At 40.7% G+C, this 144,179-nt stretch overlaps 6 protein-coding genes and 1 pseudogene across 11 annotated transcripts; 4 read left to right on the forward strand and 3 right to left on the reverse strand.

Annotated features, from left to right (window-relative positions):
* Positions 1-15,482: 15,482 nt before the first annotated feature.
* On the forward strand, positions 15,483-56,809 carry LOC146515291 (A-type voltage-gated potassium channel KCND2-like). Of its 4 annotated transcripts, none has more exons than XR_014874971.1 (8): positions 15,483-16,055; positions 16,354-17,540; positions 41,695-41,857; positions 42,400-42,498; positions 43,597-43,695; positions 44,742-44,962; positions 45,807-54,635; positions 54,751-56,809. XR_014874971.1 is itself a non-coding variant. In XM_085165591.1 (7 exons), the coding sequence occupies exons 2-7, from the start codon at positions 16,429-16,431 to the stop codon at positions 45,979-45,981; spliced, it is 1,869 nt and encodes a 622-aa protein (XP_085021717.1). In that variant the 5' UTR covers positions 15,483-16,055; positions 16,354-16,428; the 3' UTR covers positions 45,982-56,809. The 4 variants fall into 4 exon arrangements, 2 of the variants coding, with proteins under 2 accessions (XP_085021717.1, XP_085021718.1); XR_014874972.1 differs by having other exon boundaries at positions 45,807-54,151; positions 54,228-56,809; XM_085165591.1 differs by having other exon boundaries at positions 45,807-56,809.
* On the reverse strand, positions 47,917-50,061 carry LOC146515292 (uncharacterized; annotated as a pseudogene).
* Positions 51,649-55,780, reverse strand: LOC146515293 (parapinopsin-like). The gene is made up of 4 exons (XM_085165599.1): positions 55,405-55,780; positions 53,299-53,627; positions 52,904-53,149; positions 51,649-52,766 (listed from the first exon to the last, which is right to left on the reverse strand). Exons 1-4 carry the CDS (start codon positions 55,754-55,756, stop codon positions 52,611-52,613), a joined length of 1,083 nt encoding a protein of 360 aa, XP_085021725.1. The 5' UTR covers positions 55,757-55,780; the 3' UTR covers positions 51,649-52,610.
* Positions 56,227-64,820, reverse strand: nt5dc3 (5'-nucleotidase domain containing 3). Its single transcript, XM_085165593.1, has 14 exons — positions 64,419-64,820; positions 63,682-63,866; positions 63,160-63,234; positions 63,010-63,065; positions 62,813-62,903; positions 62,594-62,731; positions 61,721-61,781; positions 61,457-61,559; positions 60,702-60,803; positions 60,477-60,558; positions 60,292-60,378; positions 57,771-57,911; positions 57,596-57,660; positions 56,227-57,492 (listed from the first exon to the last, which is right to left on the reverse strand). Exons 1-14 carry the CDS (start codon positions 64,708-64,710, stop codon positions 57,231-57,233), a joined length of 1,740 nt encoding a protein of 579 aa, XP_085021719.1. The 5' UTR covers positions 64,711-64,820; the 3' UTR covers positions 56,227-57,230.
* Positions 64,821-68,117: 3,297 nt separating this feature from the next.
* Positions 68,118-73,682, forward strand: hsp90b1 (heat shock protein 90, beta (grp94), member 1). Its single transcript, XM_085165590.1, has 18 exons — positions 68,118-68,289; positions 68,764-68,866; positions 69,181-69,322; positions 69,413-69,529; positions 69,614-69,945; positions 70,200-70,311; positions 70,410-70,535; positions 70,732-70,848; positions 70,941-71,078; positions 71,175-71,252; positions 71,357-71,422; positions 71,668-71,937; positions 72,034-72,279; positions 72,400-72,536; positions 72,627-72,705; positions 72,870-73,025; positions 73,217-73,312; positions 73,415-73,682. Exons 1-18 carry the CDS (start codon positions 68,241-68,243, stop codon positions 73,436-73,438), a joined length of 2,388 nt encoding a protein of 795 aa, XP_085021716.1. The 5' UTR covers positions 68,118-68,240; the 3' UTR covers positions 73,439-73,682.
* A 4,113-nt stretch (positions 73,683-77,795) lies between these two features.
* On the forward strand, positions 77,796-84,528 carry prkar2b (protein kinase, cAMP-dependent, regulatory, type II, beta). Its single transcript, XM_085165598.1, has 11 exons — positions 77,796-78,370; positions 79,415-79,450; positions 80,503-80,555; positions 80,646-80,729; positions 80,982-81,088; positions 81,232-81,385; positions 82,548-82,649; positions 82,739-82,813; positions 82,915-82,983; positions 83,072-83,207; positions 83,325-84,528. The coding sequence occupies exons 1-11, from the start codon at positions 78,106-78,108 to the stop codon at positions 83,456-83,458; spliced, it is 1,215 nt and encodes a 404-aa protein (XP_085021724.1). The 5' UTR covers positions 77,796-78,105; the 3' UTR covers positions 83,459-84,528.
* A 437-nt stretch (positions 84,529-84,965) lies between these two features.
* On the forward strand, positions 84,966-93,177 carry hbp1 (HMG-box transcription factor 1). 3 transcript variants are annotated; one of them, XM_085165594.1, is made up of 11 exons: positions 84,966-85,068; positions 86,710-86,873; positions 86,965-87,142; positions 87,479-87,599; positions 87,732-87,846; positions 88,250-88,368; positions 89,157-89,313; positions 89,460-89,604; positions 89,797-90,084; positions 92,022-92,163; positions 92,303-93,177. In XM_085165594.1, exons 2-11 carry the CDS (start codon positions 86,735-86,737, stop codon positions 92,318-92,320), a joined length of 1,422 nt encoding a protein of 473 aa, XP_085021720.1. In that variant the 5' UTR covers positions 84,966-85,068; positions 86,710-86,734; the 3' UTR covers positions 92,321-93,177. The 3 variants fall into 3 exon arrangements, with proteins under 3 accessions (XP_085021720.1, XP_085021722.1, XP_085021721.1); XM_085165596.1 differs by having other exon boundaries at positions 85,067-85,083; XM_085165595.1 differs by lacking the exon at positions 84,966-85,068 and adding an exon at positions 85,075-85,581.
* The last annotated feature ends 51,002 nt before the right edge of the window (positions 93,178-144,179 follow it).

The raw sequence follows: 144,179 nt of genomic DNA on the forward strand, positions 1-144,179 counted from the left end.
CTATTTTATTAATTCTCAACAAAATAATTTAACTTAATAAAACTTAACAGTGAACTCAAAATACTAACATCACTCATAACACACTAAAACCCTTAGTAACTCTCCAGGGTTACACCCTCCCCCACTGAAGGGTGGCACGTCCCCGTGCACCTTCTCTGCGGCTGTGTTGTTACTGGGTCGACAGGAGGGATGGTGGTTTGATCGTACCATAACGGGTCTGCAGCATCCATTGACCTTATTATGGCAGCACCCAGACCATGAAAAAGTGACTGAACCACCTCTATTAAAGGGTTTCCAAGTTCAGCATAATGGAGTCTCTTTGGTCGACTTCGCTGCCTGTTTGAACATCTGACGGCCTCATCTAACCCCTCTGATGGCTCTTTTATGTGGGTTAAATTAGCTATGTCATCAGTTTCAGGAACATCTTGTGTACCTTCAATGTCAAGCAGCTGAGATTCCCCAACAGGTGAAATGAGGGACACTGAAATCTCACTATCCTTCCCAGAAGATTCACTTTCATCACCTCCAGTTCTTCCTGGTTCTTCAAGGTCAAGAAAGTTGACCTGAGGTGAGCTTGTGGCTGGGTGCTCCTCCCCTGCTTCTATGGGAATTTCCACCTCAATTTCATCTGAAACTGCTCCGGGAACAACCGCTCTGCTAAGAGGGATCACACTGTCAGTAACGTGCTGCTCTGGTGGAATGTCGGATGACACGTGGTCAACCTTGGGCATTAGGGTGGAGGCAGCTGGATCCAAAAGTACAACCCTTGAAGGATACACTTCTTCATCGTCTGACATGACATCATCAAAGCATTCGTTTACATAACCTGGGTTTTGACGGGTTCTTGGCCTTCGCACTGTTGGCGGTACTGGGGTTTCAGGAGCACTTACGGGCAGAAACCCACAGGGCAACAGGAGGTCCCTGTGTAAAGTGCGCAAAGGACCATTTCCAGCCTCAGGACGCACTGTATACACGGGAAGGTCATTAGCATGTGACACAACTACATACACATCTGCCTCCCATTTGTCTGCTAGCTTGTGCTTTCCCCTCAGTCTCACATTTCGAACTAGCACTCGATCCCCTGGTTCAAGGCTAGACCCTGTAACTCTCTGGTCGAACCTAGTTTTGTTACGCTCTGCAGATTTCTTAGCATTTCTGCTCGAAAGCTCATAACTCTCTTTCAGGCGGTTCTTCAGGCCTTGCACATACTGTGAATGAGACAATGGCAGAGGATCAACAGGAAGCCCGAAAGCTAAGTCCACAGGGAGTCTTGGTTGTCTCCCGAACATAAGCTCATAAGGTGCAAACCCTGTGGCTTCATGCTTTGTGCAGTTGTATGCATGCACAAGAGGCTTAACATAGTCCCTCCAACGGGACTTGTCCTTATTATTTAGAGTGCCTAGCATCTGCAGCAGCGTTCTGTTAAAACGCTCAACAGGGTTACCCCTTGGATGGTACGGGGTTGTCCGTGTCTTCCGGATACCTGCCATTTCACACAGCTCCTTAATGGTACGGGACTCAAAATCGGGGCCCTGATCACTATGGAGTTTTTCAGGGAACCCATAATGTGATATAAAATGTTCCCACAGACACTTAGCCACGGTAGTCGCCTTTTGGTTTGGCGTTGGTATTGCGAGGGCATACTTAGTAAAATGATCCGTTATTACTAATATGTCCTTGGTATTGCTTTGATCTGGTTCCACACTCAGAAAGTCCATGCAGACTAATTCCAATGGTCTGGTTGTCGCTATTGAAACCATTGGGGCTGCTCTCTCTGGTGGAGTTTTTCTTTTCACGCAGTGATCACAAGTCTTAATCTTTTCTTCAACCACTGAGGACATTTTAGGCCAATAAAATCTAGCTCTCACTAGATCAAGGGTGCGTTCAACACCAAGATGGCCCATGTCGTCGTGAAGACTTTTAAGTACCATATCTCTCAGTTCTCTTGGTAAGACAAGTTGATGAGTCACTCCCATCACTCCCTGTCTCTTGCGAAACAAGACTCCATTTTTGAGTTCTAGCCGGTTCCATTCTCTCAACAAGAGTCCATACTCAGGGAGCTCTTTTCTCACCTGAGGTGGAGGTGTCTCACCACTTTCCAACTGAGTAATTATTTCTCTGATGCTTGCGTCAGCTTGCTGTTTCTCTGAGATTTCAGCAAATGAGAAAGAGGGGATAACTGGCAGCCCATGACTGTCATTCCCTTGGAAGCAAGGTGGCAGGGCTTCAGGACTGAGTGCTATGGACTCAACCAAAGCAACTGAGTGATCAGAGCACTCAGAACCTTCACCAGCAAAATAGATGTCATGCCGCTCACAGATAGCTTTGATCACCTCTGGCTGAATGACCTCTGAGGTTTCCGTTTCTGAGAGGTGGTTGGCAGTGAACTTACAGATCCTCTCCTTCTCCTTCACTGAGATATGATCATCTATGAGTCCCCCATGTGGCCTTCGTGATAATGCATCTGCGTCCACATTCTGTTTTCCAGCCCTATACTTTGGTGTTCCTCCACCTCCAAAGAAATGTCAGAAGAAGCGCGTATTCTCGGAAAAGTGGTTGCAGGAGGTGAGCTGGCTTCAAACAAATAATGAACACACAGAGATGTGGTGCAGAATGTGCCGTAAAAATCCCACTCTAGTGGACAAAAACAGTGCCTTTTATATGTACGCAAGCGCGTGTTACAACTTCTTATCTGGTGCACGTCTTTTATTTTGACAGCACGTGCGCACCTGCGGACCACTTATGTGCACCCCTGGTTATGAATGATCTTCTTATAGCTTTTGACAATGGACTCATCTCTGTCCTGTTAGACCTCAGTACAATGTTCAGTTAATCACAGAATTTTACTACAGAGTATATCTGACAGATTTTGACTTGTGCATATAAACCTAACATAATTTAAGCCTTTGTCGCCCAGAAAAATTATTCATGAAGTTCCACAGGGTTCTGTGTCGGGACCAATACTTTTCACATTATACATACACTGAAAAAAAGGGATTGGCCATCTCTTGGATTTATGAAAGTATCTTGCGTGTATTTAACACAATTGCCTCATGCATTAAAGTTAAGTGTAACTATATAGTGTAGAAACTACATGATATGCAGAGAGGGTATATTAAATTGTTCATATCATGTTCGAGTGAAGTAAATCAATAATGTAGCCATATTAAATCTTGCGATACTGCATGGGATTTCCGTCTCGCGCGCTTTGGATCGTGGTTTGAGGAAGGCATCCATCTCAGTCAAGTCGAGCAGCCGCCTCTACCTTTTTTGGTATACCGAAAAATATAAATTATGTAGTTGTTACATTAAAAAAGTCTACCTTGTAATTTGAACACAAAAATTTCATGTTTCTATCTTGAATGTAATTAAATCATGAAGGATCTGTATGAAATTCAACAACTTAATTTGTTCTTGTTGAGATGACATGATACAATCTAGTAAGAATGGTTAGTTGCTGGACTCATGAAATTCACAAGATCACATGAGATTTCAAACTGCAGGAAAATCACTGGGGTTATAACAGGCAGACGACTACACACACACACCACGTGTATGCTATTGCTATTTATTGTGGTTTAACCTGTCAAGGACAAAAACGTACAGAAAATTCTGCATCAAGCCTTGAAATCAACTTTTGTTAATCCTGGATCAGTGGCGTGGTGGTTAGTGCTGTTGCTTCACAACAATAAGGTCCTGGGTTCAAATCCACAATCTGGCTAGTGCTCTCTGGGTATTCTGGTTTCCTACCACAGTTAAAAGTTATGCAGTCATTGGAATTAGGTTAGGTTAATTGGTGATTCTAAATTACCTGTGAATGTGAGTGCAAATGGTTGTTTGTCTATATGTGACTGGTGAGCTGTCCGGGGTGTACTCTGCCTCTTACCCTATCACTTCAGGGTTATGCCCCTGCAACCCAGATAAAGATAGGAGGATGGCAGTTGTTGTAGATCCATTTAATTTTTATGTTAACCAGACTATATGAAGACAACATGTATTTAAGTGACCAAATAGTATTGCGGTAAAAGTTATTGAATAGTGTTGGAATAAAATGACAAAATTGTGAAGGATTAAAATATTCCAAGAGTTCAACTTACTTCATCTAAACATGTTTCAATCACATTTTATTAACACAAAATGAACAGGGTTATTGAATATGAATAAGTTGTGTTGATTTAACTAAGTTGTTTAAGTTTCTGCCAAAGCAAAACAGTGCAACCAATGTCCACTATTGAATTAAGTAAATCTAACATGGCCTTTTTTTCAGTGTACTCTCTTTAGATAATATTATTAAAAAACTCTGTATATATTGTCATTGCTTCATAGATGATAAGTATCCAAGAAGCCACATGATGCTAATTAATTAAACTACAGGCATAAGGTCTAGATCAGCGGTCCCCAACCTTTTTTGTGCCACGGACCAGTTTATATCCGACAATATTTTCACAGACCGGTCTTTAAGGTGTCGCGGATAAATACAACAAAATAAAACCAGTACCAGTACCAAAAAAAGGAAGATTTATTCATAACACACGGCAAAAGACCTAGGGAAACTGAGTTAACGAGAAAAGCGATTAAAAAAAATAATGATGAAAACCAATAAAAACCCTGAAAACCATAAATTTCACGCCCAAGCCTCAAGTACTGGTGCAGTACTGGGACTGCTGGTCTAGATCACCTCTAGTGTTCTACTTTTTAATTAAGGTAAAACTGGGGTAATATACCCTGCCTTAAAAATCTTAAAAGCGTGTTTTCTAAACAGATACTTTGGATGGCATTACCTTGGCCTCCAAAAACACCATGAGGAATGTGGGAGTCATTGTTGATCAGGATATGTCCTTCAACGTGCATGAGTAAATATGTAGGGCTGCTTTTTTCCATCTGTAAAATTAGAAGCGTCCTGTCTCAGAGTGATACTGAAAAACTAGTTCATGCATTTATTACTTCTAGGCTTAACTATTTTAATTCATTATTATCAGGCTACTCTAAAAGCTCCTTGAAAAGCCTCCACTTAATCCAAAACACTGGAGAGAGACTACTAACAAGGACAGACTATATTTTTTACTTTTCCCTGGAACACTCTCTCACAGTCTGTTTCTAAAACCTAAAAGAGAATTATGGATTTGATCAACTGGTCTCTGAACGCTATTGACACCCTTTTCTCAACGAGAAGTCTGGGCTGTGGACATTTATGTGGTTTTTTGTGCAGAGGAGGTTTTTTTGTTTCCTGTTCTCATGCTGTCCTCCCAGGAGCCCAGCATGAGTAGAGGTCTCTTTTTTTCCTCTTGTACTTTCCCATTGTAGTGTATATTTCAGTGTTTTTTCTGTAACGCTACCAATCGATACCTGTATCCCCATGTGATGTCTGTGTTGTGTGTGTAAGGTGGTGGTGGTGGGGGGGGGGGGGGGGTTGATTGATTGATTGATTGTAATTTTAGGCTTAAAATTTATAATTAGGGTTGGATCAGATGATCCTGAACCATCCCTTGAGTATGCTGCAGTAGACTGAGGCTGCTGTGGGGCTTCTGATGATGCACTGAGCGTTTCTTCACATCATATCTTTTCACTCCCTACAGGGATATACACCGCTATTGCATTAATCATTAGTAATTATTAAACTCTGGCTCTCCCTTCTGTAGTGGGACTTTTGTCCTGCCTCCCATTTCTCTCTTATCTTTCCCCTCACCCTCAACCAGTTGTGGGAGATGGCTGCCTCTGAGCCTGGTTCTGTGTCTTCCTGTTAAAAGGGATCATCTGATTGTTTTTTGTTTTTTGTTTTTTTTACACACACATATATATATATATATATATATATATATATATATATATTGTAGCGTCTTTATAATATCAAGTGTCAGTTGAAGTGACAGTTGCTGGGAATTGGTGCTATATAAATAAAGCAAATTTAATCATGTTGAATTGAAATCTGGCTGCAGATACCATTAGCCCCCTAAGTGATAGTAATGGTTGCATCCACAACCCCACATTTTAAATAATTTGGTGATATACATCCACTCTATACATAAATCAGACATACGGGCTTCTGGCTTGCAGTCTGGCTTTGTTGCAGTCGTCGGAGCCTCTGGTACACAATTTGTGTGTGATTTTTTTTTTAAATATGACAATGATACCAAACACACTGCCAATACAGAAAAAGCCCAGCTGGACAGAAAAACACAAAAATGGAAAGCTATTAGTCAGAGATTGGCCTCCCTGGAGCCCGAAGGTTAACTTTGCTGTGTCGTGGTGCTGCAAGGTGAGGTTTTGACACTAAGTTTAATTTCACTGATATTAGTCGTCCTTGGGTGGAGTTTCCAGTCCTTTCTGCACCTGCTCCAGATCAGCTCATCGTGTGGAGGTTATCTTGAAGCAGAAGGCTGCCTTGGTTCCTCACCACCGACTCTGATCCCGTAACAAGTACTTTTCAACAGCTAACTCTTAGCCTCTCTGTTCCTTTCAATTAATTGTCTTGTTCTCTTATTACTGAAAAAAGAGTAAGAAGAGTTATTATTTCATGTCACTGCACGCCTTCAAACATCAAACTGATTTGAGCCTAAACAGTAACACATGAAAGACAGTCCTGTTCATATATTATCAGTGGATGTTGCATAAAAACGGATGGAAGAGGCACCGTGTCCCATAGTCTGGGGTTAAAGTGGGACATATTTATTTATTTATTTATTTTGGCACAACACTGGAACGAGTCCAGGTGTCCATAAGTTGCTGAGGTACTTCAGCCTCTAGCTAGCCCTACAGAAGATGAGCACAAAGGGAGTAGCATTTTTAAAGTGGCAGCTAAATTCAAATGCAGCATTTCTATCATTTCTACCCATTTTCTAGTTTAAAGAAACATCAGCAGACACACAAAGTGTTTGTTTGCAGTTTGTGTTGCTAGCTAAAGGTCCAGCTGCTGTTTTTCACAGGGAGAAAAAAGAAAGATGCTTCACTCAGAGATGGAGAAAGATAAGAAAGACGTTAAAAGGACTCCTCAGTGGTATCTGATAAACTGAAAATTTAACTCTTACAAGTAACGCCTCATGTTTTTAAATCAGATATTGGGTCTGTACATGTGACATTATGCATGTGACAAAATACTCTGTAGTTTAATGCAGGATAAAAGGGTTCGTTTGTGTAAATCCACAAAGAGCAGTAAACCTCAGAGCAGCAGTAACCCAAATCAGCTAATCGCAGCCTGTACATTAAAAAAAAATTCACTAGAGCTCTCAATATAAATGATTTGTTGTTGTAATTCTTTTCCCCATGTTGAGCCACTACAACTGATTGTAGGGCTTCCCCATGTGCCTAACTTTAACCACTTTGACCCTGTTAATACTAATTTTCCTGTTTAGAGCAAAGCCCCCCGTCTACATTGTAGGTTACAGAATATTTTTTTTTTAAATTTCCTTCTTTTTTGCTGTTCATGCTCCTACTAACTGACTGAAGTTGAGTACATCTATTAAAATTTAGACTAAAACAAAGTTTGTATTCCCATCTACTAATATTATATTATTATTACATTACTATAGCACACGGTTCAGTGAGCTTTTCACAAAAACAGCAGGTATAAACCAAAGAGCTACTTTTTCTTTTTTACTTTTGCATACATTTAAGAGCCAGTACTTTTTTTAACACTAGTATCAGTACTTATACTTAAGTATAGAATATCTGTACTTTTTCCACTTCTGTTAGAGACCCACTGCTCAAGAGCTGCACCAGGGGCTCAAGCTCACCTCTCGTACAAGTAAGACAAAAAAGACACAAAAGAGACTCCATTTAAGCAACTTTGTGTCTTCTTTTCTGCAGAGCTCCTGTGTGTGCAACCATAATGCCAGTCCAATCCCATTACCCCCACCACTTTATCTGCGAATTATTACTTGACTGTAAATAAAGACTTTAAGCATGTTAATTCTCATCAGAGCCTGCTTCGTGCACCAATGCTAACCCCTAGTATGACATGCTGAAGCAGAGTGGGATCAGAACAGAAGGGCAGCCAAAGAAGAGCTTTGAAGCAATGGAGAAGGATTCCTGAAGACTACTTAAAGAAAGCATGCCTTAGAGTTCAGGCTATGTTAAATGATATAGGTGGTTATACAAATATTGACTTTCAAGACCATTAGAATCTGCCTTGCTGACTATTTCTCTGTAGGTTTAATAAATCACTCCACCTATTTCCCGTTGTCTTACAAAATATAAAGAATTGAGTGGCTCAGGACTTTAGATCAATGAACAATTGTTAGCACAGATGAAGAACATCCTTCACCTATTTATCAACTGATACATGTACTCACTGTATTCATCAAATTGCCTGGCATTCGAGAATATATATAATATGAGCGATCGTGGCTCAAGAGTTGGCAGTTCGTCTTGTAATTGGAAGGTTGCCGGTTCGAGCCCTGGCTCGGACAGTCTCGGTCGTTGTGTCCTTGGGCAAGACACTTCACCCGTTGCCTACTGGTGGTGGTCAGAGGGCCCGGTGGCGCCAATGTCCGGCAGCCTCGCCTCTGTCAGGGCGGCTGTGGCTACAATGTAGCTTGCCACCATCACCAGTGTGTGAATGGGTGGATGACTGAATGTAGTGTAAAGTGCTTTGGGGTCCATAGGGAGTAAGTAAAGCGCTATACCAATACAGGCCATTTACCAACATGAAATTTTAGTTCATTTGGAAGAAAGGTGCTCTCATTGTTGGAGTTTTCACCTTGTTGTTTGAAAATCATAGCCAGAACCTGTAATCTCTTGTTGCTAGGCATCATCACCATCATCCCTGAAAAAAAGGTGAGAATCTGAGAGGTTGAAGCTTAAAACGAATAACTAAATAAATACATAATTTTATGAAACAAAAGTGAGATGAGCTGATTCACAGCTGCCCACCCCCAACAAATTGCACCCAGGTCATCTACTGACATTACAGTTCAGCTCTTATAAAGACAGAGTGCTTCCTGCCACCAAACCACACCCACTGGAGTGTAAAACAGGCACCACTACAATATGCAACTGAGGTCTGAAACACCAACAAAAACCCTTTAACTGGCTAGAGGTAAAAAAAAAAAAAAAAATGTAGCTATGTGTTACAGGAAACTACTGTAGTTTTCTAGGGCACAAATTATGTTACTCATACCTTTCTAAATGATTTAAATTCCACTTTCATACAACTTGCATGATGCCAGGACATTTCACTGACAAATTGCTTGCAGCACACGTAGGCATACTGAGCGTTCAGATCCCACAGTTTTCCCATTTTTCCTGCTGATGCCTCACATCTCATTGCTGCTATCCACTATTGTCTCCTGAAACGCTCGGTTTTTCAGTTCACCTGCTTAGCTGGGGTTCTTTACACTGCTGCAAGTGCATCCCATCAGGCTGAGACTTTAAGGCCTTTTTTTTTTTTAGGTTTTCTTATGCATGCAGAAAGAATCGACAAGAAGGAACCTATATGCAATACAAAGTTAGTGGAAAGCAATGAATTGTTTTCCCCTCCAGTGTGCAGCTCCGTTCCTCTGCTTGATTTGTTACCTTACCAATACCCTCCTCTGTGACCTCATAATGATGCTACCAGTTCACACTGTGCTTTATAGGTTAAAAATAAACCTCCACAAATTGTGAACTCGGAATCAATTTCTCGCTGAAAAAGAATTGTTCATTTATAGCCTCGGAAGTTACACAACATGCGGCAGGAAGACAAATTAGAAATAATTAAAGAAGCTAAGAAAAGCAGCTCACAATTGGCTTTTCTTGAGGATTAATCACCATGCGCGCTCCTTGTCATCATCCCTCCATCCATATAATTTTCTGCGACTGTGGTTTGTGCGGTTTCTAGTAAGGCAGAAATCATTTTACAAAAGCGGCTCAAAGAAGCTTCAGATTAAAGTGCTGATGCTTATCGCAGTTTACTGATATGATGTACTTAGAGAAAGCCCTTCTTCATTCCGTCTTCCTCCGAGCCGCGATGCTTATGATTGATAAAACTTTCAGAGCTAGTAAATTGATTTGCCTCCTGTCTGCGGGTTAATAGGCCACGCTTATGTGCGCTCAACAACAACGCTCAAGTACAGCGTGCCTATCAACATTTGTCTCCCCGGACAAAATCACCAGATACCTGGTTCAATGACAAATCCTTGTTCGGTGGTTCCACTGTATCCTGTTCACAGATGACTGACCGTTTCTTCATGTGGGACAAAGGTACGGATAAAAGCAGAAAAAAGAGAAGGGGACATGAGACAGAGAGCGAACGAAGAACAAATTTTGCAGTGCACATAAAGGGGGAGGTGTAAGAGCTGTGAGCTGTGCCTTCATGATGATATTTCACCCTGAACAAACAAGCTGAGCCTCACAGAGAGAGGAAAGCATCGATCTACCCGGCTCCAATCATAATACATCCACTTTTCCCCAAGTTTACTTTCTGGCATTCTATCAGGACTTTATAAATTATTTTGGGTGACAAATCGATCTGTTGCTTTGCCTCCCCCCCCCCCCCCCCCCCCCCCCCCCCCCCCCCCCCCCCCCTCTGCTGAGAGAAGGGAAACTTGATTGTGAGCAGTCTATGTGCATGTGTGTGTGCTTGCTTATGTAAATGCATGTCTGTCTGTGCACACGTGTGTGTGCATGCGCATGTGCATGCATGTGTGCATGTGTGTGGATACACTCGCTTGGGTGTTTGTGTGTCGTCTGCTTCGGAGGCATCATCTGCCATCTGGCCTCAAAGTACAGGGGCCACATGGTGGGAAAGCAAATGTCACTGGTCAGGCCAACCAATGCCAAGTCCCGACAAATGACGTCAGGAGAAGCCCACACTGCCACTGCCCAAATAAACAACCCTTCCACAGAGTCTGATCCCCTCCTGACCCTTTGTCGCACTGTCGGTTGCTTGTAATGATGGCGATGGTAATCTAGGAATTAAAGCTTTTCCTAGCATGATACTCGAACTCGAGATTTGAGCTGAATCCTTAGAATCAAGGGAAAGAAATGCATCCTATGACTTAAAGGGAGGATGGTCAGCCGGATAATCTAAAAGAAAGACAGAAGAAAAGAAAGGAGAATAAAAAAAGAATACCTTTGTCTGAGGCAGAACTATTAAAGCCAGTGACATTTACGTATCAATCAAGTGAAATGGCAATGCAATCATGATCCAGAGAAATGGTACCTCACATCTGCCAAACAAATATGACTTCTATACTGAAGGAGAGTCGATCTTTTTTCCCCTTTTTTCCAACTGCTATCCCCTGTGCTCCAGTTCAAGCACACACGTGAGGAACAGTGGGCTGATGAATGCCTGATCTGATTCTAAGCTTCTTAATTCAAGTCCTTTCTTCACCATCACTTCATTGCAGAGAAGCAGCTGGAACATAAAGGTTTTAGCACTTGCCACATTTGAAAAGAGCTCTTTTTTGTTTGGAGGCTGCGTCTGCACACACAGACAGTGAGAACCTGTTAAAAGCCTTGTGTTTAGATCCACACAGAGCATCTGCTCAGCACCTCTGCAGTGGGGAACGCAATCAACAGATGAGGCGGGTAAACAACTCAATGCCCTTGCAAAGAATTACTGTTTCGACAAGGGTTTGCCAGTTGGGCACCATGCTGGCTTTGGTTTTTAATTACACACTGAGAGACATACACATAATGCATTCCTCTGTTCCGTTGCAAGGCCAAAAGAGATTCTAAAAAGGTTGAACAGACAAGCCAAGGTAAGGGAAAGTACGGTTCAGTTCAGTCTCACGGCCACGCTTTACATTTTCCAGCTGATGCGCCCTTGTGCATTAGTAGTTAAGGGACTCACACAGCTGATGGTGCAGTGATGTACTCCACTTCTCAGAGCCCCAGACATGCTGCAGCATATTGTTTTAGCTATAGGCACAAGCACTCACAGTGACAGACACCTCCGTTCCCCTTGCAATGCCTTCTACACCTCTTCACCAGATGACAAGAGCCACTTTCCCTGTAGACGCAGTGTGAAAGAGTTGGGTGAAAACAATTAAAAATGCGCCAGTGGGCGAAACGCTTGTCCCCTTCTCGTTGATTCCCAAGCAGAAAGTCCGGAATAGAAATGATAAATTGAATTAATGAGTAGATTTGTAAGCAGCAAATGTATGTTTTTCCCCAGTGCTGTTAGTTTCATTGTTTTAGTTATTTCAGCAGTGTCAAGTCAAGAAAAGAAATAAAATAAAAATAATGATATGCTTGTAATGACACAATACAGGTACTTTGAAGCGCACATACCCTGTATGTCCTATTTGCAGCTTCTTGACAACCAGCAGTTGTTAAATTACAGATTATCCCAACAATCCTGACAGGGATGAAACTAGTCATAAAGTCCTCAAGCATCAGCCTCGCACTCTGGGCAACTCCCTTCCTTGCAGTACATACTGGAGCACATGAACACGCATATAAATAGCTTCACACATGAATGTGCGCTTACACGCATGCGCGCACGCACGGATGCAGATACTAACACACCAGCTGGCATTTGCAATAAAAAGACAAAAAGACCTGTTCTATTTTACACATCCGCAGGGGGTCAATAACTCATTAGAGCCAAGGAAAAGGCAGAGGCAGCTGAGGGAGATGACGTGGTGGGAGATGGGCGGTGTGACTGTGGGCTGTTCACCTGAGGATATCAGCGTGTCATTGTGCTCAGAGGTCATGATGACAAATTATGACTTCATTTAGCAGCATTTCATAAAACGTGCCAGGGCATCGCCAAGCCCGAAATGGGGTACTACACGTGCAGTTTGCCTGTTTAATTCTCCTCTGACATTTTCTCTCTAACTGGGATTTTTTTTTTTTCGGCTCATCCTTTTGTTTTTTATTTATTACCTTTATACTGCTTTTCATGGACCCACATCTCATTGAAGAAGTCTATAAATGTAAAGTTTATTATCAGGTTAAACTAGCTCACTGTCCTTCCATCAAAGCCTTTGGAGAGTGCTCGCCTATGGGGTTCTCCTTAAAGGCGGTGTAGGCATTGCTGTGAGAGTATTTGTACTGCAGATGATTCATCGTGCTCACTAGTTATTTCTGGCCTAAACTTCTGAGACTGCCTCAATAGTTTCAAATATTTGGAGTTTCTCTATTGATGACCCGAATCAAATGGTGGCTGCCCTCTTGGCTTCTTCCTTAACAAGTCCTGGCGCATATCCAGTGAAGGGGACTCATCTGTTTAATCATCTCAATCACTGAGCTGGACCCAACTAAATATGGAATACAGAAAACAGGCTACAGTGTGGGCTGCATCGGTGTACTACAGCGGGCAGACTGCTACTGTCAATGGATCAAATCCAAAAAAATATAGCTGTGTATGTTTGTGCGTGTGTGTGTAAGCCCACATGAATGTCTAAGGGTTTATCAGACAGTGTGTGTTTGTTTTGGGTTCGTGCCTTTGGGTTACGACACTTAAGGAACCGTTTACAGAATTTATTCTGTTACACAACCTAATCCTTAAAGCCTCCGAGTCACTTCAGTAGTACAACATCAAAATGTCAGGAAGTACAATCTAGATAGTCAGAACAAGAGTGTAATTATGTGCATCACCATCATCATCATCATTATTATTACTATTATTATTAATACTACAGACTGTTGTAAAAATATACATGCATTCATTTCAAGTCCACATCAAAGATTTCCATTTATGACCTGACGTCCAAGCAAAATACCACAAAAACACCAGGATGATGTTTTCAACCTTGTTAAGGACAAATGCTAATTACATGATCCAAAGACTAAATCCATAAACACACAGACATTGTAATTAAATAATCTGCACAGCTCTGTGTCAACACCAGCCATCTGAAATGACCTTGGAGCTTCTTGAAAATTAGTGTGCTCATAAAGTGCTGCACGTTGGCATTTTGGATGATGTCGTTCCGACCCTCCTATCACGTCACAGACTGAAACTGTGCAAAATGACAGGTTCGTACTGTTCTTTCGAAAAGAACATATGGTTGAATGATGGATTCACTTGTTGGAATATCTTGGGATGACTGATTTTACAAACTGAATGCAAGCAGAAATATAAAGAACAAAAGGCAAAAAAAAGAAAAAGAAAACCCAAGCTGTTAATTTGCTTCATCGTGTATTCATTTCATAAAGCAACTATTAAATAGCAGAAATTCTGATAAATGCCGTGTGCAGTCGAAATTACACCATATGTAGATGCTAAACAACCACATTTACCTCCTTTTAAACTAAAACACTGATGCTATGTGTGATGTGACAAGCTTGCAGCTAGTCTGGCAACCACCTCAGCCTGTGTTTGGTGCCATTTGGCAACCGCTGGAATATTTAAATGCCCTGATGAATACATAGCCCCTGGGCCCGATGGCTCAAACTGAACACCGAGTGTGTTCTGACATGCTCAGCATACACTAATGGGACTTCTGACAGTCTTGTGCATTCATCCTACAAAAACCCGGCATGGTGCCAGAGGGAAACAGAGGCTGGGTGTGAATGTAGTGCACTGGCTGAAGATCTGGAAAGTAAGAGGCCACAGGTCAAACTGGTGCAACATCTAATGTGTCCATCAGGAGCCATTTATAGTGCCAAACTGTCCTTTGGCAAGAAAGGGAGCCCCTTCCTATTCATTTGCTACAAATTACAGTACTTTACATAAGAGCAACAGCTGCAGTAAATTTGCCAAAGTGAGTGAATCCACATATCTGCACTGACCGTCCATTTCCAAGGAGCTGCGTTTACTTAAGCATGACCGTTTGGCTGAAGCTGGAGAAGCTCTACAATTATGTGCCTGCAGGACAAAACACGCCTGTAATTTGTAACCTGCACGCAGGCATCTGCACGAGAAGCCGCCTTGAGCAGCAGAGCTGAAAGCCCGGTTGCTGTCCGCGGTGCTGAAAAACAAAACTGGCTAAAACGAGAGCTAAATCCTTACTGGGAACGTGTTCTTTATGTCCCAAATTGTTGTTTTCACAGCCAAACATGGCCTGAGTCTAAACACGTGCTACACAGTGGACACAGCTGTCTCGATTCCCCTGGAAAGCCAGTGTTGTTACGTTATAGAGCACGCGAGACATTTAATTGATTATGGTTATTTTGGAAAATGTCAGTAGAGCGGTGTAGCCCAATGATGTTGACCTTTTAAGCTGTGTAACTCTGTTCAACAGCATTACACAACAGTGCAAGTCCAGGAAACCGTATTGATCAGGATTTGTCGCAGATCTGAGATCGGATGTTTGTTTTTATGTAGAAAAAAATTAAACGCACTCAGGCTGAAGATTACAGTCAGAAAATTTCGAGTATGCGCGCACTCACGTGTTCCTTTAAGCTAGAGTGGTATCAGGTTTACTTTTTTTCCCTCTAAATTGTTTAAAAAAAAAAATTTAAAATACATGAGTACATTTAAAAAATGCGCCTGGAGGAACTATATGTGTGTTAATGCGTCGACATAGAGCCGATGTTCATTACGACCTCCATAGAAAACAAACCACTCTATCTAAGACATGTCATTATATTGGCGACATTAGACAATATGCATAATATTAGAGTGGAGTAATATACGGCTGGGAGTAAGTCCCTGGTGTGCAACGAGAGGAAAAACACACAAACAAAAGCGTTAACTTGAGGTTTTGGCGATGCCGCCTACTGAGACCACCATTACGCATTGATTAGTTCCCCCCACAGTGAAGCAGCAGAGGAATTTCTGGGTGCAGATATAGGACCACTCCTCTCTCTGCATACGATTTTCTCTCCTCTCTCCACAGTCGGGGCTTGTTGGTGAGGAAGGGGGAGGATGGTCTTGCAGTCGACGAGAGGAACAGGAGTTTATTGAGGAGTAGCTGCAACGGGAGGAAAAGCCTGTGCACATGAGCCTTGCGGATGTCAAGAAGAGAAAAAAAGAAAGGCTCGCGCCTGGACAGATGACCGCTCTGTTGAAACACTGGCGCTTGAATTGTTTAACTTGTTGATGCAACGTTTTTCTACTGTTTCCCCCCTTCTCGTCTGGGTGCAGTGACACATAGATGGGTGGCGGAATCGCAAGTATTCTCTTCCTATGAGAGGTATTTATTGAACTCGCCGTGGATGCAGTTTAAAGAGAAACCTTCTTTAAGGTGGGTGTTTTTCCCCTTTTCTCTTACTCTTTTTTTTTCTTTTTTTTGCTGAGACCAGGGGTAAAAGAAGAAGAAACGCCTGCTTTTATTGATGGATGATGATCGAAATCTAATTCATATTCTGCCGCAAAGTGGGCTTCCATAACTGAACAGTTACACTGTTGATAAGGCTGTGGAGAGTGATACTGCGCATAACACCATAGAGTATCAGTAAAAGTAAATGGGCTCATGCGTTTTCTTATCACATTCTGCTCCACAAGCCTATAACCGTCACTGTCCCTATCTGTTCTTCCTGCAGATGCAATTCATCTCCGAGCCGTAGCACTGTGATAACCGGAGCAGGGTCGTTTTAAAAAAGAAACTACAGGTCAGCATGGCAGCAGGTGTAGCGGCATGGCTTCCCTTCGCCCGAGCAGCGGCCATAGGATGGATGCCCGTGGCGAGCACCCCGATGCCCATGCCTCCTCAAGACAAGAGGAAAGCCCAGGACGGACTTATTATCCTCAACGTGAGTGGGACCAAGTTTCAAACGTGGCGAACCACTTTGGAGAGGTACCCGGACACTTTGCTGGGGAGCACGGAGAGAGACTTCTTTTTTCACGAGGAGACGAACGAATACTTTTTCGACCGCGACCCTGACATCTTCAGACACATCCTCAATTTCTACCGCACGGGGAAACTACACTATCCGCGCCAAGAATGCATATCCGCGTATGACGAGGAGCTCGCGTTCTTTGGTATTATTCCCGAGATCATCGGGGACTGCTGCTACGAGGAGTACAAAGACCGAAGGCGCGAAAACGCGGAGAGGCTTCAGGATGACGAGGAGATGGACATGAACAATGACGTCACGCCAGTCAACCTGACGTTCCGGGAGTACCTGTGGCGGGCTTTTGAAAACCCCCACACCAGCACCTTGGCTCTGGTCTTCTACTATGTCACGGGGTTCTTCATTGCCATATCGGTGATGGCCAACGTGGTGGAGACGGTTCCCTGTGGGTCTTTGCCCAACAGGTCAAAGGAGATTTCCTGTGGAGACCGTTACGCTCTAGCCTTCTTTTGTTTGGACACCGCGTGCGTCATGATCTTCACGGTCGAGTACCTCCTCCGATTAATCGCGGCGCCCAGCCGGTACAAGTTCATGAAAAGTGTGATGAGCGTCATCGACGTGGTCGCCATCATGCCTTACTACATCGGCCTGGTGATGACCGACAACGACCAGGTGAGCGGTGCTTTCGTCACCCTCAGAGTCTTCCGGGTTTTTCGGATTTTCAAGTTCTCCCGGCACTCCGCCGGGCTGCGCATCTTGGGCTACACCTTGAAGAGCTGCGCCTCCGAGCTGGGCTTCCTCCTCTTTTCGCTCACCATGGCCATCATTATCTTTGCCACGGTTATGTTTTATGCGGAGAAAGGCTCCACGGCCAGCAAGTTCACCAGTATCCCCGCAGCCTTTTGGTACACCATTGTCACCATGACAACACTGGGGTAGGTGGCTGCAAAAGTCCATTAAAAAACAAAAGAAACAAACAAACAAAAAAAACCTTCAAGCGCTCGAGACACACCACAACTCACCAGCTCGGCATTGTTACTGTGTCGATGAACACACATAACACACAACAATGAAAAAATTCAAAATTAATATTATTGCAATAATACCAACAATTAAACAATTATTATGTAGTAGTGTTCTCAATGAGCACTTACAATTAGCTAGTAGATCTTAATTTGCATAAAAAAATATTTTTGGAAAATTGTAGCTGGGCCACAGGTGTGGGTCATTGGACGTAGTAATGCTCAGCCAATCAGAGAGCAGGAGCAGTGTGCTTTATAGAAGCTTCCGTGGTCGATTCAATCGGCGAGCCTGCCCCTCACAAGCACCTCTTATCATTCTGAGGGTAAGCTACCGTCCCTGCCGGTTTCCAAGGGTCGTTACCAAATGCCTTTCCAAAGGTTACCGCAATGTCTTTAAAAAAGGCGCTTTTATTGTCGCGCTATAGGAGCAAACAAACTACAGCTCACTGACCAAGCTCCCACATACCGCATTAACAGGCCGAATTAAAGGCAAAGCAACGTATAGGGGACACACACACACATACACCTCTCCTCTCCCTGCACCGCCTCCTCTCCGCCTCTCATTCACCCTCTCTCAGCTCCCCTCTCTCCGTTTCAGCAAGGTGCAGTAAATATTTGAATGCCAATTTCATGCTCGCGAACACCGCCGGTCGCAACCACGTGCTGACGTAGCATATCAGCCCATGATTAAACTCGGGTTGGACGATTACATCAAATTAATTTGTATTGATGAGCGCGCTCAGCTGCACTGTGTGGCTTGCTGTTATTATTATTATTGTTGTTGTTATGAGCATTATTTCCAGTCTTCTTTGGCGATGCGCTTTCGCACCACCTCTGTGTGTTGCAAACTTTTGTCACCGTCGTTATGTTTGACCTGATGCCTGCTCGCATAACAAAACAAACAAAAAAAATCAACAAAAAAGGTAATGCGGAGTTTAAGCAACGGGGGAATCGCAATAACACTAAAGGAAAAACACAACAACGTATACCGGTTGCTTCTGCACTCGCTGCTGCTGCTCGTATGAGGTTGAGCACAGCCGCTCAGCCAGTGTTAGTCCTCCTCTTCGCTGATGACACAGAAATTAGGGCCCGGGTTTTAATTTCAAAGTCACAACATCGCAAAGCAAACACTGCAAAAACAAATTGCCTCTGGCAGTGTGTACTTGTGTGTGTGTGTCTGCAGCAGTGTATAAGCTGGAGCTATGTAAGGCACAGTCCTGAGAATATTACGTTCAAAATGTGTTCCTTCTTGTATTACTATCATTATTACTGTTGGTTTGAACTGACACAGGGATCTCTACATTGGGCACAACCTGATTTGGGGGGGGGGGGGGGGGGGGGGGTAAATAATCCCTCTTGTTTTTGTCTTCCTTCACATCTGCATTGATGCAGCCACTCAGCACCTGAGTACCCCTCAGCTCTGCAGGCAGCATATTTTGTTATTATTATCGTTATTGTAATTGTTATATAATTAAACGGTGACATTTCCTTCTATCTGCGCTCATGCTGCGGGTGACACTGAGTTAGTGGATTTTCTGTCTTCTTAATGGCATACAACTCTTCCCTCTGTGCTCACTCAATATCAGTCGAACTACCACTCACCCTCGAAATGACCAATGAGAGCATAATTAGTAATGGGCACGATCTGGTGATTGAAGCGGGCCACCTCGTACACAATGCTGCATCGGCCGTGCTTTCCATTTCGATTCAAAGCACGGGTGAAGGATGAGTTGTGTAAGACGGTTCATTATTTATCTTTGGGGAGAAACAAAGATATTGCTGCATTCAGCTCGGAGTCTTTGTGTTGCTCAAGATGGATTTGAAAAAGATGTTTTTTGCCGTGAGAGAACAAAACTGAAATGTCCTTGGTAATGGGGACATCTTTGTCACTCCATTGTGATCTGTGACAGCCCGGCTGACAGATTTGCAACCTGAACCGAAGCCTTACAGTGCTGCAGAATGCTGCAGAGTGGACCACTGCTGGAGAGGCTGAATACTCATCAGTGTAAGACAAAGTCAGCCCCTTCTCACGATCCATCCTTGTCTTTAAAGGCGTGCTTCTGAAAAAACACATCTCATACAAGCCTACAAACCAGAGTCATGTCTACTGATACAGCGATGTAAGAAAAGCATCTGCTATATTCTTCTCCAATCACCTTCAGATGCTTATCTGATCAGGGGAAATGAGGTATTCTGATGGTTTGTGTCAGAGCTCAGCATGGAGAAAAATTGATCCACGTCTGACAAATAAGTATTTAGACCCATGTGAATGGGGTTGTCTTTTCATTCGCTGGCAAATAAGCTATTTAGAGACTAGCGGGTGCACTACTGGCTGGAACCTCCATTTGAAGCCTTTGAAAGCATTTGATTTCATTCTGTTAGTCAATGATGCTTTATGCCTGCATGGTATCATGATGCCTTTCCACTACATATATTTTCAATTTCCCCTCACTTGCACCCTGTGGAAGTAAAGACTGTGGTGTGCGTTCTCTCCCCTGCTGATGGCCCATTGATTGTGCTTAAGCAGACGTGCAGACATTGGGAGAGCAGGGGCTCCTGTTCAGAGGCACTTGGCAGGCAGCCTGAATGAAAGGGAAGGGTGCCTGGAGACCAGCGGAGAATCAATAGCACTGTGCAGCTGCGTGTCATGCCTCTGTGTGTCTACTCCTCTGTGCCACCAAACACAGGACAAGACCCACTTATCCCTCCTTCTTTATTGAGCCTAATCTCTGTGGCTGCTTTCGGATATCCAACAAAGAGGAATCTGCTTCTGCCGTGAACTTCAAGAACTGGGTGTAAAATTTGAGATTTTTATCTGCAGCTTTGCGGTATCTTTGATAACGGCACGCGAGTCTGAGGGTATAATTTAGTGTCTTGATTTAATATTGTTCATTTAAGGTGGTATTGCACTTTATTAGGCTGGGAATCAGACATTGCAGTGTTTTCCTGCTCTTATTTTCTCTGGATGATCCACATGGTCAGGGTGAATTAGCTGCAGAGGGAGTTTTTGGTGCTTCAGATCTTTTAAGTGATTTAAGGTGTAATGGAGTGCACTGCTGAGAGCAGCTGTGAAAACGGTGGAAGCCAAGCGCAACCCACAGGGGAAGAGGAGTGGGGAGGACAGGGCTTACTCTGGCGTAGGCTAAACCTAGACACGTTCCTCTGGACACTGGCAAACATTACCTTTGATAGACACGATAGGCTCGAGCTTCTGACTCAAACACGCAAGCCCACACACAGTTTCCATATATTGAAATGTACTCTTTGCCCGCCAAGATGTCTAGGAGGAATGGTCATTATAATTACTGATTTGTTGTGACATTTACTATGTAAATTGTCCTGCGGTGTAACAAATACGCGTGTACGCCGTAGTCACTCAACAGATGCAGAATTTATCACCATGCCGTTTGTCTGTGCTGCAGCTCCACCCACCAAATACAACCGGAACGGCTTGACAAGTGAGCCCTATAAACCACTCAGGATAGGATTTATAAGACAGAGAAAGCAAGGTTAACAGACACGAGGGTCACTGTAGGGCCCATAAACCAGCAGAAGTATAACCATTATCATGCTTGCCAGTTCTGACACCTCAGCCCCCTGGCGATCGAAAACTACAACGCAAAGCATCATCTTCACGGTTTAGCGTGGTGCAGAGAGCGAAGCTTTTTGAAGTCGAAACCCTTCACCGCATGTCAAATGTAATTGAAACGTGCAGGAACAATCTGGAGGGCCTTTTACTGTATCTGTACCCAAGAGATAACAAACGCATTCTTGATGATATAGTCCTCATGCGGTTGGATAAGTTACCGTGCCCCTGGCAGCCAATGCAGAGAATTTTCACTCTTTTTTTTCTTCTTCTTCTTCTTTTTTTTCCCCCCTTCTGAGCTCGACAGTCAGCGAGAACATTTGGTGCGTTTGATTATGTAGCGCAATTGGTGTAATTTTTGTGTTCAGCAGAATAAATTACACCACTTGCCATTGTGTATGTTATGCACATTATGAAAATCAGCAATCCATTTTGAGCGACGTGATGTGGCGCCGCGTAAAACAGAAGGGGCTAATGTGAAATGTGTAGGCTGCCGTCAGCCTGTGGGCTCACGGCGGTCCTCCAGGTGCTTTATTGGGGAGGAGAGGTGACGCTAATACGAGGCTGGTATAATAGTCCTGAAGTGACAGGTGACTTAATGAGAGGAACCTGGCACTGAAATGTGTTCTGTGCGAGCTCCTTTCTGCCCATGCAAATGACTGTGAAATGTAGGAGTAGAAGCGAGGGGAGGGTACCAGGCAGCTTTCTTCAGAGGAGATTAAGATCATTGTGAAAGAAGGAATCCATAAAAAAAAAGTGCTAAATTGAAAACACGCAAGCCCCTGCATTTTCTTTCTCCTCTTTGTTTGCTCAACAGTTTCACTCTGGCAGTTGGAGATTTAAAAGGGTGCTTTGAAGGTTTGAAGTGGAATGATTGATTAAAATCTTAAGGCCATTCACATATTGCATATTTATTACATCATACTCCTGTGCTTTGAAAGGTAGATGTTTCTATTTGGTTATTTGGGTGTTAAATGAGTTTTCAATTATATATATTTCACTGAAAAAAAAAAATCCAGCATCAGAAAGAAAATGCATTTGCGGTCAGTCAACCCTGAACTGAAAAACAGATTATAGCCAGCTGGTAGGTTGATGTCAGGTTACTGTGTATGTGAACTGACTCTAAAAGCAGGCATGCGTCACTGCGGATGGTCAGATTGATAAATAATCTATATGGCAAGGACAAAATGGCTGTCCCCCCCATTTGATTCGATTTCTTTGACAGCAAATCTTCGAGGCAGCCCCAATAACACTCATTCCACGAGGGGGGATTTTCATTAATTCACTTTCAATGTGCTGCATTAAGCAGGGAAATCGACTAGCATGTTCTGCACTTGGGCCTCGGTAAGGCAGCGCGAGGATGTAAAATATGGCACCAGTGTCTTTTTTTTTTCTTTTCTTTTTGCCACTCCTCAGCATTTTTGTGTTCTTCTTTTGTATTGTGAGCAGCGTACGAGATTAATGGAATTTTTCAGAAGAAGATTAAAGTTGCACCGTATGAATGCGGCATCATTGCATTAGGAAATAAGGAGATGTGTGAGAAAAAAAACATCACCTAGATTCCATTGTTGCTAGAAAGCATTTGTTCTGCCTGGTTCCACTCCCACCCGATCTTAACAGCCAAGAAACCCCGATCCAGCCTGAGTGAATGAATGAAACGAGGAAATATCGCCTGTTATGTGATTGTGTATGATCTTGAAATTTGATACGTTGTAAAAAGACATCGGATGTGTATATGTGCCACAAGATCAGAGGATCAAACAGTTTGCAAATGATAAATCCAAGTCCAACAGCTATTCCCCTCTGTGGTGCTGCATGGCTTATTTACATACTCAGCATTTACATACAGATGAAAATGGCTTGTCTGCCATGCAGACGCACATAATGCCTCCTCATCACTTTGTTGAAATGTACAACGTACTCTAAATAGATTCTTAGGTTTAATCATATATTTTACAAAGAGCTTAGCATTAGATCAATTCAGTTATCATATCAAGATCAATAAAAATGTATTCAGCACAACACACAGAGGGTGTGCAATGCATTATTATTACGATAATCCCAGAATCACCCATATCAATTAGAGGCCTTTCATTATAAAGGTGGTAATATTCACGGAGGTAATATATGTAGCAGAGGACCACTTGTCATGATTTATGAGGCTAATATATTTTCTGAGGATATCTTCACCATCTCCGACGTTGCTCATTTATTTTTTTCAGTTCTTTATTAATAAAATAACTACACGTGCGCTAAAGTGCAAGACAATTTCAATGATAAACAGGAAAATAATATCGCGTGACTTTTATGAACCAGCGAAGCGACTGCCATGTGCAAGCGCAGCAATAAAGGAACAACCGGCCTGTGCGTTATTGATCCTGCTGATGATGATGTATTGATACACTAGACGAGGTAGTTTTACTTTTTGTGTGTGCGTTGTCATATTCTGTTGTGTTTCTTTGCAGCATCGTTTGCTTGTGTTGGAAGCAACATATAACCCATATATGTTCTTAATGAGCAACCTTGACAGGAGCTGGTTACAGCAAACAACTACTGAGTGGAAGCAGTTTTCTTATTTGACACTGTTCTCCGAATAACAGTGACAGCATCGATAATTTCAGCATGTAGCACTAAAAAAGTGAGAGAACGGGTTTTTTGTTTTTTTTTTACTGCAGTCATTTAGGTACCTTACCAAAATAGTTATTTTTACCTAAGCTGAGTGCTTATTTAACATAATCATGATTCAGAGCTAATCAAGGGATTCTTGCCAATCAACCAAACCATGCTTTAAGTGTAGCGTCGTTGCTTGCTACACCAAAACTGTTCACACATTGCACAGACCCCTTTTTATAGTTACAAGAACAGCAACTAAAAAGTTTCCCTGGAGAAAAACAGTGAGTACCACTTACTTGTTTAAAATTTCATGGTGTGGGTTTCACCATGAGGTCAACAAACTCATTATCAGCTCAATATGGTGTTGAAACAACAAAGGAATTAATTGGTATGAGCCACATGGTCACATTAACATTGCGGAGGGGGAAAAAAAAGTCACTGATAATAAACTGTTGAGTTTTACATATGCAAGCCAATGCCCTTGCACTTATTACCTTTGTGTAGCTCTCAAACTAATCAGCATACAAAGTACAAGCTGTGTTTGTTTTCATGGTGAGCTGCAACATTTTTAATGCCCACTGTTCCTATGTGAACACTGCACAGCGCCCATATTGGCTTGCAACATGGAGTAGTTTGAGGGAGAAAATGTCACCTTTTTTTATTTCTTAAATTTTTAGATGCCACCGTCACTACAATAAATGTGGAACTAGCAATCATCATATTGCTTTTTTAAGACCGAACCAGCCCTCGCACCCTTCTTGACCTCAAAATCTGACGTCGCAGCACGGGCGTGGGGCGGAAGAGTTTCGCAGACGATGGCAACGATAGGCTCGCCTGTCTCTGTGAGGAGCTTGGGAGAAATGTGTTGCTCTTTGCACCCACTATTTCTCTCGAGCGTTGGGGACAGCACAGCAAACATAATATCTTGAAATGGTGCCAGCTTTTGTAATACCAGAGTGCGAATCTTCCTCCCCCTGACATTTGTCTCTTTATCAGAAATAGCCCTCAGCTAACAAGCCTACATCTGTGATCAGCAGAGATTCGGAGATTATAGCTAACAGCAACAATCAGTCTGTTGCGTGAATGAAACAGAAACAAAAAAAGGATTCAAAGTCGCTCGTGCTTTTTCTGACACTTCATTTGAAGAGCGATAGGATTTCACTGTAGATAAGGTTTTAAAAAGAAAGCGGTGCTGGTTTTAAAGCCTCTCAGCAAAACATTAACTAGGCTGAAATGAGAGAAGCACATTACCTTGACACCTACCCCAGTTTTTAAAGTATCTACTTTTAAAAGCTACACGGCATACATTCATTTGGCTGTGGCAGACTTTCATTGTACAGCAGTATGTTATGTTAACGCCATTTAATGCCATGCATTTTGCAAAAAAGCTGAAATCAATATGGACTTTCATGTTCCCCAAACAAACGTAAGGCATGGGTTTTCATGAGTTTTTCGAGAAAACAATAAGACTTTAAGCACATTAATGGAAACTTTGTTTACAGCCATCCGTAATACCTGAACGCCTGCGGATTCGAGCGAAGTCGTGAATATTGATTCTGCCCGTTTGTCAGCCTGAACGTTTCTTTCAGCGCCTGTGAATCAACACATTATTTCATCAGAACTGAGGAATCTTGTGCCAGTTTACGCCGCCAAGATGCCACAATAAAAGCTCCTCGTGATCAATACTGATCCGGCTTGAATGAAATCCACAGTGTTCTCTGTAAGAAAAAAAGAAAAAAAAAGAAGAAAGAAAACAGAGCTGTGCAAAGCTCACGAGTCTGGCTTTGAATCGAGCTGCCCATGCTAGCCACTGTTAACCCAGTTTCATTGTTGAGTCTTTGCCACAGGCTCCATAGATTATTAGTTTCTGTATGCAGCATGAATGATAAGAGGCTATGTCCCATTTCAGTTTAGGTATAAAGAGCTTCCTCCTGTCTGCCTGGCAGGGAGGTCCTGCTGAGATGAGGGATGTCAGCCTGTCACCCTGACACATGGCAGCTGTTTCCTGCCTGCCCCAGCTACTATAAATAGCTAAATATATCACCTAATGTAGGCCATTTGGTCAAACAGAAACTAAACAGGGCATGAGCTCTGGGTCTATATGTTTCCCTTTCACCTCAAACGAATTTCTCATGCGCGGTGGTGTCACCAAATCGTCACTGTTTTATCCTTCTGTGACTATCTCCTTCCTGTCCAACGTGGATTGATGACATATTAGGTTGCGATTTTGCAGCGCCATCACTTCACGTCAGGTTCAGAGCTTCAGCTGAGCTAATGCACGCTCAAAAATCTTTAAAGAACAATTGTGTACAGGTTTCATTAGTATTCTTCTATAATTGTAACATTTTGATGAGATATTGTAGAGATAAAATCCTGACGCAGTAAATAAAGGCAGTCTGAAGGATCCCGGCACGATAGGCCTGCAATAAGGATCAGCTTGTGACTATTATAGTGTTTCATTGTGTGATTATTATTTTTTTAATGTCTCAGAAAGGTGTTGTTTTAGCTCATCAACATTTCAGTCACACACAACACTGCGACACAATTAAATTACCGCAAACTACGGTCTACAGAAAGAGTGTTAAATCAACTCTTTGCTGTCACATTCTCAAGAACCGAGCATTAAATCTCCACAGAGGGAACCGGCAATGCTGGTTCTATTGTGCCCACCCACTGTAAACTCAGGGCAGCTACACAACCGTCGGAAAGCAGCACATATCAGTGTCAGTCTCTTGTGTGTATTGAGTGTAATTTACTGTCCCACTGTGATAAAGGATAGTATTTTCCTTCCAGGTTTCTGTATAAACAGCTAGAAGCAGAAGTTGTTTAAGCCAATTTACTGGCATGGCTTCATGAATGGCAAAGCTGATCTGTAAGTCAGTGCGCCACTTTAGTCACATCTACAGTTGCGAGTAAAAGTTTGGGAATTGGCTTTAAAATTAATCTGCTTTTGCCGTGAATTCTGATAAAAAAAAAATTCACAACACAAAAAACACAGTCCAACTCAACTAATGACACACAAACTGGTTAATGAACACAATGAAGAATTGCAGTGAAAGGAAGTGCATCGTGGCCAAAAGCTTTGGCAGAGGCACCACTGCCACAATCGAAATCTTTCTTTTGTTTGCCACTAAAAGATTTTGTTGAAACTTATAAAAACTCTTATAATTGCTCCTCACTATATTGGAGAAATAACAAAAAAATATCAAACTTTAGTAGCAAAGTGCATGAAAAGCAACATTTGTACCACCCCAACAAAAATCAAACTCTCGTGCACCAGTGTATTTCTGCAAGAAATTACTTTTGAAAGGTGTTCCAAAAAAAAGGAAATGACATTGGAATTGTGTGTTGCAAGCTCATCCCTACATTTATTTTCTAGCACATGTATGGAGGGATTTGAAATCTAATACAGAAATCCATGAACTGTTTCAAAAATGGACTTTCCCATTACTTTACCAGGGGGAAGGATTAGAAAAGTGCAGGAGCACCTTGTGGACCTAATGGACCTTAAGGATGAGCGAGTGTATTTTTAATTAAGATATTCTTGACTTATTATTTGATTTATTCTCTTCTTTTTTATAGAGCAAACACTTTATTTTATTGTGTGTGTGAACCGCTGACCAACACTGATGCATTTCCTTCAGGATCAATAAAGTTTTATGATGAAACGAAAAGAAAAATAGCTGCAATGTCCAGATATGAGCGTCCTGACATGCTACTGTAAAACGGTGACATTACTTAACACCAGCATGTTGGTACTGCAGGTTTGAGCATGTAGGCAGTCTGTTCACAGCAACCATCTGTTTGACTACAGCCTCACAGTGCTTGTGTTGCTGTAGAAGTATTCCGATTTTTGTAATCCAATTACACCCTGTTACTTTGTTTTGTTAAAATATATAACTCTATAACTATTCAATACTAAGACCCCTTAATTTTCTCAAATATCACGCTGAAGGAGTTTCACGTCTGATTGCTTTGACATCAGTGTTACAGGATATCTTGTTAGAGAAATGTATTCAGCTGTATTTTCTCTGGCTATCTCCTTGATTAATTCACATTTTACTGAATCACTGTGCTGAGCATTACTTAAAGCACCCATGCGGGATGTCTGTGTTCCCCTGATAATGTGTCACCTGCTACAGCACAGAACAACTTGGGGCGAATTCATCGACTTCTGGAGAAAGAAATCGGAGGTGAAAGTGATCGGTGATCGTTGTCTGCCCAAAAAACTGATTATTGCCCAGTTAATATCAAGTCCACAGATGCATAACCATCTATCACTTGGATGTGTCTAATGAATGATTTTTGGGCAGTGATTCAGAGAAAACACTGTCGGTTAGAGGTGCGTGAGCACAGCGGCTTAGGCTGACACTTTTTGCTTAACTGGGTGCATTATGTTATCCATACAATAGATAGAATTATACAAATCTTTTGAAAAGGATGGCTTTGTGTTATCCTCTGAACATGTAGTTCAAACAAAGTATTTCTGTGTAGAAGAACAGAGAACTTCTTAATCATTGGGGGGAAAAAAAGCTTGATTCTTAGCCCACAGTTTAAGCCCCTATTTTAGTGATTACATGCATCACAGGGGACGCTAGGCAGAAAACTAATAAGGTCAAACAAGGCAGACATATTAAAGGTCCAAAAAGAGAGAGGGCGAGAAATTCCAATCCTATCTTGCCTATCAGTGCCTTCTGATGTTTTGCTGGTTGGATTTCTTGGATGTAAAAACAACAATACTCGAAACCGTTATTTGAAAAGGGATAGACGGTAGCTACTGTAGATTGTTCTGCTTGTCTGGGTGTTACTGCAGTGTGGGTCCAGCTCCCATCTAGAGGATTTCCTGCCTGTGAATCTTGTTGCAGGTGTCCTACACAGGAGTATCTCAGTTAAGGACTGCATTTCCATATGGGGGATTTTCATCTTTTTCATTTTTTTCAAAGGTATTAGTGGGAAATCGTAAACAGTTGATGATTATTTGTATTTTCCTCTTAGCCAATTGTCTGTAATCCCTACGAAGGAGCTTAAGAGTTAGATTTCTGGCATACACTCTCTTATCTTTACACAACCGACACAGACAAATGGGATGTATCTCATTTTGACTGAGGCCAAAAGGCAAAGTGAGTTGTGCAGTGGAAAAAAAAGCTGCCCGGATAGTTAACCTTAATAAAGGCAGACACTGCAGTCAATTTCAGAACCAGCTCAGCCTGATTTAATTGCACACATATGCGTCTTACAGTATTTTCACTGGCAATGAAATCTGTGGTACAGTTAGACTGTCCTCTGGAGGTCGCAGGACAATCATACCCGAGCTTTCACGTAGACTGATCCAGCATCAAAGTGTCAGATGTGACATTCAGTAACCTCCAAAGGAAACACGGTCTCATTTTGAATCCAAAAATTCCATTTTACGTGGATTTAACTGCAGTTTCTTTCCCCGGGATTTTTGCGCACGTATGTCAGAGACAGAAAACAAGCTGCGCTGCTGTTGTTTCAACTCCCATCGTCTTTTCTATGAAATGGCATCCATCAAAGTTAATGGGCTGTAATCATCACCACAAATACACTGTCACACGTTCCACTGCTCGCTCCTGAGTATTCAACTCCCAGTCAATGGGATGTAAAGAGTGACAAGCATGAGGAACACAATTTCCCATATCATTAACGGCCCCGAGTGAGAATTGGAAAAGAATCCACCCACCGCCCCCAAAAAAGTTTTGCCTATTCTTCAGATTTAGATTCTGTTTGCTCAACCTCTTCTGGGACTGCAGAGGAGAAACATTTATTAGATGCATATGTGACAAACAGTCAATACTACTGACGCTGTTTTTCAGGCACCCATCCACATTGTCATCTGGTGAAATAATTCTTATTAAAGTATGTCACTTGTTACTGACAGATCTGCTGCGTGCTAGATAGATTAATTTCCCAAGAAGCCAACTCTGCCAGCTTCCAATCAGAGTTCAGCGCATCCTGTAGATCTACTTATCTCCAGGCAGTATGCTGCTGGACTGATCATACATCATACAGGTTTACACACACACACACACACACACACACACACTACTCTTTCAGTGCCTGCTATGGCAGAGCTCCAAGAAGAGCGTCCCTCATGTATTTGCGTGTTTGATAGGATGGTTTAGCTAAAGCATCCCCAGAAGACAATTTGTAGACCTCAACAGATGGAGAAGTCCAATTAGAAAGTGGTAAAAATGAGAGATGAATGTCCCTGCTCTTTCTCTCCCGGGACAGACAGCTTTTCTTTCAGCACAGGTATTAAAACCAACACGTGTCGGAGGGAAAACATCACAAACAAAAAAAAAGAGAAATAAAGGATAACGAGGCTGGGATTTGATTTCTCAACTTGACACAGTCAAAAAAGAAGCCACCGAATATGATACAGTTTGCTTGCGCCACATCTACAATATGTATAAATGTCTCCTTATGTTGTCTGATTCTTCAAGGGCAAACATCCCACGTAGCAATTGCCTTGCCATTAGCCAAGACCAAAAAAAGGAGAAAGAATGAAAAAGTGCTTAAATATAGCAACCCCCCTGGGATAGTAGAAGGAAGGGCGTGCTGTGGTGTGATTAAAATGAATAACCTTCATTCAGTCACGTTTGTTAACGGTACATTTGAATGTGCTGTCTGTGGTGGGCGCCAAAGCTGTGCCTTTATCTGTCTTGTCCTCCAAGTTTGAACATCATTATTCACCAGGAAGCTCGTCGTCCTCGGCGCTGGCAAAGATGCCAAAGTTATAAATAATGGGAGTTGTGTCATCAAGCACGCATTGGGCCTAGGTCGGTTTAATTCAGACTTTTAGCCACCCCTGCTGTGAATGCAGACATCGCAATAAACCTGTTGATGACTGATAGATTGTGTGGATGCAAGACCAATTTTCGCTGGCAAAATGACCTTTTGCTTGTGTTGTTGTTGTCGCCACTGCCCCCGAGTTATTACTTTTCATGTCATTTTTTGATTTGACAGGAGAAGTCTCGAGGAGTGAAATGGAAAAAGTAATGATGTCCCCATGTGCGTGATGTAGCGTGGTGCAGGTGGGGCGATGGTAGATAGGGCTGCAGCTAGTAGCTCTGCTCTGCCCCAAGGGCCAGTCTGCAGCTGTTAGGAGAGCTGCAGCTCTTCCCAATTCTTCCCTGCAGGTTCTCGCTGCTTCCTTGGTACTCGCTGTTATCTGGGCTCGCTGCTGTCGCTGGTCTGGCTGCCGTCCACACTCTCTGGGAGAGAGCGCGCTCAGTACATTTTTACGCTTCGCCACTCTTTCCGTCTCATTCCAACCTCTGCTATTCCTCTCACTTTTACTGTGAGATTTTGAAGTGTCCCTTTGAACTGGTGACTGCTCCTATATTTATTTTTTTAATTTTTAACAGCTGTATTTTTCTACCTTGATATTTATTTCAAAGACAATGCTCCATTGGCACAGGCCATTTACGTGCTGAGTACTTTAACTACTTACAAAGCATCCTGAATGTACGTATAGTCTTGTGTATACAGGAAGTGAACCGATTTATGAGAGGCTGCAGCTGTTTGGTGCAAAAAGCTGATACAGACAATTTAAAGTTGCAGCTCAAACAGAATACAGAACTTTTTTTTAAAGCCTGAGGACAATTGATTCTCTTCCTCAACACGTATTATCCTGCAACTTTTTTCGTGTTATTTATTTATTTTGCCTACCTTCAGTCTTTTTCTTTTAACCATTTGTTATGACGTTAACATGCCCGCAGCTAAAGACCAAAATTAATTTTTCGACTTCATTCATGAGTAACCCTTAGAGCCAGTCCATTTGTTAGCTTATCTGGAGCTTTTAACGCCACAATTTTCATCATTTGTCATAACGATGAATCAATTGACGCGTCAGCTGACTACTTTGGATGTCAGCTTCTCAAATGGGCAGCTTTTATTTGTCTTGTGTAATTGGAAATCGAATAACCTTTGGGTTTGAAATGGTGGATCGCGACATCACCTTCAGCTCTGCTATATTGTGATGGGCATTTCCAATTTGTTTTTTTAATTCAATAGTTTAAACAGCTGCTGAATTAATGGCCTACTCATCTTTGTATTACATGTGCAGTTGTGAGGCATTTGACGGGCGACTGTTTCATTAAACCTTTCAAACCCCATTCTACTCCGGCTTTATCTTATAGTACAGATAACCCTGATGACACTGCTGTGACATAGTCAGGGGTTATATATACACCAGATAATCCTCCTTTGAGATCCACAGAGAAAATTAGACAGCTGTTTTTACAAGTAGCTCTCCTCATTATAAAACTGATCTTTATCTGGAAAATTGATGGAGTACCCTTATGTCATCTAAACCCCCCCCCCCCCCCCCCCCCCCCACACACACACACACACACTTTTTTAAGTGATGAATTGATACATAATGAAACTTGTAAATGCAGACCTAAAGGGGCAAATAGCCCAAAAAAGAGCTACACATCTTTACATCTGCCTGGTGACGCTGTACTCTCCTGTTAAATGAGCAGATTTCTTTAGATAACGTAGCTTGTGAATGCACACTCTGCAAAGTCAGGGCAAAAGGGGCCATTTGGTGGAGGAAGCTGATATCCAGCGGCTGCTCTGCGTGGAATCGCACATCAAAGTTAATCTCGCGCCGTCTGCTCTGGCGGCGCCGCGGAGCACTAATCTGCTGTCAGCGTGATGAGGCTCCTGGACCAGTTCCCCTTTCCAACACAGAGGCACTAATCCACAAGACCTTTCACGTTTTTTTCTCCGCTTCATCACCTGACCAGACAACAAAGGTCACAAGGTTCCCTTTGAAATCTCGTCTGGTCAATACTAGCTGAGCATCGCCGCTGGTTTTGGTGTTTCTTGTGTTTCAGTTTAAGAAAAGCTGGTTTTGGTGCATTTTGCCTTCAAGAGCCACATCTTACTTTGAAGTGTACTTTTTTTTTCTACTTTAGACTGGAAAAAACACAAGTATTAATGCGGCGAATGCCACGAACACAGCAACCGCTGTCATTACTGCTAGTTTTTCCTTAATTGATCATCTTAAGAAATTCAGTTTTCACCTTTAACCCTGCCTCCGGCATTTAGATTCCAGAGGTGAGGTAACTTGCTGCCAGTTCAATGAAAGCTTTCAGCGTTCAAGAAAATGCCACTGCTCTCTTGCCAGCATTCAGATTAACCTACGATGAATACAGAACGAGTTCATTAGCATAATCGCTTGAGTGTCTGATGATTTCATTTTTATTATCACGTTCCCTTATAATCCATAGCGCTGTCGCCCCTTCGTGCTTTCAGCCCAGTCTTTCATGTTCCTTTGCCCTCCCCATTCAGTCACGAAGGAGTGTAATTGCATTATCAAAGTATTATACCGACGTTGTGGAATATATTTTTAGCCCTTGGCTTTCTGGAATGATGTAAGGCGGATGGGCAGAAATATAAACATGCAATGACAAATTAAGATTCTGAGCAAAGTTTGAGTTGGCTTACCTTGGTTTCATCATGTCCAGACTGATTAAAGCATCTCTCAGGCCTCGCTTTAATAGCCACAAATCATAATTCTCATATTTACACGGTGGCATGCTATTTTTCTTGGTCCAGATCAACACTCAACCCTCTTAAAATTTTTAATAACACAAAACAGTCTTTCATTTAGTTATCGAAAGCAATTGGCACAAGGAAATGGTTGTAATTATGACCATAAGGAGCTCAAGTGGGCCTAGAGGTGACTCGGCATATACAGTAATGGGGGGGAAAAGGGTGCTTTTTTGCATAGTACGGCGCTTGTTTCTCAAGTGTCAGCAGGTGTAGACTGGAGACTGGAGAGGAGCAGAAGAAAAGAAAAATGTCAAGCAGGGCTGTGCTAGCACTGCATGATAATAGAAAAGGAGGAGAAAAAGAAAGTGAATGAAGCGTTTCATCTCCAACTCATAGTTAGAGGCAGGCAGGTCCAGGCAGAGGAAGGGTGAGTCAAAGTCAGGAGCGGAAGAGCGGTAAAGAGGAAAGCTTTTTATCATCCCTGACTCTTAAGAAGATCTCCCAAATGAGAGAGGGCGTGCATGCTAATGTCAAAGCCGCGGTGATAACTAGCCGCCTGGTTTTGCAGGGTGAGGGTTAAGCTGGGATTTGCAGGGCTGAGGGAATACATGGTTGATATGTGAGCGAGAGAGAGAGCTGAGGTGCCTTTGCCAGAGCCATACGTGAGGGATTATTTTATATGGTTTATCTGTGTCTTCGTGGCTCGAAGAGAGGAATTTTGCCGCTCTTTATTAGGTCTGTGTGGTTCCTGAGACTCTGAGGTGAACATTCAGCTGGAGGATCAAAGTTATATAGACACTGCAGCACCACAAAAGCTTTCATTTACTATGCGTTAACACTGACTGGCACGCAGCCACACATTCTTGCTCCCACAAACTTCACATCCCAACCTTTGGCTCCACTCGTCAGCTTTCACAAATCTGCAGAGACCGGATCTCAGCTGGGTTGTGAAATCATAAAAAATGATCTCGCGCATCTGCTCCACACTTCTTTTTTTTAAATTTGATTTTTTTTCCCCCTGCATTTCAGCAAACAGCCAGAACAATGCAGCCTTTGCATTACTGCCTGCAGAGACTGCGACAGGCACCTATCACAAAGTTATCCTTCCCTGTAGCTATTGTTTGCAGTTACTCCTACCTGAGCACCCTGTTTTTCCTACCGCATGCATAACACCAGGCAGTGCGGTCCTCTGGTCCTCCCCTATCTGTGCTTCCTCGTCTCCCCATTATGTTGTGTAGTTCTGCCAGCCTCTCCTTCTTTCCCTTATCACCTGCAGTGAAAATCTAGCGGGCTAATCCCAGTGCCTCTGGGATTCCCCTCTCTATAATGATGTATATCTGAGGGATAGCATCAGAGCAGAGTCCTATCAGCCCACACACTCTTAATCCCATCAGTCTTTGGTGTCCAAACCCAGGAGAGGCAGCATTTTGGATGTTGTGCTCCCGGCTTCTTGCCAGAGATGCGGTGCAGAACATCAGGAATGATATGTTGTGTTCAGGGATCATGCTGGAGATCATGTTCATTTATTGTGTGTCAGACTGTTGAACCCTTGTGGTGTGTCTCCCAGCATTGCAGTGGTACATACTGTAGGTGTGCTAGCGTGTATTGAGTGCGAGCCTCCAAAGATTGTGCCAGTCTATCTGGCAATTACAAAGATTTAATTTGTACTGTTTTGCAGTCTCTTCGTGGTGGAAATAGATAAATACAAAATGTCCTTAATATTTTCATTTATTTTAAACACGAAACAGATGCACATTTGGTGCATCAATAATATACATTTATGAGAGTGAGAGAGAGGGAGTTTTCTTTCATTCTGCTACCTTCACTTGCCCTTGTATATCTGTACATACAAGAATGTATATCCAGCTTCGATTTTCTTACTACACGGTCAGATTTACTACCTACTGGCACATAAAAGAATGGCCGACTGGTCAGCTCGTTTGTGTTTTTAGAAACAAACATTTTATGAAGGCTCTTAATATGACATAAGCACCCTTACAACCTCTCAGTAACCCATAAATCTTGCAGTCTTCACAAATACAATGTCAGAGAATCTATATCCTCTTGTCACTCATGTTCATATGCCTTGTATGACATCCAGGCAGTGTAATCTATTTTCCTCAAATTCTCAATTCGTAGTTCATAGTATGATAGAGTTCTGGTGGAAAATTACTTTTTTCTTTTTGTGGTGGTGGTGGTGGTGGTGGTGGTGGGGGGTAACATCTATTATTTAACTCTTAGCACGGATGAATATTGTGCTCTTTCAGCCTCATGGAGAAGGTACAGAGAGCAGTATTGTTGTGCAGCATTGCTCCATTTGCACCTTGTCATGACTTGTAAAAGAAATGGAGACTGTTTCAACTGGTCAGGCTAATATCTGGAAGAGTCTGCGTTAAGTCCTTAGAGAAGATTTTAATGTTGCGTCCACTCTGACACTTTAATCTCTGTGGTACATTTCACAGCACTGCCCACAAGAGATGTCTTCACTTTAAGAGCGCCTAATACTTCCTGACCTTGCCACTGTCCCGTTGTCCCCGCACAGTTTTAATGCCTCTCGCCGTCATTATCAACTTCTGATTGGTACAGTCGGTGACAGTATCAGAGTTTCACTATAATTGACAGGATTTGGTCTCACAGGTTTGGAGGGCTTGTCTGCACTGTAGAAACCACTGAACTGTGAAACGGAGCCAGTGAATTACCTCTGGAAGCATGATGGGGAGTCGGTGCGCCATGAGATGTTCGGTGAAGGTCAAACAGAAAATTGTGCATTCCCAGAATGATCAAAGACGTGTTGAGGAGACTTGATTCACAATGCACGGTGGGAGTTTACCAGTCTAAGAAAATGTAGAGTAAAAGTGGCTCACCTGCACATAATTGCTTGATAAAAGTCCTTTTTTTTTATAATATATGAAAGCCTTGTTTTAGCACAGTAAGCTCATTGTGACTTTCCAAGCATAAAAGACAAATGCTGAGTGGGATGTGAAGTTAAATCAGTCTCAGGGAAGAAAATGAGACCGAAATTAATTTGAGATTCAGATTTTCAGATTGCAGGTCCCTTAGTAATTATTGCTATAAAACAACATGCATAGATGGCGCACAAGATAAGGACAGTGTGCTTAACTCATCTTTATTCTAATCAGCTGATGAATCAAAACGGTTAATAATTAAATTAGTTTCATTCCACTGCTTCTCACTGAAATATCAAATTGGAGTAGATCAAAGTGTGGTTTGATGAAAGTGAGATTTAATGTCTTTACCATGAAGGATTTAATAGGATGTCACCTCACAGTCCAGCAGTTTCACTATCTTAATCATAGGATTCTTCTTCCTTTGAACACCTTGACCTTGATCGCTTATCGGCACAGGCGAACACCGTGAGGCTTTTTGAACGTTAGATATTCACTTTGCTTTGATTAATGCACTTTACTATAGTTACTTGTGCAGTGTGTGAGCTAGTTTCGTACTAAAATCCACAAAAAGAAGGGTAGGAAGACCGCGACAGAGGCGCCACTGGGCGACTGGTCTTCGATGCTGTTGACGAAGCCTCTGAAAGATCTGCCGCAGCCCTCCTTGGATCCTAATTGTCAGCACTGGTAAGCTGTTGGCAGTAATCGCAACTGGAATGTGAGTTGTTGGGACAGCAGTGTGTTACTTCAGGCCTCTGTGCTTATTTCAGAAACCTGAGCTTATGCTCGCTTAAAGTAGGGATTTGTAATTTCTATCAGCCACCAAACACTATTTGTGTGCAGCAGACTGAGTGGTACAAATGACCAGAAAAGGCCATTCAGGCATAGTTTATTAACTGAAAAGGTTCATTTCATTTAGTTTAATCTTTAGGGGAAAAAAACAAACCTGCCCTGTCTCGGAAAAGAGAAATAAACAAATGACGTGTCTGCAAAGTCATCCAGATATCTTTTTTTTTTCACTTCCCACTAACCAGATGGCAGTCAGATTTCAGACACAGGGTTCTGGAAGACAATCAAGGAACAAGATTGCTTTTTTAGGAAGGAGGATTGGTTTAACTATATATCAAATTAAAGGCCCTACGCACACACATATACACACAAACAAGTGTCTGTTGTGACTGTGTGTCAGTTCCTGTGTGTCCAAGCGTGTCCCTGTTTTTAGGTGTTGGCGCTAGCTGTGAGGCGGTGAGGTCATGTACAGAAATTTGTCTCAGAGCACCCCTGATGGAATACCGCACTGCTTTTAAGGTCAACTGTACAAACTCTGCCACGCAGGTTGATACAGGGACTCATGAATGTTTGATTGGTCTGTTATCCAAAGCCAGGTGAGGACATTCATCCCCCCCGTTTCTAGAATTCAAATATTCCTTTGAGTCTGACATTTCTCCTACACTCTGAGGCAACCCCGCGGTTTCACTCTCTCTCGGCGCGCCGAGCTTCATCTGCAATGCTGTCATCTCGCTGTCGGACAATTCTACAGAATGCGTTGTTTTTAAAGGCCGGCGCCAGCGCGAGCACGGTAGGGTTTTAGGTGGGCGGAAGTGGGGAATTGATATTCAGTCATCTCGACATTCCTCTTCATCCTCTGCAGTGAGGATAAGAATCTGGTCATCCGTCTTTGTGTCTCACCCGTGTCAGCTTAGGGTAGCAGCGGTAGCAAATGTGAGTACCTGGTACTTAGAGACAACAAGAACAAAGTAGGAACATTACTTTAATCTGCAGCTGCTGTTAATTCCTACCTCTGCCATCATCCACGAGGCTTTGTGTATCTCAGCTTTCCCTTATGAACAATCCATCACTGTTACTGTTTCTCTCCAGAGTGCGCTTGCTGCTTTCCTTTCTCATCTGCTCGCTGCTAGGCTTTCCTTCCAAAAGAAGACAGTCACTGCAACACACTGTATTCCACAACGGACGTGCCTGCATCTCACCACTCGCCGCAGTAAAGTACATGCGAGGGAATGCTGTCTTCCATTTTTTTATGGATCTCTTAATAGGCTTTCAGCAGCACATCCAGAACCTATAATTGACACCTGCTTTCAGTCATTGTCTGCCATTAGATAGGAAAATGACTTGACCTGTAATGAACTGCAAAACTAATGACATCTGTGCGAGATTAGTCAACTTGAAAGCAAACTGTTGTACATGAAGTCCCATCAAGCGTGATATTAAAATGTCCACTTTTACATCTTTCCGCCCGAGCTCTGTAAAAGCCCAGACTGTTGGGCCCAACATGATGGAAACCTGAAGCTAATGACTCAAGCAGACGTCTGTGGGCATTACACAACTTCATTTATGAAATAGTCAACCTCCCGTGTAGCGATACATTCACATTACCCTGCCTCACTTGAGAGACGGACTACTGTCACAGCCACTGAGCAATGCTGATGTTCCTTCCTACCTGCATTCATCTTACTCTCGGGAGGTAATGGTCTACTCAGGTCATTTGCGCATTAGGGTCTCACTCATTCATCTCACCCACCTGCGAACGTGTGAATTGCCGGTCCTCTGCAGCACACGGAGAGATGTTTAGATGACACGGAAAACATACGTGCCCTGAATCATTCATTTTAAATCCCAGTGCTGCTGGTGGCCTAGCATGTCAGCACAGAGCCGCATGTGAATATGCAGATTATGCTCATACGAATGAATTTGCAGATTTTTTTTGCCTGGATCTGTTAATTGCCTTGGAGACATCGGGATTTTCTATTTGATAAAGTAATAATCTTGAAAAGTAATCAGATGTGCATGTGGCTACAGGATGTCACTGTGTTTGCAGCTAAATGTTTGAATTGGATTGAATTGTCTTTATTGTCCCAGGGGGGACTCTCTGGAGTGCAAACGGTAGTCTATGCAACCCACACATGTCATAAATGAATGAGAAAAAAAACATAAATACATATATAATATACTACATTGGATGCATTTGTAATAAACTAGCAGTGAGCTGGTAAAGCACTAGAAAAATGTTATTTATATAAAATCCATCGTCCATACAAAAATCCATATTGAAATGTGTATATAGTAGCAGGGGCTACAGTTTGTTTAACCACCCAGCAAACACAAAAATGATCTGATTTGGCCTTTTTTGAGAAGGAATACCTCCATCTTTTTCCAGCATTTCCTGCTGAGTGCTAGGGACAGGCATTATAGCCTCAACCTTATATCACAAGATTTGAAGAAACTTTACAATGAGGACACATTTTCACTGATGACACATTACCTAGTTTGAAGTGTGAATCTATTGCAAGTCAAATGCAAAGGTAGCATTTTCCCAGGAAAATTCAAGTATAAATAATTTCTCAGTAGCTGCACAATATTGTCGCCTAATAAAACTGAAAGATGTTTCCTACCTGGGATGTTGTATCTTAGATCCAGCTTTTTAACCACCCTGTTTTTCCACCTGTAATCGCATCAGTAATTTCCGCCCACCATTTGCTCTTCCCGTCACATGGAGTGAAACTAGCAAGTCCTCTCCCGATGCTCGGTGGAGTCATTTGTTTACATGTGTTTTGCACATCACCAGCTGCTAGCATCTCCTCCTTGTAGCCTGGTTGTAATAGACGGTGTGTTTGTGCCTCATGAGGTGAATTGAATTTATCGTTTCCACATTTAGTGGAGACAGTTTCCTTGCGTGTTTTACAAAGCACTGTGATTTGTTGGAGGTTGTTAAAGTAGCTCCCATTTTAGGCTTCAGGCAACGGGGACTTTTTTCCAAATTCGTTATGAAAAAAGTCTCCGTCCACATGCAAAAAAATGATCTCATGCATACCAAAAGAACAAGTGGTAATATAACCTTAACCGTAAAGAAATGTCGGCCAATTAAAAGTCCACAAACAATAAAGCGAGATTTCTACTTTCCGTGCACACGATTTCTGCTTGGGCCCCATAACATAAATTTCATCATCAAACAGTGAGTAGTGTGCAATTTTTGTGACAGCGCAGATAATTTAGATAACAGTGCACCAACTACGCATGCGCCCAGGCAGTGGACTTTAAAGAAGTATAATAAGAACTACAACTCGGTCGTCCAGCTATCCGTGTCCGTGTCCGCAATCAAGCATAACCCAGGCTCAACACGGCGCACAGTCCAACATCAAAAAAAGGAAATAAAGCTGCACACCTTTAACATTGTGAGACAAAATCCACATTTTATTTGACCACATGTTAAAAATAGAAACTGAGGTTTTTAAAACCTTCGCTGTGGCAGTTTTTCAAAAGCTCGTGAACATATTAGCCTCAGGCATGTCTCTTGCTTTCAGACATGCCTGGGATTGTATTGCAAATTTTTTACATTTTGCGATATCATTTTATAACAGTGTTTATGAATGACCTGAATTACCTTTGTTGCACATGTTGGCATTAAATCAAATTTTGTCATCAAAATAGGAGCATATAATGGCCTAGTATCTCCAAAGCTATGTCTTTTATAAAACAGGTGAAAAGACAACGAAGTTTCAGGGAAAGTCAGGAAGTGTCTCTCTTCTTCAGTTTGGTATCCTTGGTTTTAGTGCTTATTAAGTGGTGCTGAGGGTGTCTGCCAAAGTAAAGAAAACGAGGTGATGAAAACAGTTTGATTTCAGGTTTGCCTTGAACAGAGACAGATTTGGCTTTCTAGCAGAAGACAGGCACGTTAATTTGATGGGACTGGGGATGAGTCAGTCTAACCTGACAGAAGCGCAGCCTTTAATCTATTGAATGCAGCCTGTTCACCATTGAAAAATGACATGCTTTATTTGTGCTCAGGTAAACCATGAAACATTCCTCATCAGTGTCATGCATGTGTGCCAGAAAAGCTCTTTTCTCCTTGTGTTGAATTTTTGGGTTCCCTTTGCATCTCCATATTCCATTTTAATGTGGGAATAAGAACAAAACACACTGGTGGCTGTCGCCGAGGACCACAGACTTAATCGATCTCTCCGGGGTTCGGCATCACACTGCTCCCTTCCCCTTTTTGCTTTTACTCAACGTGATACTACTCGCTGTATCTTTCACAAGCTGTTTGGCTAACAGAGGTCACGGAGGATATGTAGCGCATTTGGTCACGACGTGAAAGCATTAGCCGATGCCAGCAGGTGTGTAATTATATATGAAACAGTGTTTTAAAAGAGGAACATCGCAATGGCGTGTAGAAACTAGGCCGGGGAGAGGTGACATCAGAGGGAGTCCTATTTATTCTTCGCCCACTTCAAATGTGTGACTTTTTATTTGAAGTTGTGAAATATCCCAAGGTCACCGTAACTATCTCCAAGACTATTAAAAATACCATTAGGCACACGCAACAACTTGACATGCTAAATAAACCTCCTGAGTGGAAGATTTTCCCTGTTTGTGTTCCTACCCAGTGTGCTCACTCTTATCTGTTTTGTGTGTGTTTCAGGTACGGTGACATGGTGCCAAAAACAATCGTAGGGAAGGTGTTTGGGTCCATATGCTCTCTGAGTGGGGTGCTGGTCATTGCCTTGCCTGTCCCTGTCATAGTGTCAAACTTCAGCCGTATCTACCACCAAAGCCAGCGGGCAGAGAAACGACGAGCACAGAGGGTATTGGCTCCCCGCCTTCCCCCTTCCTTTGCCACTGTCTTCCCTTTCCCCTATCTGTCTTTATTTTGCTTCTATCTGCCCTTTTTTCTCCCCCTCTTCTCTGTCCCTGTCTTATCCGCATGTAACAGAATGACAGGGCAAACGCTATCTTCCAGAATATTAATCTTTTATTGTGCTTCTGCGTGTTGTGTGTCTATTGAGCGTATGTGTGTATTGACTTGCTTAAGTATATTTCGGGGTGGGAGGGGGGGGGGAAAGAGGGAAATAAGAGAGCGAATGACAATGACTGAACAAATGATCTTCAGAGTATTGTGTCAGCAGCTTTTTCGATAGCAATATGTGCATTTCTTTCTAAAAGTGTTTGCTAAGGCAGAACTTCCTAATCGTAGATTTGGGCATAACCTTTCTCCACTAAATACTGCGGCTGCCGGGGCGGGTGGAGAGGGCGGGGTGGGGAGGAGGGGTGGTGGAGGAAGACGTAGCCAATTAGTGTGACGGACAAACTGTCAGAGGCTAAAACAGAGGTCTGTTTGTTCAAACAGAAAACTCGCCTCGCTAGAATCCGTGCTGCGAAGATTCGAGGCACTAATGCCTATATGCGCTACAAACAAAATGGGCTCCTGATCGACTCACTGGAGGAGGTAAACCGGATTGGGGGCCAAGCAGCGGCTTGAGGGTGGGGGGTGGGGGCTGACTGACCGGGGCCTCGCTGATGCTTGCATGTCACTCTGCTCAGGGGTGTGGGTAGGGTGGTCGGGGGTGGGGGGGCATGCCACCACACACCATACACACACACACACACACACACGGGGAAGCTTTTCATGCTGTAACACAGGGGCTGCTGTCATTCCAGTGCTTCAGTGTGATCGTCCTCTCTTACATCAACCCTCTCAGCTGCAGCATTGACATTCCTTGTCAACACTCCCTCTCTCTGTCCATGCAGCAGGAGGACCAGGCAGGCATACTTGCCTTCTGGTGGAGCCTCAGCCATTGCACTCACACTTACTCATTAACCAAGCTCTGCATGTCTGTCCAACAGGGTTTGGAGGGGAAGGAGGGAGACAAAGGCTTACAAGACAGTATATCACCTGTGGAGGCTGTCCGCTCAGCCCACATCTCCTCTAAACTCTGTTTTGGTTTGTTTTTTGTTGCTGTTTGTTTTGGGGAGGGTTTTTTGAAGGGGGAGGGGAGGTTGTTTTTTTCCGATCTGCTATGTGTTTTGTGCGTATTTTCTAGAGCATCCCAGGTTGTAGTGCAGACTAATACAGCATACCGTCCATCCCAGAGCCGCGCAGAGCTTCATAAAGTGTGTCTCATATGTGTGGTGACATTATGGTGCAGAATGCCGTTGCTGTGTTTGGTACGCTGTGTTCGATCTGTGTCTAGGTGTGCCACTGCTGCCGCATTGAAAGCGATTTCACCTCGAATTGGACTTTTCCTGCTTCTTATCATCAAATTTGTGAAAGAATAAGAAAACCAGTGTTCTCAGCGTAAACACGCTGCGATTAGTCGCAGTTTCTGTGCACCCACCCCTAAAACGTCGCCGTGTCACTAGGTTCAGTGGACTGGCTGCCATGCTACAGATCAGCATTTCAACTCTCGGTGCTTTTGCGTCCTCGCCACTACATCGCCGAGCTACTTGCTGTTGACTGTCTACTAGCAGAATGTAACCCTGCTCATCTACACTGCTGTGGTTTTCTCTTTGTTTTGTTTTGTTTTTCTCTTTTAACTCTATCAAGGCTTCCAAGGAGGCAGGACAAGCCCTGGTGGGGAAGGCCCCCAGCCCTCCTTTCGAGAGCCAGCATCATCATCTGCTGCACTGCCTGGAAAAGACCACGGTAAAAAAACAGACAAAAAAAATCTTAGAAGACCTTAAAGCCATGTCGATTGGAAGATGAAAGCTTTGGTGTTTTTTATTTTTTACTATCTTGGTAACAGACTTCACATGGTTTAAAATAGCTCTCTGTGTGGGGGGGAAGCTCCTTTCATTGCATTACTCCAACAGTCTGCGCTGTATCATCAGTAGTTCAAACCTGTTACAGTGAGTTGCAAATAGAAACAAAGTGACTTTTTTTTTCATCTATGCTCAGACTGTACAATCTATTTCCTGTTCAGCATAAGTTAAAAATAGCTTTAAATGGGGCTGGGAAATGTTGAGTCCCCGAGCCAGCGACATGCTAAAGATAACGTGGCTCTGCCATCCACAAGGATTATTTCATCTAAACAAACCGGCGTACTTCATTTTACTGTATCAATAATTTAGAGATGCAGGGGCCTCTTTTATTCTTTGCTCTGACATGAGGTTTACACTCGTGCAGATCTAAACTCTGCAAACAGACGTATGCAGGGAGTGAATCAGTTTTTCTTGTCATGAGATGATCCCTCTCCTATTAACCGGCTTGCCTCTCATCTGGGAAAAGCTCCAAAAAATGGTTTCACACTATTCCCGTGGCGATGAAAAGGTTTACATCAGGTCTTTTACAGTGTGCATTATAGATAACAGACAGAGAGCAGACCAAGAGTGACAGAGGTGAGTTATAAGATTCAAGGCACGGCATCAGATCTTGCACAGCCTTTCTCTGCCACCTGCTGGCGGGGCCCGAAACACACTTGAAGCCTGACCTTCAAGTTCTGCTCGTTTTTCACAGCGATAACAGTTGTGAATGTTCTCACAGATGGCACTTAATATGGACATCTGGGCCAATATATTTCTATTCCCTTGATGATTCATTTTCCAATTATTAAACAATTTTGCAGTGGATTCTGTTCAGTCTGTTTAGGCTTTACTGTGAAACATCTTTACTCATCATTGAACAGAGCCAATCATTGATGTAATAGAGTGATTCATAAGCAACACTGAATCCAATTTTTTTTCCTTCACCAGAATCATGAGTTTGTGGACGAGCAGACCTTTCAGGCAAACTGCATGGAGGTCTCCGTAATGAACAAGTCCGGCTCCCGGAACTCCTCCGCGTCCTCGTCTCCGCACGGCCTGGGCTCATGCTGCTCTCGACGCCATAGAAAGAAGAGCAGCTTCAGCCTGCCCAGCACAAATAACCAGGAGCTCAGCACCATACAGATAAGAGAGAGGCCAGTGGCTAACAGGTATGTAGTCTCTCTGACTTCACAGTGCTTTTTGGGATGCTGAGAAATTAAATAAATGACTTGTGTGTTTTTTGATTTGATCATTACGTCTACAAGTGATGTCACCTCTTCCCTCCTCAATAAATGTGGAGATATGCAGCAACAGCAAAGAGCAACAAATGAACAAGCAGCTACAAGCACAAGGAAAGATAAAAAAGATCGACAGTACAGCTGGCATATACAGTATGTAGGTTGTATTGACATAAACGCACTAACGTGCTGTAGTTAATGGTGTTATCCCAGCACAGTGTTCCTGTTATCTCGGAATAATCCTCACTGTTTTTCACTGGAACTGCTTCCTGCCTAATTGCTCTCATGAAAACTGTTGAAAGCACATTCAGTGGATTATGCAGAGTAACAGGTCTTTTTTCTTCCCCCTTGTGAATACCACAAATTAAATACCCTTCCTCTTCTTTATAACGGGTGGCAGCAGACTCCCCTGAGCAAACCCATTCCCATACGCAAGTACAATATAAATGATCTGCAGTTCTTGTTACTTCAGAAGGTAAAAAAAAAAGAATCTGCAATTCCAAACTGGGTGGAGTAGTCTGGTGCTATTGCTCTGAAAACGTCTACCGTGTGTGGAACATCATTTCAGTATTTACAATAAAGGACTGTTCTCGGACAGTAAATTAAAAATGTAGGATTTTTACAGCATATGCATCACAGGATGAACCACTTCATAAAGAGGGGGTGTCACTCATGTATACATTGTACAAGAACTTATTAAATAACAGGTTTGTGTCGTGTACATTTGCAAGCTCAGACCTTTCAGCCTCTTTTAATCCCTTGTTTTCTTTCACAGTCGCGCCAGCCTGAACGCGAAACTCGACGAGACCGTGCCCTTGAAATGTGATGAACCTTACATCACTCCCTCCATGGTCAGCTTATCTGCCCCGGTGGTGACTTCATCAGACGGGGACGGCTCCACCACCACAGCATACTCTCAGAGCAACATTGTCCGAGTATCTGCCTTGTAGATGTCACGCCTATCTGATCGGCTAACTGGTCTCAAGAAGCACCAGATGCTGAGGAGAGGGACCACCGAGCATCAACCTGCCATAATCTAAGAAGGATTATAAGATTAACAGAGGTCGAGGGTTTTTTTGAAGTTGTTATCTCATCTGATGTCAAACTCTGCATGGTATTAATATGATGTGGACAGCTGCCTTGGAAGTGAACCAGCAGATCTTGCTCCATCAAGCACAGCAAGAGCAAGGAAGAGGGCGAGGAACGCGTGGTCATCGTCGTTGCCTAAAAATACTGAGGAAAAAAGAAAAACAACTTTATTTTTGATTATGTAATGTAGTCATATTTGTTGTCTATGATTTAAGGAGGAAATGCGGATGTTTAAAGGTCATTCTCGATGGCCTCTGATGACAAAGCACACATATTCATTGCCTGAAGGCGATCTTTGTGAATATTAAATCAGTCTCCTTTACACATCGCGGGACATTCGTTTCACTCACTGCTTGTTACATCGATTGTTTTGAACCCCAACCCCCTTCAATGAAATGTTTTCTAACGCTCCCCTCACTGTTGTAAATTCCAAAAATCGTACATCCACCGGAATGGATAACTGTTGTGAATATTCATTAACTGACTCATTAACTAGTTGAAAAACATCGCTTGATGACGAGTAAAAATATACTACGCATCCTGACCATGTTTGTGAAATGTGCAAAGTGAAAGTCAAATGACGAATTCTGTGTTAGCTTACATCCTGATATGGATCTGTGTGACAGCCGCTGTCGTTAGTTAATAATTGATACTGAGAACTATACAGGGTATATATTAGTTAGGTCACAAGGTAGAAACATAAGTGAATGTTCTCGGCGGCACTTAACTAATACTAACCCTAATGTGGACACGTGGTATTTGGACTGAAAACTATATGAGAGAGTTTTGAGCATCAATTCCAATGACTTACCAATTCTTATGATATTCAAAAGCAAGCCTCGGTGGAAGTTACTGTGTCAAAGGGCCATTTTGTACACTTTTCATGTTGTAAATATCTCAGTTAGGACTTTCTCAACCGCATTTGAAGCTGGCTCCTCTCTTATTTCTAGATTTAGTTGACACTTGTTGGCATTCTCTTTCTGTCTGTTAACTGGTTGAATTAAGGATTTGCATGCTCTCATTGCCGAATTCTGTTTTATTAAAGTATGTCTCTGCTTCTTGTTGGTTTGTCAGTAAAAACGAGATCGGTGGGAAGGAAACAAGTGAGCCTGGTATGTCATGATGTAAATTCTGCTTTTAATGAAACACAAGTCTTGTCACGGACCACATATGTAAGCGGCAAGGGAAAAGGGGACAAATGATCACACACATTGTGCATTTGGTGCAGTGGATAGAATAAATACTGTAGCTCTATGGAAACATCCATTAAATGACCCATGTCTTTTCTTTTATTACAAAAAAAGAAAGAAAAATAATTAGGTAGGTCTGGTAATGTTTTTTTCACGACCACTCAAAGAGCATCTTTTATAACAGGATGGCATAATAATTAGGTGCTGCTGGAGGACATGTGAAGACCTGACTGGCCCAGCGGTGGGTCGCGGCTGCAGGGTCTCTGGAGGCAGAATGCAGGCCTCTGTGATTGTTTGACAGAGAGCGCAGCACCGACCCCCCCTGCAGAGCTGATTGCGTTAGTCCAGGCAGCTTCTCACAGCATGCACTGCCTCTGCTCTGCAGTGTTTAGTAACTGCTGAGAAGTCAGCCTGCATAAAATCTAAGATAACGCAGCGGCATATAAAATAATAAGCTTCTTATACCCAAATATAAAAAAAGAAAAATCCCACTTCGACGACTGGGATTTAATTTAGTTAATATTTAGACAATGACTAGACAAATGTTATTAAATTCTATATTCACTTGCACAGCGAATATGAATACAGTCATTGGGTCATGAAAGTCTATGTTTTCTTATGAAATATGGACTTCATCCTATTTTTCAGCCGATAAAATTCTGAAGAAAACTGAGGGTTTACTGCAGCGTATATGATTGGGTCACTTAGTGACGTGATGCAGGCAACAGACACTGACAGGACCTCCATGTCTTCAATGATAATTATCTGAAAAACAATAGACAATTTTAAGAATTAAGAGATCTTTAGATTAACTTTGTATAACACAACAGAGATTTTCATGTGAATCCCATTTCATTTACATAGCACTAAATCACAGCAACAATCACTGTAACAATCCATCATTAGTTTTACTCATAAAATTACTATGTGACATAGCACTAAATCCCCCGCCCCCGACGTGTTTTATATTGTAAGGTAACGACCCTGCAATAATAGAGAGAAATCACAAGCCTATTGCTGCTGGCACTTACCTGTGAGTTTGTGTTTTTGTGTATCAAGTAATTCACCAGTTTCGTTGTGATCAGTGGTAACCAGAATAAGAGGAAGGTTAGAATTATATAGCCAGCACGTTTAGCCATTTTGCCCTCTTTCTTTTTGTTTGCTCTCTCTCTACTTGCTTTTGAAGGCATCATGCAAACAGCCCCTTCTACCGCTGCAGGGAGTTGCATTGCTTCTGTTTCGGGGACGTTGCTTGAGACTGGAGGTGAAGCGGTCACCTGAGCCTGTGAGGCAACAGTCAGTGTTTCTCCTTCATTGTTGTTTAGGGCTTGGTCAGGCTCTGTCAGTAAGATAGTAGACTGAGAATTTACATTTGGTGCAGGCAATGATGGGGGCTGCAGGAGGCTGTTTTCTTTGGTTTCTTCTTCAGACTTCAGTCTGTCTTTGGATTGTTCCTGTGTGTTGAAACTGACTGACGCCTGCTTTGTGGTTAAGCTCTTAACATTTGAATCAGCATCTCCATTTGACAGATTCACTTCAACCTTCATGACATGGGGGTTCGACTGCTCTGTTTTTAAAGGTTTTTTCTCAGTAAGCACTGTAGCCTGTACTGGAAGGGGCCGAGCTTGTTTTGTTTCTGCATTGCTCATCTTCACTGTATCTTTAAATTCTTTCTTATCCTCTGAATTGATGGAGACAGATTGTACTGATTTTTCCTTGGGTGAATTTGATTCAGCGTGTGTCTGAGCATTGCCTAAGCTCAAAGTGGGGTTTTGCTCAAATCTTCCACATTCATTTTGCACCACTGCGGCTTTTTCTTTCTCTGGCTTCTCTTCATTTTTGTCTTTTGTAGCAAGAGTAAAAGTACCTTTGTCAAATATTTTACGGCTGTGTGATCTCACCAGGGCAAATATGCGAGCGTAGAATCCAATGATGACACCAAAACACGCTGCCCACAGTGGGAATAGCATGTAAAGCCCAAATTTGTCATAAGAGAATAACGTTTCTCTCTGTTGCCGTTGGCATTTCATATGCAAAGGTGAGTCCCTCAAAAATATCACACAAAAAGCAGACACCAGAATAGCGAAGGTCCATGTGAGAGGAATCAGCGCCTTAATTCGCCTTTTCCTTTGATTGGCTTTGAAGGGCTGTGCAATGGCCTGGTATCTCTCTGCACTTATGCACGCCAGTGTTAACAACTGGATACAGCAGCTGAATGAAAAAGAGGCCATTTGTATATCACAGATGAAACTGTCCACTTTTCTGTTTCGATACACACTCACAACGATGGTTAAGAGAACCGGGCAATCGATTACACATCTCAGAAAGTCTATAACAGCCAGACTGACCACCAGCGCGTTATTGGAAGTTTGCAGGGACTTTTGCCGATACACCGCCAGTATGACAAAAACATTTGCCGCAGCCCCCACAACAGAAGTGCTGGAGAGAATAAAGCTGTTCGCCAGCACAAATGCGATTTCAACGTATTCCTCCAAGGCTGTATTGTTCCCAGAGTCTAGTGCAGGTGTGGGCTCGCGTCTCATCTCTGGATTCAAAGAGCCAACATATTTAGTTCTTTATCATCACTCTTTCCACGCTGACCAAACGCCTGCGTCCCTTATCGCCACTGAATGAATAATATTAACTGGTAAACCTGTAGCTCAGACAATTTTGCGCCAAAGAATCCGCCCTTTTCATTATCACTCGACAGCACAGGCGGGTCACCTGGGAGTCCTCAGTGTTCACATTCATTAAAAGCTCTGCAGTGTATTCACAGCAGAGACAACTGGGGGAAAACGATGGCTGTTAATTAAATAGCAATTACGTCACCATTGTCTCAATCCTGATATAACTGCAAAAAAAAAAAAAAAAAAAAAAAAAAAAAAGCCAGGCAGAGGTTCAAATCTATAATGCGGTGATGATGACGGCATGGCACTGTAATGCACATGATACTGTACGCATATGTGCGAACTGAACAGCTGTCCGTGTCATATTAATACAGTGCAGCACAAAGGTTAAAAGCTTTGCATTAAGCATGCCAGATGGATGACTTGGGAGTTCTTGAATTGGCTCAGGATATAAAGCGAGCAATGCTGCAGGATTATTGCACGACACTGTGTAATCCTGTTTGGAGATAAAGTGTGAAATGCTCTTTGCTTCAAATATGCAAGCTATGGACTACACCAAATCTGGGATTAGATTAATATATAATGCATTTTGCTTTTGATCATCTAACATATTAGGCTGATCAAATATCTCCCAGTAACATATGGAATCAAATCAGAAGTTCTGGAAAAGAACAAAACCAGTTATCGCACATCTGACAATATCTGGACGCCAAAGACAATGTGCAGCTTATAACGACAAGATAAAAGATCAAAAACACTTTATTCTGAAGCAGATGCCCATCTACAGTATTTACAGCGCATCAAACAGGTGGGTGGGAACAATGTGAGCAAGAGAGTGAAACAGATTCACACTAATATAACAAAGCTTACATACAGACAAAAAAAAAAAGTCAATGTAAAATATTCTAGCAGAGCACTAAACAATTACCTGAAAGATATCACTCAGCTGTGCACAGTGTAATGTGATGTAATGTGACGTGTAGATTTAATTTAAAAATACTGCTACAGTTTTATAACTACAGTGCGCCAAAGGGGAAACTAGCTCTTTCTCCGTGCTTGTGGCTGTTCGTGAAGCCCGAGAGTGGCTGGATTTCATTGATTAGGACCACTGAGAAACTGATCTGCTGCTCACAGATGGAACGGTCCAGCTGCTCAAAGCTGAAGTTTGACTTGTCACATAGTAATTTTATGGGTAAAACTAATGATGGATTGTTACAGTGATTGATTTAAATTAATTATCCTGTTTGTTAGCACCAACTCAAGAGTGAAAAAAAAATCTCCTCAACTGGGTGCTTTTACTCCATCGTTAATCAGCAATGCATTTTTTCTCTTCGTGACTCTTCGTTGCTTCAGGAACGTGTCACGTGGGACACGATGTCCTGAATCAGACCCAGAGATGTTATTATGTTACCCTTCTCTGAACCGCCTAATGCCCCTTTGAACTGTCTACACAGATGAAAAAGCACAAAATAATACAAATGAAAAATTGCCAGACCACAGAGCAAGCTAACCAAGTAAAATGAAAGTCTTTTACTGCCTGACTGACTACTCATTGTTAAAACATGCACAAGGTGAGCTGTGCAGCAAGCTTGCTTAACAAGTGCACCGAAATTTCTCATGTTTTCCTAATGCGATTTTGTGGGAAGAGAAAAACTGATTTAAGCATATTATTATTATTTTTTGCTATTTCCCTAGAATAAAAAAATAATAATTTTACCGAGTACATTGTGTATTCACAAAGGCGCTCGACAAAGAAATAATGCCTATATACACTGGAGCAATGTTTTTGTGCAGCAGACGTTTGGAAAGTGTGAGAGTTGGGAAAAGGCAGGACTTATTGCATAATCCAAAAACAAATAAAATTATTTGACCAAGCTGTCAGTATTGATTAGACCACGGAGCTGGCTACTGTTGACTTTAATTCAATTTTTTTTTTTTTGTTGCATAATGCTATCACACAGGAGGATGGTGTGCTGTATAGCTTCCATAAAAACATATAACCTGTTCCCAGAACAGTCCTCCTAATGTAAGAAGGGTCACAAGGTCTAGTATATGCATGAATTAACAATTCATTACCTAACAGTTCAACAATATTAGGAAGAAAAGTAGGAAATGACGTGTTATATGAGTAAAATGAGTAGAAAAAGATCCACTGCATTTAATTTATGCAAAAAAAAAAAGAAGAAAAAAAGTCTAGGATTTCAGTTTCCCGCAGTCTTTCTCTGCAGTCTGGGTGTGTTTAACCATCCTAGTGTGTTTAAAAATGGAAAGAAATTGAAAACCACATACATTTTTTTATGTAGTGTATTTCTGTTTGTTATATATCTCCTTTAATTCATAAGTAAAAATCATTACTGGTTTTGTTAGTAAAATGTTACAGATCAAAAGAAGATACTACAAAATAACCACGCAATATAATATTCTAGTCACGAAAATAAATTTAAAACAAAAAAATAACACAACATTTACATGGAATTGGGTTGCATTACAGCATTTTATTATGAAGTTTCCTGTTTTTTGTCCAACCTTCTGAATATCCCTGTCAGCCTCTGAGCTGATTCTGTTCTCTAACAATGTTGGTACCTCTGTGACAGACTCGAGTCTGTAGGTGTCCTGGTCTGTCTTCTTGATGAGGCACCAGTAAACGCTGACAACCAGGACAGCTTTTTTTTGTCACAGAGGCAACACCTTGCTGTGTGTGTTGACGCTTCTGCCAAAGGAGGACAGGCAGCTCCCCTTGTTCACAGAGTGCATGCGGATGCTGACACTGGTGGACCCATGAGGAATGTAACGGCCGCAAGACAGCACCTCCAGAGCACAATCACGGAACTGATAGGAAAAAAAAAACAACCAAGAACAAGAACTGTCAGGAAATATATGAGCAATAATTTCACAAACAGTGTTTCTTCAATCTTTGTTCACAATCAAGATTTTATCTCAGTTTTACAGTACCGGTGTGCTTTTACCTGTTTGTTGGAAAGGAAGTAGATGATGGGGTTGTAGACTGGACTCGTCTTGGCAAAGTACATTGGCATGGTGGCAACTAGAGGAGGAATGTGCAGCTCTGGATCTATAACTACCACCAATGACAATGCTGCGTAGGGCAGCCAGCAGACAAAAAATGCTACTACCATGGCCAACACCATATTGATGGCATGAGCATTCTCTTTCTGGCTGGAACGCCCACCTTGTAGCTCCACACTCCTGTTCAGCTAGAAGAGAGCAAAGTTGGGCCACATTAAAAGCTAATTACTTGTTTTACTATGCATGCGGTAGACTGCAAGCAAACATAGATAGATGCATGAATTTTAAATGTTGCTTAAATAGCGTAATGAATAAGCAAAAGCTATTACACACCCACCTTACTCATGGATTTCAGCAGTTTAAAGTAGCAGTAGATGATGATTGCAACTGGAATAATGAAGCAGATGAGTGTGTAGAAAATGAGATAGCTGTAGTTGCTCCATGATCTCTCTTCCCAGGCCAGTGAGCAGGATGTCTGGACCCCCTCAAGTCCATAGGAGCTCCAGCCAAATAATGGCGCCACAGCCCAAAACAAGCAGAAGATCCAGACAAGGAGCAAGCCAAAGATGCTTCTCCGCATGCTCAGCTTTAAACCAGCTTTTGGCTTGCATACCACATTGTATCGCTCATAGGCAAGAAGAGTAAGAGTGCAGAGAGACACCAAACCTAGACAAGACAACAACAACAAAACATAACAGACATTTAGACAGTTCAAGGCATACTTGGATTTCTTTTCTTTTATAGAGTTATCAACTCTGAGTTAGAGTTAGAGTTATCAATGATTTTTGAGTATGCTCGGGTGTCATGAAGAAGATATCTGATAAATCTGACACGTGACTAAACTCTACATACAAAGAAAACATTCATAAAACACAAAAACTATCAAAGCCAAATTAAAGGAAGAAACAAAAGTCATTTCTAGAAATGCTAAAAAAGATGCTCCAAAAATGTAAGATTTTCTAATGTTTCTTGGTTCCCAGGATATTTAAAAGCAGAATGGGAAGCAGAGCCTTCAGCTTTCAGGCTCCTCCCTAGGCCTGGTTCTTCTGGAGGTTTCTTCCTGTTAAAATTGAGTTTTTCCTTTCCACTGTTAAATGCTTGTTCACATGGATCATTTTCTCTCGATTATTGTAGGGTCTTTACGTTACAATATGAAGCTCCCTGGGCAACTGTTGTTGTGATTTGGCACTGTATTAACCTCTTAAGCCCCAACGCCCCCTGATACGGGGGCAAAAGGCAGGAGATCAGTTAGGCTTGGGGCTTAAGAGGTTAATAAAACTTAATTTTCTAGAAATCTAAAGCATTAGTCATTTTAATTAGTATGTCTCACTGACAGAATGACAGTGGCAACTGTATTCATACACTACATTTTATTATGTGTAAACTCAATGTGCTTAACAGAAGAAACAAACATATAAACCTCTGTGTGTAGGTCTGCTTGAACAAAAAAGGTTTTGAGTCTATTTTTGAATGTTGCTGATGTTAACTGATCTCAGGTCAGCAGGCAGCTTGTTCCAAAGAGCAGGACAACAGTATCTAAAAGAAGCACCATCAGCATATTTGGATCTGATTCTAGGAACGTCAAGATCTACACCTGATCACCTGAGAGGTCTGACTCGGTCATAAACAGTGAGCAAGTCAGCGATGTACTGGGGGTGTTCAAACCATTAAATGGTAAATGGTAAATGGCCTGTATTTATATAGCGCTTTACTAGTCCCTAAGGACCCCAAAGCGCTTTACATATCCAGTCATCCACCCATTCACACACACATTCACACACATTAAGAGCTTTGTGACCTATAAAAAAGATTATTCTTTTTAAGGTAATTCCATGCTGTACTGGGAGCCAGTGCAGTGCCTTCAATAGTGGGGTATCATTGTCCTTCATACCTTTAAGAATTCTGGTTGCTGCATTTTTAATGAGTTGAAGTAATTCTACTGATGATTTGGAGTGTCCTGAAAACACAGCGTTATAATATTCGAACATCCTTGATATGACAGCATGAACCAGTTTCTCAAAATCAGTTTGAGATAAGAATTTTCCAACTTTTAAAATATTTTTGAGTGATAGAAAGCAGTTCTGGTTAAATGAGTAATTATCAAAACTGAGATCACTGTCCAAAATAATGCCAAGGTCCCTGACTCAGCTCACTGCTCACTGTGTTTCAGAGACAGGGATAATAAATAAGAAACTACATGTATTTCTGTCTTGTCCCTGTCCAGTTGTAAAAAGTTTCAAGGCATACGGCAATCAATGCAGCTCATTAGTTTGAGAACAGAATTTAGATCATCAGAGTAAAATGATAGATACAACTGAGTGTCACCTGCATAAGAATGGTAGAATATAATGTGATTTTATGGATCAAAGACAGTAAGACAGACAGAAAGTCTGAACTCCAGAAACACATACACAAAAACACAGCATATAACAACTAAACTTACCAAAGTAATTGACTGAAAATCCCTGGAGCACGCAGGCTGTGTGTCCAATAAAATAGGAGCCTTGGTAGTTTGTGATGGTGACCACCAGGGAGCCACAAAGGCCTATCATGAGGTCAGACACGGCGAGGTTGAGGATCAAAACGTTCATTGGCTGTAGGAGAGCCGAATTCCTCAGCATCACGACTATGACCAGACTGTTGTTAAACACTGATAACACCGTGTTGATAAACATGAGGAAAGAAAGGATGCTGTAGCCCACATGAGGGAAGATGGTTGGTGGTACGGTCACCACCTCAGTTTGGATGGAAGGGAATGGAGAGCTGGAGCTCACAGGTGTGCTGTTGGTATCCATGGTGCCCAAACTATCCAGCCTTAATGAAGCATCTATGAGGTCAGGGACTGAACCCTCAGATACTCTCTCCTCTCCTCAGGAGCCAATGTCATTGGCTTGATCATTTTTGATCCCTGTCAAAGCACTAGGCTTTTTTTTTTTCTTTCTAAGATCCCAGAGCCTGCACCTGCCTGACAGTTAAAGCCCCAGATGCAATACGGTAAATTAGTCAGTAACACGATTTGGGTGGGGGATTAATCCCAATAAACCCTCTGCTATAACTGTAATTAGAAACTTGAGTGGTTATTAACACCGGTGCAATTAGTCCTGAAAATTAAATTTCAACTATGAAACCTTTTGTTGTTTGTATAGGTAATAATACCAATAACATAAGCAAAGAATGAATGGATTACTCATTCAGTAAACACATACGTGCTAATTAAGTCGGCAGATCAGATCATGCCCTTTTAAATGATGACATAATTACTGGGTTAGGATCAGGCCATTTCCAGTTTAATAAATAATGAAATAAACCGTAAGTAAACGCTTCATAAACACATCATTTAAACCACAGACCCAGACTATGAGGTCATGGTTGTGGCCACTGTAATTTTCCCTTTGATATTCCTTTTTTAAAAACTCCAGCATATATATATATATATATATATATATATAAAATATAGCCACGGTTACAGCACAAAACATTTCACTCATCTCCTACAAAAGTGTCAAACCTAACAAACCCAAAATGCAGCTTCCTTCACGCATCAAAAAGCAACATTCATGCTAAATATAGCGATGATGTTCTATTTTTTTTTCTCCTGAGAAAATTGAACATTTCTCATGTGCTAAAATGAGACATACAGGCTGTGCTGTGTGAGAATTCCTAAAACTATTAAACGTCTCAGAACATCAAAGTGCAGTTTGCTTGACAATGTGCAGCAAATAATGACATCAACGGAGATTGTGGCTGGCAAATGTTTTTCTGAAAAAGCTAATTGCAACAAAGTTATATCGGGGTGTTGCAAAAAAAAAAAAATACTGCAGTAACGTAAACAAAGGGATTAAGGCAACGCAGTCTGTAATGTAACTGTAAATATCCATTACACCCACAGATGCAAAGGACATAAAAGGCATAGATGATTTGTGTGCAATTCACAGCTCGAAATAGGAGAAAACAAAAATGGTGCGTGACTGCCCCCTGTTGTTTGTACTGCATAAAATCATCTATTTGTTTAATTAAACAATTCTGTCAAACACAAACTACTCATCTTAAGACTTGTTGTTTTACAAGGACATAAATTACTAATTTAAAGCACAAATTTCATAATCAGTTTACATCAACTGTCACCAGTGGAGCTCACTTCAAAATGTGGCATGCCTCTTTAAAATACAGTAACTCAAAACTGCAGAAAATAAAATTAAATAAATGAACGAATGATTGAGATCATTCAGCCTCTGTGTTTTGCTTTTTACGGTGGTTTTCTGTTGCTAATCACACTCTGCTTTGGTCCTGTGGAGCTGGGGAGGAGGCACCTAAGCCGGCAGAACCGTGCTCAGGCCAGTAGGGGGCTTCGTGCTGCAGAGGAGTACGGCGAGGGAAAAAGGTGTGCTGGAAGTCGTAGTTGAGCAGGCAGCTGATGGAGGCCATGTAGATGTCAGCGAAGCGCGAGAGTCGGCGTGAGAAGTAAGTGGGGTTGTGGTATGTTCGAAAGAGACTTCCAAACTGAGCATTGAAGATGTCCTTTGTCTGAGGCCTGTAATATATGAAAACACAACGAGATATGGTTAGATCGATTCCACAATATCTCTAAAAATGATCCAAAATGGTTTTAGATAAATAAAACATTTTGTTATTACTTCATGGCTTCTCTTTCTTTGATCCACTCCTCGACCACAGCTCGAGACGTTGGATCCCTGTGCACCTGTTAGAGAGCAGTGCATAAATGTGAACCAAAAAAAACTTATAATATACAATAACAATAACAATACAAATAAAAGACTAAGAAGAGGGATGATATACTAGGTTTCTGACCTGCATCTGTTCAATAAGTCCAGTCAGTGACTGTAACCAGGTCATCATGCGGACGTACTCTGGTGTATTCATGATCTTAATCTCCTTCCTCAGCTCAGGAATGATGGCACCCGTCCTCCAGCCATGTTTCAGTGTTAGATCCTGTTGAACAAAAGATCAGCAGATCCATCTTGATGATCATGATAGGCCAATAATTTAGAAATATACTCCTTCAGTCTGGGGCTTGAGCCGTGAATCTTTAGTACATGGAGGAAATAAATCATTAAACAATAATAAACACAGAACACAGTGTTTCAGTACTTACGGTAGTAAGTCTAAGTAACGACAGATAACCAGAACTAAACTATAACAATTTCATCTGCTAGTTAAGAGGAACATGACACAGACCTCTGGAAATGCCATCTGCAACACATCCAAAGCGGGAACATGTTTTGGACTTGAGTAATTAAAAAGAGGAAACTCAGAAATGTTTCTACTCTGTGCCCACTTGCAGCAATGAGCTCATTCCACAGCCAGACAGCCTGAGTGTAAGCTGTGACTAGTGTAAACTACAAAATGCCAGCTTCCATCTCTCTAAACAAGCAAGACGACATAATTGACTCCTGACTGCCAGCCACCTGCAAGGCATCATGCCAACGATATAAAATCTACCTCTCATTATCAGCTTTTACTGCTAATCAAGTTTATACATATATGTAACCTGCTTTGTCCAAGCTGTTGCCAGTTCCTGAGTTACAGGCATGAAAAGATAAGAGGCGGTGATGTGCTGTGCTACTCATGAACGAATTTCCTGGAGGAACCTACCCGAGGGATTAATAAAGTTCTATCTATCTATCTATCTATCTATCTATCTATCTATCTATCTATCTATCTATCTATCTATCTATCTATCTATCTATCTATCTATCTATCTATCTATCATTACAGCAGGTGTGTCATACAAACTTAAGTGATCACTTTAAAAACACATCAAATGTTAATGGGGGAAAAAATCCTACTGGATATCTATACTGATACCTACTGTGTAATGTGTTAGGAATGAAAGGAAGCCGGATCATTTGATGAAAATCAAAATGATCAATCTGCACTCAGTAGTTTGTATGGTGCCCACGTGGTTACATGCATGCCTGACAACGTTGGGCCATGCTTCTAATGAGACAACGGTTGGGGAATCTCCCAGATCTGAACAAGGGCATTACTGAACTCCTGGACAGTTAACGTTCAATCTGGCTGCATTGGATGGACTAAAACATAATGTCCCAGAGGTGTTCTGCTGGATTCAGATCAGCCGAATGTTGAGGTCAGTCAGTGGTATCAATTATGTAATCCTCCAGGAAATGCCTGCATACTCTCACACATGAGGCATTGTCATGTACCAGGAGGAACCCAGGACCCACTGCATCAGAGTAGGTTCTCACAATGGGTCCAGGGATTTCATCCTGATAGCTAATGGGAATCATGGTGCCGTCGGCTAGCCTGTAGAGGTCTGTCCCAGCCTCCATGGATATACCTCCCCAGACCTCACTGACCCACCACCAAACCAGTCATGCCGAACAATATTAGAGGCAGCATAACGTTCTCCACAATTCTAAAGCCCAAACCAGACCCTTTTATGTCTGTCAGGTGCTCAGGGTGAACCTGCTCTCATCTGTGAAAAGCACAGGGTGCCGTTCTGGTATTCTATGGCAAATGCCAATTGAGCCCTCAAGCCACTCTCATGAAGTCTGTTTCTACTTGTCTGGTCAGATTCACAACAATGGCCTGCTGGAGGTCATTTTGCAGCTCTGGCATTCTCATCCTGTTCCTCTGTATCTGCTCTTTTGTGCAAAAACAAACAGCCCTGTCTGGCCCTCTTAGAGTAACTGCCTGTCTTCTGGAATCTCCTCCATGCTCCTGAGACTGTGCTGGGAGACACAGTAAACCTTATGGAAATTGCATGTATGACTGGAGGACTTGGAGGAGGAGGAGTGGGACTACTGCAAAACTAGTGAAAAACAGCCAGAAAATACGAGGAGGGAAAAAAAATCTCTGTGGCCTCCACCTGTAATACCATTCCTGTTTTGGGGGTAGATTCATTGTTGCTCCACTAGTGCACCTGTTGTTAATTTAATTAACATGAAAGCAACTAAAACCTATTAACAACCCCCTCTGCTACTTAACTGACCAGATCAATACCCAGAGGTTTAACTGACCTGATGCTGTGCTCTTATTAAAAAGTCTTCCTTTAATTTATCAGCCAAACCCAATGCAGCGTCTAAGTAACTACGCTTCAGTGCATTTAGTTGTATATTTCACACCCTGTTGTCTTCTTCCAGAACAGGTAAGACTTAGATTGTTGTAAAGAATAATCCAGCCTAAGACCTTTGAGTTCTGGGAAAACACACTAAATGGAGCATTATCAAAGCACTGCATGGTCAAAGCGGGGTTCCACTCTTTGTTTGTATTCATAGTATAATCGTTTTTTAACACTACAGGTGTACTTGGTGTAGTTTTAATGCTTTGTTATAAATATGCAACTTACTGCCAAGTCGCTGTAGATGTGATCTCCAAAGTAGAGTACTTTGGATCCTCTCCAGCCGGTCAGCCTGAGGAATTCATAAAGGTTTCCCTGAATACCAAAGACATACAAAAAGAAAAATTAACCATTTGTTTCATCATGCAGTGTATCCAGTGAGATTTATTAGAATTGTTAAATGGGCACAGTACCTGTTTATAGATCTGCCCTTTTTCCAGCCTGTGAATTCTGTCCCACAGCAGCACACCTTTGTCTGTTACTCGCCTGAAAGGTCTAAAACAAAACGGCAAATTGGATATTTAGTAAAACGATGCTCATTTTTATACAACGATCAACACAATGTAGCCACACTGGCATGTGTTATTTAAGTGCCCTAAAACATAACATGAAGATAGTATGAGAAGCATATTACTTACTTCCTCCTGTCATTAAAGAAACTAGGTTTATCAGCTTGAACAATGACAACATCAAACAAGTCCCTCCAGTCTTTTCCTACGATGTAGTTCATTCCTCGATCCCTGCAGCAAACAAAGATTACGCTTTTTACTTTGTCAGCAACGCCTTAGAGCTCGTGATGAGGGTGCAATAACACTAAGCTTAGGGCATAGCTTTACACCTGGATTAGCATGTCAATGCAGCACTAGGCTAGCGTAAACTCAAACTTGCAAATTGGTCCACCTGTTAATTCATAAAAATGGAGGACAGTCAAATCCAAACCCAGCTGAGCACAACTTAGATTGCCTGTTAATTAAAATATCAATATCTCATTTTAACATTTACACATTTACTAACACAGTTATGATGCCCATTCTTCCAATTACGACATTAATAAAAACACGAGATCTTGCACATTGTAGCACACATCAGACCCATCCTGATAACTCAGCGTAACAAAATATTATATCAAAGACATCATTTCAGTGATTTTTCAACCTTTCGAGGTTGGATACGCACAAGCTTGTTATATTTCTGGAAAAAAAAGACACTTCAAAAGGCTTCACAGTCAATGATTTACAATGAATTACAAATACCAGCCTGCTGATGTGTGTTTGCCCAGCCATAAAACTTGGGGCATTATAAAGCGGCACCAATTAAACATTAGTACACCAATACACGACATTTTTAATTAATCACGTCAACAAACACTTGCACTCTGTTTGCTCTCACTTACACAAAGTCAAAAGGGCTATTGGTAATGAGGAACATCTTTTTTCCTTGCGCTGACAGCTTCTTCAGCACAGCGTGGCTTTGCTCTCCATAGCAAATGTACTTCTCTGAAAAGAGAGAGGGGGAAAAGAAACCCTATGCTTTTAATTGTAAATCACAGCTTCATTAAGCCTAAATTATGTTTTTATTTCTTGGCAACTATTCAGATGTGGCCATATCGTTTCTTTCATTAGTTCAAACTAAGTAATATAAATCAAAGTAAAATTACCAATATCTGCCTCCACAGCTCGGTACATTATGCCCTTGACATGAACATCCCTAATAGCTTCCTGTGAAGAAAAGTAAACAGCCCTTAGCCACAAGTTATAACTTCAGCGACGCTATGTTAACATAAAGGTCCAATAGCAACTTTGCTGTGAATATAAACAGTTGACTTAGAAGCACAAAGCAAGTGCATCTGTGAATACAAATGAATATGAAGAAAGAAAGCCCCAGAGTTTAGTTTCTTTGGTGACACACTGAGAAAGTGTTTGAATCAATGAGTGTGCGAGTAAACTTTCCCCTGAAATCCCGATCCCCTCAGGGAAAACCTAGGATGTTTAACATATACAAAGATTGTTTGATGCACAAAAGAAGTAAAAAAATAATAAAATGGGCTTGAAAGTAGTTAAAAAATGGAGGAGGGGGGTGTCCTTGAGAAAACATGAGAAGCATTAGCGGAACAGCGAGTCAGTGTGAGGACTTTTTAAAGACAGCGATCTGACAAATACCCTACAGTGTGACACAGAACTGAGAGGCCCACCATGACAGTTGGCCTCAAAGGGAGAACGCAGATCTGATTTTTCGCCGGTCTCCCTGTGAAGTCGTGGATCCACCAGAGAACAGACGCACATGGCTGCAAGCGAGCGTGCTCAACTAAAATTAGACATCGCTTTTCAGATCTAAAAATAAGATGGAACCGAATGGCTGGAGTACCACAGCGCTCCCTGGAAACATGTAAATACAGTTACAGTCATGAACATGTGGCTGGATTTATTCTCATCACACACACACTGGCCTTTTGGGAGATCCAATCAGGAAAAAGGGAGTGCTGTTAAATCATTGCATTAAAACAAGGTACAGCGATAACAAGACAGCTGACCTTTACATCTTTGTAGAGATGGACTGGCTCATAGTCGATGTTGTGCCTCATGAAGAAGTCGTTGACACACGACAGAAGGGTCATCTCAGGCAGGGAGAATATGTCCATGAACTGTTTCATCGTATGGCCATGTGAACTCTGCGGGGAAGTCATTATCATAATTATTATGTTTGTTACAGTATCTGTGTGGACACATGACAGTGTGGAGGTGCTGATCACCTTGCCATAGAAGTCACTCATGATCTCCAGAGGAACATGGCAGCCTTCATACATGGCAATTACTTCTTCGTCAGGAACTGGATGAAGACCTCTGAATCAAAAACATTAAACAATGTAAATTCCTAAACAGCATGTCATTTGTATCATCATATAAATGGTCACTACTCAGACATGGAATTAACAAAGTGCACACATACCTGTATACAGTTCCCAACTGGATATAGTGAAAGGCATCTATCTTCATCAGTAATGCCTAAAAATGATTAAATATAATCATCATACCGATGGTCCTCACATCGATCTTAGATTGTCTAAACAGTTTAAGACAATGGAAGCTCCACTCTCACCTTTTGGACGTCATAGTGAAGTCCTCTTACAGCAAAATTTGGAATGTATTCGTACTTTCGCAGACCCTCTGGATACTTTAAAAAAACACAAAGGTTTACATTTAGTGACAAGAAAAGCATTAGGTTTACTTAAAACCAATGAGCAACATAAATCACAGACAAAGGTAAATGTACTTTTGCAGATGGAGCTTAAACAGGGTTGTAGCTTCGTTTAAACCTTAGCCCACTGACAACCTTTAAGAATCTGTTACATAAATTAACTTTGTTTTTAGCCAATGCACAACAACCACTGCCTCAAGACGCTTTGGATTGTTTGGTAAAGACCCTAAACCCAAACAATCAGATGACCCGTACGAGCAAGCATTTGGTGACAGTGGGAAGAAAAAACTCCCTTTTCAAAGGAAGAAGCCTGACAGAACCGGGCTCAGGGATGGGTGGCCATGTGTGGGCAACCGGTTGTGGTTGGGCGGAGGGGTGACTTAATCAGTAGTGTCAGGTTGTAGAATCATTCACAACACACACCCGGTGTTTAGTGACGAGGATGTCCCGTGCTATGTTGAAGATGAGAGTGTGGAGATGGCTGGAGTAGAATGCCAGAGTGTAGTCGTAGTCGAACCCGTAGATCTCTATGTCTCGCAGGCTCATCTCATTGTTGGCAAAAATAGTGTCTGGGTCGACAGAGTTGGCAGTTATAACGGAGATCAGATCTGAGAAGAAAAATAAAAACACAAGAGCTTTCTTCAGCTTATTTGAATTCAGAAATATATACAATAATACAGATGAAGAATGTATCTCTATATATCCTACCTCTTTCTTAACAAGTGGGCCAATCTCAGCAAAGCTTTGCACAGACACATGTACGGCAATTATTAACATCTGTGTTTTTAAAAGAACACCTCAGTCAAACATCAGCACAGTGTTGATTTAACCCTTCAATGTCAACTTCCCAACAAATTCTGACCTTTAAAAAAGATCAATAAGTAATGCAATAAATAAAAACATGCAGGTTTTAAGGTTCCGAAATGTAGACATTGGGGATTTGTTAGCATCAGTGAGACACAAATAAATCAAGTTACAGAGACAGATACAACCTAATTTCCACATTTAGAGTCTGCTGTCTGAGAAGCTAGAGGAATGGCGAGATGTAGTTAGCAGGAAACACAAGCCAAAACACAGTTATAAAGAAACAGCAGCTTTGTATTTAGGGCGGGGCTGTAATTATTAATGAGGAGCCGCCTCACTGTGAACAGTGACCTTACCTCCAGTTTGTCTTTTGGTCTCATCGTAAACAGACCACAGCCTCTCTGTCGTGTTCTGGCCGTCTAAGGAGCTGCTACAAACAGATGCTGCGCACTTTCTGGCTCTGTGCTCGTGGGAGAGTAGCTGACCAACTCCCTGGGACACCGCTCTGAAATTCCGTTTCCATAACCGAGACCTTACCGGGTGGTAGTGGTGGTGTAACCCCTGTACGACATTACAGAAAATATTGGCCCTCTGCAGACAGTCCGTGTGTTTCAGAAGAGACGAGAGCGGCAAAGACCAGGGCGCCATAGCTTTGTTCAGAGCGTGGCGGACCGTGCGGAGGTTGCGGTGTACTCCCCAGCCGACTGCATGCGGCAACGGGCTCCCTCGGCAAAAACAGAAACTGTCGCCGTGTAGTTGCTCTTACGTCACTTCCCAGTTTGGTAAGGTCACGACCAGCCAGCCAATCGGGAGCTCGTGCGTTTGACGTTCAGTGCCTCCCATAGCCTGAATATATTTATAAATTCATATAAGATGCATATTTCTAATACTTTATGCTCGCTCCTTACTCCCTTTCCGTCATTTGGGATCACAGGTAGCCAACACGTAGTAAATGTGTTATTAGAGAGTAGAAATCCAATACAATATGAGAGCAATAAAAGACTGAATGCTGAATCAAATCTATCTATCTATCTATCTATCTATCTATCTATCTATCTATCTATCTATCTATCTATCTATCTATCTATCTATCTATCTATCTATCTATCCTTTTGGGACGAGGATTATCAGAAGTTGTGTCTTTTAGCTTCTGCTTGTTCCGCTGCCCACATAAACATGTAAACAGAATGAGCAAGCAGTAGAATAATATGCACATTCGTGGGAGAAGCTTGCACCAGTGTTTTTTCTATCATTTGTGTTTACTATAAGGTGTATATTTTAAGTCAGTAGCTAAATAGTGCTGCTACAGCTTGTACAGCATTGTCAAGATGAGTTGGTGTAATACTCACCGTCAACACTACTTAGCAGATGTGTACGTGTGTTGCAGTACCCGGAGAGAACCCACGCAAACACGTGGAGAATAAGCAAACTCCACACAGAAAGGCCCCGGCCTGATGGTGGAAATGAACTCGGGCTTGCTGCGAGGCAACAGTGCTAACCACCATGCCACCTTGCTGCCCCATATATCTAACCAACTAACAACTGCAGTAGCTCTATATCAATTTGACCTCCGGAGTAATCTACTGATCTTGAGGGGGAGGTCGGAGGTAAAATGTGACATGACACGATGATTTTTGATAAATTAATTCTTAAGCTGACCTTGAAGACCTTGGTGGATGTGAGCTACATTTTAATTGATTGTGAACATGACATCATCTACACCCCTACAAAGTTTTATCATAATTCATTCAAAACCTTTGGCACTATCGTGTTTACAGACTGAAAGTATGACGTGCACATATGCATGCAAACGCTACTAAAACTTTCGCCTCCTATGCAGAGGTGGAGGGAAGGCTCAAGACTTTTGATCAGTGCAACACCAAAAGTCATTATTTCACCTCCAGATAGCTCACAATATAGCTATTAGGCTAATACAGTATGTGCTTCTTACTTTTTTAGCAGATGACATCACATCTATCTAATATTAGCTAGATGGACTAGCTACATAGCAGAAATTGTGAAATCCCACGTGAACAGGCTTAGAGTCTTATATCATTAGATACTCTGAGACTTTGCTAATTTTTCCAAATTCAAGGTTTATATCTAAAGACAACAAACATTGTCTGGTTCAGTTTACTCTATATTAATGTAAGTGGAAAGCTATTCCTTAATTGATAACTTATCATTCCTCACTGGGATGCTCTTACCAAACCAATCACATAATTAGTCTGCCTCATTAGTTGATACCAAAAAAGGAAAAGAAAATGCAAAATCTCTCAGTCCAAACATTTAACATTTTCAGATAGATATTAAGTATCTCACATACGTATGTGAGCTTATCAAATGAAAAGACTCTACCTTTCATCAAAGTTATCCAAGGAAAGAATTCTGTGATCATCCACTTTATTTTGTGGTCTTTCAGGTCTTTTGGTTTTGCTGAACTCGCCAGTGTATTTCTTTTTAAGAAGGTATCAGTTCATTGATCTGGCCACCCCTGAAGGTTTTGCCATCTCTCTGATGGATGTATTTGGGTTTTAGTGTAATGATTGTTGTTGTTGTTTTTTTCACTTGCATCAATATCTCTTTGGAACTCATATTGAGATTTCCAGTGAAGAGTAACCAAATACAAGTTCAGCACTTGGAATGAACTGCAGATCTCCTTGATTTGTCATGGAGTAATGAGGGAACAGGCTTCACCTGGCCATGAAGCTCCTGAAAATGGGGCACTCTGTATAAAAAGTGCGGAAATTTTTAAACAGTGTCTGCAAAGGGTTTGTTAAACACAGTGAATTAAAGATGAAAGTGTGCACTTCAAGCACATATTGCTTGAAGTAAAATACAAGTAAGTATTTTACAATTGATTTTTGATGTTGCATTGTATGTTTGAATAAAGCTATCTCAGCCATAAGCGCAACATTTGTTTGAGTCCACCTTTGAAACGAGCTTTTCTTCTTTTGCTTTCGACCCTGCTTTGAAGGCATTAAGGCTGTTTTGTGTTTTTTTGCAGTCCTTTTAGGTTGATGTGTGTGGGCATGTGCGCACATGTGTATATCTTGTATTTTATTATGTAATCCACCTTTTTATGTACAGAACTTCGGTAATCTTTGTTGTTTAAAAGATGCTTTATGAAAATTGTATTAGACTGGAAAAGTCCTTTTTAAGATAGAACAATGACTTACTGTAATGTAGTAAATCAAATTATTGACCTCATAACAAAAAAGTACTAGCCCAGTATTTTATTATTTATCTTTAAATTGTTAATTCTGATCTTTTTTCCATTCACATTTGGAGAAACATCACACTTAATAGGACCTGACACTGTGGTCAGACAGTCAAGTGTAATACATTTGATGTTCAGTATTGACGATGGTTGTCATTTTTTAAAATAAGATTCACAGTATCTCTTTTAAATATCGCTACTGACACGATCGCTAACACCCCTGACACAAAAAAAACTGAGCAAGCAGCACAATAATGATATCCTGATCTGCGGGAGAACATAAGAACTAGTTCCTGAAACATTAGCATTTGCCATTTCAGCTTGCTAACTATATAGCGCCACCAAGTGGATTAGATTCGGTGACTAACTTGAAATAGACTCATTCATTACAATTTATGCTTCCACAGCATTACGATGCATCCAGTCATTTAAAGGAAAGGGAATGCAAAATTCCAGAATAACGCGCCATATACACATCAAGAAACACTGCATCATTTACTTTTGTAGAGACTGAAACTGCCTTGGAGCCATAAACCAAACATTCGCCGTCTTTCTATTATTAATCCTAAGTGTGTTCCTTGGCTCTGGAACTTTAATTGGAAGTGCTGTCAGTGATGTTTTCCCTACAATGAAAGGTAAATTTTAGGAAGTGATGTGCTGATTATTCATTCCTAGCCAATGGTGTCCAGCCACGATTTTCGGGTCTAGGCATATGTTGAAGAAACTGATTGGACAACATGTACCGTAGACTGCATTGTGATTGGTCAACGGTCGTGCGTGGTGCACAGCCATTGGTCGGTAGTCACGGGGTAAGGCGAGTGGGCTCTTTTGGTGGGAGAGACAGCTAGTCATTCCTCGTTGTAAAAGCCAGTGCTGCATGCGCTGATCTCCCGGCTATTGTCTCAGCAGCTGAAGACTCAAGTCGTCAGGCAGACAGTCAGTCAGGAAGCATCTCACAATGAAACGAGTCTGGGTGATAGGGCTTCTTTTTGCACTCTTAGCATTTGGTGAGTAGTGGTATTTTTTTTTAAATTATTCATTATTTTAGCTTCCTTTAGCCCGTATGCTAACACTAACTTGGTTTTTGCTTTTCTTTTCATTCACTGTGGAGTTTGTACGTTCTCTCTGTACTTGACTTTAAAAGGCTTGCAGGTGTCAAAGCAACGGAGAGCGTATTTAATTTACTTGTTATTTTAGAGTAACGCCAGTGTCCGTTAATCTCCTTGCCTTTCCAGAACTTTCTAGCAGAAACACCATCTGTGTTGAAGCTGTCTCATGTTAGCTAACCTCCACTGTTGCATACATGCACGTTTAAATAATGATTAAAAGACTGACACGGTCAGACGTTACGTCTTAATTAATTTGGTGACTGTGAGCTTGTGTTTGCACAGTGCTTTAAAAACTTAATGAGAGTCTAAAATTACCACATGTTCCCGGTAATTGATAATGAATTTTAATCGAGCAACTTCGTCCCTTGACAGCTGCCGTGAAGGCAGATGATGAACTTGACGTTGACGGGATAGTAGAGGAGGACTTGGGTAAAAGCAGGGATGGCTCCAGAACAGACGATGAAGTGGTGCAGAGGTAGGTGTTACTTTCCGTAAGTCCATATACCTTTCTAGAAAGCTGCAGTTACTGTATCAGGGAAAGTCCACTAAATCTTAGCAGAACAAGGTCAAGAAGATAAAGCTTGTGTACAGGTGCTCAGGGCCACTTTGGAGTTACAGTGGAGGCAGAGGTGTGCAAGTTTTACTGTAAAGTTGCTTGTAGTAATAGGAAGTTCTATGTATTTTGCTTTCATCTTGCTTAGTTATCTGAAACGACAACAGATTTGTTTGGCAGTTTTGCTGTCGTTCCCCTCTCTTACCCTGTTTGTATTTGCACCTGTCTGCCTTCAGAGAAGAGGAGGCAATCCAACTGGATGGTTTGAATGCAGCTCAGATTAAGGAACTCAGGGAAAAGTCTGAAAAACATGCCTTTCAGGCTGAAGTTAACCGTATGATGAAGCTGATCATCAACTCTCTCTACAAGAACAAGGAGGTGGGCAGGAATAATCTTTACTCAACCCTGTGTCTACATATTTTTATTTAAGACATTTCTCACACAGCTCATCACTTTTTTGTGCTGCAGATCTTCCTTAGGGAGCTGATTTCCAATGCCTCGGATGCTCTGGATAAGATCCGCTTGTTGTCCCTAACCAACGAGGATGCAATGGCCACAAATGAAGAGCTGACCATCAAAATAAAGGTATGCATTAACTTACTGAATGCTGACACCTTTAATGGAAAAGCTGTGCATCCACTAATTGAATTTCATTATTTCTATCCCCAGTCTGATAAGGAGAAGAACATGCTGCACATCACTGACACTGGTATTGGAATGACCAAGGACGAGCTAGTAAAGAACTTGGGAACCATTGCCAAGTCAGGCACCAGCGAATTCCTTAACAAGATGACAGAGATGCAGGAAGAGGACCAGTCTACCTCAGAGCTGATCGGACAGTTTGGTGTCGGTTTCTACTCTGCCTTCCTTGTTGCTGACAAGGTCATTGTGACATCCAAGCACAACAATGGCACACAGCACATCTGGGAGTCTGACTCAAATCAGTTCTCTGTCATTGAGGACCCCCGTGGAGACACACTGGGTAGAGGAACCACCATCACGTATGTTATTTATGTGCTAACATTTGCTCACACCAGATTTGGTTTCTTGATCTTTTTAAACAGCTCTTGTGAAATTAATTTCAATGCGTGGCTCACTTTATTTGTCAAAGCTTATGAAATCGTAGTTAATGTCTGTGTTGTTAATGTACAGTCTCTATTGAAGAACTGCAGAGTATTTTCATGCTGCTACATGAGTCTGAAATGTTATAAAAGCCTGGAATTTTAAATTTAATCTTGTCTTTGTCTAATTACAGACTTGTCCTAAAGGAGGAGGCCTCAGACTACCTGGAGCTGGAGACCATCAAGAACCTTGTCAAGAAATACTCTCAGTTCATCAACTTCCCCATCTATGTGTGGGCCAGCAAGGTGACTACTTCAACACTATGAGTCAGACTTAATTCCAGACTGAAACTAACAAATATGGAAATGAACAAACTGTTGCATAATTTCTTTTAACATTCAAGACTGAGACGGTTGAAGAGCCCATTGAGGAAGATGCTGACGCAGCAGAGGAACCAGAGAAAGAGGCTTCTGAAGATGAGGCTGAAGTAGAGGAAGAAGAAGACAAAGACAAACCAAAAACAAAGAAGGTATGTTGATGAAGAAATGGTGGTTGAGACTATATTTACACGTGCGTGTGATCATTAACAGTTTTTTATGGTGGGTTAAAGTCCCACTGAGTCATTAAGATTTATGGACTATTTTACTCAGAAAGAAGTCTGTGAATATATGTCTGATCTAAAATGCATATTTTTCAAAAGTTATATAATTGTGTGTGATGTGTAGGTTGAGAAGACTGTGTGGGACTGGGAACTGATGAATGATATCAAGCCCATCTGGCAGAGGCCTGCTAAGGAGGTTGAGGAAGATGAGTACAAGGCTTTCTACAAGACCTTCTCAAAGGTAGGCACACATACTTTATCAAACCGGCTCTATAGGCTGGTATACTAATGTCTGATTTTTATAAACTTTACCCATCTTTCATCTTCCAACAGGACAATGATGACCCTATGGCTCACATCCACTTCACAGCTGAGGGTGAGGTCACTTTTAAGTCCATCCTGTTTGTGCCCACTTCAGCTCCCCGTGGGCTCTTTGACGAGTATGGCTCCAAGAAGAACGATTACATCAAGGTGTGTACTCTAAGCAATATTTAGTATCAGATTTATTCAACTTTTTCAGCAATTCCCCAAAAACTGAGTTTCAAAGTAAATGCCTTCCATTCGCAGCTGTTTGTCAGGAGAGTTTTCATCACAGACGACTTCAATGACATGATGCCCAAGTACCTGAACTTCATCAAGGGAGTGGTGAGTTATTTTTAACTCTTATTTGGTCTCATGCTAATGTTATGTGCTTGGTCTCTGCATTAATATCACCTGCACTGTGACTAAGTGAAACTTTATTTTGTTAGGTTGACTCTGACGACCTTCCTCTGAATGTGTCCAGAGAAACTCTGCAGCAGCACAAACTGCTCAAGGTGAGCTCAACATGCAGCCCTGTTCGCTTCCCATTCCATCATTTAGTCATCATTAACCAATGAAGCATTTGATTAAAATGGATAATGAAGCAAATTTTTTATGTAGTGCAAATCATAAAGTGCTTTCAGGAATAACAGGGGGCACTAGAACATGGTTAAATGAAACCATAAATTAAAGATTCTGAATAACTAACACTAGATTTAATGCAGTATGAAATGGTCATTACCTACTTTGTCTTTTTCAGGTTATCCGCAAGAAGTTGGTCCGTAAGACTCTGGACATGATTAAGAAGATTGCAGAGGAACAGTACAACGATAAGTTCTGGAAGGAGTTTGGCACCAACATCAAGCTGGGTGTGATCGAGGATCACTCCAACAGGACCCGTCTCGCTAAGCTGCTGCGCTTCCAGACCTCCAACAGTGAAACAGACCTGGCCAGCCTGGAACAGTATGTGGAGCGCATGAAAGAGAAGCAGGATAAGATCTATTTCATGGCTGGCACCAGCAGGAAAGAGGTGAGTGAATGTGTGTGTTTTGGTCAGGAGAAAGAAGTGTAAACTATCCTACACTGGCTGAAATTCTCATGTTTCTTGTTCTTCCATCCACTACAGGCTGAGTCTTCTCCCTTTGTTGAGAAGCTGCTGAAGAAGGGCTATGAGGTCATCTACCTGACAGAGCCTGTGGATGAGTACTGCATCCAGGCACTGCCAGAGTTTGATGGAAAACGCTTCCAGAACGTGGCCAAGGAAGGTGTCAAATTTGACGAGAGTGAAAAGACCAAGGAGAAGAGGGAGGCCCTGGAGAAGGAGTTCGAACCTCTCACAACTTGGCTGAAGGACAAACCTCTAAAGGACATGGTAATTCTGTGATATTAAAAGAATGGGGCATGAGCGCCAGCTGTAGAAGCAGTTAATTTTGGCTCTAGCTGCATATTTATGTCTGCAACATTTAATGCATTGCTTTTTATTCCCCAACAGATTGAGAAGGCTGTTCTCTCTCAGAGGCTAACCAACTCACCCTGTGCCTTGGTTGCCAGTCAGTACGGCTGGTCAGGGAACATGGAGAGGATCATGAAGGCACAGGCCTACCAGACAGGAAAGGACATTTCCACAAAGTGAGTGTTAATCCTGGGCTCATCTTTGCATTCATTACTCCCACTGCTATTGCTTTGTTCTAAATCTGTATTTCCATTTAATCTTTCCAGTTATTACGCCAGCCAGAAGAAAACACTAGAACTCAACCCCAAACATCCTCTTGTCAAGCAGTTGCTTAATAGAGTCAATGTGAGTTTAAGCACTGTCATTTTTGTACATCTGTACTATAGTAATGGTCCTTTACTAAGATTACCATCAAATTACTTAGTAAATGTAGTTCATTACATGAATAAACTTAAAATGGACCAATCAGAGCACATAGTTGAACAATTTCTTTTCCTCACACCCTCCAGACTGATGCTGAGGACCAGACTGCATCAGATCTGGCTGTGGTTCTGTTTGAGACAGCCACACTGCGCTCAGGATACCAGCTCGCTGATACAAAAGCTTATGGAGACAGAATAGAGCGCATGCTCCGACTCAGCTTGAATGTACCACTAGACGAACAGGCAAGTCACTGCAGCTCTTGTATGGTATACTAATTTGCATAGCAGATGTTTTGGTGTCTGAACTAATGGTTCCTCTTCCAGCAGTGAGCCTTTTTGAGTTTAGTCTTGTCTCTGCTTTTTAAATCTTCTTTGTAAAATGTTAAGTATTTGTGCAGTGATTTTCAATCTATATAATCATGGCTCTTTTATAGATTGAAGAAGAACCTGAGGAGGAGCCTGAAGAACCAGCAGAAGATGACTCTGAAGATAAAGAGGAGACTGTGGATGAGGATGATGACGAAGAAACGGTGAGAAGACTTCACACACTCTTGCTTGAGGACAATGTAAAATTAAGAATCTAAGTGTTGAAGTGGTTTACTCTTCTGACCTTTCTCTAATCATGCTTGCAGACAAAAGACAAGGATGAACTGTGAAGCACTGAAGGGAAGAGCGTGTAACAGTGGAGCTGGAAAATGGACTTAAGTCTCTGTTTCAGTGCCACCGTGGTCACATTATTCTGGGTGGGGTCCCTGGGTTGGGTTTTTTAAAGCGAATATTTGTTTTTGTTTCTTTTGTATTACATTCCTCATGACTGTAAATTTGTTAATATTTAACTGACCTGTTTATGGAAAGATGTGATCCTGTCTATTGATCAAATAAATGTTTCGTGGAAAAATGCTTGCATCGTTTCTGGTGTTTTATTCAAAACTGAGAGTTGCTTTCAGACAGGTCTTGGCTACTATTTTCTTTTTCAGTCATCTTAATCCCAACATATCAAAAGTACAGTCTGGCTGTAGCTTATAGTGTAATACATCTACTCATGCATAGGGTGCCATGACACTTCTTACAGTTTGTTTTCAGACTGAAATGATGTAAATAAGCTCACGGAAATGCAGGTGGACGCCCCACTGGTAGGTTGGATTACGGACTATTTAACAAGTCGACCACAGCATGTCTGACTAAAGAGCTGCCGCTCAGATAACATCCTGAGCAGCACAGGGGCTCCGCAGGGGACTGTCCTGTCACCCTTCCTCTTCACCCTCTACACATCTGACTTCAGGTACAAGTCTCAGTCATGTCATCTGCAGAAATTCTCAGATGACTCTGCCATTGTGGGCTGTATCAGGGATGGACAGGAGGAGTACAGGAGTGTGGTGGACAGCTTTGTTGAGTGGTGTGAGCTAAGCCACCTACAACTTAACATCACAAAGACAAAAGAACTGATTATGGACTTTAGGAAGCAGGCTCCTCCTCCTAACCCTGTCACCATCAGAGGGGCTGATGTGGAGATCGTTGAGGACTACCGGTACCTGGGGGTACACTTGGACTGTAAACTGGACTGGACCAAGAACACCAATGCTATCTTCAAAAAAGGGCAGCGTCGGCTTTTCCTACTGAGGCGACTCAGGTCCTTCAATGTTGGTAGGAAAATGCTGACCATGTTCTATCACTCGGTGTTGGAGAGCGTCGTGTTCTTTGCAGCAGTGTGCTGGTGAAGACAGCTGATGCCAACAGGCTGAACAAACTGATTAAAAAGGCTGGTTCTGTCCTGGGTGTCAGACTTGAGAACCTGGAGGAAGTGTCTGAGAGGAGAATGCTAAAAAAAAAAAAGCTTTCTATCATGGACAGCCCCTGTCACGCCATGATGGACCATCGGAGCAAACGCAGCAAAAGACTCATTGCCCCGAAGTGCAGAACTGACCGCCACAGTAAATCCTTTGTACCGGTGGCAATATAACTCTTCCTCACTGTGTAGGTGATTTTCCTGAGAGTATTACCAGTGTTATTCTGTCCCCTTTCAGACCGTGCAATATTACCCAACAGTACCTTATTGAATATTTGTTTCATCCCCCCATCATACGCTGCTACTCCCTTTATTCTATTGCACAATACTGTCACTTTCTAGAATCGCCTGCACTGATAGTTAAGTTATTTATTCTCCAGGATATAGTCATATATTACTTCGTTAGAGTTATTTGATACTATGTCTTGCACTATCCTACTGTATATTACTGTATCCTACTATTCTTATTGTATATATTGTATATCTTATTCATCTGTTCCTCTGTCTCTCCTGCTGCTTTGAGCATGTACATAACAAAAGAATTTCCCTCGGGATAAATAAAGTGATTCTTATTCTTATTCTTATTAAAGAGTCATGGTGACATGAGCTGTTCTACATTTAGGTTCCTTTACTGTTCTTTTCGGTTGCACATTTATGCAAATTTAATGAGGAAGGATGCATTAAAAAAAAATAAAAAATTAAGTGCACTGAGGGTGACACCCCTGTGGTTTCTCTACAGCAACCCCAGGGAGATGGCTTACTGGTAAGATGTCATGAAGACGGATGCATCTTATATAGGATGTCTTCATTGAGCCATGCCTCTTTCTTTTTTCTTTTTTTCTTTTTTTTCTTTCTTTCTTTCTTTCTTTCTTTCTTTCTTTCTTTCTTTCTTTCTTAAATTTACTGAAAGTGAGCAGAACTAGGTGTCTAGCCTTAATTGTTGGATATAGTGATTTTGACTATAATAATATTGTACACTAAATGCTAAATCTAATAAAATCTACTTGTGTGGGTTTATCTCAGAATCTGTTACAATGACCTAAGACCACAGGCTTGTCAAGGTTTACAGGAAAGCACAAATGAAACCCACAAGGATGTGGAACAGCCTGTAGATGCAAGAGATAAAACTTGTTTGGGGTTTGTTTGTTTGTTTGTGGGGGGGGGGGGGGGGGGGGGTTGGCGGGGAGGGCGTCTTCACCACTGAATTAATTATCTAATTTTACACAGTAAGCTTATTTTACCCTTAGTAATACCCAAGGAATACATTTGTTCCAACACACTCAGGAAAGACGGCAACTTAATGGCACTTGAAACAGGAAGCAACATCAACTGTATTCTAGTTTAACAATACATTGTAATGTAGTGGGATGTCCAGTAGGTGGCACTAATACATTCAAAATAGGTTCTAGAAGCCAACGAATTAAAGAAGGACATACTCAATCATTACGTCATTAAATTGACTTAAGAGGTTTCAGCTACATCTGATATATATATATATATATATATATATATATATATATATATATATATATATATATATATATATATATATATATATATATATATATATATATATATATATATATACTCGCTGTTTAAGTGTAGTTAAAAATTACACCAATGCAAGCTCCACTGGTCTGTTGTGAAACTTAAAGTAGAAACAGTCTTCAGGATCTGTGGTTCAGTGAACAGGGCTGACGCACAGTGTGTGTGTTTGTGCAGCTGACTCTTACAGTAGATGAAATGATGGCGTTGTGCTGTATTCAGATGTGTGTGTGTGTGTGTGTGTGTGTGTGTGTGGGGGGGGGGTCTTATAGTTCACAGTGGTCTGGAATAGTGGGTTTGAAAGCTAACAGCTAAACTGCAGCAGTGGAGCATACAGGTCACTCCATCGACATGTTCCCATTCGCCGGAGTGAGAAAATGCTGCGCCTTTCTTAATAAAGGGTGACAGATATGGGCCACAGCAGGGGGAGGGGTGTCATAGTGGAGCCACAGCGGAATGATAACCATGGCAGATAATAGCTGTGCTCCTTTAGCACAATTATTATCTGTTTCCTCAAGTGGTTCCCTCAAACTAAACTTCTCTCTGCTTGAAACCTTGAAATTCCAACACAATATGAGAAGGGATCTTTTGGGGGGGATTTCTCACACTGTAGTAGTAGTGCCACCACATGCCATGACTAAAACTCACCTGAGGTCACCCAACCTCAGCAAGTGGGCAGACTTCCCACTTGCTCTGCATTCCAGTTGAACCCTTACCCCCTTGTTTTGCTCTACTTCCCCTTGTTCTGCTAAGCTCTTTGGATTAGCTGTTTGACAGAATGTAGTTTTGCAGGCTTGTGAACTCATGTCACTCCTACAAATGTTTCTGGTATGAGAAAGTGTCAACCAAATTTGAACTCATATTATGGATATACATTTTTGTGGCTCAGTCATACTGTAACCCACAGAAGAGCATCATTAGTTCATCTCTTGATAGATGCCCATATGAAGTCTATGATTAATGGCCTTTAGTTTGAGACCTAGACTTATTTTTTCCTTGTCTGAGCCGTTTTTCTAATGTACTTAATGTTCAGCTACACAAGTCCGTGATATCACGGGGGAACGTTTGATTCTGAAATGAAACTTCATTCTGGCGTGGTCAAAGTGTTCTGACAGGTCCCATGACATTAAAATATCCAGCACATGTATTATTATTTTCTCCCTAAGAAATGAGCCTCTAAACTCTCTAAACTATCATAAACGATCTTTTCTTATTAGCCCCTTTAAAAAGAAGAAAGCCTAAATAAAATTACAGAACGAATCTTTATTGATTTGTAGGTCTTTACAGAGGTCTTAGGTTTTAATGTTTACCTGTTTAAATATGAATTACATGTGGCAAAACAAACAAATAAACAAAAAAAATTGTACATTTCCCTCAGATTCAGTGTTTATCATTGCATGGCAGTACCTTTTTGTCTCTAGCCTTGCTATGTCTGCTGGTGTTGTTTTTTTTTTCTTTTTAAATAATATGCGATGTTGTCCTTCTTATTTAATCATATTTTTAATCGTTTAGGGTAAGTATGAGCGAACAACCACGGCAAACATACATGCCAGACCGCAGGATATTTGATCTAATCTCTGTTAGTGAAAAATCGATCTATGACCTAAAGAGCCTTCCCCAGGGCTTCTCTTTCCCATCATTTGTATTTTGCGACTGACTGCAGTTTCTGCGCCGCTGCTGCTCATACGCAATCTCTGGATAGGTGGTTGCCATGGATTCCTGGGTCACATGCGTGGGTTTCCTAGCCAGAAGCAGCAGAAGATGTTCGGACCAAAAATCCACAGCCATTTTCATTCAAGAAAAAGAGAGGATCCGCTGTGGAGGGCTTGCTGAGCGGGTGGTCTGACTACACACCCGTCTGCTGATTTCGGCATCTTTAAAAAAAAAGCCAACCAAAAAACACGACGGGAAGAAAACCTGATCTGGGTGCTTTTGAATCACTGAAATTCGCAGCAAACCGGTTTTGTCCACATCCATAGACTGATAACAGGAATGAGTATAGAAATTCCTGAAGGACTGACGGAGCTGTTACAGAGCTTTACCGTGGAAGTGTTGAGGAATCAGCCCAGGGACTTGCTCGAGTTTGCGCTACAGTATTTCACCCAGCTTAAGGAGAACGAGACCAAAGAGGCCTCATTTGGCAATGACCAAAATTCGGCCCCGAGACTTGGGAAAGCGGTCAATTTCATTGACGAAGCCATGCAGATCGATTCGGAAAACGGAGAGGAGGACGACGACGATGACGAGGAATTCATAGGTGGGCTAACACACTCACCGTGCGTGTTTATGTCATGGGGGGATGCTGAACTTGACTCGAGATGCTTTGCTTTGAATTGTGAGCATGTATGGATGGATGGATGGCCGCACCGCGGCTGTTCTGTGGGAGAGAATGAAAAACCACATCGAGCGCGCTGATGCTGTCGCCATACATTTACAACGGCTCTGTCATTTGCCATATATGGTCACCGAGGCTCAATGCTGGTTCACGAACGTGTTATGCTCTTCACGTTTCTGCTCAGAGAATGGCACCTGCACACTGCGGCTTCTTTTGCTTTATAAATAATTATGATAGTAATAAAAACATCTGGACCGTTTAAATGTTTTCTGTCTCAGGTGCAGGCCCGGTGGGCCTCCCCTTCATATGTACCAAAAAAAAAAAAAGACAAAGCTTGTAAAACATAAAGGCCTACAGCTTCAGCTGTTATATAGATGCAGGCAGTACACAATGTGCTGTCGACAGGCCTACATTTCCTGAAGTATTTAACACAGTGACTGCTGCCAGAGTGTAATGAGGTGCAGCCAGAAGCAACCCAGAGCTCTGACACAGCATCCCAATGAGTGGTGGCTTCTGAAGACTGGCTGCAATGGTTACATAACGAGAAATGCCTTGCATGCAGTTGTTAAACGTCTGTGTTTTGGGTCACTGTTGTGCCCCCCCAACCAACCAACCACCATTAATGCCTCCCATATTTCAATGAGATTCCCCGGTCAGCACTGGCTGGCAGGCCATTAATGGATGAGACCTATCTAATGTATATTTCATACTGACCTATTGTGTAGCAGCTTGGCACTGTTTTTCTCATTTAAATTTGATTCAAAGGCTAAAATCCACTTCAAAGCAGCTGTCCCCCATTCAGCTTTTACTCAGATGAATATAGACCCTAATGAGAATGCTCCACTTGTGCTGTAGATGTCGAAATACAACAGCCTCAAACCTTCCTAGCAATAACCATATATTTTATGGTGAAATCTAACATGCTTTTTTAAAAAACACAGATATCTTTCTTTTTCTTTTCTCCAGCCCCTGTGATAAACAGATTCATCCGAAGAGCATCAGGTGAGTTACCATCTTCCTGTTGTGTCAAGGAGGGAAACTCTGGACAGTGTCTGAGCTGAAAACATTAAATAAAGCCTTCTGTGACACATGACTAGCCAGGCTGCATCAGATTGGTTTCAGTACAAGTGATACTTAAGTATTTTTCCATCTGTCTTTTGTTACCGTCTTCCACTTATTGTAATAGTGTTGATTTGTTACAGCTTGTGAAGCCACTTTGTCTCGAACCCGTCAGTGAGTAATGTAGCAATAGTAAAGTTGCGGCTTCACATAACTTTGTGTTTGGATAGCTGCTTGGTTTGCCTTTCTGAATGGAAAGAATTATTTATTAATAACTTGGGTATTTACCTTACCTCTTATCACTTCAGACGGGGAACGCACATCTTTTACTTAGCAAACCGTAAATCTTGCACATGAAATGAAAACAGATTCAATTAAGTTGACATTAAGCTGGTCACTTACCATATTCCATGTCAGCTTGTGTCAAGTTGAACGTTTTTTTATACCACTACCCCATCTTTCTGTTAACATATAGGAAGGAAATGTGGTAAGAGTGCTGTCATCCATCACCGCATATTCCTGTACTCAAGATGAGAAAAGTTGTTTTTATTGAAAGATTTATTGCCTGAACTGGTCCTGAATCATCCCTGGAATTTGCCTTTTTTGTTTGACTGGGATGAAGTCTGTGCCGTGGGCCACCTGAAGATGAACATTTGTTTTTCAGATGTTATGTAAGGTGTCATTATTCATCTAAAAGTTCATTTAAAGAAAAAGTGAAGCTTTTTCAAATAAAGACCTGGTAGACAGTTCCACTGGAAGTGAGCTCTCAGAGACCCTAGAGACGCTGGTATACTTCAGCATTATAATTCACGGAGGGGAAGAAACAAACAATTAATAAGGGATCAATTAACAATTCTATTTACAAACACCTTTGACATCTACTGTCGCTAATAGCAAGAAAACTGCCCCAGAGTCGAAAACACTATATGGACAAAATAACTGCTGCTCATCAATAAGAGAAATGTAAATGTGATTTGTGTGTTTGTGTCATGCAGTGTGTGCTGAAGCATTCAATCCTGATGACGACGATGAGGATAAAGAGCCAAGGGTAAACTGCATCCATCCAGTGTTTTTTTTTTTTTTTTTTTACACAATTGGTTTAACTGTTCAGAGGTTATAAGTGTGATTTATGTTTTAGGTCACTTACCCCAAAACTGACGAGCAGAGACAGAGACTACAGGAAGCATGTAGGGACATTCTTCTGTTCAAGAATTTGGATCCAGTGAGTGGATTATTCTATAAGCTCTTCTCTGGTTTGTGCCCTGCCATATCCTAAATTAAACAAAAGGAAACATGGCCCAAGGCCAGTAAATTTCTTCTTTTTTTTTTTTTTTTTGCTGCATGCCCAGTACACCGTGCCTAATTTTTTTTAGAGATAGTTATTTATTTATTTTTTTGGAAGCTTGAAAACAAACTGAGTGCATTCTGCGTGATTCCTTCACTGTCTGACTGCTGCCCCCCCCCCCCATGACAGGAACAGATGTCTCAGGTGCTGGATGCCATGTTCGAGAAGTTCTGCACGGAAGGGGAACATATCATTGATCAAGATGATGACGGGGACAACTTCTACGTTATCGAAAGGTGGGTTTAACTTACTCGTGAATTTCAAATCGCATCATAGTTGGTTATTTAACTTGAAAAAGTGAACACAGTTGCTAAATAATTGCTGAAATCATTGTTTTGTGCTAACTAAAGATATTTTTCCCCGCTGTCTTTCCATTCAGTGGCACGTTTAACATTTTCGTGAAGGTTGATGGCACGGAAAAGTTGGTGGGCTGCTATGACAACCGAGGCAGCTTTGGAGAACTGGCGCTGATGTACAACACCCCCAGGGCGGCCACAATAGTCGCCACTTCACCTGGAGCCCTTTGGTGCCTAGTGAGTAAACCATTACACCGCACCCCCCTGCAATAGCACAGTTGGATCCTTAATCGTTTTTTTTTATAGCATGCTGTGCTGTCAGCTGTCATGATTTAAGTAAACGGGGAGTGTGGAAACCATCATTATGTGAACACAAATTAAGGCGAAAGCAGCTGTTTTACCTCCAGGCTCTGTTCGTTTTATTGTTACATTTCAGCATGGATGCTATTTTACTTAAGGAAAACTGGCAAAACATCCAGCTAAGTATCCAGTCGCAGTCTGACTTGTTTCTGAGAAGCTGCTGTTTATTAGTGACTATGAGAGCCATCGCTGAACTGCAGGTAACGTCTCAGTGCAGCTGGGTAGGTTGCGGCCATGTCCTATGCTGACCTGAGGACTTGTAGGTTGTTTTTATTTGAGTCTCTAATCTCAAACAGGAAGCCCCTTTTGACCACCAATTGGTTTAGGTCAGGGAGGAAGAGTGCTGCTAAAAAATGCATCCAGTCAAACAGTCGACCCTTTATTTATGGCCCTTGTTCATTTTGTAAACAAGCGATAGGATGTGAACTTGAAGTGGGTCCAACTTTAGCAACCTTTAAACCACGAGGTTCCAGCCTTGCTTACGCCTTTGGGTAAGGGAAAAAGGTTTGTCAGCTATAGGGCGCCCTCTGCAGTCACATATGTTTCCTGCAGCACAGTATGTTACTGCAAGCTTTGTTGACCATGCTGTCTGTGATATTATTCCTTTCTTTGTGTTCAGGCTTGGTGTCCTTTCATTCATTTCATTCACATAATGACACATGGATGATGCTGTTTCTTTTCTTAAATTCAAACTATAAGTGCACACTATTGTTTTATGTGAGCTATTTGATGAACAAACATAAGATAGATAAGATAACTCTTTATTGTCATTGCACAGTCATCCCTGGTGCAATAGTATAACGAATTTGGAAACTGTCCCCCGTCGGCACTGCACACAACACAACACGAGATCAGTCTGGACTTCTTGGTTGGGGATTTTTCATCATTATGTTTATTAGGGTTAGGGTTATTTTTATTACTGTATAGCACTATTATGAATAATATTTTATAATGTGCGAATTGTTAGTTTTTATCTAACCCCAGGATCAGTGCCATCAGAAATTGTGTTTAATGAAGCCTTATTTTAAATCTGTTTCAGGATCGTCTGACATTCAGGAGGATCATAGTGAAAAACAATGCCAAGAAGAGGAAGCTGTATGAGGCATTCATTGAAACGCTACCCCTGCTTACATCTTTAGAGGTCAAGATTAACATTGTCCTGCAGCATTTACACAGTGTACTACATATTTACAGTAAAACATTTGCAAACCAAATATATTTCATGCACAGATGTCAGAGAGAATGAAGGTAGTTGACGTGCTATCCACCAGGGTGTACAGCGACTCGCAGCAGATCATTGCTCAGGTGAATAATGTCTTCGTACAATCTGCTTTTATTGGACATTTAAAAAAAATTCTACATGTTTTTGTGCTCCTTTGCAATTGCTGTGTTGATTTTTGTCATAGGGTGATTTAGCGGATTGCTTCTACATTGTCGAATCTGGCCAGGTTAGAATCACTATGAAGAGAAGTCGGGTAAGTTTGCACCGCCACCCTTTAGACAAGCCTCTGATTAAAAAAAATCTCTGGAAACTTAGAGTACGCATTTCTTTTTCTCTGCTAGACAAAAACAGACCAAGAAGAAGAGGAGGTGGACATCGCTACATGCTCCAGGGGCCAGTATTTTGGGGAGCTTGCTCTCGTCACAAACAAACCCAGAGCTGCATCTGCCTATGCTGTGGGGAGTGTCAAATGCTTGGGTAAATTTTGTGCTCGCGCCAAAGATGCACATCTCCCAGTAAAACACATATTATTTTGTACCATCCTTTTCAAATTCACCTCCAAGTCCTGACTGTATCTGTTTTCTTTTTTATCAGTCATGGATGTTCAAGCCTTTGAGAGATTGCTAGGCCCATGCATGGACATCATGAAGAGAAACATTGCTAACTATGAGGAGCAGCTGGTGACCCTGTTTGGAAGTAGCCCTGAAATTGAGCAGCAGACTGCATGAAGCGACTGCAGTGGACTGTAAATGGGTGGATGGAAAAAGGCTTGTAACCACTTAAACAGATTTTCTTACAAGAAATGTGAATATCCACCTACACAAACCATTTGAGCGTCAGATATATAAAACACACGTTGTCGGAAGGTTATGGCCGAAAAGTAAAGCCAAAGCAGAGTTGCTTAAAGCTTGTTTAAATTACATTTTCCACAACACTCACCTTAAAAAAAAAAAAAATGTAAGTGTGCATTTTACTTGTTGGTGTTGGGTGCATTACTTGTTTGTAATTTGAACATTTTTTTTAACTTTCACATTTTCTCCACAGTGTTATAGCCACACGTACAATATTATATATATCGTTTGTAAATTTCTAAACATTGCGTGTCAAAGTCAAAAGCCAAAGCTGATTTCTTACTGGATAAGTGCGAGTACACATCACATGTACAAAAGGGCCCAAACCTGAGAAAGGGTAAACAGTTTGTAAAGGATAAAATCTTTGACATTTTGATTATGAAAAAACAAAAAAACTTGGCAGTATCCTAAAATTTCTATAAAAACACATTCCTGTTTAGCATAAGATGGAGTCCCTGGAATACATGCTCATAAACCACGTATCACTGTTGCTAAGTGTTTGTGGCCGTTAGCCGAGTACTATGCTCTTTCTTTTTTCAAAAAAGCAAAGTTCAGAGAGATAGCTGATAGTTTTGTAACAACACACAACACATTGCTGTATAATTTTAAAACTGAGTATTTACTGTTATTATAATAGGCCCACTTTAAACTTCATAAGTTGCCCAACAAGACAGTAGTCATTACAGGCAACATCTTAAGGCAACTCATTTTTCTGTGTTTCAATGTAAAATTTAGGTAATACTGTTTTTGCATAGGTGAAACATACATTATTATGACATCCATATTTGCTGTCTACCTCTGCCAACAACTTCTACAGTTTTACGCTCAACAGGAATCTAAAGTGGGTCCTCTCTCTTACTTCTTCTCTCTCTTTTTAAAGTAACTGAGGTCTTCTGTATTTTGTCTGCAGCTTACATGGTTTAACTGGTTAAACATGCAGATTTTATCCCCCACCCTTCCCCGTAGGACTGGTCATTTTTGAAGGCATAACCACAATATTGGCTAAAAGTACTGTATGTTTCACTTTTCATGTCAATAAAGAATTCTTTTTTTTTGTATTTGTGCTTCCGGTTAGTATTTGTTAAAAGAATGAAAGAGTCAGTTTCTTACTGACCCACTCATTCTTCATGGCAGACCCCATATCTTCTACGAGATTATTTCGTTACGAAAAAGAGAATTTAATCTTTAAAACGATGTGTCCATGTAATTCTTGCTGTAACTGCAACACTGCAGATAAAAAATAGTATTGTTCCTGTTATTGCCAATCAGCTGTTACTGGCTAGTAACAGGCGTGTACTTTTATCCAATGAGAGGATAAACAACAAACTACGGGACACCTCTCCTATTTTTCTCAAACATATCAACCAATAGAATATCCGAATTCCTCTTGTTGACGTTGTTGCGCACCAATGGGGAGCTTCCTCTGGAGCCATTCAATCCCTCCCCTCGAGTGAATGCCACAGAGTTACTTGATGTCGACAGCTGTGGTAAGTGGGAAGTTGGTGAGTTTTTTCGAAGAAATAAACGGTTGAAAGTAATTTTTAACTCGGTCCACGTGAGACTCGTGTCTTGCCAATTATTGTATAATGTTTAAGCGAGGTTGTCACGCGTTAATTTGACGTCGACTGAAAGATTGAGATCGACAGTGGGGCTTTTTTTTTTCTCCGTTGTGACGCTCGTTGTTTTTGTTGCAAGAAACCCATCCGACAGCAGTTGTTTGTATTAAAACAAGTCTTCAAATTAGTAGAATATGCTTTGAATAGTGTGAAAATGCCGTCAAAAGGCTTCTATAGGTTTTCGTGTCATTCATTTTGAACGGGGCAAAGATGTTGCGTCATGCCTCAACTTGTTGACATTCTTTTGTTTACAGTGTTAGACCCCAGAGCTTCGAGGTTTGAGCGAAGGAAAGTACTGCTGCATTTAAATGTTGGAGAAAGAGCAGGCCGAGCCCCCATCCGTCTTTTTCGACAATATAAGACTGTTGAAGCGTTTTCTGAACGGTATTATGTTGTTCGTGTATCCTTGCTTACGAAGTCGAAACAACGGTGTCTCCGAACCTGCGGCCTTTGATCGGTTGGCAGACCGTTAGTGTTCGTCAGTTTTTCATTTAAATGTGTTAAATTCAGGAAGTCACGGTCACCTTTATATTTTAACGATTTTCTTAACGATTTTTCATACATTGTTTGTCGATTAACACAATATAAATTCCCAATAAGAATTATATTTTTTACTTTGTCATTGACACTCACATACTTTTGTTTTCAAAATCGATGTTTTCCACCGTCTGTAAGACACTTTTTAAGACGAATTTCTGGTATTTTTCGCTTTCGCTGCGCAGTTCTGAATGAATGAGCTCTGGTACGCATGCGTCAAACCCTTTTAAGTTTATAAACAAGGCCTCCACGCAGGGAGTCACATGACTATTCACAGAGGTTTGCTGTGTCGATTCTGAGACAAAGGAGTCCCCAAAGGCTTTGTGCCTTTTCCGTAATATTTTTTTTAACACTTTCTCTTTATTGATTTTCATCTTATTTTACATACAGAACTAAAGAGGGCAAGGGAAACCAACACATTCACATATGTTCACATATTCACAAATACACAACGGCTTGTTTTACTTACACATATTACATATTACACAGGTGCATGTTCCATTCAAACAAATTCGTAGCGGTCCCTCTGCATCACAGAGGTATCAGTTTCTAGTCTCTTGACGTATCCTTTTCCGTAATATTGATGTCATACGTGATATGCAGTGATTCAGTACTAACTGTGGTGTTTTTGTTTTGCTGTGGTGATGGTCTTTGATAGCTCATGGGTGTTATAGTCGTGTTTTTCTTTCAGTTGATTATTCTTTCAAACCATATTACCATAAAAAAAAAAAAAACAAACGCAGACATACATACAATTTTATAACCACAAAGACTTTATTTTGATTTAGTTCATTTCAATTCAATGGAGCTCAATTTTTATTTATATAGTTATATATATATATAGTGCAAAATTACAACAACAGTTGCCTCAAGGGCTTCAAGTGCAACTGGTTATTGCACAGCCCTGATTCAGATGTCAGCAGTAGTTCCATTTTGCTTATGATAGCTCTAACTTTGTCTTTTGCCCAAAACCAGATGATGTGTCAGAGTATGACGATGGATGCTGAGTAAGCTGGACAGTAGCCCGTTTTTTATTCTGAAAAAGAGGAAACCGAACATCTTGAAAATGGACGAGTCGTTCGATCCGCTCAAGTGTAATGAGGACCTGCCTTCCTCTCCTGGGTGCCACATGGAGTATGGTAAAACTAGCCAAAAAGAATGTGCAGTCTGCCGTTAAGCAAACCGAACCCTTCAGATATGCGTATGAAAAGTACTGAATTATCTCCTTAGACGACATGCCAGAGCTGCAGGAGGTGGAGGAGGACCAGAGGTCTCCGAGGTTATTTCAAGTTGGAGCAGTGTCTCACCAGGAGCTCAGCTGCTCCCCTAGCACCAACTGGCTTGCCGAGTTGGCCAACATAGCCACCAGTCCTCAGAGCCCTCTACTGAAGGACGCCCCACACATAAGGTTTGTAGATGTTTAAGGAATGCCTGCATGTGTGATGTAAACACAGAGACACCTTTACACATGTAGTAACAGTACACCCCAGTACACCTGGGGGTAATTTCACAAGATTAAGAGTAGCAGTTTAGCAGAACAACAGCAAAAATAGCCCCTAAAATTGTGCAGATTTTTAACTGCAGTTGGGGCATGCAACATTACAACCAGGACTGAGCAAAATCTGTTTTAATTACAAAAGAATCACATAAAGCTGCATATAAGTGCATTTGAGTATGTGACAAATATATCTACTTGCATAACAAACTAACTACTGATGTTTGTGACATTTTCACTGTTTTTCAGATCATCTCCAGTTCACATCTTTGGCAACAGCAATAGTTTACATTCCTATGCCCGGCCCCCGTTAGCCAGTAGTGCACCCAACCCGTCCAGAGGCCACCTCAGGGAGCGCAGGCGTGTCAGGGTAACCTTTCATTTCTAACATTCTCACTCAAAAACCTGATAATCATTCATTCTAACAGACTCAGCATGAATTTTCAACCTGTCTCAATGCTGATATGATTGTAATTTTTTTTTTCTTAATTATTAAAAACAGGCCAGCAGTGAATCAGAGTCTGGGGTTTTCTCAATGTCATCATCGTTTTCTGATGATGAAGACATGGCATGGTCTCACTCTTGGCCCTCCACAGCCTGGCATTGTTTCCTAAAAGGTGCATACATAAGAACACATGACCATATGCATCCATCAGTGCATACACACACGCCTAGAAGTCAGTTCAGTCACACATGTTGGAGTTAATGGTGAACGTTTGAAGTACTTGAAACAATTGTCTTGAAAATTCCTCATAGTGTTTGTTTGATATTTAAACACGAATGCAAAATTCACTTTTTTTTTCAAATGTCATCTCTTGATGAAGGCAGGAAAACTAGAGATTCATTCAGGATGATTTTGTTAACATTTTCTTCCACTAGGATTAGCACAAATTGCAAAGAAGATCAGTTCTTACCTCTGGTGTCCAAACAGCAGCATTGCATCCAGTTTCTAGCATCCTCTCTGCAACATCAGCACACTTATCCTAATTTGTCATGCTTCATTGTTCTGTTGCTATTCAGGGACTCGTCTGCGCTTCCATCGAGGTCCAAATGTGGAGTGGCAGGAAGCTGATGAACTCGGGGATTCGGATGATGACTCAGATGATGAAAGCATGCCTCCATCCTCATCCTCTTTCAAGGTATGGCAACGTATGGTGCCTTTAGTATGTCTTAAGAATTCTGCTAATCTGACTAGATGAGTAAATCATTGTGGACATTGTGGAATCATTGTGTACTTTATAGAAAGTGACTGACAGTAAATTTGAGTAACTGTGTGCACAAATGAGTCTCAAATGATTTGTAGCAATGGTCGTTTTTATATATATGCGTGTGTTGGTGTAAAGTAATTAACTAATTTATTAGACTATCACCCAAGTAAGGTTTATGCCACAGCTGTCCTAAATTAACAGTATTGGTAATAACTAAAATGATCTTTTATGTTTCTGTAATGGTTGTGTGTACAAACTGTTTAATCAATTTAGTGTCTTTAATCCACAAATTTTCAAATTTCCGGTTTTTGCAAATGGGAAAATAATATTAAAGCAAATTATTATTTGTTAATTTAAATAAATTTAACTGCATTCCCGAACAGAAAAACGAGCTTTAGTGGTCAAATATTACGCCTGAGTAATTTCTAAATTCTCCAGAGTGGTGGCTGAAGTTTGGGTATAAAAACATGAATTCAGTTATTTTTAGTTTTTGACAGATTTCTAAAAATATTTGTTTTTTAAAAAAAAAATTTAATTAAAAAAATGTAATCACAGGTGGTCTATTACATTAAGCACTGTAGGTGTCTCGCGTACTGAGTCTTTAAGCAGTTGGACACTGATTTGTATCTACACTAATTCTTCTCTGGTAGTGAATTTGTCATGCACGTTTTTCCAGTTAATAGAAACATTTCTTATCTGCATTTATGTTTCCTTTACAGAGATATGGCTCTGATGGGCTTAAACTGGTGAACCACGAGGAGACATTATCCTTTGGGCAGGCAGTTCTGAAACTGACCTTTGACCCGGGCTCACAAGATGAAGGCCTGCTAACAGCTGAATGCCGATTGGATCACCCCTTTTTTGTCAAAAACAAAGGTACAAAAACACATGTTCTTTCCTTTTAAATTGATCTTTGCTGTTAGAATCTTCCACTTAAACAATTTGCTGAATCCAATCTGTTTAGTTTTTGCATTTCAGTAAACACCTTTCGGGTCAAACTAATATATAATATCCTGTTTCAGGGTGGTCTTCCTTTTATCCAAGCCTTACTGTGGTGCACCATGGGATCCCTTGCTATGAGATGCAGCTGGGTGATGTGTGCCTGCCGCCAAACCACCCAGATGCCATTAACTGTGATGACTCAGTCGTCTTTGACACTTTCAGAAGGTATGCTCTTTAGATGGTCATCAAATTTTTTTGCAGTCGTTTCACATTCACTTGGATATATGATAAGTCAAAGTAGTTGTAAATATTTTCACATGAAACCTGGCTGTTTAGAAATACTGTTTGTGCCACACACTAGAAGAAGGTTCTGGTTATTGATTGGTTAATTGAATTCTTCCTTTCTGTCTCCTGCAGCTATGACTTTACCCCACTAGATTCCTCAGCGGTGTATGTTCTGAGTAGCATGGCTCGTCAACGGAGGGCCTCCTTGTCCAGTGGGGGTGCTGTCAGTCCAGACTGTGATAAACTCGAGCGCTCCAGCTCCCCTCACTCCTCCAGTAGCAAATCGAACAGGAGCCACAACTCAGGGATAGCCAGTGGTGCCACACCTACGAAATGCAAGCGGCCAATGAATGCCTTCATGCTCTTTGCCAAGAAGTACAGGGTGGAGTACACACAGATGTATCCTGGGAAGGACAACAGGTGTGCAAATGTCACTGAAATACAATATACTTACAGATATTCCCTGGGGAGCCCAAACCATGTCTGTTTGTGTTCTATTGTGTGTTTTTTCTATGCATGGCGGATGAAAAATCTGTCTTTACCTTTCATAATTTTATCAGTTTTGACAAGATCTCCAATAGCAATGGCTAAAATGCAGCACCAAACCATGACAAAGCCTCCACCATACTTTACAGGTGGCTGTAGACACTCTACGTTTTACCTCCTCTGTGCATATTGACGACGATTTGAACCAGAACTTTTACATTTGGATCCATCGGACCTGTTCTCACTGATTTTCACTTTACTTCTACTTCTGATTTGGCATACCTCAGCCTTTCCTCCTTGTTTCCCTTCCTTAATAATGGACTCTTGAACGTAATTGAGATAACTTCTGATGAGGTTTCATTGAGCAATAGACGGATCAACTTAACAGCCAGAGGTTTGATGCACTTTTTTCAAGGACATGACTTTCAGATATTCTTCATTTGCTCAAGATGGATTTTTTTATTTTTTTTTTATTCATGACAATTTTTTGTCTTCCGCTTCTCCAGTTTACAAGTTTTTTGAGGTTGCTATTACCAATTTAAAATTGGTTCTATGCTAAGTTGTCTGTATGTCGACGTGACACTGATTCACCCCTGGAGTAAGGTGTTTCCTTTTTTTTTGTTTCTTTTTAAATGCTTGAATGAGTTATAGGTGAGCATTAATTGACTTGATAAACCAACCCCCTGTCATGGTTAGATGTTCTTTGGTTAGATTTTTTTTAATGATTTAATTTCCATCAGACCTTTAGTTTGAATTTTTCTGTGACCTTGGATCAAAATGTATCCCTTTGGCCTGTTTGCCAAATGGTTTATTGTAACCCCAGGACAACAGAGGAACATGTGGAACAGTTTCACATGATTCAAAATGCCCACAGCTTTATGGTCGCTTTGTGTCTTCCTTCCCACGCTAACTTCCTCTGGTTTCTGATCTTTTAGCTCATTGTTCTTGATGATACTTGACTGTTTGTCCCACTTTAATATGTTTTTCAGAATAGAAAACTGCTAATTTTCTGATAGAGAATGACTGCAGAGCTAGAAAAGTGTGAATTGACTTAATATGAAAACTATTATTTTTGTGTTAGAGGTTGCTAAATGCTTCAAGCTAGAGCTGACAAGCCCAAAGCAACGCATGAAAAGTCCATGATCTAGTGAATGAAGCCTTGTAGTTGAACACAAAGATAATTCCTTATTGGCCACTGTAGCCCCGACAGCAAGGATAAAATAACATTCCAAGAAACCCAAACTTTCCCCCCAAAACAAACAAACAAAAAAACAAAACCAAACAGCAGAGCCACTGTGGGTCATGCTTCTGATAGAGAAGCTGTTCATTCAGTGGTGGGTTAGAATTTCTGATATGTAGATAAGCTGTAAACAAGTCGTAGTAAACCAGAAGGACTAAAACTCTGTTCTCATTTAGGAACCCAACCCCTGTATGAAGACACACGTCTCCCAGCACATTATAATTAAGGCTTTATTCTCCACCCGCAGATGGCTTACCAGCTTTAATTGTTGCAAAGCAATAGTAAAACCAAGTGTAGCTGTTTTTATTTTCTTAGGTCAAAAGTTAGAGTGGACATGAAACATTAGATGTAGATGAGGCTAATCTACACCATGGGATTCCACTCTAAAACTCTGTCACAGATTTAACACTGACAGTGACTGACAGCTGACAGTGTTTAGATTAAATTTAATTACTTTTTTTTTCTAAAGACATTTAGTTTCACTTCTTAATCAAATGTATGCGGGCCGCTTTTCTATATCCTGGACAAAAGGAGCAAACGGGATGGTGTTAAAAGGAAAACAAAGACACATTCTGGCATGTCAAAAATCTGAAAAACTGAATCTCGATTTGTCTCTAACCTTTCGCTCCAGAGCCATTAGTGTCATTCTGGGTGACAAGTGGAAGAAGATGAAGAACGAGGAGAGGAGGATGTACACCATGGAGGCCAAGGCCCTGGCCGAAGAGCAGAAAAGGCTCAATCCAGACTGTTGGAAACGTAAAAGAACCAACTCGGTAAGGACCAAAATCAGATATCACGCACTGATTTCTATTTCACAACCGTTTCCACATTGCACACTGACATTGCATTTTTATGGTTTTAAACATGGGTCCAGTCTGCTGTGTATCTACAACTCCTGTTGTCTTTGCACAGGGTTCCCAGCAGACCTAGATAATCTACCCACATCCCTGGCTGCTGTTGTTTTGGCATGGAGAGGTGCTGGACAGAGTCTGATGGACCGCTTGATGCCTCTTTGCTCTCCTGTATTCTTGAGACTCGACTGTGATGCTGAATTCACTTGCTTTTTATAACCATGAAACATTATAGTGACGAAACAGAGTTATGAGATATATATACAAAGCATTTAATCTAGTCACTAACAGTGCATATATTTTCTTATATCTTTAATGTCAAAAATGGTCTTATTCCTCTGAAATAAGAATTTCAGGTTATTTCATATCCAGTGGTGGGAAAACATGAGAGCCTGTGGTGCTATGCTTCAGTCAAAAAAAAAAGACAAAAGGGGGAATTTCAGATAACTTTTTCAAAACTGTTCATATTGATATTTTTAATATTCAGTATATTGCACAGATAGATAATCTATTAAAACATTTTGTATTACAGTATACAGCATATTCTGCCACTGAACTATGGCGAACAGTTTGTGATTACTGCCCTGCAAGTCTTTAGGTCGTTTTTGCCCGACCGCCCGGTCACATGATGACAGGGCTTTCCGCATGCGGTGGTGGGTTTATACTCAGTCATAAAGCACTTCAGGCTTTCACTGTAAGTGTTTATTTCTTCTGCACTTTATATAAATATGTAATCTAATCCTATACAGCCATTGTATACAGCTCGTCTCTTGACAGTTAGCCATTTGACACAATCGTGGCCCAGCAGCCATGCTCTGCTTTCAGGTTTCTCTTAAATTTTAAATGCTTTTGTTCATAATGTACAGGTTTTACAGCACCAACAACCTCTTGCACAAAATATCCTTGTATCATATTATAAATAATTTTTTAAAATTCTCTCCAGCTGTGTGTTTCTTTGATGACTGGCTTTAAGTGTGAATATATTTTGACGTGTTTATAGCTTGTTCTGGTAATCCTTTGAGTAATTATCAGTTTCCTACATGAGCAAGTTTTAAAAGCTCTTAATATTCACTGAGCTGAAAGTCCAACTGGGAAAGACTGACAATTTCATCACAGGTTAATGCAGTTTAATCTTTTGTTTGTCTACCACACCAAAGCCACCATATACAAAGTTGTAAATGTGCCGAATTCATTCTTGTGCTGAATGACAGCAGCGTTAAAGGTTTTAGCTGAATCTTATGCTCAGTGGAATCTGGCCTTGGCATGCGCCTATTTGTCTGTCTGTCTGTCTAATCTAAGCAATAATTTTGGGCGTTACATATATATGTATGGTTGCCACCAGAGGGTGCAATCACCCAGTTTTTGTAAAGAGACAGTTTCTTTTTCCCCATGACAAACATCTTCCATGTCAATCTTCTCTTTATAAAAAATACCCTGATTTGTCATCATAAAGGGAACCTGTATAACAGCATGTGTGAATTTTACAAAATGATGCTTCAGCATGAAAAACAGAAAGAAAATGATTTTCCTTTCTCCTCACTGTAATTAAACAATAAAAGAGTAATATAGTCCTCGGGTGATTGGTGCTCAAATAAAGGCATTTTTATGCTTATAAAAAATTTGGGGGGCCCCTGTTTGGCTGCTAGCAGAAAATGGTAATTTTAAAACTGGCGAGAAAAACATGCCTCATAAAATAACAATGATCAACACCCTGCAGGCCTTTCAAGCATAGGAATCTAATTATAGCATATCCATAGCAGACTGCTCTAAAATAGTCGATGTTTAATACTTTATGGTGTTTTGAGGGGAATGAAAAGTTGAGTCTGACGTGCTTCTGGCTGAACGCTGCTGTACGTCTGAAAGGAGAACTAAAGAATGTTATAATTGTGGTGGAAAATTAAAAGCATTTTTCAAATCTTGTCACCGCTCTGTAAATTAAAACAATGTATCACTGCCATAAGGATAACACAGAAACGGCTGTGGTGTCTTATTTATGAACATTAAGGTGTGGACAGTGAGCAAACCTGACACCCAACAGTAAAAACCCATAAGCTGTGTCCTCTCACATTTGGATTTTAAAGGTCTGCTGCTCTCATGTTTAACAAAAGGATGGAAACCCTTAAAAAAATCTTACAAAAATGCCATCTTGGATGATTTTTCTAGAAAACGAATAAAGATAGAGACAATTCATGTGAGAGGTCACTGAGTTGCAATCCACACAGCCATCCAGAAAAATTGTAATCACGGACAAATGACTTGCCTTCATGCATAAAGCCCCTTTATTTTTGCAGGAAGAAATGACGAATACTAAAATGAAAAATTAGAATGGCGAGAAACTCAGGGGATCATCACTGCTGGCTTCCTCCTGAATCAAAAGCTGCGCCTTAATCAAGGCTTTCTAATTAAGGGCAATTAGCTTTAGTAATTCACTGAGAGATAGCAGACTCTTGGTGTCTTTGTAAGAGCAAAGTGTTTGGCAGTAATGTGTTAATGACATTTTTCTTATGGATACATGGCTGCCTTACACATTTTAAAATCTGGTAAAGCACAAAAAAGAAGCTCTGTGGGACAAACATTGTGTGATATTATGTGAGTACATTGCTGAATGCATGCAAGAGGCCTATTTGTCACATGTCGCAGTGTAAGATGCTCTGACGATTTAGGAGGAAAAAAAGAGATGACTTGTAAAAAGACAAGTCTTTACAGCCATCAGCAGCAGCTCACTTTTGCCTTGGCATCTGAAGAGAGCTGAACATGTTTGCAGGCTCACTGGGTTGTCAGTAGTGACGGGAAAGACGTATGTGTCACTTAAGTGAGCTACAAAAGGGTTCTTTTTAGGCAATCTAGGTCCACTTATGCCCCACCAGTCCACACAATCATGTCTGTTTGATAGATGTTTGAATTAAGGGAGCACAAGATACGATACTATCACAATACACTCACTGGCCAGTTTGTGAGGCGCACACGTTCAACTCCTCCTCAAGGCAAACGTCTAATCAGCTAGTCACATGACTGCAGCTTGATGCTTTTAGGCACAACCTGCTGAAGTTCAAACTGAGGATCAGAACAGGAAAGAAATTGGGTTTAAGTGACTTTGAACATTGCATGGCTGTTGGTTGGTGCTAGTCTGAGTGTTTCAGAAAGTTTAGATCTACCAGGATTTTCCCACATAGCCATCTCAAATGTTTACAGAGAATGGTCTGAAAAGGAGGAAACATCTAGTGAGCAACAGAAAATGCCTGGTTGATGTGAGAGATCACAGGAAAATAGCGAGACCGTATGCAGAAGAACATCTTTAGATATATACAACACATCCATTCACGAAGTAGATGGGCAACAGACAGCAGAAGACCTCTCCAGTCAGCTAACAGCAGGAAACTGAGGCTGGATTGTTTAAATACCAGAGCAAAACAGACTTATTGTGGCTGAATATGCCCATCCCTTTATAACAGTGTACCCATTTTTTGATGTGATGAAACAGGGGATTTATATCATGGATGTGCAACTGTGTGATGCCAATATGTCAATATGGGCCGAAATCTCTGAGGAATGTTTCCAGCACCTTGTTGAAACTATGCAAAAGGTAAAAGGGTCCAATTCGGTACTGACAAGGTATTTGTAACAAAGTCATGATGTATTTTCAAGACTCAATTTTTGATTGATTTTGGTTACATCATGATACTTGTACAATACAAGAAATAAACACAACACTACAAAGGCAAAAAAAGCAAAACTTGTGGATTTATTCATTACATTCAATCAGTGTGTATATGGATTATCAATGTTATTCCAATAATAATAATAATAAGTATAATTCCAATAATGTGCCAGCTGACTTAATTAGCTTAGTGAAACGTTTTCCATTGTTATTTGAGTTTCTTGTTTACAGTCAGTTGGTCATTATGGTGATGTTACTAAAAATGGTACTAGAGTTCTCTTTAGAACGCCTGTATGTATATACAAAAACATACAGTTTGTATATAACATGTCACAAGAGAATGTGATAGGATATATTGCTGCACTGAGTGTTTTTTTCCCCATCCTACTACAAAATTTCTTGGTTGCTTAATTCTCCTTGAACTTTACTTGCACAGTGAATAATTTTAAATGCTGCTTTAAAATGCAAAGCTATCACCCTCAACAGTCTGACTCAGGGAACATAAAAAACAATTAAAGGTTGGGATTTAAGAAAAAGACGAGCTTGTGATCTTTATCTAATATGCACGAACTTCTCATTAGGAGTGGATGCATATTAAATAAAAGGTTTGGAAGAGTGAGATGGCCCTGCATCTTTGTTCACCTGTGTTAAGTTGACTGAAAAGCACTTTAATATTAACAATTTCACATTGCTGAAAAACACATTGCGGTGTTTTTCTTTTTTCTTTAACTGATACTAGAAATAGACAAAAAAAAAAACCCTACACTTTAGCAGCGTCAGAGAAAAGTCAGTACTTTTATTTCTTTTAGTTGCCCTAAAATACAAAACATAAATCACAATTTGGCTGCCGAACACTCCGATTTATGACAGCTCTGCTACCAAAGTGATGGATAAGCTCAGCACCGAACCTAAAAGATATTCGTCACTTTGCTTTTGTTCGACCTGCAAAGAGTCCAGAAAAGAATAGCGACTGTTATCTTGCCACTTTTGCCTTACTCAAGCAGAAACTCGGTCACCCCCTGTGATTTAAAATTGACCGCTGGAAGAAGAAGGTGTTGGTCCTTTCCATCAGTGCTGTGTGGGAAGGACCGACACCTATCATCACGAAATCTCTGCTCGCCGAGGTTAACGATGATTCAGGGGACACCTTTTGATGCAGTGGCAGCATGTAGCAGGAGATCTGTCTGGTGGCAAAGTGCATGCCACAAAGACATGCACCCTAGAATTCATGTATGGTATAAAAACCAAGAAATCCACTATCCTGCGCACTACTCAGTTCGATTCAATTCATGTAGTGCCAAATTGCAACAATGCTAATCATTTTTATTCATGTCAGAGATTTGGAACTTGATCTATAGATTTAAGTGTATATAATTAAATTATAAGACAGCTTGGACTTTTAAAATCAATCCTAATGCAGTTGAAAGAAAACATCGATTTAAAAGATATTTGAGTGTTTTTACTATTTAAAGTCTCAAACATTCCTCAGAGATTTTGGCCCATCTCGACACACACAGCCGTGATATAACCCTCTGTAAATAAAACTGAATTGAACTGATAGAATTAGCTATTACAGCTGAAAAACAGAACAGCTGGAAGGCCTCTTCTGTTGCTGAGTTGTAGTAAAACCATGGGAATTGTAGTCTGTTTCCTGTTCTTAGCTCACAGCAGTGTACCTGTGTGGTCTTCTGCTTCGATGTTTATCGTGGTGTGTGTTCACAGATGCTCTTCTGCATACCTTGGTTGTTTAGTTTAGTTTGAGTAATCGTTTTTTCAGTTATGGGTGTTTTCCTATCAGGTCATCAACCAGACATTTTCACCCAGAGAGCTGTCTTTCACTGGAGATTTTACTCCCTTTTTTGGACCATTTTCTGTAAACACACTAGACCTGGTTGTGAGATGCGATTGGCTAATTGGATATTTGCAATAATGAGCAGTTGAACATTTATATCTGATTTAGTAACCAAAAGAAAATCTTGGGCAATATATTGGTCCTAGCTCTAAAATACTCAGTTTTTGCACCACATAGAAAACACATGTAATTACAGAGTGAACCTTCATTTGTTAATGTATTCAATTAATTTTCATATACAAGCACATAATTGGCATTCAAGGACACCACTTCTGCGCCTCTTTGTGTGTCCTTCCTTCTCTAATAATATTCTATGACCTGCCGTACTACCATTCTTTTGTCCTTTAACACTGCCCACATTTCTGCCTGCCTATTGCGCTGTCCCTTGTGTTTCGGCGCTCTAATTGGATGGTGCGTGAACACTGTGAAAGGGGGGAAAATCGTTCCATTTTCTCGGTCCACAGGTTTCAGGCTGGGGAAAACTGGATTGAATAAACTCCTGCTGATAGAATTTGCACTTTGCTCTGACAGCTGAACAACAGAACAGCTGAAAGGACAGAAATCACACGAGTTGAACATTGCTCCAGAGAAGCCGCTGTTTCATACTAATCTACGCTAATGCCCAAAGAGTAGCTGCTGCCCTGGATTATGTGCGATAGCTGTTAATGTTAACAACGCACACTTTCTGCGTGACTGATTTTGGAGTATGAAAAAAAAAGTTGTGTCACAATTGGGTTACAGAACTTTTTAAAAACCAAGTAAACTGGGGCTGAAATGATCAGAGAATGAGAAGGGCAATGAAAAATTAAAACATAAATTTTGTTAATTTAAGCAGTTTATGGTACAAAGTAAAATGTCAACATCATTAAAACCTGAGGACAGTTGTTAGAATGTGTCATTTTTGTGTCAGTTCATCTAGTGAGTGTTGTTAAAATCTATTAGGAGACATAAAAACTCAAAGAATCACCAAAACAACTGTGATCCACTACAGTACAGGTCAAAATATCAGGATAATTCAGTAAATATCTAGACTTCCCAACAAAAAGACTTCAAGCACTCCTCTAGCATGTCTTTGTCACAGATGTTCTTAATTTTGATTCAAGCATCTCAAATCTAATTTGTCTGCTGTTAATATCTTTTTGCAGTCTTTTGGTCTTCTTGTGTTTATCTTAATCCCTCGCTTCATGGGTCATTCTAACTCCTGTCTTTTTATGTCCTACTACAGCGAGAAGGCCTACATCCTGATGGTTTGCAGGTACCGTTTAACAAAGCTGCCAGCTGAAGTCATGTGAGGCAACTGCTTCTCAACCAGAGAAGACATCATTTCTTCCATTAAGGTTAGACCTGTTTTCCCATTTTGTGCTGTTCTGTGAATAGAGTAGTATATAATGTTTGTACGAAATTTGGAAATGTCCTTGATAAAGTAGCCTGCATTTCTTAACCCCAAGAGTGTTCTGACAGTTTTAAAACAAGCCTTTTTTCCCCCACTTTGAGACATTTGTACCAGGGTAATGCTCCCGGGCATCCAGCTAGCCAGATTTATTACTCCTTTTATCAGCTGTGCTAACAGAACGGGAAAAGAGCTTTTGTACTGATGAATTAGCCTTTAACCAAGAAAAACTTGCATTAGGTCCAATATGCTGCTGGAACACAGTAACACAATGTAGATATTCTATTTAAAGTATCATTAACGATGTATGATTGTTGACTCCATTAATCTTTAATTGTTACAGATGACATTTATGATCAGTCTACTCAGTGGTAATTTATTTAGAAGTGATACCAATCAGCTTACTGGCTGTTATGTGTTGTATTCAACATATAATAATAACCCACAGAATGAGCGTGGATCTTGGGACTGGAACAGGAAGTGGTGCAGTGATTCATTCTCAAAAACTAACAATCAAGAAAAAATACTGTTAGTTCACTGTAAATGTAAAGGAAGTAAGAGAGAGGAAGCTAGAAAGCAAAAGGCATCTTTCACAGGAAAATATTAAACAAGATACAAGGAGCTTTTATTGCTGCTCGTATATTAATTGATTAATATTATTCAAACAGTGAAACTGGAAGTTCACTTAGAGGCCCGAGTCAGTACATGACTAAAACCAGCCTCATATGCTCATTTCCTGTGTTTACTATAACGAAGGATACAACTCGAGCTCTGATAATATAATTAACGTCTGTTTGAGATCAATAGCCCTAGAGTACGCAGCTAATGAGACTTCAAGACATGAAAGAGAGACGGATGGAGTCAGGCATCAGCGTCTACTCACATTATGTTCCAGTGGGTTCACTGAGAGTGAATGGATGCTTAATAAATAGTTTTTCTATAAGGTGCCATAAAATACTGGTAGAATGTGGTCTCACTGGGAAATATAATTCATTGATTGTTCTCATATGTTTAGGTGGATTCAAAAAATGCTTTTATTAAATTAAATCACTACTACCTCAACATAATGTTATTGCCCTCTTATTTGCTCAGGAGCCTTTGTGAGAAGCAGATTTGAAATAATTATGCAGTCGACTAGTTCTTCAAGACAGCCATGAGATCTAATACCGATAGGGTGTTGGTAGTGTGCTGTACCTTTGACTGTGTAAATAACTAAAGAGGAGGTGAGGAGAGAGTTACAGTGTCTACATCTGCCATCTGTAAAACACAGTAGAGGCTCTGTCATGGTTTGGGGCTGCATGTCAGCCAGGGGTGTTGAGGATCTTGTTAAAACTGATAGAAGTATGAGTGGAAAAAAATGCTGTCAGATTTGGATCTGTTATGCAATACCATGTGGATCATGCCACACTGGCAATAGTTTAATTTTCCAGCATGACAATGAACCCAAATGCACAACTGACTATTAGTCATGGACTGGCCTCCCCAGAGCTTAATATTATTGAAGCAGTGTGGGATCATCTTGACAGAGAACAGAAAAAAAAGGCAAAGTGGAGCTTTGGATGTCCTTCAAGAAGCCTGAAGAACTATTCTTGAAGACTACTTAAAGAAAGGTAAGAGAGTTCAGGCTGTGTTCATACCAAGTATTGATTTTGAAGCTCAATAATTGACTTATATATTGTATTTCAACATATGTTAGCAATAATTTAAATAAATTCAAGTGTGAGTGATTCATTAACTAATACATAAGCTACCATCTGATGCACTGCTAATAAGTGAGAGTAAGAGAGAGATTAATTTGACTATGAATCTGTGAAGGAAATCATTTTAATCAGCATGTTGTGGGGTGTGGTTTGTGGCTCAGCTGGAGGGGTGGAGCAGTGAGTTCAGGGTGTGGTGTCAGGGGAGGCTGACTCACACGTCTGACCTCCATCATTTGATCATGTCTCTCCATTTGAATATGTCGCTGGAATAAGAAGACAAAACCGTGTGCGCCGTGAAACAGAAGGGGAGGTGAGCTGAAAGCTGCCGCAAAGACATTCTGAAAATAATAATACTCAACCTACAACCCTGTGCGCGTGGGTCCTTTATTGTGTTACACTACATAACGATACTAAATATCCCAAACAAAAGCCCAGGAAGCCGCAGAGACGGGTAACAATACAGGTTAACAACACTGCTGCTCTGAGACATCCAGACATTGTTGTTACTAAACTCCCACAGGTGCCTTACACACTCTTCTCAAAACCTTTTTACCATCTCTGAACCTTTGCTGTTTAATTTTATTATCTTAATCCTGACTTAATCAGGCTCCAGCAATTTACATATGAATTAAAAGGAGAATTTCAGCACTAATGACTGTGTGTAGTGGTGTTTGTATGCCTCCATAGACAGGCAATGACAATGCCTTTGCACAAAGCGGGGGGTTCATTGTAGACCAAAGCCTCTGTTAAAGTACATGTCATTTTAAGTATTCCTATACAGTATTTAAAGGAATATATCAACCTTTTTTTGATATGAGAATAGAGGGTGAACAGAAAGCAAGACTCGAACACAGGACCCTGCAGCCTGTCAGCATATTGTAAGTCTTCAGCAGCGGTAGCAGGTCTGTGAGGCAGCAGATCATGCGTATAATGACAAAGAATGATGGAAACCACTTTTCATCTTGTGTGCTTAGCCCTTTGGCCTACTAACACCAGCTTATCATCACAATCCTAGTCTTGTTAGACCTTATCTCTTTCTTTGACACAGTTAATCATACCATCCTGATAAACAGACTGAGAGAACTGGTTGGGATGTCTGGCTCTGTTCTAGACTGGTTTTCATCCTACATATCTGAAAGGAGTTTTAGTGTATCTGCAAACCAGATTATGTCAAAATCTACATAGCTGCTGTGGGGAGTTCCTCAGGGCTCTGTGCTGGGACCTATTCTGTTTTTAATATACATCCTTCCTTTAGGCTAGATAATACGGTAGTTTCCTGATGTATCTTATCATCTTTTTGCTGACGATATTCAGCTATACTACTCATTTAAGCCTTCTGAAGTTCATAAGATCAGAGTTCAGAAACTTTGATTATTGCACCAGACAGTGCAATGTCTGATATTAAACAGCGACTGGGTGATTTAGGTTCCTCACAGAAGCATAACCTTAGAAATCTAAGTGCTATTTTTGATTAAGCTTTTTCTTTAAAGGGAAATTTAAATCAGACAGTAAGAATCTGCTTTTTTCACTTGAGGAACTTTTCAAAACTTAGATCTATCATGTCAACAAGTGAACTTGAGATGATAATCCATGCTTTTGTCTCAACAAGACTCGACTACCGTAACAGTCTGTTTACTTGTCTAAACAAGAAAGGGCTAGCTCGTCTACAGGTTGTTCAAAACTCTGCCACGAGGCTACTGACCCGCTCGAACAAGGGAGCTCACATGACCCCTGTTTTAATGTCGCTACACTGGCTACCAATCAGATTTAGGTTCCATTTTAAAATTCTAGTTTTAACCTTTAGAGCATTACAGGGACAGGCCCCTCCTTATATTGCTGATTTGATTCGTACACGTACCTCTTCTCGTAACCTGAGGTCAGCGAATCAAAACCTTTTAGTGGTCCCCCACACTCTTTTCAGAACTCGAGGGGACCGATCTTTCCAAGCTGTTTGGAATGCATTTCCTCTATTTCTGCCTTCAAAACGCAGCTAAAGACATTTTTATTTCAAAAAGCTTTTAATTAGACCGGGGTTTTATGATGTTTTTATGACTGTATTGTGTTTTCCTACCTTGTAAACCACTTTGTGACACATGTCTGTGAAAGGTGCTATATAAATAAACTTTACTTACTTACTTACTTACTTAACACCAGTGCTGGTCAAGTTACTTGAAAAAAGTAATCAGTAACTAATTACTGATTACTTCCCCCCAAAAGTAATCCCGTTACTTTACTGATTACTTATTTTCAAAAGTAATTAATTACTTGGTTACTTAGTTACTTTTTAAAAACACGATTTACAACCTGAATAGGTGATAAAGCGATAGATCTTTCAGCCCAATTCTACTTTTTCTGTATAATCCATCATACAAAATGTAATCAAATGGAAAAGTCCCTTTTTAAAACTTGTTTTATTAGTTTTAATCTTTTAACTTTATGCATCAAGCAAAAATGTAATTATATGCACCATTCTCTGACTGGAAGAAATTTGTTTAATATTTAAACCTATTTTCTGCACATTCCAGCACATAAAATATTTTTTTTGTGTGTGTGTTTACACGCACTCTTTCAAATAGATGCAAGTAAAACACAGCAGAAAATAAATAAAGTCAAAGACTCAGTGGTCCTTTTGCTCTATTTTCACCTGTAAAGCAGGAGTGGGTAGGCGGAGGATTACCCTGGTGCAGGTGTGCCGCAGCGGTCAGTGGAAGAATCCGCGAGTTTCTCTGTGAATTTCCCATTACGTGGTAGCGCACTCGGTGCTTGCTTGGAAGTTTAGGGGTTTTTTTCGCTGTAAAAAGAAGTTTCCTTCCCACGCACAACGGACACTAATGTTTTTGTCACTTTTTATGGAATCAAACTTAAAGTAAGGTCAGTACTTCCACGCTTTAAACGCTGCACGCTCATACTCTCTCCCGCACTCGATATATGATCCACTGTTGATCTGCACACAGCTGTTGTCACAAACATGCACTTGCTCACGTCATTGTCATGAGACATTCTCGCAAAAAAAAATCAGTTTTAGTAACGCAGTAACGCAGCGTTCCTACGGGAAAGTAACGGTAATCTAATTACCGTTTTTGCAATTGTAATCCCTTACTTTACTCGTTTCTTGAAAAAAGTAATCGGATTACGCGTTACTGCCCATCTCTGCTTAACACCAGTTACAGCAAAAGGGAATTTCATCAATGGACCTAAGATAGATGTTAGATCAATTCTGACCTGAAAACTGTGCATAAGTAAAATAAATAACTTTTGGCAATCCAACAAACCCATAAAATATGCAAAGATTAACTGTACTTGATAGCTTTGGTTGAAAAATTGAGGCATTGTCGAAAAACATCCAGATTTATACTGTGGAAATGACAAATTTCAGCAGTCCGTCCAATAAATAGAGATTTTATTCTGGACAGGCTGGCAGGCAGATCAATTGTGACATTCCTTGAGTTCATAGAATGGCTGAAAATCGAATGCTGCCATAAAGCTGCTGCCCTCAGTACTTTAGAACATAGTGCACAAAGACCTGCTGCATCCGAAACTACCTTTATAAAAGTGACAGGTGTCACGGTGTAAACAGTGTAGTAAAAATATCTGAAGACTGGTAAATTGATAGCCTCACAATATATACAGGCCTATTTCCCAACCACATAATATGAACTTTCTTTCAAGCCCCCCTCACTCCAAACATCCTCTTAAATTCAGAAGTAAATCTTTTAACCTGGCAGTCAACCTGTGCTTCACACCATAAATATGCCAGCATGAGTGAGAATTAGTCTGTGCCAAGGACACAGAAGAAGAGGGGCAAGCACTGCTTCAGATCTGGATGCTTTATCTTTTATTTAATCTTTGGAGACATTAATGAAAACCTAATAAGCTGCTGCTCTAAGCCCGCTGGTATGGTTAAATCCTTGATATCGGTTCTGTCCATCAAGTGTATATAGTACATTCCACAAAGATTTCCAAAAACACCAGCTGAAGTTTGTAATTTGAGACCGTACCAAAAAAAAAAAAGAAAGAAAGAAAAAATCAATGCTGTTGCAGAATATCGGCTTCTCACGGATGTCTGGCGGGAATCACGAGAATGAAATTTACTGTCAGTTTTAGTAGCGCTCCTGCAAACATACGTGTCTCTTTAGAGCAGGGATGTCAAACTCATTTTACATCATGAGCCACATGGAGCCCACTTTGATCTTAAGAGGGCTGGAGCAGTCAAACTTTCCATCCTGTCAGTGTAAAAGAGTTTAACTACACATCTTATCCCAGAGATATCTTAAGATAAGAAATGCAAAATCAACAGTACGTCTCAGTTTTTCTACGTGATAGAGACATGCTGCTGTGGTAAATAAAAGAAAGGATTCTTTGAGTTTAAAATGTATAAAATGAACTTGTAGAATTACAGAAAAACTTCTGCTAGCTCATTGCACAGTTTTTGTTAATTCACAGAGAATACCCTGTTTTTAAGAATGTCTTTATTTCATTAGTTTATTTATTTTTTTTACTCTGGACCCAATTATAAAAACCTGGTGTAGCCCAGTGGCAAACAGATGCAATTAGAGACTGTTTAGTGTAATTATTATTAAAGGTGTTTTATTCTGTTCAGTTAAAAACACTTATGATTGGAGAGAGACTCTAAAGAAAAAATCCAAATTATTTTGTATGGAATTGCATTATTTGTGTTATTTATTTATTTTGTTTCTCAAAGGTTATTCTTTGACCTGGATACAAATGCAGTCCAACCAATGGGATTGTTTGTCCCGCCTTGTGTTTTCATGTTTGGTTGCGCTGCTAAGGCTGCTTAGACCACACGCGCCATAGCTGTACCTGTGGGGAAAACGTGGTAGCTGTTGAAACAGCGAAGCTGTTGGTGTCTGCTTGATTAGCCGCCAGATTTGGATAGCCGAAGCTAGTTTTATAAATACGAAGTGCTTTGCACTGGTGAGTAACCAAACTGTTATAGCCACTGATCGGCATCCTGAAATGTTAACGTTGTTTGCTTCAAAAAACAAACGCTAATGGTGACGGTACTATGCAAGTAGCTAGCGGGTATTAGCTAAACGCACACTCCCGTTGTTAAGTGTTAGTTGAGAACTTATTAGCTGTTGTTAGGTTAAGGAAAAAAACAGTATGTCTATCTGTTGTATTGAAATGTTTTATTGTGTTACTTTTATTCATCACTGTTGTTACTTGACAGTGAGCAGAGTATATTGAGTTTGCTACTTTTAATGAGCAGTGTGAATTGCTTTAATGATTGGTAATAGCTACATTGCCATGTAATGAAAACGCTTAGAATTTGATTAGTTGTACAACATTAGAAATTGAAACACATTTTGTTCATGCTTTATACTTTAAACAGAAGTGTTGTTAGTTAAGTGTGAACAATGTTCATTTGAAGTAATTCTGACCTCACTCTTAGGTCAGGTTTTTTGAGTTGGAGAAAGGAGCCGAGACTCCCGGAGAACTTTGGATTACAGACTTTGTGGAAATCCACAGAAGAGGAATAATTTTCCATTGCAATGGATGGCGAGCCACAGCCCATTTGGAATTGAATCTTGAAGTCTGGTTGCCTGAACTGTGGTAGGACAAAACAGTGCAAACCATACATCGATCGTGGACTGAATTCACACCAATAACTCACCAGATCACCAAACAAGCCTGATCTGGATCCTATTAACACTTTAAAAGACCCGGGTCTAACATTCTTTTCTTTTTTTTATTTTGGGGTATCTGTGCGCGCACACACAATTTTGGTTATTATTGTAAATGCAATACAGTGCACAAATTTCAAATACAGTTGAACCATTGCTTCATCATTTGCAGTTGTGTTTTCATTGTGGTTACCCATCCTCTGGGCTCCTGTCGTTCCTGAAGTCTTCTGATTTGCCCATTGTTTATATATTTTGTTACATACTGGTTACACTGGACTTTCTTGTGAAAAAGCTATTCCGTCATGTAATTGTTTATCTAATTCTTTGTTACTCTGGTGTAGTATGAATGACCATGATAGAGGAGCAAAAGCTGAAAGTCCAAAATGTATGCGCCCCTTCACATTTTCTAAAGCCATTCATTTAGCTGGATTGGAGTCTTTACTAGGTCAATTTTGACTGACTTTTTTGACTCCCCTGCTTTAGAGATTTAGAATTAAGAGTCTGCATGATTTGAAAACAGCTATTTTGCATTTCCACAGGGGCTGTGTGTCTAATTCAGTAAAACATCCTTAACAACCAAACAGATCATCCTCATTCGCACACTCCCAGCAGTAAAACCATTAAAATGTGCTACAGTGCTGTCTGTGTTATGGTCTGCTAGATTTAACACAGCACACTTTAGACATCATTGTGGTAGATCAATTTCAGCACAGAAGAATACAGGATCAAATCAAGTTCAATCAACCAGCTGAAGATGAAATACAGAAGATATAGCCTTTTACTCTCTGATGGTGAAAACATGTACAGATAACAAGCGCTTGAGCCTTGCAAGCAATCTACAAAATAGGCCCCCAAATGGCAGAAGCCTGAGTGATTTACAGTAGCATGTTAATGCTGGCATGTCTGCTCTTTATCGCCTTTGTTCTCCATCACCAGTGTTCAAACAGATGCACAGGAGAGCTTTCGCAGACGTGAGATATCATTACTCAAACATCATCTCCTTCTTCAACTAATACTCACCTTTTGATGATGCTGCACTAGTATTTTCAGTCACAATATTAATATCTGTTATCCTGGTTTTTAAATAACAAATATTTTGCCGTGACACTATTTTCCTGTTATTACTTCATTTGTCAGTGAACTAGAGAGGTTAGACATAATTTTTAATGTGACAATTTGTACTGGTAACAACGTGCTCATTCAGTAACACCTGGACAATCGAATTCAATTTAAAATAATCCAATCTTATACCCCGCCTCCTATTTAGACTTCCAGTTGCTCCCACCTGCTACCATTTATCTATCCTCTTTGCGCTCCACTAGTCTGTCACCTCCAACCTTCTCTCCTTTTGGACCAACCCTATCAAAACCTGTCTAGTTTTTCTACTCCTGTCAAATTTGCCGCTATCACTATCACACTGTCAACACACGCTGGACCCACAAACGGCCAAAACAGAATTGCTTACCTCTTAGATCCCCACCAGTTTAGTTTGCCTATCCTCGCAGTGGCACGAGAGCTTCATTCCGCTACAGGAGACTGTTCTGTCCTCATATTCCTGGACCTATCTGCTACCAGATACGCCACTCTCCATGCAGATTGATGCCTGCCCGGCTGACATCTGAGAGCAGATTGAGATGGACTGCCTGAAAACTCGACCTGGACAAGTCTGAGCTTCTGCTCCTTTGGGGGAAAGGGTCCCCTCGAAGGGACCTGTCCATCAACGCTATGATTGTGCTCACTCACCAGTGACTGACTCTGAATGACAAACTGTCATCACAAAAAAACTCATCTGTAGTAAGGGAGGTAGCACAGTCAGGGGTTAAAGTGGGCCGGAATGATTTGGGACTGACCTAATAGGAGTTTAATACATAACGATATGAAGTGAGTTCATTTTTGTGTGCCACAGCCTGGTGTTCACGGAGGTACTCCCTCACTAAATTAGAGAGTAATGTCACCCCATCATCCCACCTGCACTCTCTATACACCCGTTTTTCATCCTCATCCCCGCATTAAGACAGTGGAATTTCAGCATCTAGCTATAGTGCTACAGAAGGGAGACAAGCATAAGCAGAGGTAGTACCACATGCTTATTCGCTGTAAGATGCATATGACTAAATCCACACAGAGCAGGAAGCCTCGAAGCCAACAGCAGCAACACCGAATCCTCTTTCCACAGAAAAAACAAATCCACGGGTACAGTAGATTACAGATTATTTGAGAATCATTTCTAAGTGTTTCATTTCCCTCTGAGCACAATACATGGCTGAACCATAGCATTACATTCCCGGGACAATTACGTTTGCCCAAAGCAACTTGCAGTAAGTGCATTTGAATGAGACAAGAGGAACAGCTAAAAAGAAAAAGGTCGCAAGAATAGCTTTGCGGACCTTGAAAATTACGAGGATTTCTGCAGAAACTCTGAGAATTCGAAGAGATCTGATAGGCTTTTCAGTATTTTCTGTCATCTTTGCACTGTAACAATGGAGGATGGTCATGTTAAACATGGTAAAAGTTTCAAATCCTGTGGGCAGCATATGTGCAAGTAATCCCAGTGAGGAAAAGATCGGGAGTCAGACCTCTCCATTTTTTTTTCTTCTTGGCTCTGAATCATGTCAGTGAGAGCAGATATACTTCATATAGTCATGTCAGGCACACAGCTCTAGCTGTCAACACAGCAAGCCCTCCCTTATGCTCTTCAAATCTACTGCCTGCAAGGTGCAGCCAGTCAGAAGAAAATTGGCTTCAAGAGAATGGAGCTAAAACGACTTGTTTTGGACTGTGGATGGACTGAAGGGCTGCACGAGTACAAGCTCAGTAGGTAAGATAAACAAGGACAAGTGAAAGCCCCCTGGAGGAGACACCAATCCCTTGGGGGTTGTGTCATGAAGGGCAGCGGGCGTAAAAAATCTGCCAAATCCCATGTGTGGAGCCGCCCGCTGTGATGACCTCTTGTGAGTAAGGGGCTCAAGAATAAAAATATGGAGCCAGAAATGACTCTAATAGTTCCTCTTTAGTCTATCAGCTAACAAATAATTACTAATCATTTCAAACTGTTATAAATAAACCCAACTATTAAAAAATCCTGGATATCAACATCGATCAAAGAACAGGCTTTAAAGGGCTCAGAGCACAACAAGAAAAGGGATTTTTTTTATGTGTGTGCCCATTGAATTACAATAGGCTGACATGGGCAGGGCTTGTCGCACTGATGTTCGGTACCCCGGTGACAGCTGAGACACTGTGCTGCAGCTGTTGTTACCTGCAGGCCACCGCCCACTGGGCAGAGTGCATGAACTGATCTGACCGTGATGGATGACATTGTCAGCCCATCAAAACCATCCTTATATGAAGAAAACACAAACACATGCACACACATTTGTAAGGTGAGATGATTCTATTTTAACTGCATAGTGCAGACTTTCTATTTTAAAAAAATATGTAACAACGAGGAACGAGTGTAATGGCACATAGCTGGAGGGTAAAAATGTAGAAGCAGAGACATTTGGAAGTGGGTGACAGTTATTGAGAAAATAGTGGTGAAAAAAAGAGAGCGAGACAGGGAGAGCTGTCATGGCAACATTCTAAAAAAAGGCAAACAAAAGTTAATTACCACCTCCACCCACAGCTATGATAATGGTGAAGGTGACAGGACACCTGCTACAAAGTCTCAGCTAGTTATCACCTGCAGGTATTTCTGGAACCCCTAGCGCCAAGAGACTAGCCCAGTTTTATTCTTATTTTTTTTTTTATAGCCATCAGTACTGAAGGAAAATGTGAACGTGCGAGGAAAATACCCAGCTGTAACTCTTTCAAAGATACTGCTTGACATATGGTCTCTGCAGGATTTGCCAGAGACCATTTGCCGGTTGCGCTATCATCGCTTTCTGAATGGTTATGTTCTGCAGCATGTTTCAGTAATCCCCATAATACCTGCAAAATCTAATAAAGTTGGAAAGATGACATTTCAGTTAATCTACATATCTATGTATTATAGCACTACTATCTGCACGTGTATGCAATCCACTTATTGAGGCTCTTAGCCAGTCAAAGGAGATAATAAAGAGTTTCGCATCTCTGCCAGATTCAACACAAATCAACGAGGCTGACTAGGTCTAAAAAAAAAAAAAAAGGATAAAATAAGCAAAAGCACTGCTGAATTACACGCCTCTTTATCTTTGGAGTGCAAATCAAAAAGGACTTCTGCCACGTTCAGCTATAAAACAATCGCATAATTCATTCATAGTGATGCTTAGCGCTTAAAAAATAGTCTTCTTTTCACGTGATGAATGGGAGGCGTCAGGAATGTAAACACAGGGCTGATCTGATCAGCAAGTGCAGTGCAGCCTGAACGTAATTGTCACATTCATTCATGTAAGTGCGCTCGCTCGCCTCAAGTTCTAAGGTCAGAGATGGAGCTTGATGAACTCTGTGACATACACTTTTGAGGAAAATTGATTCTGAAATTTATATATTTATTTCACTATCAGCTACCTGCTCATCTCTTTCCTCACTGTTCCAGGCAAAGGGAAGATTATGTCGATTGTGTATTATTTTCTGTCATAGTGGATATGTAATCTCGCTATGTTAAGTGAGAGAAAATGAAATGAAATTCAATAAATTCCACATTTTCTTGCTGTGATGGAGAAGCAGTACTTGGAAAAACCAAACAGAACTCCCCCACCCCTCCCCCACCCCTTTTACTAAAAGCTGCAAAAGCACCAGTGGGCTCTAATATCATTTCTTCTCCAGTGAATTTGACATATTATGTAAATAAGAAAGAGTGTTATGCCGCAGTCTGCCAGACTGTTCTATTCTCCTTCAGCCAAAAAAATTTGAAATATTTCTGCAAAATTACACTGAACAAAAACTGTGCAACTTTTGTCCAGTCTAACAGAACCAGTGTGGCAAAAATGCAAAATTATCTTTATAGAAAATTTAGTGTGAATAAAGCACGTCTTTCTGATTTTCCATAGAAGAAAAAAACAACCAATCATTAAATACGTGGTTGCCACCATTCGTGATCGTCCTGTGACTGTACCCACAAAATAAACACTTGCATAGCCTGCATATGAGGAAAGAAGATCTTCTAAGCTAAGACACTGATCTTAGCCCACAAATGACGGTTATACTCTCGGGATGAGAAAGTTAGGAGGATCAGAGACAGACGAGGAGACTGCATCGGCGCCCTTGCTTGTTATCCGAGTCTTACCACTGCTATCTGGTGCTTTTAAACAAATAAAGTCATAGTTATTTGTGGAGCAACTGGTCAATAATGCATTTCTTTTTTTCTTTTTTTGATGATTAAATAAGTGTTTTTGAATAATAAATGCTGTACTCTGACCCCCTCCCCCTCTCATACATTGGCACAAATCTTCCAAGCTTTAAGGTTAATCTTTGAACACATTGCTTTTTGGCCAGCTCTAGCAGTGACAACAACCCTAACGCGAGCTAATAATCAGTGCTTCTTCTTAACAGATGGAGCGACATGCCTGGACTTTCACACTTACAGTAGGTGATGATCAGTATATTAAGTGGCACTTCACAAACTCTCCTTTTAAGCCATCAAGTGTTTGCTGTGTGCGGGCAGAGTCATGAGCATCACAGTTGCTGAGGAAGTCTCCCCAGATGTCTGCACTTGAGTAGTTAATCTTTATGGACAACTAAAGGAGTGCCTTCCAACAGTTTAACATTTTAAAACTAGATGTAAAAAAAAATCCATTTCTGCAAGTTGGAGTTTAAATCCATACTCATAAATCCCCCAAATCTGTGTCTTTTTGGTTCTCGTGATAGACCGAGGATCGTATAAAACAGCAACAATCCATCTAAATGTTATGAAAAATGTAAACAGTGGAGAATTTGCATTTTACTGAAAATACAAATAAATACAAAAGAACCAAACACACTTGACCTCTAAACACCTAAATTGGTGGGAATGAACTGAGGCATATTTAGATAGTTTGGAGACTGGTGTCATATTTTGGGCTCTCCAAGATGAGAACATAAGAGCAACAGCACAGTGACCTGGCTTGCTACTCTCAGATATCAGATTTTTGTGTAACATTACCAGCTCTGTACAGGTCTTTATTAGTTTTTGGGGATGTTTACTTTTAGCAGTCCTGTCAGTGTTACCGGAGATGGTCTCCTTCTTCTGTCCGCTCCCTTTAGGGATGGCCACAGCAGATCATCTGCCTCAATCTCGCTCTAACCCCAGCCTCCTCCTCTGTCACACCAATGCTCTGCATGTCCTTCGTCACAACATCCATGAATCTTTTCTGTGGCACTCCACCTCTGCACATGTCCAAACCACGTCAACCTTTTCTCTCTAGGTTTGTCTCCAAGCCACTCAACCTGAGCTGTCCCTCTGATTTTCAATCCTGTCCCTGCTGGTCACTCCCAACAAAAATCGGGAAATCTCAGTGTTACCACAGATGACAAACACACACACATATATATATATTTTTAAAAAGCATGTACACTAAAATAATAACATTGAATATTTGTTCTTATCCTATACTTGTGGTAAACTTTGTATACCAAGCAATGCTGTTCTTTTATTTTCCTCTGTTCCACATGGATCATCATCTTGGGTCTGCTGACATTTGAATTTAATGTTTCCACCCTGGGTTGACACTTAAGTGACAGGTATAACAGCCGAGAGAGAGAGAGAAGCCAGGAAAGCTGGGAGAAAGACAGGGGAAGGAAATAACTGGCCTCAGGGAATATTTGAACCAGGGCTACTGCATTTGCCTCATGACATACGGATCCCCTAATGAACTCAGTGAGCAGGCAACCCTTACCCTTCATGTACCCTTCATGTGGTGATTAGGTCACGGCAGTAAACACAACTTGTTTAGGGTTAATGGATGTGATCAAACTAGAGCACATTCCTTTACAAGTAGTCACTTTTTTTTGTTGAAAAATGACCAGATGAAAATGACACACTTGTCTGAATAATCCCTTAACTTCATGCCTCACAGGCAGTATTTTTTAACAAGTTAGTGGAGTTTGTTTTAGCCGAATTAGCTGTAGCCCACCTGCAACCTGTAACATTTGTCCATCCATCAGAATCAGTGATAATCAGAAAGATATAAAATGTTTTTCTGCTTTTGCCTGCAGATAGCTGCCCACAGTTAAAAAAAAAAAAGACAAATAATTTTAAGACATAAATCTGCAATGGTCAATACTGTGAGCTGCATTTTTGTTTTTTGCCATGCAACAAATCAGAAAGATTGACAGATGGAGAAACGGTACCTGAAGGGGCTGGCCTGAGCAATCAAATATAGCTGAAATCTCATTTAAAAGTAATAGTAGCAGTCTTTAAAAAAATACTACTAATAATAAATCAGCCAATTCAGTGACTGTCAATAGACAATCAAGAGAACAGTATCACAATTATGGGGTGGCTGTAGATCAGGTGGTGGAGCAGGTCACCTACTAATCAGAGGGTTTGCTCCCCATGTTTCTCTCTGATACATCCATCAGAGTGTGAATGTGTGTGAATGGTAGATAGAAAGCACTTACATAGAAAGATTCACCATTTACCATTAAAGTGAATGTGGTCATGTGAAAAAATACCTGAATTAATGAGGAATCCTCTGAGTATCACAGTGACAGCGTGATGGATTCATCAAGGAGTCCTGGCAGCGCCACTCAACATACTGTTAATTCTGGGAGTTCTGTAGTTTGCCAAATTGCCTTGTCAGTGAGGTTCCTAGTCACCCCTGGTGGCAAGTAACATATGCTCTTGATTAGCACAAAAACGTTTTCTTCATTTAGGCCTGACAGACCTGTATTTGAGTGAATAGTGAGTAGGCTCAAACAGGTAAGCCTTTCCATGTGATCCAGTCAGAGATAGTGAAAAGAAGAAAATGGAAGATGGGAGAGATAACTTCCAAAACAAATAGGATATTAAATAGTTTTACAGCTTCATTTTCAGCAAACATATTTCCATCAGACTCTCTGAGCTTTTGTCATCTTCATAAATGATCCTCTCTTATAGGTTAGAAACTTTTCTCCAGCTGAAAAAGCTGCGTCCAGATGAACAGAATGAACTTTCTGGGATTTCTTCATGTGGATGATTGAGCCTTCATCAGGTGAGGTACAACAGTGAGAGTCAACAGCACTCAGTAAAACACAGAGGTGGCTCTGTTCTGATTCAGAGCTACAGCTTCAGTCAATAATGTGGTGGGGATGTTGTCAAAACTGATGAGATTATGAACTGAGAACATTGCTGTTAGATTTTGATCCACCATGCAATACCATCAGGAAAACATCTAACTGGCAACGGCTTTATTTTCAGAATAACAATGATCACAAACACACAATGGGACCCAATCAGTCCTGGACTGGCCTCCCCACAGCCAAGAACTCAAAATTTTGGAAGCAGTGTGGGATCATTTGGACAGCAAATGCAACAAAAAGGCAGGCAGCATCCAAAGAAGAGCGTTGAATGCCTTTCAAGAAATCTGGAGGCTACTTAGAGAAACACAGTAAAGTAAAGAGTGCTCATACTGTGCTGGAGAATAGTGGTCATACCAAATATTGACTTTCAAGCTCATTATAATTGTACAAGCTTTGCTTTAGTCTTTTATACAGCATTTTCATGCTTGCTTGTTTGAATAAATTGCTGCATGTAAATTGCTTGGTAAGCCTTTTCCCAGGAAAATATAGACTATAACACTTTCGCACAATGTTGAATGGTGCAGTGAATAGAGTATGTTTTCAAGTCCAATTTTTTGCCTCAGTTCCATTTACTAACAAGACTACCGAACAAGCTCTGCGTGTTTGATAAGACCATCTCAGCTGTTTAGATCTAATTATGATATGAAGAATATCAGAAATCCAGTAGCAGCCTAAAGCACTGTACTGTACAGTACGTGCTAACAACAATCACTAGAAATATCAGCTCACTGGCTACATGAAATTTTTGACAATGCAGGCCATTATCTGTGCATGTGTAGTCTAAAAAGAACACAAATTAACAACACACATGGCGTGACTTTTGGCGATGGAGCTCGTAGTGCCTTCAGACTCCAAAGAATTGAACATGATTTATTGAGGTAGTGAAATTTATGTATTTAGCGATCAGACTCTGATGAACCATCACGGCAGAAGAGAATCCCAGCGGTGATAGGATTTAGGACAGGACACCACAGAGTCTAGCTGCTGGTGGTGGAGAAGATGAAGACTGAGGCTTGAGGTGTCTGAGGTGGAGATGGGGAGGAGGTGGAGAGTCTAAAGTAATGATGTCAGTATTGAGATTGACAGCGTGGGAAAGCTGTAGTCATGTAAAGAACAGAAGAGCAGCAGAACACCCAGGAAAGCAGGCAGATAAGAGATTACAGATCTTCCTTATTGAATTTACAAAAACGCTCGCTAGCAGTAAAGATCCACAAACATTGCTTTTTTGCAGCAAATATGCATCTTTGTAAAATATTACACATCATCCTGAAAGACACTAGAAAACTGTCAACAAGCTGTTAAGAAAATCCCTGTGATGTATTGCTGAAAGCTCTAAAAGTGCACAGCAATAATGTACATTTCTGTGAAGCGACAGAGTAAATGATACATTAACAGTTTTTTGTTCTCGCCTTTTTCTAAAGCCATTTTTCCACATGCACTGCACCCTTTTTGTACAACTTTTGTAGACATTATCTGATAGAGGTTGATGTGAGAACTGAAATGTCCAACATGAGACATTAAACAGCTTTTAACCTGCAGAGGAAAAAGTCTGTGTGAGTAGAGTGCAGGTAATATTCCAGAGAAATCACATCTAGCATGTCACGTGTCCTGCATGTCCTACCCAGGCAGCAACCGTGCTTAACCCTTGAATCTTTCTGCCTGTCTTCTGTTGTGTACTACAGCCAGATTCTCCTGACAATGCAGCAGTTTTGTTTGCTATAAATTATTGCACTAACGCTACAGACTCGCAGCTATCACAAATTACATGTTGTTTATCTCCCATCGATTAATTATTTGACATTTTCCCTCACCACTAGAAAACATAATAGCTTTACATGATGACTGATCTCCTCAGACATGTTTTAAATGGTAAAATTTACATTTTTGAACACTGAAAACTTGAGGAAGCACAAACAGATTGTTTCCTAAAAAATATTTATCATTTCAGCTACAGCGAAGGCTGTGGGAGGGAAACATGCCTGCCTTATATTTTTGATATCACAAACCTCCCTTCGGTCTGTCTTAGCTCCTTGAAAGTTAATAATGCACAACCATGACCAGTTAGTTTAGTACTACATTTCCCAGGAGCATCAGTGGACATAGCTACTTTAATGGATCATCACAGTAATTAACCTACACAGATGGTTTAATGCTCCATTCAGTATTGCCATCAGCTACTTCTGCTTCGCTTTATCTAAACACTGCTTTCTTGCCTTTTGTAGTGCATTTGCCATGCCTCATCCCACCACCAAGCTATTTGCAGTTGGGTTTAATAATGAGAATTATAGAGCAATGCATCACCACAGAACCAAGATGGAGATGTGGGTTATAATGGGTCACAGCAACACTGCGCTGTGTCCAGAATTAATGACAACAACAGCCTCAAACCTGGGGCACAGCAGGAGAATAATACAATGTTTGAAAAATAAGGGTCGGAGAAGCTACCGCTGAGAAGATCTGGGTCTTAAAAGTCTAACACAGTGAACTGCAGAGGAATAAGATCTCACCGGGAAGATCGGGGACTTTAATATATTAACATTACTGTAGGTGGTCTCACAACCCTGATTAGGTGAACGTCTCTAATTATCAACAGAGGAGAGAGTACATTATTTGGCTTTGCATACACATCTCAGGAGAAATATTCAACAGCTGAGAATTTATATTAGTGATTGTGGCTGCAGTTGAACACAGAATCTGCGGTCATATACAGCATATGCATGCGTTAAGATGAATTCAGCAATATCAGCCTCATTTTATATACTCTGTTCTAAACCACAGTGATAATGAATCATCTGCAGCATATTATCATTAAACACTTTGACAGGACAGAAAATAATTTAGGGCATAAGGTGCAGCAACAAAGAATGATGTCCAAAGCAATACTTTAGGTGGTTCTGACAGCATTTCAGTTATTCAAAGCTGCAATATTTGAAACTACATACCTGCTCTGAGTACATTAGCCTGAAATATGTTGCCATGACTCACTGTGTAAGATTTGCGTGGACAGAGGTATACAGACTGCATTATTTTTAATGCATTATATTATATGCATTATTTTATCAAATGCTAAGTGACAGACACACAAGGTGTCTGTGCCTTGACGTATTAACCACGGCTACTGGACACTAAACAGTCCTGTTTGAAGCAGGACTTTGTATACAAAGGCAGGATGGATGACAAATGTTTAATCTGTAACTTTGTCCATATTTAGGAGGCCACAGTTTGGGGGAACTACTTGGAAAAGGTGGTGATTTTGGGTAAAAGAAGTGCCTGCTTATGGAAAAATAGTATTAATGGTTCCTGAACAAGTGTCCATACACATAGTTGGCACATGCTGAAATGCAAATACCAGACAATTTATCTGCGTGAGCATTTTAGAAAATTTGCCCTGCAGATTTTGTCTGTTTCAGTATTTCTGTCTCTATCTGTCTCTGTAATATCAGACTGACTTGAGGATATTTAGATCAAGTCTCTGTTAAGGTCAAACCATCTGTTACACACTCTTTGTTCGTCTTGTTGCTGAAAATACTTTTTTTTATCATATGTTTTGGTTTGTTGTTGTTACGCTGCTTTCAGAATAAAATGTTTTGAGGTACAGCAGGATAAATAAAGAGGAAGATTTCCTGTAAAATAAAAGTTGTGTATATGAAAGTGGCAGGAAGGATGCTACTTAACTATCATTCAAGCCAAGCAGGAGTGAATTGATGTCAATTTTAAAGGATAGCTAAAGATGCAAAGTGAACTATACTTCAGGCACCGGAGACAGGTGGAGACCTTGACTTCTACAGCACAGGTAAAGTAATGAAGCTACATCAAACACAGAAACCCAGCTCTGGGGCCCAGGTGCTGGGGAAAGCTAAGAGTCATGAAAGTCACTCCTAGAAACAGCGACAGGTCCTGATCGCCCTAAAAAAATCTATTCACTAATAGACACGACCCCCATGACATTTCAGCTTGCTGATATTTTTAACTCCACCACAAAGATATCCTCACATCCACAGGACTCAAATTATTTCATGACCCATATTTGGATGCCCAAAGGTTGCCTGCTTTCCCTACTTCAGTAACACATGAAATGAGTTTTAGAGGTATTTTAGGATGCACCAAAAGCACAGGGGAACCATATGCAACGAGGGAAAGCAAAGGTTATGTCTGTTTCGATAAATGGTGAAGCTGCAGCAAAAGATATTTAAAGGCGGAACATGAAAAGGGGAAGAAAAAGTTTTCTAAACTTGAATCTGTGGTGTGTAACTTTATAGCATTGTTTGTATCGGTGCTGTCATCCGTTTCCACAATGCAGTGAAGCAGAGGGCAGTAAAAAAAAAAAGGGAAAAAAGAAAGTAAGAAAAGAAAAAGATGCCACTGCAACGACTGTTCAGACAGCCAGTCCAACACATGACTAGGCAGGAGCTGAAGGCTTTGTTTTTTGTGAAAAATAACACTTTTGCTACTTCTGAGCTAGAGACAAACTTCACTTAAATTTTAAAACTTATATATTGTTTTAACAGAAGTGTTTAAGTATTGTAAGTGACATAAAATGGATTTAGCATTCAGCAAGATTTTTAACTAATAACCAGGGGCGATTTTAGTCCATTTTTGGGGGTGCTTAAGCACCCCCAAAATGAATCAAAGCACCCCCAAAGATTTCTTACTTTTTTTTGACAATATATGCTGTTTGGGTGACACACTACTAAAATTATAAAAAGCATACAGTACTGTACTTGTTTGAGACGTAACATTTTAACAACAAAAGTATAGATAACCCCCCCTCCCAAAATGGTTTGTTCCAGCTCGCCTCTCCCCTACTCTGACTCTAGCGCTCTTGCTGCCAGAGCGATGGTGGCTGAGACGCAGCGGAGAGGAGGTGTAAGTGCCTGGCTTAAAACAGGACATGTTAGCTGCATTTAACCTTCAGTTACTCTTAATATAATTAGGTAGGAGTCACACCATGTTTCTTTTTAGCTGAAAAACATTACACCAGGTAACCCTCAGTGTTGAAAACGTGTTTTCCGACGATGTTTGCTACCCTACAATCCGTCCTGCTCTGTAGTAAAATTCAGCGACATTTGACCGTCCTGTTGCTAACATTGACATTATCTAAAACTTAAAATTGTTCGTAGCCTGCTGTTGTTACCACTTTCCTGTTTGAAATGGATACTAACTAGCTAACTGACTGAATGCCCATTAACCTTATAACTCCTGTTGTGTGTGTGTGTACAGAGAGACAGCTAGGTTCATAATGGATATAAGGAAGTTTAAGTTAACGAAGTAAAAGTGTAAAATCAAATGATCCATCAATCAAGAATAATGTTGGATCAGTGTTTCAATGTTTATATCTTTTATTTGATGTTCATGTGGTTTGGTTATTTGCCTTTTGGTTGAAAGTACACTGAGAGAGGACTTTTTATTAGTGATCTTAATATAATTTTTTCATATTAATGTAATTTTTCATCTAATTGAATACAATCTATTTGTGTATGATTGTCAGTCCAAAGAGGGAGAGAGGAAAGAGGGAACGTGAGGAGAAAGTACAAGATCAGGAAGAACCAGGTAAGAAAACAGACAGGGAACAGTGACAGGCAGAAACTGTTAAACTGACAAAGAAAAAAAAAAAAACACAACTTATTTTACTCACACAATCAGGAAGTTGTGTCCTCCCTATATTAAAACTGCTGTACAGAATCTGCAAAACAAACTGGGTTGAAACATTTTTGACCCTCTTTAACAACATTCCAACATAACATTATCATTGATCGGGGAGATTAAAATTAATGATATATTTTTATGTGGTTCAGCCACAACTCTACTAAAACCTCAGCCAGTAATAGGTCGGCCAACTTTTGGACCGTCCAGTTGACTGTATGACTGCCGCAGTACGTACATCACATTTGCACACTATCAGAGCCAAACAGCCCTGGTGGAGTGAGGAGCTGTAAAGAGAAGCAGATGCTCTGTTTATATTCTAAAAATGTTTTAAGCTTGTTTCAAAGATTCTGTACAGCAGCTTTAAATGTTTTCCAAAAGCACACATACACTTATCAGTGTTTCTCACACTGTTTACAGTGTGTACCACCTGATAAAATGTCAAGCTCTCCCAAGTACCGCTAGGAAAGCATGAAACTCATAAATCTTACAACACAAATTAGTATTATTAAATTAATAAAATTAGTGTCTGCAATAAAGATTTTTTCATACATTGTATACATTCTACCACAGGCAAAGTTGCCTCAATTTTTATAGTTTTTATTAATATTTTGTAATAATTTATTTGTAATAATTTATTCTGTTCTGGGAGTGTATTTTTATGTATCTGTATTATATTATACATACACATTAAAAGTGAATCTCTGTCCAAAAAATGCACTCAGTTTACTTCTTACTCACTATGAGCATCATTCATTATTCTCCCCAGTAATTAAGGTTAGGATTTTTTCTATTCCAATCCATTTTTCTTTTGCAGCATTTAAATAACCTTTATCAGATTTGATGGTTTTGTTACAGACTAAAGTGTTTTGCTTTTCTTTCACAAATGTGGGGATTAAATTGTGTTAAAATGTACAAAACAGTGATGTCATGTTTTGTGATGAGGACCCAGGCACAGAGAGACTTGAGGAATTTAAGAATCTTATGATTTAATAAAGAAATTTGCAGACTTGCACAGAGATGGTAAAATTATGATGACTGATAACGGAGACGAAGACAACAGATGATGAGGACAGGGAGGAACAGGGGTTTAAATGCACCAAAGTGACAGTCAGAGAGAACTCGGGACAACATTTAAGGATGCAGGGACTGACAGAGACAGGTTTATCTTGCCTGGCTGGGCAGCTCTCTGGGTGCTCAGCACCCCCAAAGCTCTGATCCTAGAATCGCCCCTGCTAATAACTATGCTTCTAAAAGACGTTAACAATTACATGGTAATCAATGATAACTTGTGGAAATTACCTACAGTTTAACATATGCAAGCTGTTTTGGCTAACAACGTCCACAAGTCCCACAGTGCACATCCAAACCACTGCATTATGCACATCTAAAATATGCCAGATAAATATGGATGATAGTATCAAAGGTAGAAGATGTGAACAGATGAATGTGGGTTGTTAACTGAAAACAGATTCTGATTTAAATGTGGCTGAACACAATATGCCTGCATAATGAACTACACTGAAATACTATGTATACAAGGAAGACGTGATACTTTAGGTTTTGCTGTTTAAATAGCAGATCTTTTACATTTTAACTGATGAAAGTCATTTTTTAGTTCACAGCACGTAAAGAAAAAAAACTATTAAAACTGTGTAACTAATGTGAATAAGGTTAAAAGTATGCGTATCACATTTGTGAATTTGGTGAACAAAAGTGACATTTGTACCCTCTGCAGAGACATCGATAGCAAAGAATGGGAAGATTTTATGATTCCTGAAAGCATGAATGAGAAAATCCCATCCCATGACATAAGTTCAGACAATTTCTGAAATTACCGAGACATCAGGTGCACCAGTTACGTGCCTATTGTCTGCAACATCTGAAGATATAAACTGGTTCCTTCAGCTGTTATTCAGCAGTGTTGGATCGGATCAGTGGTTCTCAAACTGTTTGCCCCCCGTGGTGGGATGCCGAAACCCTTCAGGTTAGGGTGTGGACAACTAGGTAAAAAATAAGAAGTGTACAGAAGTTAATAAGCAGGACTTTACTGAATCTTGTGAAAATGTTGACCTTCATTATTTAAGCAAAATTAAGCCTGGATCCTTTTTTTTCCTTTCTAAAGATTCATAAAAGACCTTTAAGGTGTAGAGTTTGAGGTTTTTCCAGTTTCTCACGTGAGTCTATGGTGGTGCCAGAAAAGTTTTAGAACTGCTGAACTAAGGTTACATTTACACCAATCAAACAAAGTTAAACTTCATCTAATCTGTATGCATTTCATTATTAAAATAATTTCAGATATACTATCCCTATAATAGTTACATAGTGACTTTTTTGCTTGATAGGTAATCATAAATTAGCTGGTTTATTGACTAATTAACTCAAATAATAATACTGCCCAACATTTTCAATGAACTTAGGATGACTATGTCTGTGAAGGTTCTCAGTCATCCAGGTCATCGTAGTCTAGGGAGCTTGGAAAGAAAAACATCTGGACTTCTTTAAGTTGCTTGAAGACGTTTCACCTCTCATCCGAGAAGCTTCTTCAGTTCTAGGGTCAAATGGTGGAGAGTCCCAGATTTAAGCTCTACCTAATCACATGAGCATTTTCACACCTTGGCTCATGTGATTAGGTAGAGGATCATTAGGAGGTCCTTTGTCCCTCTCGGTGGGTTACGCCCACAAAGCTTAAAACTGGGACTCTCCACCATTTGACCTTAGAACTGAAGAAGCTTCTCGGATGAGAGGTGAAACGTCTTCAAGCAACTTGAAAAAGTCCAGACGCTTTTCTTTCCAAGCTCCTTAGATTAGGAAGACTATGCACAGAACCATCTCTAGATTTTACAGAGAATGTTCTGGAAAAGAAGAAAATATCCAGTGAGCTGCAGTTCTCCGAGTGAAAATGACTTGTTGATGCCGGAGCTTGAAGAAGACTGCTTTGAGCTGATAGGAAGACAAGAGCAACTCAAATAACCACTTGTTATAACTCAAGTATGGTAAATACCATCTCTAAATACACAACATGCCAACCTTGAAACAGATGGGCTACAGCAGCAGAAGACCACACTGGCCACTCCTTTCTAATAACCTAACTGAGGCTCCAGTTCTGTCACGCTTACTGGACAATATAAGATTGGGAAAATGTTGCCTGGTCTGATGACTCTTCATTTCTATAGTAGCATTGATATGGTGGGGTGAGAATATGGCATAAACAAAATGAAAACATGGCTCCATGCTGCCTTGTATCAGCAATTCAGGCTGCTGCTGGTGGTGTAATGGTGTCATTTTGGGCCCATTAGCGAAAACACTGTTTAAAAGTCCCGGCCTACCTAAGTACATTTGCCAACCATGTCCGTGCCTTTATGACCACAATGTACCCATCTTTTTATGGCTGCTCCCAGCAGGGTAACACACCATGTCACAAAACTCAAATAATCTCAAGCTGGTTTCTTGAACAGAACAGTGAGTTCTCAAATGTACTCCAAATGGCTTTCACAGTCACCAGATCTCAATCCAATATAGGACATTTGGGATGTGGTGAAACAGGAGATTCACATCATGAATGTGGAGCCAGCAAATTGGCAGCAACTCTGTGATTCTATCATGACAATATATCTCCGTGGATTGTTTGGAAGGCAACCCAGAACTAGCATGATATAATGAAGTGGCTGATGAGTGTATACACATTATCAGTGATAACATAAATTTGGCATATCAGCTAATTGATTAACCAAGACTCCATTAGTTAACAATATGAAACTGATCTGTGGTGATATTCAAACTTAAGGATGAGTATAGGCAAAATAACCATACCACACTGATTGTCCTTTAAGAATGATAGTTACGTCAAACTGCTAAAAAAAAAATCATTCTGGCACAGCATGTAACAAGGAGACAATGCAGAGTTAATGTCTGACCGACAATATAACAAACATTACTGCCAGGTTCAGCTCAATATGTGACCTGAGGCAGGAGCAGAAATAAGTACCCGAACAAGCCATGTGTGCAAACATTTCCTTAACCCAGCGGAGAAGAAACACGAGGACAACGACAAGCACTGGAGGGTAAATGCAGGAATCGATTGGTACAATGGCAGCAGTGATGATCTCGGCTCTATGGATCAAAAAGACATTCTTAAACAGCTCCTCCACTGCAGGCACAAAAATCAAGCAGTTCCTACAACACAAAGAGATGCTCACGTTGTTTGTGAAACAAGCCTCTTTCAGCCACAGTAACACGAGATGACAATTTTTTATACCGCGAAATATAAGAACTATGAGATTTTGACCATTTTAGTACCTAGACCTGTGATTAACTTTCAAGCATTACTTAATTCTACATGACCAGTGTGAACATATGGATTACCTCTGGATGTTAATGAAATACTAGGTTTGATCCATTGAGAGCTACTGACTGAGTAAATGCAAAGATCAATTTTCCATCGCAATTAAATGTCAAGAGCTGTCTATTTTCCCCCACAATATCCATATCTCATTATTGTGCATCTTTTGAGGTTGACTCTACGTTGATGTAGCTTTTTATACAGCAGGAGACTTCAGCCTCTCATAGGCATGTGCAAGGCTACAACACTACAAGCCTGACTGCTCATCACTGACTTTGTTACCTGTTAAAGTTCTCGGTCATGGATGCAGGAGCTCCGAGGGTGTCCTTTGATGTCCAGATCACAAAGGTGACAATAGATTGTTTGGGTTCTTTGCTGAGTAGATCTGGGGTTGGATCTGGCTAATTGTTTGGGGTCTGCTTTGTTGCATTCCTCAAGTAATTTCTTCAGTGTGAAAGGGCTGAGGTGATGGGGTGGTGCTCACTGTAGCAATGTTTTGGTGGTTAGTATATGTCAAAGTAAAAACAACATACCAAGACGCATGGTTTCACAGCAAATTCTTGCATTGCCATGAAAAAATGCCTTTTCGATCATCTGATTTTACTGTTGTCATGATGTTTTGTGTAATGCGTTCCAAAATAACATGCTTCTGCAATCACATTACATTTGTCAGATAGAAGAAAATGCACTTTTTATTCCTGTAAATTACCGTACTAAATAAGTTAGTAATTACATTAAAGTTACAATAAGGTCATTACTCATATTACAAAGGTTTTGCAGTTATCAGCACGACGGGCAGATAGAAAGAAAAAACTCCAAAAAAACATGTTCTTTTCTTCCTTAGCGCTACAATCAGCCCTACTTCCTGCGTTGTAATGTGTGCAGGAAGAGGAAAATGGTCGAGTGATATACAGCTTTTGAGGAATGGAGAAATTTGGACATTACTTTTATTTTAATTGCCTGAAAGGTGAAATTCAAACTGCTTCCAAGACCGGAACAACCAAATTTTTATGCTAGCACAACTCTAGCTAGCAAGCGAGCATCTGGACAGAAGTATGCTAACACAAAGCTAGCAATAACCCCAGAGTGATGTTGAAGCTGCACATGTTTTCAACTTTGCTTTACGTTTTTGATTTCTGTGTTCATACAAAAAGTAAAAGAAAGTGTGTGTGTGTTGGATGGTAGCCTTAGTTTCATATTGTTAACCCTTAATTACGTGACAGTATGCTTCACGACCACAGTAAGGTAATGAGTAGTATAACAAAGTACTCTGTCCAGTGAATAAAAATAATAAATTGCATTACTTTTAAGGAAATTAATGAGTAACGCATAATGAATTACATTTTCTGAAAAACTACCTCAACACTGTTGAGGTACTGTTGCCATAAGTGAGTAACACAAGCAACAGAAACAGAAATAATTTGTCATTTTCAAACTACGTATATGTTAAAGGTTGGAAAACACTCCTAACAGAAGATTGTTTGGTCTTGAAAATGATCAGCAGTCAATTTGTATACCATGGTTTTGCTCCCGAGAACAAATAATGCTGCAGAAACACTTGAAACTTTAAATACTTCATATATTGTGTGCTGATGAATGATAGTTCCAAGCATGGGTTCATCCTCAATGTAAGCATTCTAAATTGTTTCATTGAGGTTTTAACAAAAGGTGACCCAACTTAAACTAGAAAAATAATGCTCTTGTGCTTTTTGCTGCTCACATTCAGATCTGTGTCACACATGAGAAGAAAAATGTTTTAAATTGGGACACCTGTGTCTGTAGTTTAGACAGAATTGGTCCTGCTCAGGCATGTACAGACCTAAAGTTAAGTTGGTGACAGAGTTTTCTGCTAGGTTGGTGCTCATATTTCACATTATAATGCAGCACAGAACCAGAAATGTCAAAAGTTGCACCGTCAGGCTAGTAGCTCTTCCATGTGCTGGAACGGCTTGCTCTGCATACCAGTAACCCTGAAGTGCCTGCTGTCACTACTCCAAATAACACCCCAAAGGTTTCTGGCAGCGTGGCGGGATTTAAATATATGATGAGTTTTTAAGTCAGTTTGAAACCAGGCCCTTGTACAACATTGTCACTCGGAGGCAATAATATTTCACTTTCCCAGTAACATTAAAGTGATTCCCCAATTACGGTATGTAGCAAACTCTATTGTTTATGTATTCAATAATAGCTTTAGAATGAGAGCTATGAAGAGAGATGACAGCTGAGACCAGATGAATGGACACACCATAACAAACTGTATTAAAGAGTAAAGCGATCTATGAGTACACTATAGGCCTAAAACTGATTTTGGAAAATGTCTGTTTAGTGTGCATCCAGACTAAAGTGTGTCTGTGAAGCACATATCAAGTAATCGGAAAGGCAATGGAGCATCTGTACAGTGGCACAGCAGACTACTCCAGGAGTACAGCAGAATGCTAATGCTGTTAGGCTTACCTCCGTCCTCTCTCCACTGAAACATACAAGGGCAATACTGCATTAATCATGGATTCACATCCCTCCTCCTTCTCTCTCACCTCTCTATGCACACACCCCCTCTTTTTTTTTGCTTCGCTCTCTCACAAAAACGCACGCGCACAAAAACACACACATGCACACACACCCTTCTCCATCGTGTGCAACATCGTTAAAAAGACCTTTCGAAAACAGACTGCAAAATTTAAATGTCACTTAACCTGAAAAGCACGCGGCTTTTGAATTAATGTAATTAGGCTGTTCGTTGATAAATGAGCTGATGTCCCTGAACCACATAAGAAAATACCAGATAATTCACATGCACATAATCTCACATCTTTTAAACGACACCCACTCCAAATATGCACAAGTACGTACACCCCCCCTTCCACACACACACACACACACACACACACACACACACACACACACACACACACACACACACACACACACACACACACACACACACGCGCGCACATAAACACAATCCAATGCACCACACTCCCATTTTCTGCTCCACTGCTCTGAGCAAAATGAGTGGGAAAGAGATACAGAAGCGTACAGTTGTATCTGTGAATTCTATTTCAAAAGCCACTTCGAGAGAAACAAAATTATCAAATGCACATAATGGTCAAAGACCTGTGCAGGGAATGGATTTTCAGATATGCTAATTCTTTCTTCATAGAGGGGAGCAGGCTCGTCATATTGCACAATGTAGCAAAAAGGGTACCAGCAGCCCAAAGGACAAACTGGTGTGAATTGGATCTGCATGTAAGCGACGGCCCTGTGAGATCTAATTTTATTCATAATTAAAAGACGTTACAGAGGGAAACAAATAGTCCTGTGCCAGCTGTCCTAACTCTGAAGTGACACCAAGAGGACACTGTGTACAACACAGAAGCAGAAACATGGGACAGGAACACAAGTGAACCCAAATAACACTTTGTTCTATGCCTTGAAATTTGTACAGAATAATTTAGGACATGATGAGCAATATAAAGAGTATGATGCACCATGAATTGTTGCCCCAAGCTATTCCAAAGGATTGTTGTTGGCATGGATCAAACCTTTTTTTTAATTTTTAGGATTGATAGGGTCAAACAAATGCTACTCCAGGCTTCACTGGGCTTACTGTGTTTTATTCTCCTCATTCTGATGCTCTGATCTGATACTGATACATTGGTGGTATGGGAATTTTGCTGTGTTTAGCATTTAGCATAAAAATTTGAGCCATACATCCATCTTGGAACCCTGCAACTACAGAAAAATGTAAACATGTGGAATATTTTGTGTGTGTAATAACTAATTGTCTTTGAATCAGGCTAGGATGAGAACACAAAAAAGGAGCACGATCAAAGCTTTACATCTTAAACATTTCTGGTTAAAATGACAAAACATTGCACACTTTAGATCACATCAACTGTAACTGTATGAAGATTAAATATTTGAAAACTTGCAGAAGTTAAGAAGTTGCACTGCTTAATAGCAACACAGCTGTTCAGCTTTTTCTGATGCAGATGGACCAAAACTTAGATTGTGGTATTTTTAGGTTGAATGACAATGAACTGTATATTGCATATCTCTGTATTTTCTATGAGGCGCTCAGGTTTACGTGTTACAAACTATGTGAAATGTCACAGGCACGTTTAGCCCATGACACACAGCTTAACAGTGCTGATTAGCATACCCATGATGTCATTGCACAGTATTTGCATTTGATCTTGTGTCAGCTGCACATGTTGATAAAATGCTCCTGATGCACAGCCTTTGGACTTGGACACTGGGAACTCTCATCAGTGATGACCCTACACATGAATGTTAGCTGAGTTGAACACAGAATCTTTGCTATTTAAACAAGTTTGTGCTTTACTGCACGAGCGAAAGTGAGCTACGGGGTTTCCTTGAAGAGAAGATTGATCAAAGTTAAATTAAATGTACAGCAACTGATATTTACGGTCAGGTTACGAAATTCTATGATTGCACGTTGCCTTCTTATACACTACCCAGAGGTAACACCTTGTTCTATAGTCAAGGAAACTGAGTGATGCATCACAGGTTACAAAAACACCCAGAGAAACCTTTCATGATATTAAATCATTTATTATGAAATATGAACGTGTGGGAAGGCATGAAGTCAGCTTTGGAGGGACCAAATCTAAGTTTGAAGTCTGGAGTTTTCCATTATCCTCCCCCTCAACAAACATGGACTATATTTTTCATGCATATAGCAACGATTATCATAACAATATACTGACTTATTGTCTTTTACTAATCCACACCGCTACCATCTGACTGACTTATTTTCCCACTTCTCTCCACCTACTTTTTCCTTTTATCTGGCATACCTAATGATGATTCCCACATGAGCTAATGATGAAGTGGGAATGGGAATGTAAGCTGACTGCAGTAAAAAATGTTTTCATTTTTTAATATGAACTTGATAATCAGTTATTTAAGACTGACAATGAATCCAGTACTTACAATATATAGATATGTTATATATGAAAGTAAATTCATAAATTACATGCAGCACAACACAGACTGGGCTTTCTGACAAATATATCCTAATAGAAATATAGTTGTGAAACTTGTGAGCATCATAGTTGGCTGCTGGGTAAATATGTACCTAATTTACTTTTGAGATAGCTCGGCAATGATTGCTAATGTAAGTGATGTCTGATTTATTCGCACTCAGAAATTCCCCTCCATGTAATTGCTGACACTTTTAGCAAAATAGTATCTATTATCACAATTACAGTCACATTAACATTAACCTTACCTTTTCATGCACGTCCATGCCGGAATGAAGCATTCAAGTGTCAGTTAGACTGGCGCATTGGTGCGATACAGGCAGTAATGCAGGAATCGAACTGTCACGGTGATGAGAGAGCAGAGCTAAAAACTAAAATTTTTCGATTCACCAATCTATGTCTCAAGCTTCAGCTATGATCATGAGATCTGGGTACTAACTGAAATATTAAAGTTGCGAATACAGGTGACTGAAATGAAATTCCCCTGTAGGGTGGCTGGGATCAGCCAGCTGAGATGGGTTAGGCATCTTCAAGGATGCCTCCTGGGTGGATCCATTCAGAGATTCTTTCGGGATACCCAGGTCCTGGGTATCCTGGGGTATACCCAGGACCTGGTGTAGAGCTATATCTCTTCTGGACTGGGATTACCTCAGGATCCACTAACAAGAACCGTATGGTGAGAGAAAACCTTGCTTAAGGCTGCTATCACTGCAACCCAACTTCAGAAAAGTGGAAGAATGGATGGATGATTGAGATTTCATTCACTAACAATTAGTTCAGACAGTAGCATGTAGATGTTGTGCCCAAAGCAAAAAATCCATAACGAAATCCCACAAACCTACTCTGACAAATTCATTTGCCCAGTGTACAATAATTACACGGGACTGTTTTTGTGAATGCAATCCTGTTTTTGCACCAAACTGCCTCGGAAAGGTCAACAGGTGCAATTAGATGGACAGCAGCTGTAAGCTATTCTTTCTGTCATAATGGCTTATACCTGTGCATAGCTAAATGATTAGCTTCCCATTACATTGCTACACGTCTCTACTATGCAAGAAAAAAATTATCTGTAAAAAAAGAAATTCAGTAAAAAAAACATGTAACAAACACTTCCATCAGCAATGCATCACTGAAACTCTCTCTCACACACACAAACACACACACACATACAAAAAAGGCAGATGTCAGATGAGCAGGATGATCAATAGCCTTTTATTGCTTTACCAGGCTGGGAGCGAGAGTCCATGTTTAGGCACTAATGCACTTAGTACTCAATCAATACGAAGAGGTGCTCATTTGGATGAAGGTGAGAGAGATGATACTTTTATTTTAGGTTTGTCCCATAGCTAGCAAATAATTGGGGAACAGGAATGTAAGAATCCTTTTTTAAAAAATACAGAAAGTGATATTAGAGATGTTGATGGTGTCCTTCAGTCCAGGCAGAAAAAGAAAAGCTTTTGAAAAAAGGCACACAGATGGGCAACTGTGGATCTAAAGAAAAGAGACAGCCCTGTGTGAGAATGATAATAGAAAATGGAAAATGTACCATAGGAGAGGGATATTGGAAAGAAGATTGAAGCTGAGTAGGGGCTAGGTAAAATGCAGGGTGCAAAGATATAGGTGGTGCGGAGGAATGAGAAGAAGGATGCATGGTGGTGCACTGGAATAGTTTTGCAACGTGAAATTTCCAATTTATGAAAAAAAACCCTGTAAAACAAATAAAAAAAATGTCATGCTGTCAATTAACTTTTTGATGTGAAAGCGTACTGTAAATTTTAAATGTGTTAACATAGGCATACATTTGGCGTAAGGTTGAATTTTGAGGTTAACTGGAGACTAAAGGAGTCAAGTACAAGTCAAAGCTGAACAGCATGATACTGCGGCAAACTGGATGAAGAGCAGCTGGGTGACAATCTGAGAGACAGGAAGGATGACACTTATATATTGAGGACACTGTTTCCTGCTGTTTACCATAAAATGATGAAGAGGGGGGAAAAAAGCTCTTTGTCCTGCCCGCATTGTTTCCGTTTAACCTCCACAAACAGGTAAACTACCTGCGGAGACTCGGTTAGAAAGCCATTAGCCTCTGACAAACTGAGGGCTAATTGCTGCCACAGGGGAATGCAGAAGGGGGAGGGTTCAATGTACAAGGCCAAGAAAACGCCATGAAATCCATCAAGCAGCATCATGCTTCACAAGGACAGGAGGCAGTTTTGAGAGAATGTAATAGAGGCTGAAAAAGCACATTATTAAAATCAGAAGAGGATATGCCATGACTGCAGTAATGACTTATCTTAGTTTTTTATCAGCAGTGGAAATGTAGAATCAATACAATCACTTTAATTGTGTACTATGCTACAGGAAATCTAACAGCGAGCCTACTAAACAGATTAGCATTTCTGAGAGAGTGCTTTACTTATTTAGCTTTGCACTCCTGGACTCTCTCATGGACACATGGACTCTGATAGAGGTGCCCACCCACATCTTCCTACAAACACAAAACTCACTTCTGGAATCAGTTATCTGCAGTTATCTCTGAGCCAAATCTGGACAATGAGAATTATGCACAAAACAGGACAAATAACAGCGCAGTTTAATAACGGAGTGAGCTGGCTGTGTTTCTTAAAGGTCCTGATAGCTTATTTAGAAGGTCAGGTCTGTTAACAAGGTTTTATTAGTATAAAATGGTTTTGAGCATGTTGATGGGCCCGATTGTTTTGTTTTTACACACATTATACAAAACTCCAGGTAAGCAATGAAGCAGTCAGTTGCAGGATGCAGACTCCAAGTAACACAGCAACCTCACAATTCTCTATCAGAGACGCAGAGATTTTTAAATGCAATACTAAGGCTTAGAGTCTAGTGAAATTAGTAGTTCTAAATTTATTATGCTCTTGAGGTTGAGCCGGTTTGAAACTTCAAACAAGGTTTTCCCACAGCCCTCCTTCCTGCATAGGGTTCCTAAAATTTTAAGACGTCTTCTTTCATGCAGAAGCTCTCAGGCCTCTAGCGTTTTAGACACTGACGTCAGCAAAACGCAAGTAATCTCCTAAAACTGGGTCATATTCAAATATTTCTCTGCAACTGGCAACAATTGCTGGATGAAAAGTCATTGGCTTTTGATATTTTCAGTCTTTTTCTGCTAAATGCATGTTTACAGTACATTTAGGCTCTACAGAAGGATTTATAGTTCAATATAATGCTGGTAAAGTATGTTGCGACTAGAGAAAAATACATCCTGCATTTGCAAACTGTTTTCTTTTCTTAAAACATATAAACTCTAAAAATGAGTCTAAATAATCTCAAATCAAAAAAGGTTAAACTGTAGAAATTATTTTAAAAAATTCACAATCTTCCAGTGCCTTGTATATGCTGTATAATCATATATATTTTCAAAGTTTTAGCAAAATGAAAAATGTTCAGCAATTCAAGTCACAAATTGAAATTCTTACCAAGAGGTTCGTGTAACATTTAAAAACTGGTCATAACTGTAAACAGTTGGGGATATAATCAAACTCTGAATTCAATTTATTGGCGCATTATGAAAGATAAATACTGTAAAACACTCCGAAAGCTCGACAGAAATGCAGGAATTCAACAGTAGATTCCAATGTATGGTTTTCTAGCTTTGTGTTCTTTATTCATCTTATAATGAGGTTCTGTATTACAAGGAGAGTTAATCTGGCTCTGTCGTTGGATTCCCACCAATTTACAGCTACTGCATATGTGAGTGGGTGGGCTGTCTGTATATCCTGTGGTATTTATGAACATGCACTACATACATTAAGATTGTGGTTTGTGATGCCTCCTGCAGTTTTTGATTGAAATACCAACACGTCTTCATTTTTATATACAGGCAGCACAATTGTCATGTACATGCAGAAGTACATCTTACATTTATCTCTCTGCTCTTAAAAATGTAAGTACTTTTTAAACCTTCTGTGAAACTGTGCAAAAGAGCAAAAATACAACCACAGTGGTGATGGATTAAGAGCTGATCATAGCTTGAATGTTTTCCATCCACCCATGGCTGTGCAAATGTTTTGGACACTCACTCACACACTCACCCACGTTCCCTTTTGTCTGTGAGGAACCTGAAAAAGAACTGGATTTAAACTAAACGGTTAATTTTTTATGCATTAACCACTCCCCACGCACCCCTCCCTTCTTTTCTTCTTTAAGGCTGGAATACAAATGAGCAGAGAGTTCCTATAGAAGTGAGTTAAAAGATGGTTTTGGTAAATGAATAAGAATAACAAGATAACAATAAAAAAAAAAAAAACAATAAGCAAGGACTCCTACCCATTTACTCTCAAGTCTAAAATAAATAAAAAATCCATTAAGACAAGTGCAGTATATTCAGAATGAAATGAACCATTAAAGGCAAGTATGAAACCAGCGAGTGCTTCACATGGTTGTCCATTGATTTGTTTGCACAGTGCGAGCATAGAAGTCACAAAATCTGTCTTTAAAAAGACTGTTAAAAATGTGCAGCGCGAGTTAACATGCTTTTGTCATGCTTTTGTCATGCTTTCAAAATTTTACCTGCTAGCATGCTACACTAGTCACAACTGATGCACTGTCAAAATGTTTCAGGTGGAAATTAATTGTTTAGCTCACCATACTAAACCAAAAACCCCACAAAAAGTTTATACTGAAAGCAGATATAGATGTACTGCAACACACTGGACACACCTTTCTATTTAAGGGGTTTTCTGTAATACAGAACTAAAGAAACAAAAGTGGCCACTGATTTTCCTCTTGCCATTAGAGACATTCCAAACACACACGGGACTGTAACTTGAAATGGTTTTTAATTAACAAATGAGCCTTGTCCAAAGTTATGTGGTGCGATGCAATTTTACGACTTTTTAATGTGTCTGAGACATCAGAAGTGTCAGTGTGAAACAAAGAACCCTTTGACTCTTGCAGTCATCCATATAATGAAATGGAGGAACAACGTCAATTAAGACATTTTCAGTCAATGTGTAAAACTTCAATAACTCGGAGTTCCCTTGAGTACAGTCTAAAACCAATCAAAGGTTCTGATGAAAGTGGTTCTTATCAGACCAACTCCAGAAAACAGTTACAAATGACGGGGAGAATAATTTTATTAACAATGTGAAATCCAGAAATCAGTATGGCAAAATAGCACCTCAGACTGATGCCCACATCACTGCTATACACACATCTAAATATCAACTATTTAGAGAAGCCTGCATCAATCTGACCTTCATGGTTGAATTCCTGGGGGAGACTGATAAGAAGCAGAGAAGTGCTCGCATTAAGAAACACAAAGGATGGGCATTAGACCAAAGAAAATATGTGATTAGGTCTGATTGGTTTTGGTTCAAGTATTTGTGAATACTGAGAAATAGATGTGCATGTGCGATTGCCATTGAAAAGCATGGAGGAGGTGGTGTGGTGCTGTGGGAATGTTTTGTGGGTGATTTATCTGGAAAGAAATGCAACACTTAAACAGCGAGGACACCAAACAAAAGCCGTAGCTTTTAGTTGACCTAAATGTAGCTCTGTAGGTCTTCTTGGCAATAAAAGAAGTGATGGAGTATTGTGTGATAGCCTGAGATGGATACGTTTGACTGACTGTGGATGAAACAGGAGCCAGTGAGGGCTTAGCATGTAGTGGAAAAAAAAGCACTCCAGGTGAGATCAAGATGTTTGCCAGTGTACCAGTGTACAAAGGTCTTATCACTGCAAAAATAAGTAAATAATTGAAACAAACTTTGTTTTATTTTTCACATTTTGGCTTCACAATGGCCAAACAGCATGATATAAATAGTAGCAGCATAACAAGTACTAAAAGCACTGCTAGTAGCAGTGATGCTAGCACAGAGGTATGTGGAAGCAGACCGCTTGAGACCAGCATTAAAAGCATGGAAATGAAAATGGTACGAATTTGCAGGTGGTGAGGATGGTGGGAATGAAGGGAGCACGAGGCTGGTTGGTTAGGAAAGTGCTTTAAAATGAACAACACGAGCTCTATGCCATTTGCAAAAAAGAAAAAAGTCTGTTTTCTGAGTCCAGGAAAAAACACACAAAAAACAAACACACAGAAAAACACTGTGGGCATGAAATACATTAAAATGCATTTCAAGCTCAGGTACAATAGATATAAAAAAAAAACAACAACAACATGTGACAATTTTTTAAAGTATGTAAACACTTTGGATGCATGTGTCCTTTTTTTTGTATTGTGGAAAATAATTGATGCTGTCATATCTGCCAGAGTAACCAAAACCCAAAACAGCCAATGACTGCAGAGGTTTTCTATGCAGCTTATGAATGAGCTCTGTGCCGGAGGTCAGATAAGAGCTTTGAGTATAAAATAGACTGGCAGGTACGGACATGATAAAGATTCACCACTCCAGTCGTGGCATGCTCCCACACACAACTGCACATTTCGTCCAAAAAGAGAGGGAACTACATTTAAAGATTTTACTGCGCTTGCTGTGCTAGATTATATAAGAACTGAAGGCAGCATATTCAAATTAGAATTCTTTTGGATGTTATCTTGAAAAAGGCCTTACTCTTAAACACCCTCATGTGACAGTGCATCTGTGATGCTTCGGTGCAAAAGTGGAAAGATTCCTGAATCTGTGGCAATGCTCCATTGATTCCCTTGATTGTGCAGTTTTTCTGACGACAGAGTATGGGGTATTAATTAGGCAAATCCTCATGGAGGACCATATGAACTATACAGCAAAGCCAGCAAAAACAGAATGGAGCTAAAATTATCTGCTGGCAGCTTTGATAATCATTGTGTAACACTGGTTAGGTCCTGGACTACGAAAGGATAACATTCACTTTCAGAACTGAGAATACGTCATTAAAAAATTACAACATTTGCAGATGTATCATGTGACAACTGGTGATCATATGCTTTTGTCAACCATTTAGGACATGATGGACTTGAAGAACTACTGGAACTCTCTCAAACTCCAAAAATGCATTTGTAGAGTCATAGTGGCACATAAAACCATTTGTTTGGACAAAAGACGTGAAAAAGATCAATGGAACGTTATTTGGTGAAAGATGTAAAATGTTTGGACTGAAAGAGCTTTTGGCTTCAGTAAAGATAGTACTTGTTTCAGGTGAGGAGCAGGAGCAAGGCTTTTCATAGATTAGCATAATCTGCAGCTCCAACAAGTCACCCTTTCTCACTTCCATCAGGTCCTATACTACACACTCATTCTTCTCAGTCCCAGTTCAACCCCATGTGTATGTGAGCTCACATGCTAGGAAAGGACAGAGAACTTCCTGACACCTTAAGAGTAAAATAGGTGGGACGGAAAGGGGGGCTCAGAGCTCTTTAAATGTGTACATGGCAGCACAAATAGAGAGGAAAGCACAGTCTTTTTAATACCATTTTCTGCTACATAATGTTGATGATCATTTACGAGGGTGAAGATGAGCATGACGATAGTGTTATGATGATTAATTCATCAGGCCAGTGAATGTAAAAATATCCCACTTAGAAGCACTATATGCTATCGAGTGGTTTAAGGCTTTTTGGTGCCTAATATTTTGTGATTATTTTGTTCAGTGCATGGAAGTATTCACAGTGCTTCCCTCACTCCACATTTTGTCGTTTTACAGCCTTATTCCAAAATGGATTCAATTCATTTTTCACCTCAGAATTCTACACACAATAGAAACCCCATGATGACAAAGTGAAAAAAGCTTGGTTGAAATTCTTACTTTATAAAAAATAAAAAAACAAAACTATAACATGCACGTAAGTATTCACAGTCTTTGCTCAATACTTTGTTCAAGCACCTTTGGCAACAATTACAACCTCATGTCTTTTTGAGTATGATGTTACAAGCTTGGCCAGTTTTTGCCCTTCTTCTTTGCAGTGATCACGGAGAATCTTGGCTACAAGCTGAACAGCCACAAGGAGCAGTATCCTCCATGAACAAGGAGACTATGCGATGAAGAAAGGCGTGCCTGGGGAGTACAGCCAGCTGCCCATACCTGAGGCCTTGGAGACGTAGCAATACTACAAGAGCATCTGGGAGAAGGATGAAACCTATAACAGCAATGCTCAGTGGCTAATGGATCTAAGAGTAGATCACAGCTACCTCACTGAACAAGATCCAGTGACTATCACAGTGACAGACATCAAACATCAACAAAGAGTCTCCAGTATGAAAGTTGGACAACGCCAGGCCCTGACATGATTGATGCCAAGTGGCTGAAGAAGCTGACTGCACTCCATGAGCATTTGGCAGCACAAATGAACCAGCTGCTAAGTGACGAGAGACACCCGGAATGGCTAACTGAAGGCGGGACAGTCCTGATCGATATATAGCACAATGCTAGGAGAGAAGGCGATGGATAGATAGTAGGACAGATGGACATGTGTGTGTGTTTGTGTGTGTGTGTGTGTGTGTGTGTGTGTGTGTATGCCACATAGAAGTCCCCAACTCCTAATGGGAGATGCCACCAAAGGGGTTTGACAACAACAGGGTAAAGTCCTGTGGGACGTCGAATCCCACACAGACAAACAGCTGCTGGCCAACCAACCATAGTAGTGGAAAAGCTGCAGTTGTGATAGATGTGGCAATCCCAGCAGACAGCACCATTACCAACATCCGTGGCTGAGGGAACAACTGGACCAGATGTGAAAGGCAAAGTCCTAAGCTGTCCCAGTGATAATAGGAGCATTGGGAGCTGTAACCTTTAACCTGAAAGAGCAACATCAGAGGTCACTGTCCAGAGTTGATGACACACATACCAACCCCCAGGGAGTGAGAGGGAGATTTTCTATCCATCCATCCATTCGCTTCCGCTTCTCCTTTTCAGGGTCGCGGGGGGCGCTGGAGCCTATCCCAGCTGTCATAGGGCGAGAGGCGGGGTACACCCTGGACAGGTTGCCAGTCTGTCGCAGGACCAACACACAAGGACAGACAACCATTCGTGCTCACATTCACTCACACATTCACACCTAATGGCAATTTGGATTTTCCAATTAACCTATCCCCACAAGCTGCATGTCTTTGGTGGGAGGAAGCCGGAGTACCCGGAGGGAACCCACACAAACACGGGGAGAACATGCAAACTCCACACAGAAAGACCCCGGCCTGATGTTGGAATTGAACTCAGGACCTTCTTGCTGTGTGGCAACAGTGCTAACCACCGTGCCATCATAAATAGATTTTCTATTTATCCATATATTTTAAAAAAAACGAATATGATGCCTTTGTTGAGTTTTTCCATACTTTAAACAAATAACACCGGTGAAATAAAGGAATTTAGTCAACCTAATTTTTACACAAGGAAATGATAATGATATCAATATCTCTGAATCTTCCCATTGTCTATTAATGTGCAGCAGAAGGAAACAGGCTTGTGCTCCAGTGTGTATTTTTGGTTTTCTAGTCAGTATATGGGTAAAAGTTCTTGTGCAGAGTAAAGCATCTGTCCTCCATCTGGATTACCTTATATTTCAAGTCACTGATGAGTTTGTTCTAATAAGTAATATTGTTTTGTGGCAGGTGCTGAGTAATTTAGTCTTCTGTCTAGCAGAGCAAATGGCATAGTTCAGGCCTATAATTAGTAAATTTAGAGAGCAACAGTGAGACCTCAAAGAAACTGACCTTTAATTAGACTAGGTATTGAGCGAACAAGCCATCTCAAAGCCATATATTAAATTACTGAAAAGAGTTATCTGAAATTAGTGAAGCTATCTAAATGAAAGATAGTGGTTTTAATTATTTATTTCCCATGTCATGTTTGACGCTTTATGCGAGATGGCGTGACTCATAATTTCATGTCTTTCTTTCACTTTCCATGTCCATCTGTCCCACTATCTATCCATCGCTTTCTCTTCTTGCATTGCGCCTGCAAGATGGGTTGATAAAGGCATGCATTATTCATCTGTGTGTCCTTTCTGTCATTGCAAAGTTGAGCTCTGAGCAGAGGGGTGCAAAGCAGAACTACAATCAATCAACAAGGGTCTGACACTCACCACAATGGGATATATTGAGATGGTCTGATGGTCTTTTCACACCAGCAACAGTTTAAGTTCATTGGTATTCTGCTCCTTTCCAGTGAAATCCCCAAAACACCTGCTTCAGAAAAAACCCCTGACTGCTTCTCCACAGTGACGACAAGAATGTGGTAGAAATACTGCAAGTATGAGAGGCACTCTAAGAATCTACAGACAACTGTGTTTGTCAAGCTGATTTTGACATAATACTAGATTGAATGTCATGTTATTAGTATTTGTATTTGTATCCAAAACCTTTCAGACTTTATCTCATGTTGACCGACACCTGTTTATGAGATGATACATGCCTGACTCTTAGCCCTGTTGATCAGCACTCGTTCAAATCTCTCCTTCAGGCAGCCTGTTACACTACATTACTCGGTCTTTTATTTATAAAAATGATACCCAAAATAAAAAGCACAAAGTCTCACTTTTATAAACAATAATATGACGACATATTATAATAAATTTAGCAGTCTAAGTACTGGTATTAGGAAAAAATATGAAGGCTGATGGTACCCTGAACAGCATCATGCTTAAAAACCCCAGGGTAGTAAACTGCCATGCCAAGATGAAGGTATAATATTTATTTTGCATAAACTCCATTTAAGGAAATATTTTTTATTGCTTTCTTCAGATTTTATTTATTCAGTTCCTCTGCCCCCCGAGGACAAAGGCAGACTGTCTGTACATGACTGTCACCAAAATCCCAGAAAAGTCTGTGATAATTGGAGAGCATATGACAATGAGCCACTTGGAATTGCCAGTTTTATTAGGGATGCATTTTGCTTGAGCTTATTAGCGATATATTCATCTGCACTGGCAAATTTGTTTATGTGTGTGGCTGATTGCCTGGAAACTCAATAGCCAAATAGCATTACAGATTACCCCATGCACAATTGTAAGGGTGGTCATAAATCATTTCATTTTGATGGTCAGCTGTGTTTATTTGATGGGTTAAATCAAATGTAAGATGGAGCGTGGAGAAATGAGGAAGAGGCAAACGGAAAACAGAACTGAAGGGAAACATACCTCAGGAAGCTCTCTTTGCTGCTGAATGTGTACTACTTTACTATATGTTATGTTTAACTTCAAATGTTCTTTTGGTATCTGTGACAGGAATAACAGCTGTGGAACTACAACTAATAAATATGTGGCTCTGAGAAACATTACTCTCGTTAAAATGATGTCTTGCTCAAATTAACTGGAGGAAAAGATTAAACAGTTGTCTCTTTATTGGAGTTATTCCCAGTGGATACGTTCTAATTCAGTCAAGTAGTGCCAGTACCAACAACCTCCACGTGTAACGTCCTTGTACCAAATGTAGTTATGCATTCCTTACATGCTATTAAAGCAGGAACAGAAACTGTACAATTAAAGAGCTTGAAAGTCAGTATCGGATATGACCACCTTTAATATTCAACACAACCTGAATTCTCTTAGGCAGCTTTCTTGTCTTCAGGAATAGTTCTCCAGGCCTTTTGAAGGTCATTCAAAGCTCTTCTTTAGATGTTGGATGCTTTTTGCGCCATTCTCTGTCATGTGTCTCTGTGAACCCACACTGTTTCAGTAATTTTAGATAGAGGCTCTGGTGAGGTCAAACCACTGTGTGTTTTTCTATCCAGCTATTGCAAAGATGCTTTCCAGATCTTTTCTGTGTTAATAATTACATCAGTTTTGACATGATCCCCAAAGTTGGTGAAATCCTGCTGCAAAGCATGGCTGAGCCTCTGCTGTGTTTCATACATGGCTGCAGAAACTTAGTGTTGTGCTTTTCACCAAACTTCCTCCATACATACTGATATCAGTTTCAACCTAAGAATTTTACATTTGGATTCATTACTCCATAAAACCTGCAAACCTGATTTTAGGGCTGACACTTTCTCTTTTGTCCTCCACTTGTCCAATTCCCTCAGTTTTTTCTAAGAACACATTATAAACTATGCCGAGATACCCTGTGTCACGGTCCGTAGTTCCCGCTGGGTGACCTGTCATTTCCACTTGTGTGAGTTGGTGTATGTGTGTACAGCGGTTTTCCGGAGACGTCGGGCCCGCAGAGTTCCCTGCCCTTAAGCCAGCCACACCTGAAAGCTAATGACACTCACCTGTTGCTGATCAGCCTCATCTGAAGTCGGATCGTTGCGAGAAAACAGTCAGTCCCCAGTTAGTGTGTGATAGTGTTCTAGTGGAGTGGATTACGTGCGTTAACGGCAGCTTGTGTTTATTTTCCAGAGTGTTGCGGAAACAAGCGGAGGAAAGGGAGCACGTTGTACTAAGACACCGAAGGGAAAAGAAGTTCACCACGAACACTGGAGAAGTCACAGTATGGGAGCGGGGAGCGAGCGCACGAAAAGAGAAGCACTCAGAGGATTTTTGTGCTTGTTGTCATTTTATTCACTCTAAATAAATGCACTGTTCTCTGCACAGGAAGTCCTGCATTTAGGTCCTGCTTTCACAACCATGACACTGGGTTTTAGGCTAATAGGCTTACCTTGTTACTTCAAAAATGTTATTTTATGATATTTTACATGTCCAAAATCCAAAAGATAACAAATAATTCAAACATCCAGAATAGGAAGCTCAGAGAAAGCAGAGCAAGGGAAATAGCAATGTGGATGGTGCAACAAGAGGAGACTCAGACAAAACATACACAAGATGGGAACACGGGGAACAGTAACGTAAGCTGAAACTAATCAAGGACAACAAGACAAGGGAAGTAAAACTAAATGCAACGACTGTCAAAATAAAACGGGAACACCTGACACAGAGACGAAGACTTGACAACACAATGTAAGAAGAAAAAAAAAACACACAGGAGAGGCTCGATTAAAGTGAAACACACAAAGGGGTAAATGCAAATAACAAAAATTAAACCAAGAATATAAAAATCAAAACAGTGCCTCCAAAACGCAGGACCATGACATGCAGTGGCAACTAAACAGGAAATGCCTGAAGCAAAAAGGGATGGCAAAAAACTCATGTGCACAAATGCAAATCAATTTGTCTAAAAAAAAAAAGAGACTAAAGCCAAAATGTAATTACGAATTGCAAACAAAAGGGTTGTAATGCGGAATTGGTCCTCTAAACTCTCATCTGTTCCCTATTTATCAGAAAAGTCAATTTCATGGCTAATAGGTTCATTACTGTGGTCATGCTTGAAGGGATTCTCAGATAAAACTCACTCAGGAGTTGAGAACTAAGCCTCTGGAGAGCAGGTCTTAATAAGGTTCCCTATCTGTCTCCCAGCTTCTCTTTCTCATGGCAGCATTAAAGGGAAGTTAAACTTTGACCCTTTTTCTTCATACAACTTCTGTAGTTGGTCCATTGTGATTGCTGTATGTGGAGCGGCTCCAAACAAGAGAAATCGTTTCTTGTGTAGAAAAGAGCACAGATTTGCCTCAGCTGCTCAATTCACTACAGACAATTTATCTCCTGTTCAGGGGGAGAGAGTTTCTGCAAAGGTCCAGCTAGACAAGATGGGCCTGTGCTGCATACTAATGACAGTCAACTGTTTCTACCACACAGCCTTGTCATCCTGCATTCCAGCCATGTTCTCATGCTGTCACGCTGCGGTGCAGATGGAGCGCTTTATGAGGCGCTGCATTGGGGTCTGCTTTGCTACAGCATGTGCAATGCTCCGACTTGTGTTTCAAATCAAATTCCTTATTCTCAGGTAGATAAGCTCAAGCCAATCACGTAATGTTGATGTATTTGTTTTTTTTTTTGTTTAACGTGTTATCCCCGAAAATCCTGATTTTCTAAAATGGGATAGTTGATGAATGTGAAATCCTTCCGTCGCTAGCTGCACTTGATTCTTCTTAATTCCACACACATGTGGAAGGAGCATTAACTCCAAGTGCTTTCTCAAAAACCAAAGAAAAAAAAATCACGGCTCTTTTTCATTTGCAATTACTGTTTTAGAATCCATCTTTTAAACAGACATTTATTAAGTCTGCACTTATTATGTGTGCATAACTTGTCTGGGCAAGGCTTTTTCATCTATCCTAATGCTCAAGTGTAATATCCATCATAAGGCTCTGGGCTTATCCTAATGAAGGTTAAATAATCCACTCCTTTTTTTTTTCTCATTTTTTCCTCACTGCTTACATGTAGATCTTCTCTTCTTGGTTTTTTTTGTTTGCTAACATCATCATTCAAGGGCACATACATGTCTAGTTATACCGGTACCTCTAGATATGCGTACGTCCACTGATGCAACTAATGGAGTTTGTAATCTTGCAGTCCGAGTGAACAAATGAGCAGCGGTTCATGTGTGTGCAAGCTATTTGTCTGAGCAAGATTTGTGGCACTATTTAATACAGCATAACTGACCGGCCTCACCAGTCTCTATTGATTTTCAATTTAAGTGGAAGATAAATCCTTAGAAGAGGGATGGAGTTAATATCTCTAGCTGCCGGTAAAAGAGAATTAAATGCATCTAAGCGTCTAAAACTGTTCGCAAGACTTCAGCATGAAGAGGTGAGTTGACAGAGTTAGAAACAATACCAT

This window comes from Neolamprologus multifasciatus, chromosome 7 (genome assembly GCF_963576455.1).
Source record: "Neolamprologus multifasciatus chromosome 7, fNeoMul1.2, whole genome shotgun sequence".
Classification (NCBI taxonomy): domain Eukaryota; kingdom Metazoa; phylum Chordata; class Actinopteri; order Cichliformes; family Cichlidae; genus Neolamprologus; species Neolamprologus multifasciatus.

What these genes read in the sequence shown, in the direction of transcription:
- nt5dc3 (XM_085165593.1), bottom strand. Translation starts at nt 64,710, where the DNA reads ATGGCGCCCTGGTCTTTGCCGCTCTCGTCTCTTCTGAAACACACGGAC. An exon ending in AGCTGTGGAGGCAGATATTG is followed by an intron (nt 61,560 to 61,720) that starts GTAATTTTACTT and finishes CTCTCTTTTCAG; the next exon opens with AGAAGTACATTTGCTATGGA. An exon ending in GACTTATTGAACAGATGCAG is followed by an intron (nt 57,661 to 57,770) that starts GTCAGAAACCTA and finishes GCTCTCTAACAG; the next exon opens with GTGCACAGGGATCCAACGTC.
- prkar2b (XM_085165598.1), top strand. Translation starts at nt 78,106, where the DNA reads ATGAGTATAGAAATTCCTGAAGGACTGACGGAGCTGTTACAGAGCTTT. An exon ending in AACTTCTACGTTATCGAAAG is followed by an intron (nt 81,089 to 81,231) that starts GTGGGTTTAACT and finishes CTTTCCATTCAG; the next exon opens with TGGCACGTTTAACATTTTCG. An exon ending in TCACTATGAAGAGAAGTCGG is followed by an intron (nt 82,984 to 83,071) that starts GTAAGTTTGCAC and finishes TTTCTCTGCTAG; the next exon opens with ACAAAAACAGACCAAGAAGA.
- hbp1 (XM_085165594.1), top strand. Translation starts at nt 86,735, where the DNA reads ATGCTGAGTAAGCTGGACAGTAGCCCGTTTTTTATTCTGAAAAAGAGG. An exon ending in AAGGACGCCCCACACATAAG is followed by an intron (nt 87,143 to 87,478) that starts GTTTGTAGATGT and finishes ACTGTTTTTCAG; the next exon opens with ATCATCTCCAGTTCACATCT. An exon ending in TATCCTGGGAAGGACAACAG is followed by an intron (nt 90,085 to 92,021) that starts GTGTGCAAATGT and finishes CTTTCGCTCCAG; the next exon opens with AGCCATTAGTGTCATTCTGG.
- LOC146515293 (XM_085165599.1), bottom strand. Translation starts at nt 55,756, where the DNA reads ATGGATACCAACAGCACACCTGTGAGCTCCAGCTCTCCATTCCCTTCC. An exon ending in TGCTGAAATCCATGAGTAAG is followed by an intron (nt 53,150 to 53,298) that starts GTGGGTGTGTAA and finishes GCTCTCTTCTAG; the next exon opens with CTGAACAGGAGTGTGGAGCT. An exon ending in ACTTCCTTTCCAACAAACAG is followed by an intron (nt 52,767 to 52,903) that starts GTAAAAGCACAC and finishes TTTTCCTATCAG; the next exon opens with TTCCGTGATTGTGCTCTGGA.
- LOC146515291 (XM_085165591.1), top strand. Translation starts at nt 16,429, where the DNA reads ATGGCAGCAGGTGTAGCGGCATGGCTTCCCTTCGCCCGAGCAGCGGCC. An exon ending in AGAAACGACGAGCACAGAGG is followed by an intron (nt 41,858 to 42,399) that starts GTATTGGCTCCC and finishes TTGTTCAAACAG; the next exon opens with AAAACTCGCCTCGCTAGAAT. An exon ending in TGATCGACTCACTGGAGGAG is followed by an intron (nt 42,499 to 43,596) that starts GTAAACCGGATT and finishes AACTCTATCAAG; the next exon opens with GCTTCCAAGGAGGCAGGACA.
- hsp90b1 (XM_085165590.1), top strand. Translation starts at nt 68,241, where the DNA reads ATGAAACGAGTCTGGGTGATAGGGCTTCTTTTTGCACTCTTAGCATTT. An exon ending in GGTAGAGGAACCACCATCAC is followed by an intron (nt 69,946 to 70,199) that starts GTATGTTATTTA and finishes GTCTAATTACAG; the next exon opens with ACTTGTCCTAAAGGAGGAGG. An exon ending in AGCAGCACAAACTGCTCAAG is followed by an intron (nt 71,423 to 71,667) that starts GTGAGCTCAACA and finishes TGTCTTTTTCAG; the next exon opens with GTTATCCGCAAGAAGTTGGT.